Raw genomic sequence first — 128,492 nt, 5'->3', positions numbered from 1 at the left:
TTTTCTTTCTTTTTTTAATAATAATCTAGTGATTCTTAGGTGGAACCTCAAATTTCATATGAGAAGGTTATAACCTCCTATCCTCGTAGGATTTATTCTCTCCTTTGCCATATTCTTTTGAAGTCACTTTTTCATAAAGCTTCAAGACATAAATGCTTGAATTTACTAATGAGAATAAATTATACAATTATACTAAAAGCATATATACCTTCCTATTACGTTTTCTATATTCGATTCGTGTTCCCTTTGATACTCATTTTCCTTTGTATAATTCATGTTGATAATATGTGGTATATATACAACAAATAATATATACATTCGTTTTCTATTTGCCATCTTGATATGTTATTCTAAACTTGCCTTTGTTATCTTGATATGTTATTCTAAATTTGGCTTTGTTTGTTTAATGTTTGCGAATCCCCATCCGAAACTATCTTTTGGCGACCCTTTGCCTAACCTTGTTTTGACCTTTGAGAGGGAGAGGGAGTGTGTGTGTGTGAGAGAGAGTCTTCTTTTTTTTCTTCTTAGAAATAAGATTTGTGAAAGTTTAGAGAAAAAGAGTCTTTTTTTTTTTTTTTCCCTTAGAAATAAAAGTTTTGAAAGTTTAGGCTGATAACCCTTTATGTATGGGGAAGTTTTTATAGGAATTTATATGTGTCACCCTCTCCCAACCACCCGATCTAAATAGATGGTTGAGATGACCTCAATCACAATTCATGCCTACCTCCTACTATATTTTTAATTTTTTCTATAATTATATTGGCATCAAATTTGGGGTGTCCAATTCTCTCATATGCGCACACATACCAAAAATATTTTAAAAAATATATTTTCAAAAAATAAATAATAAATATACTGCTAAAAGTTGGTCATTTTATTTCATGAAAATGTTTTTTAAATAATTTTTAGGGCGCCCTATTGAGATGATCACACGTACCAAATTTCATATTCATCTAATTTGTAAAATAATTAAAATAAAATACCCAGAGCCATCAGATCTTGATCAATTGGTCAAGGCTCTCTTGTGACAGTATGGATGAATGTATCCAAGCCATTCATTCAGATTCAAGGCGGGAAGAGAGTGGCATATATAAATTCCAAATTTTTCTTTATGTATTTTCATTTTGTATGAGGTCACAATCACCTTGCTGGTGGTCAGAACTGAAATCACGTGTTACCATAGTTCCCATTTGATGGCCACGTGTAGTTATAAGCTTTTTATGCCAAAAATAATTGGTGTTATTTTATACAATTCTAAAAAAGTTTCATATTTTCATTGTTTTAGAGAATAAGACTATGTATAAGAGTGTTGTATTTTGAAAAATAGGAGTACAAAAAATAAAATCAAAATATGAATTTAGATTATTTTTCTATTTATAAGATGATGTCAAAAATTGAGGTAGTTTTGAATGGGAATGTTTGGAAATAAAAGCTGACACACACATGTCCTTTAATTGTTAAGGCCTTAGATACTCTTTTTAATTAACTATTAATGCAATTAGGGTGTGGCTTATTTAGAGGCTAAGGCGCACATTCAAATAGTGTCAAGAAATTGGTTTCAATATTGGAAATCTTTGTGATAGCCTTCAAATATATTTTCATTTTTACTTATAAAATATAAACCTGCAAACATAGTATAGATCGAATAGATCTATGAAAACTTAAAAATCTTGAAAATTGACCGTCCAAAAATACGCTATAAGATGTACTATTTCTAAAACTTGAAATCTATTTTTTTCTCATGTCCATGCATCTTGATGTCGAGATGATCAATTTGAAGATATTTGGGCACCAAAACAACCTCTTTTAATGAAACTTTTAAGGTGGGCTCTAATTTGATTGTTTAGAACCTCGGCTCTATACTAACTTTTTATATACAATTATCCTATAATGGATTGCGCTTCATAACTAAATTTGGTAAAAATTTGATGAAGTTAGTTGAATATGGGCCGCATTGTGCTGAATTTAGTGTATTTCATGAAAAATTTGGTTGCTAGAAGTGCACTGGGTTTCTATATTATGAAATCATTTGTGTTTTCTACATTACCTAAAACTCTACTATATGTAACAATATCGAATCGAATGTGAACTACAAATATATTAGGGATTGTCTAAAAAGAGACCATCAATATTTTGTATATGGGATCACAATCATTTTTTTCCTTTAAATTTCAAAATGGGTGGTTGTAAGAGTGGCATTTAATAGACAAAAAGGTCCAAAAAAGATATTTTTTTCCAAACTATTCAATTTGACATCTAATGAATAAGACTGATTGTAACCTCTATATACAAAAAAGTATATCACTTATCAGAATTTTGACTTGTTCTCCTGACTAAGAGTGACAATAGGCAAGGCAAAAGTTATGATAGGGCTGACCCTACCCAAAGGGTCACTGCTCAAGCTTAGCCCACTACTAGGTGGCCTAGTCCTATCAATAGGTTTGGACCGCGGCAGGCAAGTATATATTGTCTTGTTTTTTACATTCACAAAAAGACTATTGAAAAAAAAAAAGACTATGGGGATAATTCAGGTCATGACGACATTGTGTATTCCAGGGCCCGGGCCCTTGAGCAAAATTTAGTGGCTTAGGCCTAGGCTATTCTAGGATGGGCCTAGCCGACTGGGCCGCTTGACTCATTTCTACCCTTGCTCCTGAGCTCTCTCTTTCTCTCCAGTTTTTTTAGGGAAATATTGATTGTTTTTTGTCAAACTAGAATTTTGATTAACTGAGGTGAATATGGGCTGGATGATGCCCATCTCAATACATTTCACTGGAATTCCAGCCCTGTTTTCAGTCAAAATCTAAGATATGGTTCAAAGCATCTAGCTGAAATTAAGAAAATAAAGTCATTTGTTACTTTAATTTAGAATAATTCTCCTCTCTCTTTCTCTGTAGCCGATTCGGGATCCATCATCGTCAAGAGATAAAAGATGTATAGGTCTAGTAATGAGCCGGTTGGTCCAGCCTGGTGCAGCAAGCTCGGCCATAGTGAATGATTTAAACCTAGTGGTTTAAAACCTAGAGATTAACTTAGATTGGGTTCAGTGAGTGGGTTATCCGGGTCCATGACTCTTGGAATCACCCAAATTTTAGTTTTTCTGTTTGATTATTATTGTTATTATTTATTTTACATTTGTTAATTCACTTGATCTGCTAATACAACTGGTGGCCATTTCAACTTACAATGGAAGTTTTTTAACATTACTTAAACTGATACGTTTTTTCACAAGCCTTGCAATCATCCACACCTTAACTATGGCGTTGAAAAAGAAATAGGAATCATCATCATCATAGCTTTTTTCCAATTATTTGCGGCCTAAAAGAAATATACATATAAAAAAATATAATAAAGTAAAATATCAGTAATTGCTAATGAAATTCTTTTTCTTTACCTCTAGTTGAAAGCTTGAAGCCCTTAGTCAAATAAAAACCTAACAATAGATCTTCACTAATTCACCCTTCTTTATAGATTTATTGGTGCTTTTGGTAAGTTTCCCTCACTTTAATAAATGATACAATTTGTGGGAATTACTCACCTTATGTCGAATAGATTATGGATGAAATCAACTCTGGATATTTGTTTGCCTCACGCAGACGGCAGACCCAACCCAACCCACCTGATCTATTTTATATAATATGATGTTGAATTTGTATTTTTATTTTGCTTCGACACAGACCCAACCCAACCCACCTGATCAAGTCCGGGTAAATTTGAATTGGGTCTACGTCAATATGATTTGGACCCGACACAGGTTCGGGCTAGGTCCGGATATCACCTGGACCCTAACCCAACTCAACCCACTATAGTGCTATTTATTGCAAATAATCAATTCGATGACGTTTTGACCAGTTTCACCACAGGTGGTAATCGGCACCTGTGGACCTGAGATACGACGGGTAGACCCAACCCTGGTATGACCCAACACATCAATTTTGGGTTCAATAGCCTGGACTTGATTCGGGTCTAGGTAGCCCGTCTCTTTGTTTTTTGAGTTAAATATAAATCTTTTTTTTCTAAATGTAAAAAGAAAAAATATCTCCATAAACCCCATTTTCAACTTTCACTTCTTTTTAAACCCAAAATTTCAACTTTATCTATTTTTATTCCAACTTTTAACCTAAACAAATTAAAAAACCCGAAATTTCAACTTTATCTATTTTTATTCTAACTTTTAACCCAAACAAATTAAAAAAGACATCTTTTTTTAACTCTCTCCTCACCTATTTCTCTCTCTAAACTGTTCTTCCTCTCTCTTTCTGCAACCCATTTCTTTCCAGCTTAACAATGGTGGAAGCCTGGAGATTGTAGAGAAAATGGGCCACCTCGTGCCGTCAAGCTTCATGATGGAGCTCTACTTCATCGTCGCCATCTTATACGCCATTGCAGTACTAGAGACATACATGGCTTCACCTTCTTCTAGTTCATCTAAATACGCTATGCAACTCCTCTCCTTCAAAGGTATGGTTCCCTAGGAGACCGTTGATTTGTTGATCTGCAACTCCTCTCCTTCAAAGCCTAATGAAACATCCATGAAAGCTTCTCCATTGATACCTAAAAACTTAGTTTCAGGGTCTGGGAAAGATTCATATTGTAGTGTTTCTGGAAAAGGTGCACCAATAGAACATGGAAAGCTGCCTCTTTCTAAACTCGTCTCAAGGGATTTGTCAAGTAAAGGTGTCAACACCAAGGGTTCAATCTTGGTATCTGGTCATGGAGATTGAGCGTCTGCTACCCCAAGATTGAAATCTTCCCCATTGAGAGCTAAAGACTTAGTTTCAGGGTTGGACGGAGTTTTGGATGGTAGTAGTTTCAGCATTGCCATCTGGTAATGGGGATCAAGAGTTCATCACCCCAAGATCAAAGATCTCGATCACTGCTTCCTCTATCTCGATTACTGCTTCTTCTATGTTCATGCACAATGTCTTGTGGGTGATAACGTCATCGACCAAGACCTTGGTGGTATCCGCAATTTTTTTCGATTGCCCAAATTTAGAGTTCCTTGACCTTTCAGGGAACAACTTTTCAGGTGAGCTCTCTGCTTTAGGTTCCCTAACTCTAAATAGTTGGGGGAGATAGAGAGAGAGAGGGGTTTGGGAGGTTGATCAGGGGAGAGAGAAAGGGAATCATGTCAAGAGAGATAGGGGTTTATCAAAACAATGTCTTTTTAAATTTGTTTGGATTAATAAAATTAGTAAATAATGAATAAAATATGTTTAAGGTAGGAGATATAATAGAGTGGATTTCTATGTAGTAAGATAAGTTTTACAACCTTAGGTCAATGGAGAAATGAATGTTGAAAATGGGGTTTACGAAGATATTTTCCCATATAAAGATTAATTTTCAGCCAAGTTCAAGTTAGGTCTAGGTCCTTATGATCAATCTTGGTTTGGTTCCAGATACCATAGGATACTTCCAGGTCCGGGTCCGGGTCTGGCCGAGAGAGAGACAGCTCTTTGTTCATTCGAAAAAGACAGAGCACTTTGCTGCCTTATAGATAATAGAAACAAAATTCTCTCTAAATTTTATTCAATAGAGAGAGTGTATCGCAATAGGTGGCTTGGCTTGAAGTCAGTGAAATTAAATCAAAGCATATGGGTGATGTATTAAATTGTTCATCTATGAATTGGAAGTGTTTGGAAACCACACACTTTTCTAACCCAAAAGGCTTTGTTAAAGCTTATGGGGAAATTCGGCAAGGGGATCCCCTTTCCCCTTTTCTATTTACTATTATGGGAGAGATATTCAGTATAATGCTTACTTTAGTTGTACAATTAGGGATATTGAAGGGTTTCAAGTCAAATCTGATTGGATAATGGTATCACACCTGCAATATGTAGATGATACATTAATTTTATGTGGTGCAAATGAAATGAAAATACAAAATTTTAAGAGACTTTTTCGAGTTTTCGACGTTGTTACTGGACGAAAAGTGAATTTACAAAAAACACAGTTAATGGGAGTAGCTTGTGGTGAAGGAAAGGTACAGGAATATGCTGAAAAAATGAACTGAGGTACTGACTGTTTTCCTTTGAAATATATTGGTTTGCCTCTTTTTGATAATACTAGATTCATAGCATTGTGGTATCCTTCGATTCAACGTATGGAATACAAATTGGACTTATGGAAATTCAAATTATTATCTTCGAGGGGTCGAATAACATTAATTAAAGTTGTGTTATCAAATCTACCCATTTATTATATGTCATTGTTTAAGATGTTGAGTAAGATTGCAATAAGATTGGAGGATATTATGAGAAAGTTTCTATATGGGGGAAATGAGGAGAAGAATAAATATAATTTGGTGAAATGGACAAAAGTGTGTACTCCAATTTGTTGGGGGGGGGGGGGGGGGGGGGGGGGGGGAGGGGAGTCTGAAAATCATAAACACATGAACAGTGTTACTAAACAAATGGTGGTGGAGATGTGCAAATAAAAAAAATCAGTTATGGAGTAGAATCGTAGGGGAAAAATATGGTGAAGATAAGGACCTTGAGTTTGTCTTTTATAGAATTGATAGAAAAAAATCGTGTGGTGGCCGCTGGATTTCTATCCATAAACAAAGACCGATGGGGTGTCTCTAGAATGATATGATGTACAATCTCAATGTGAAAACGAGAGAGAGATTTGTTAAGAATGTTAGGATATAGGTTTATGGGAATGCCCGAGGTTTGGATGGGTTAAACTAAAATTTGATGGGTGTTCATTGGGAAACCCCAGTCAAGCGGGTGTGGGAGGTATTATTAGAGAATAGGATGGTAAAGTTCTACTGAAGTATCATCGACCAGCAGGGACAGTGACTGAACTTCGAGCTATGCTTTAAGGGATCAAGTTGGTGAAGAAATTTCGAAAAGCTGTGGAAATAGAAGGGGACTCTATAAATATAGTCAAGTGGATAAAGAAAGAAGCTGCTTATCCTTGGAGATTTCGTAGTTTAACCAGCCAAGTGAGTGACTGTTGCAAGGATATAGAGTATGTTATTAGACATATTTAGAGAGAAAGTAATATAGAGGCTGATGGTCTTTCAAAACAGGTGCTCTTGATAGTAGTTTAATTGTAGAAAGATTTGATAGTACTTAATTTTGTTGTTTTTACTTGAAGCTGTTTGTTTTCTGTTGTGACTCTGGTAATGTTTATGTTGTAAACTCGGTTTTTGATGAATAAATAAAGTGTGATTGTTTCTCAAAAAAGAAATCTATGGATCGGGAGTAAAATTCATATGCATGTATGCGTGTTTTGTGTGTCGAATGTAGAGGTGGCAATCGGGTCAGGTCGGCCTGCCAACATTGTGGGTCGACTCAAATCGAGAACGGGTCTGGGTGTTGGACCCATTGAGTAGGGTCTAGTCCAAGTCCGACTGGACCCTATCGAGTCCGGGTTGGATCTGGCTAGACCCAACCTAATATAAAACATATAAATATATACAACATATTGTTTATGAATTGGAAGAGTAAAATTCATATGCATGTGTGTGTGTTTGTGTGTCGAATGTAGGGGTGGCAATCGGGTCGGGTCGACCTGACTCAAATTTGGAATGGGTCTAGGTGTTGGACCCATTGGGTCGGGTTTGATCCAGGTCTGACTGAACTCTATCGAATCCGAGTTGGGTCTGGCTGGACCCAACCCAGTATAAAAAAGATATAAATATATATAATATATAAAGTAACTTTTTAAATTTCTAGACTCCGACCTGACTCGTTGCCACCCCAAGTCGAATGAGTTTTGGCACATGTATGGCAAGTGCGTTTTACTACCAAAATCTATCTTTGGAGCTGAAATTTCACAAGAAGATAATCTCGGATAAAAATGAAATTTAAACATTTAAATAAAATGTTCTAAAATGATTGGTCCAAAAACAACCCTTAATGGTGATCGAGATTAGTTAAATATTAGATTAAAAATCCATCTCTAATATGGATTTTCTAAGGCGAGGACGCTTCAATAGTCTAGCCGCATAAAACCTCAAGCCTCTAATTTTCCTCAAAACATCTTAAAATATATCATTTTGTTTGTTCTCTTTCTAGCCTTTTGATCTTTGCTCAAAAGTCGATTTGTATAATAAATCAAATACAATTGCCAAAGTAGATCTATTTAAATCTATTTAACAATCTATTGGACATGGTTCCTATGAGTCCATGTAGAAATGAGTCCCCTCTTAAAAAAGTAGTTTTGAGATGGATTTTTGGACTTAATTTTGAAAGACATGTAATCTCTAATATAGAAAACATGAATATGATTAAATATATAAAAATTGAAAACTATAAATAATAATTCTATTAATAAAACATTTGGACCGTTAATTTCAATTGTTTTTTAGATGGACCACCTATTTGCATCCATCTTTAAGATAAATGATTTATAATTTAGGACCACATATTGTAGAAATGCAGTCTAGCTCGTATGAAACAATTTTCCAATCTATTTGACCTGCAATGTGATTTCTAGGCACTTTTTGTGGCGCGTTTGAAATCTTGAAGATTCGATTTTGAAAAACGCTTATTTTAGCATAAATACGGTAGTATTCACTTTTCAACATTAAAAATAAAGTCGATAGATGTTTTGATATCTATTTTTTTTTGCGTAACATTTCCCTGTTATTAATCAAGGAAGTGCCATTGTGTCAGGAAGACATCATTTCTAAAACCACATCTTTCAAAATTCAACCATGCCATTACAATTCGTCTTCCTTTGTCCTTTTTTTTTTTTTTTTTTCATTACAGCCATTTGTCCTTTTTTGTTTTTTCTCTTGACCGCCATTTCTTCAAATTTACTCCAAACGCTTTTCAACTATGTACATGTACATTTAACCTGTAGGTCTCTATCCTCATGTTGTTCAATTTCATAGCTACCAACACTTTTCATACCAAATGTAGCATACTCATTATTTACTTATTGACAAATAAATAGATGGGGTATGCTAATTTCTTTATATATGTTACTGCATATTTATTAATTGAAAGCAGCAATTTTTAAGGTGGCAGTATCAATACAATAAGTTGTTAACGTAGCGGGTTTACTTTTTGTCATAGAGTCGCGGCCTTATGCTAACTCAATATTTTCTTTTCAAAAGAAAATGATCCAAATACTTGTAAGAGATGAGCTAAAAGGGGCTGTCACTTGGTTTGATGGTAAAAGGCTCGGTAGCGAGCTAAAAGGGGTTGTCACTTGATATGATGGTAAAAGGCTCGGGTAGCTAGCAAGTACATGGGTTCGAGTTTTGGGAGCTGCCACTTTATGCATAAAAAATCAAAGGTTATATGACCATTTCCATCTCTTCTCGCTCGAGATCCTACGTAGATCAGTATAGAGTTATGACCCTTTATCAAGACCTGTAAGAGATGAACTATTTGATATTCCACTAATAGCTTTTAATCTAATTTCAAAATACTCATAACATTGGAATTGCTGAAAATGGGCCTAATGTTGACGATTCATCCCTCAGGATTATTTTGGTAAATTTCATTTTTAATACAATTCATTTGCGAAGGGCAATTACGAAATTTCGTCACAATAACTCTCAACAAATAATACAAGGACTAAGATGCCATTTTTGACAATTATCGCGTTTAGATCGGTCATTTTTGGTCTCCTTTTCAGCCCTAGATCGAACGGCTCACATCAACCCATGCCAAATCTCGACCCCAAATAGAAAACCCCTTTTTCTTCAACACAAAACCCTAATTTTCAGAAGTAGCGGGACCCCGGCTTCTTCCAAAACCGTTGCTTGCAAGAGCAAGCGAAACCCTAGTTTTCGAAGATCTAGTTCTCTGCAACTTCTCCTTTTCGTGACATCAAAGCTCCAATCATGGTGAGTTCTGTTTCTAACCCTAGAGCACATACAAGAAGAGATCTAATGGGATTCGAGGAAAGAAAAATGTTGAGAAAATGGTTAACAAAAGAGAGAGATATTCAATAAAAGAGAGAGATATTCCACTGACAAGCTCATCTGACATAAAGAACTAGACATATGCAGAGTCACAGTTATTTATGTTTGAAAACTTTTATTTTCTGTTTTACTTTTTAGTTCCCTTCAGATATTTTCCCCTCCATTCGTTTTAAGAATGGGAATGTGCTGATTTCTGGTTATATCGTATGTTTTCCTTGCATTTTATCTGTTTTTCTGAATGGTTTTTCTAGTGGATTTATCTATCATTTTCTTCCTATTTCTTCATAAATTTTTCCTACTATCTGTCTACTCTAGGATTGGCAGTGTATTGAATAATGGATCTGTTGCTAATTTTCAATGCAATTTGTTTGAGTTTATTACCTCCTATTTTTTTTACTGGACTGTCACTTATCATTTATGTTTGTCAGTGTAGAACTTTTATATTGGAGCATTAACCTATCTACTTGTGTTCTAAGTTATATGTTGTATGATCAGAGCTATAGTTCTCCATGGTGTATTTCCTTTCACCATTTTATCGAACTCATCCCCCTTATTGTTTTGTTTTTTGACCTCTTTTATATCTAAAAGCCTTTCAAGCGATACGTGGAAATTGGGAGAGTTGCTCTTGTGAATTATGGAAAGGATTATGGAATGCTTGTTGTGATTGTGGATGTTATCGACCAGAATCGGGTACGCATTTCCTCAATAGTATTTTTTATAGAAAATATTGCTTAATTAGTTTAATTTATTTTGATTTACTTGTTGTATGAAGCTCCTTGCAACCTCATTATCTGCTATTTAGTCCTTTATTTTTATTATATTTTGTTTCTCTGTTACTTGTCTAATTGGTGCGACGTTTGTGTTAAAAGAAGCTTGTTGATTGTGATATAGTTAACAATATATCTTTTCTGTCATGATTAAAAAATATATATATTTGTTCTCTCGGACTAAAATTTATGTACCTGTTTAACTACACGTGATATTGAATATGGTTTTTTTTGTGTCAGAATTGGGTTGTCTATATGGATTGTTGAATATCTCGATTCTAATGATACTTCTTTCATCAACCTTGAATCTGTCTGCTGGTCACTATATATTGGTTGGGCTTATTGGTAATTTTTAAGGCTTTAGAGTACTAGTACAATTATAGTTTGTTTGGCAGCATTTTAAGTTTCAATCGATGGGTTTATAGTTGCTTTGGTGATCAGTACATAAAGGGGTCCTTGCTGAGCTTTGAAGAATAACCACCTCACATATGAATCATCGAAATGTGTTAGAAATATCTTTTCTCATTTTGATAAATCATGTGAGCTTTTAAGAAATAATTTCTGTCATTTCCTCTAAAGGGCGTAGGTGGTAGAACATGTAATCTTCTCTTCATATAATGCACAGCACCACCCCCCAGCCTGGCGGTTGGCTGCTTGTATCTCTTTTTGCATTGATTTTTCCTATAATTATTATGTACTATACTCCATCTATTCTTTATATTTTTGTGTTGCAAAAGAACCGTAAATAATTTCTTCTCATGCAGAACTTATAGCCTTTTTCACTTTTTTTCCTCGTATGAATCAAAGTTTGCTATGATATCAGGATTTAAAGCTCCTTTAGTAGTTGAGATTATGAATAGAGATTCTTATTCTATAATATTCACTTCTCCGCTTGGACCTTGGTCCTTGTGGTCATGAATTGGATGATTATTCATAGATTTGGAAAATCATTTATATTCATAAAAAAAAAATTGTACATTGTTTAGTTGGTTCATAACCTTAGGTTGCTGTGCATGTGGCTTGCATTGTCAGTTGATTGATTTGAGCCTGTTTGCGTCAAGGCAATGACTACATGCTTATTGTGTTTATGTAGTTATGTGCAACGTTCCGTCTATTGTGAAGTTGGGCCTAAATTTAATTTGTTTGATGATCTTGTAACTGCAGTTTGTGTACTTTCCTTGTCTAAGTGGATACTTTTAGTTTTTTGTATTTCTTTTGCTATTCGTTTCAATGATATTCCTAACAAGATATTGCATCTTTTAGCTTTCGTTTTTTTAATCAATGTATGCACCAAAGAATTCATGTATTATTGCATATTTTTACATTTCATTTTGTGATGCTTCTATGAAACAGCTCTGCTTCCTAAATAAGATGTTTGTTATTTGTTTTGTAAGAAACTTGTGAGCTTCTTGGCCAAATGAGCATAATTTCAATTTATCTTGTGCACGACAAGACTTTTGTAAGTGTTGCTTCTTGAGTTTTGTGGATTCGGCCTTGCTATTGATGGGGCTTATCTGTGGTGAGAAGCATAGATTAAGTAGAATGCCAGTATTAAACAACATGATGTTTTGTTCTTGCATCCTGTTACCTGTCTCCTGGCAAATTCTCTTTATTCTATGATATATTATAAAAAAATTAAACTATTTCTATGATATTACTTCTTGACCTTTTATTGTTGGAAATAGCCCAATTTGGATTGTTTTTCAGGGTAACTGGTCGGTCTGACTAAATATCAGAAACCGGCCGGTCCCTTGTTCCATGTAATTTTTTGCTTTTTTAGTTTTTTATTTTTAAAGTTTTTATTTTATTAGAGAACCCACATTTTTCATGTAAATTTTTATTTGAATGAGAACTTCTTATTTTTTTCAATTTTTATTATTTACCAGAGGCCTCTTATTTACATGTAGATGACCCCACATCCATTGTGAAATGGACAAACATGCCTCCCTCCCATGTTTTATAGTTCATTGATACCCAGCTTATCTCCAACCTCCCCTATGTGGAATAAATCTTTTAAAGTTTAGAACTTAAAACTTTTGTGGGCTATGAGCATATACGACACCTAAAATCTCTCTCTCTCTCTCTCTCTCTCTCCCCCCCCCTCCCCATTAAAAAAATTAAAAAAAAATTTTGTTGGCCCCATTTAAAATGACAAAAACAACATACTACAAATAAAGGTATCTCGTTTCTCTCTCTTTACCCTTCTTTCTCTCTCTTGTATGAGAGTTAAGTGTTTTTAAGAGACGGCATGGTCAGGTAAGACAGATTCAAGAGCGAGAGATGGTTTAGTGTAAGAGAGGGATCACAATATGCGTACATGATGTTTAGACTTTAGAGAGAGAATCTATACTCGGAATTTGGTATCTGTACGCACAAAATTTTGTTTAATGCGAGGCTGAGTGTCTCTGTGAATTCACAGGTATGGGGAGATCACTTAGATAGAGCATTTGGGTATGTGAGGAAGAGTGTGTGAATCTGTGCCTAGTTAATGCCTTGCCATGTTAGGACTTGTATTTTGTAGGTTTTATTATGCAAGTATTTGAATTCAGTATAATCCTCTTTTACTTGTATCTGTCTTGTTCCCTCTTTGTATCTAAATACCTATCTATGCAAGTGTTTCCTTTAAATGTTAAAATCTACTTCACTGTTTAGTTGTAATCTTTTTGTTTTTAGTTACTGTAATCGTGCCTTATGAAAGTAGGGAGACCTTATCTTTAGATATGTAGTAGGATTGGGTAGAGAGATTTTAAGTTAGGGTGTGTGCTCATAACTCATGCAGCTTTAAGTTTTTTAAAAAGTTTATCTTCCATTAGGGAGTTTGGAGAAAAGTTAGGCTCCAATGAACTATTAATTACCACATTGGGGAAGGCATATATGTACTCCATTCTAACTAGTTGGTGTGGCCTATCCACATGGAAATGTGGGGCGTGTTGCAAAAACAAAAGTTACATGGGAAATGTGGGGTCACTACCAAATAAAAAATTACGTGGATCCTAGGAAACGGCTGGTTCCTAAAGTGGTTCCCTTGAAAACTGAAATGGATCGGGCGATTTTGATCTAGATCGGCATTTTTTAAATGTTGTACTGTACAGTGGAATTCTTGCCCGGCTCATTCTTTAGGGAGCTTCAATTGATTGCAGACCAGCCTTCTACTCTTCTAGCCATTTTTCCTTGGTATCTGCTTTTCTTCTTAGTTCTGTCAACAGGTTAAATATTCCACTTTTTCGTTGTTTGTTTTGGCTTATCCTTCTCATGCGATGATTGTATGGTTTTAGATTTGTTTATTGTGACTTCTCGTGTCCTCTCCCTCTCTCTCTCTCCCTGTGTTATCTATACCATCTCATGGATGTTTTCTTTGTCGTGCAGGCTTTGGTTGATGCTCCCAAAATGATTCGGACACAAATGAACTTCAAGCGGCTTTCACTGACCGATATTAAGATTGATATTCCTAGGGTGCCGAAAAAGAAGTCTCTGATTGCAGCAATTGAAGCAGCTGGTTAGTGCACCAATGGTTTTATTAATGGATTTTTTTTCTCAGCTCTGCATTGGATTTTTTGAAATATGACAAGAGTAATACATATTAATAACAGATGTGTACAAGAAGTGGGAGAACAGCTCATGGGGAAGGAAGCTGATTGTGCAGAAACAGAGAGCATCCCTCACTGATTTCGACAGGTTCAAGGTCATGCTGGCGAGAATCAAGGTTTGTATCAGTGAACACCGATAATCTTATTATATTTTGTTTAATGGTCTACTGAATCAAGACCCCTTGCAATCTCTCTACCTTTAATTTCGATACAGTGAATGAGCAAGGTCCTTATCAGAAAATAATGGTGGTTTTAAATTTCATTTAATGCTTCAATGAATTTAGACCTCTCTCTCTCTCTCCCCCCTGGATTTAATTTAGTTATTGTTGTTATCGTCATATTATTAAAGCTGTGGGTTTACATGCTTTGTGTGCAGAGAGCTGGCTTGATAAGGCAAGAGCTAAGTAAATTGAAGAAGCAAAGCGCCAGCTAAGTGCTTGAGGGAAAATTTTGTTTGCTGCATTTCTATTATTTTCTGGTGATTTTCAATGTTTTGTAGAACCTTTCAAGCGAGTATTGTGGATCTCTCTTTCCTGGACCTCTGGTTCGTTTATGGAAGTTATTTTTTTTATGGAACTTGACTAAGAGCCTCAATGGTTGTGGCCTTATTTTATTTGGAAAAGCTTTGCAGTTTTTTCCGTTTCATTGTGAGTAGATTTTTTATGGAAAAGTATACAAACAGAGGGCATTTACTTTTAATACAAAGAGATGACAATCATTTTTGTCCATTAGATTTCAAATCGGGTGGTTGTGAATGTATTGATTAGACTCTGTTCAAAAAAAACTTTTTCGGACTTTGTGACATACAGATCAGCCATCCAATTTGACATGTAATACCTAGTAGCAATTGTGAATTTGGAAAAAATGATCTATTGTCTCGTAGCATATAATACCTATTTTTATTTACCCAAAAAAAGAGAGTTGGCAGTTTGTTGCTCACTAAAATTTTTCCTTGGTATTATTGTTCGGTGCATATGAAAAACCTAACCTATTTTCAATGAATTATGACATTGACCTATTATCTATAAACTGAGACGAATCTATTTTCAATGAAGATACGAGAAACTCTAAAACTCATAGCACTTGTGCATCATGAAATGATTGAATCTCTCTCTTACACAGATCTAGAAGGTTTTTGACGCAATATTAATCCTCTTAAAAACTGCGTTGCATTGATCGACAGGTTAAACGTTAGTTTATTACCGTTTAAAATATATTGGACCGGTGGCTTCGGCTGGTCAACGATACGCGGTTATTGGATTTTTCTTGTGGTTATGCTTTGATGGTGCAATATATATATTTAATATTTATGCAAATGGATGGAGATCCCATTCTTTATTCGGCTCAATCTTTAAGTAAAAGATTGGGCTGAATTTAGTTGCTGTTGGGGGACGGACATGATATCATATGCGTTATTATGAGAATAATGTCCTCACTCTAATAATCTGAAATTAGCATGATAATCAATGGCTTCCCAATAAAATTTTGCTAATTAAGCTTAATAATAGTTATGGATTTGGATTGCCAACTTGTCTGAAAAAATGGATTTGTCAATATGGTGTGATTTATGATTTGATAGCTACTTGAGAATTGCATGGAATTTTTTTTATCAGGTTAAAAGCCAAAATATTTTAGACTCCACTGCGAGTATATACTGTCTAATTACTACCTGGGGTAGAATCCAATCTTGGATTAACTTTAGGACCTCAAATTTGGGAGATGTCACTTCTTCAGGTCATAGACAATTTTAATAAAACATACTTGTTGCACTCCTTATGCTATTGAAAAAAATAATGTCTCAAGGTTGAATACAGATCATGTGATTTGTAGAAGGTGAGATTTAAGTGTTAGAAGATGCAAAATTTAAATTTTTTCTTTTGCGAATAAGTCTAATGATTCGTAGATGATTAGAAAAATTTTTAGTTGAACAAATACTCTCAAATAGGGCAAAAAGACCTACACGGGCGTGAGTTAAAGAGCAGTTTCTTTTTTAATTATTAACTTATTCATAGTTTAGTACATTTAAATATTGACTAATTACTAATATTTTGCTCTAAAAAGAGCTCACTCGATATATGAAGTTAGAAGAAATTTATGTTGTTTTGAAAATACTTCTATTATAAAACCTACAAAATGTAGTCCTACCATGACAAGTCATTAACTTGGGTCTCCCTCTTCTAGAATCACTTGATATTGTTATTGTTGTTATTATTATTATTATTGTTATTATTATTATTTTTAGTTATTCACTGATTAGTCGATCCAAGTCATCGACCTAGCCGACTCAAATCGGTGTAGTGGGTGGGTAATCCATAACCGCTTATAAAACACATGGATTTTGGATCCTAATCATTGCAGGTAATCACGAATCTGAAAAGAAAGAATTTTAAAGGGTGGCCTATTTTTTCAGCCGCATATTTTAATTTTTCGAAGATCATTTTTTTAAACTCCAAGACCCATGACAGGGGCATAATGCATGAGTTTACCTCCTCAGCAAATAAAGTTTCCAAGTCTGGAAAACATAATTTCCAACTTTCGGGTCCTAAACTTTTCAGGTGAAGAAGAAAATTTGTAGGTCGTATGGTCTAAACCACCAATCCAAAATAATTAAATTTTGAAAAGTAGTCTATTATCTTTTATTTTTTGAACCAATATTTTTAATTTTTCAAAGATCAATAGATGCATTTTTTGAAACTCAAATCCTGTGAAACCCAAGGCTGAAGCTTGAGTTTGCCCACTTAAACAAGTAAATTTTATAAAGGGAAAAAAACATACTCCCCTTCCTGTAATTATAGTCCCCAATAATGTATGCAAAACCCATAAACATCGTCTAATTAAGAGAAAATAACATTTAACCCTTTTTTTCTTTTTTTTTTATCACCACCATCATCCAAACCCTTAAAAAACTACTACTCTATTCTCATCACCTGGGACCCCTTCCACCCTCTCTCTCACACACCCAAGACCTGGGACCCCTTCCACCCTCTCTCTCACACACCCAAGACCTGGGACCCCTTCCACCCTCTCTCTCTCACACCCAAAATAAAACTCACAAGTAGCTTAAAGGTAACATGCCAAATTTTATTCGAATGATGTTATCATTAGAAAATAAAATAAATATCGTAATATGGTCAATGAAAAAGGTCAAGAGAGGTTAAAAGATCATTTTCTTTTAAATTGGAGGGATCCATAGGTTTCTTATGAACCAGAGCACTTATTTTAGAATACAATTATAGAGAGGAGGATATGCATCTTTCGCCCTTTCTCTAATCCTAAACGAGTCTAATCCCCATTGCAACTACAATTTTAAGTTTCAAAGACTCCCATTACTAAGAAGGGAAGCATGCCTTATTTCACCTGACAATATTCCCTCCATATCAAGGGAAATTGCCCCCATCATGAATCAGAAATATATGCAATGTCGCATAATAATCACATACATGGGCCATGATAATTCAAGCCTTTCTCTTCTCTCTCTCTTAAAAACCTAATCTCTCTCTCACCTCAGACATGAATTTTCCATGATCAACTGCAGTTAACCGCAATGGATAGATATAGTGTTGTTCTCTCAAAAACCCAAACTCTCTTTCACCTCGGACATGAATTTTCCCTGACCAAATGCAGTCAACCGCAATGGATGGATGCAAACTTCTCAAACCTATGGTGTTGTATAATATCTTGCCACAAGTCCAGCCATTTCTGCATGAACAGTTGAACCAGGGCAGGTTTTTCGGCATAGATTTTGAACCACTGTGAGTACATATTGTCTTCCTTCAGTGGACTTCCAAAGGGATTGAAGGATTTGTGGTGGGAAAACAGTTGCGGGACGAGCCCACCATTGGCACTGATTCACGACCATACCATTAAGACTGTAACATAAACATAAGTATTAGCTTTGTCAATACTAGCAAAATTAAAAGAGAAAACTACACTTGGAGAACCATAAACATGAAGTCATTTGTAGAAGGGGATATGATGAGGATGATCTTTTGTAACCAATATTGAAATGCATTTGGTTTTGAAAAGTTCATGAATTTTTTCAGATGATTACATCTTTTGAGAAGCCAATTGTGCAAAGATGCAAGTTATATTTCCAGAAATAATCCCAAAGGTCTTGTACGTGTCTAGTAGCTGCAAGTTGGTGGCTGGCAAAAAAATAACGATCACGGCCTTCTTTCCCCACTGTTTAGAGAGAGAGGATTTTGATTACTCCAGAAGGAATTGTTTCTAATACTCAAGAAGGCATTAAAAGTTTGAGGAAACCATCTGCTTCCCAACCTGGTGGCATTGTGATAAAAAACCTAAAACAAGAACATAGGGACTTACCCAAAAAAAAATAACATACATAGGGAAAGGATATAATACACATCCCCCGTGTCATGTGTCCAGTCCACATAACAGTTCATCCCCACCATCCATCTTGAGCAAAGATGGTGGATGCTCCGCATATACAATTGGACAGAAAATAAACTCTTAAGGAACCATTAAGAAAAATAACTGCAAGAGACAAATAGATATTCTTACTGGTTAAGAATTTGCAACATGTTTCCAAGCTCAGACAACATGAAGTGCACATCCACTGTATCTCCATCCCTGCTCACCACTCTATTGACTGCTCCATAAGTCTCACAGGTACTCAAAATCTTTATTTGCTTTGTTTCTCGACCGATATTTGAAATTCTCACAACTGAAGTTCTTGGGGCATCAATCCTGAGGATCTGTATCTGCTTTCCAGACAGAGATATTGTAGAAGCGGCGAGAGCTTTCTCTTTGGCATCTTCTGTCTGCAAAAGAGTGAGGACTAGAATTAATTACACAAGATATTGTGTGAGGAATACAATAAATTATGCTCACAACTCTGAAAAAGAAAAGTGTTTCACATATCTCTAAATAAATCCATTCTTTAACGGAATTATTAGCCAGGCCAAATGGGGCCTCTGAGAGTTGAGAGTTGAGAGAGAGAGAGAGAGAGAAAAGCCAGGCCAAATGGGGCCTGTGAGAGAGAGAGAGAGAGAGAGAGAGAGAGAGAGAAGCCAGGCCAAATGGGGCCTGTGAGAGAGAGAGAGAGAGAGAGAGAGAGAGAGAGGGGGAGGAGATTTTTCTATGTATAATAAAAGCAAGATTCCCACAAATTACTAAAAAATAATAATCTAAAAGCTAGCTTCTCTTTCAAGCATATCAAACCCCAGCAATAGTCTTTACTAAAAGAAAGTACAAAAGTTGTTTGTTTGAACATGTAAGCAAAACATTTGCAAAACAAAACCTTTATTTAGTTTTTGATTTAAAAAACAGAAAAGTTGTAATCAAAGTTGTCAAAAAAGGATAAAGTTCTCACCTCAAATTCAATATAACCAATAGATAAAGATGAACCCATAATGAATCTGGATATGGATCCAAAGTTGGAGAGAGAGAAACTGAGCTGGTGAGACCCGATACCGACAGGCAAACCTCGGACCATAATGGTCCGGACTGGATTTTCCAACAATGGCAATGGTGCATCAGGATCTCCAATCAAATTAGAAATAGAAACCATGTTCGTTATTTTTAGCAAAGGCGAATCTGCCTCGACAACCACATCAGCACCATTGATAACTAGATTGCTTTTCTCTAGAGCTCTTTGCAGCCCTTCTCCTCTCTGTCATAAAAATGATAGAATGAGAACGTTGGAATGTATATATACAAGAAAAATCAAACAAGAATCAACAGGACCACACAAAGATTGGTTAACTAAAAAGATTAACTAGATTCCCGTTACCTGTCAGTTAAAAAGCAAAATAAATTGAAGCCCATCAGATCTTCAAAAGTAAAAAAGAAAGAAAAACTCACAGGAATCTTTTTTTTCTTTTCTCTTTTTATTGGTAAAGAAAGTACAAATCACAAACACTCGAGATTTTCCAGATACCCATCAGTTAGAAGTCAAATATCAGTTGAACCAGCCAATTCCTTAAAACATGGAAATAGTTGTGCATTCCACATTTAACTAGAATAAAAGTCAGATGTTTTGCATGTACATTGATGGTCTTCCTCCATATAGCTCCTATCATTGTGTATTTATTATTCCAAAAATCAGAGAGAGAATTCTACCTGGAATGAGACATAAGCATTGTTGAACCTAGCAGTAGCTTTCAATGATGGAATGATGCAGATCTCTTCAATTTCTCCACAACCACCAAATGCTTTCCGAATATCAACATCCGTGGCTGACTTTGGCAAGAACTTCACAAATAGAGTGTTTTGACCTATTGGCCTTTTGGAGAAAGAAGGAAAACTTCTTTTGCTTGGTAGGGGAACAAAGGGGTCAGGTTCTCCATATTCTGAAGCTGCAACCTCAGAATCACTTAAATCCTCATCAGAATCAAATTTTTCGAATGGAACCTTCAATGGTCCATCATCTTTCATATCATCCTTAACAAAACTAATAAGTCCTTGGGATGAAGGCTTCTCTGGTCTTTTATCTGGCTGGAGTTGTTTGGCACCATTATTAATGCCTGAGTCACGAATCTTCTGTTGCTCCTTGATCACATCAAAAAGCCTAAGTCCATCAATCATAGACTGCTTTATTGGTTTTCCAAATTTTGGCCCTGGCTTGACTTGTTTAGAATTATTATGGCCATTATTGTTCAGATCTTTAGCCAATTCCTTGATCCGATCAAGCATAATCCAGATCCTATCACTGGAACCAGAAGCATTCCCCCTGATCCTACCACTGGAACTAGAAGCATTCCCCCTGCTTGTGCTTAGATTTTCAGTTATATCCTCATCAGAAATACCAGGAGAGGATTCCTCTGATAGGACTATTTCGCTCTTCTCATTTTCTAAGCAAATTTTCTTGGCTGGTTCATTAGAAAGAACATCATGGGGAATTTCAGGAACTTCAGCAGCTTCCTCAGCAATAGGTATTGGCTCACCGTCTGAAATATAGGGAGAGGATACAATTGATGGAAGAGGAACCTCAAGTCTCGTCTTCTCTCTCACTAAGCCGGGAGGGGATACAATTGATGGAAGAGGAACCTCAAGTCTCATCTTCTCTCTAACTACGCCGTGTGTTCTGGGTCCACAAGAAAGATTTCCATTTGGAGAGAGAGGTGTATCATGAGTGAGATCTTCATTCGAAGAAAGACTTTCATTTGGAGTGTTAGCAGCTTCAGTAGCTTGTTGGGCTTCAGGTACTAGCTCACTAGATTTTGAATCATTTGAATTAGCATTTGTTTCTGAACATCTAGATATAGTGGTCTTTGCTTGACTAGTTCCTCCATCAATTTCAGTAGCTTGTTGGGCTTCAGGAACTAGCTCACTAGATTTTGAATCATTTGAATTAGCATTTGTTTCTGAACATCTAGATATAGTGATCTTTGCTTGACCAGTTCCTCCATCAACCTCTGCACTTGCGGTGGTTTTGTGATTCTCGAAATGGCTCACCAAATTTTCCTTGAGGTCCGAAAGTATGTTTTTCAAAATATACCATGACCCACCAACTTCCTGGTGAACTAATGTTGCTTTAGGGAATGTTCCAGGGTTCAGCATCATATATCTGGGGGAGAAGTAAATAAAAACAGAGAAGCACGATTAGCTAAAGAGTAAGAAGTGGATTTATGTGCTAAGAATAGTTCTGTTGTAATTTCTTTGATAACTAATAAGAAGGAACTTCATTGAAGCTGTCCAAAACCATTTACAAGATGAAATTAAACAAACTGTTGAACAACAAAAGAATGCAATCCAGAGGTCAAATGCGCACCAATGGACATAATATATATGAACTAGAAATTCATGGGTTGTGTTAAACTTTATTAAATATGGAATTGAGAGAAACACATTTAACTTTTCTTGTCCAAAATGTCGTGGCAGTTCTGCATATGCTGAGGTTAAAAATTAAAAGGGTTTGTAATTGTACACTACCAGAATCCCTTGAGGTCATGATCATCCAATGCATGATAGCTGGTGAGGATGTTTCATACTTAGTGTATCACTACCTTCACATATTAGCATTTCCTTGTTTATGGGCGTCCTTGTTTATGGGTGAGCTATATAAGTGGTCAGTCAAATTGTGTTTTTTAATACTGTTAACCGTTGTATTTAAAAAAGGAATAGAGTACAAAGATCCAGAGAGGGAACCCACATACCGGGCCTCTCGGCAAAAAATAAGCTAACCTTAGTAAGCCTATACAAAAAACGAGAAGGCCTTATAACATTGCCCATTACAGAGATGTACAAAAAAGAAATAAGAGAAACATCCGTTTAGAGTAAGAGTCCTGATGGGGAGGACCACAAAAAGCACAGACATACAAAAAGATAAGGCCGTGGTCAAAAAGCATGGGTCCCGAGTTCTACTATGGATCCACGGCCTGTGCGAGAGCTCCATCCTTAGCCATCTGATCCGCTAGGCCGTTTGATTCCCTCCATGAGATGGCTGTATCCCTGCACAAGTGTGAAATCTCATCGTAAATAGATGCAAGATACCAAAGCGATATGGCATGGCTGGCTGGCCAGGTAATAATATTCCGAGCATCTCCTTCCACTAAAATAGGTTGGCCCCACCCGGGGTCAAGCATTTTGAGGCCTGTGAGAAGCGCCAAGGACTCGGCTAGCCAGGAATCAGCGTGATCAATGTGTTTGGAGAATGAGGCCAGGATGTTTCCATGGTGGTCTCTGAAGACCCCTCCAATACCTGCCGGTCCTGAGTTCCCAAGGGAGCACCCATCGAAGTTGAACTTAATAAGGCCAGCCGATGGAGAAGCCTAGCAGCCCGACGAGGTTGGAAGAGGAGGACTTGTTCCCAACTTAGTTGGAATGATGAGGTTAAATGCCTTTGAAGGCCTTGTGATTAGAGGCCCAAAAGATAACCAAGGTCTTGATCTTGTGAAAAAGGGCTGGGACTTCGCTCCTAACTACTCGAAAAATGCTTGAGTTCATTTCCGTCCAAATAACCCAAATCGTGGCTGCTATGGAGCCTGCCTGCCTTGGGCCAAGGAGGGTCCTCCGTGAGTTTGAAGAGGGCTGGGGCTGGCGTTACCCAGGACACTCCGGAGAGTTGAAGGTGACTGCTCCACAAATTAAGTGTTGTATTACAATGGATGAAGAGGTGAGGGTTGTTCTCTTGAAATTGTGTTTTGTAAAACCTTTTTAAGAAATTGGACTCCAATTGCATAAAACCATAGACACCCAAAACTCACCATCAAATTCAGGACATATTGATATAAATTTATGGGTATGAGTATCAGGTACTCATGAGCAGCCTGTTTTGTTTACATCTACTCGCTTTGTGCAAGACCAGGCTTTCCGAAACACTACAAAGAAGATGAAAATTGAAGCAAAAGTACAGAAATAGACATAACTCGATGCTATCTGCATAAATGTTACAAAAAGGGAATATCTAACCCAACGTGCATTGCATATGCCACATGTATATGTTTCAAGAAGGGACTGTGCTTTTGCTGCACTTTTTTTTTCTCCTCTTTTATGCCTCAAAAAGGAGTTAGGCTCTGGGCTTTCTCGGTTGAAATGCAATATTGGTGAGAAATCACAGGGAAAGCAACAAGCAATGTCCATGATTTCTTTAGGGGCTGGACTGTGTAGTTCACACCACTGGCAGTCTGGCAGCTAAACTTGAAGTGTGGGGTGTTTTGTTTGCCCAACTTGACTTATTTGAGGTAGCTTCGGTTGGGATATGGATATCTTGGGTTCATATTGATATACATCATTATGGATGTATATGTATATACCTCGTTAGGTATCTAAAAGATATAGACCAAGTTACTTGGTCATCAAGTAATCATACCATATGTATCTCATGTAATTGTGTGATTGTTCTCTATATATAGAAGTACTTATTGATGTAACCATTCATCCAAAATAATGAAGATATAATCACTTGGGCTTTGAATCCGTGGACGTAAGGCGTCGGCCTGAACCACATAAATGTTGTGTTCTCTCTTCTTCTCTCTCCATTCTATGCTCCCACGTATTTTAACATGGTATCAGAGCAATAGACTCCTCGGCTCAGATCTGTGATCGCCGAACTCAGACATCAACTCCTCGGCTCAGATTTGAGCTCGTCGACCTTAGACTCCTCAGCTCAAATCTGAGCTCGCCAACCTCAGATCCGAGGTCGGGAAATTTCAGTACCCTCTGGCTAGCTCTACTGTTGGCTCAGATTCATGCCCATCGTATTTTCTCTCTCGCCGCAACCTCTTTGCCCTAGCCACTTACTGTATATTTTCCAGCCATTTTTTACCCTCCTTGACATCACCTACCTCTCTCTATAACTGTTTCCAAACAAGCACCGTCTTTTCTATTTTCTCTCACGTCCATCTCTTTCTCACACAACCTTTCTCTTTCCCATCTTCTCTCTCCTCGCGAACCCGTATTTTTTACCAGAGAACACAGGCATATCAGCTGCATCGTCTTTATCCTCTTTTGCAGGCTTTTCTTGGTCTAATTCAGTTGATGAAGAATATGGGTCATGCTCAAGAAAAGAGAGTAAATTGTATCTCTTGTACTCATCAAAGCTATTCACAATAGAGCCGTAACTGTGGGCATCCGCTCGCCTCGCCTCCTCCAAAACTCTGTGAAACCCAGCAGCCATCAACTTTGAATTCCCCTTCCTAAACTAGGGCAGCCCCCGGCTTCCACCACCATGTACCCGCTTGTCCTGCACCAGTGCGTTGTGCGCAACGCAAAGTCCTTTCTTCCCCCTCGCAAATCTGTCGCATCCCCCTTGTTGCTCTTGGGGCCTACATCCGCCGTCCAATCGCGCACGAAGAAGGCCCAGTCCAAATCGAACCGTTTGATCACCCCGAAGACAAACCCTTCCAAGAGATGAAGAGAGGATAAAATCTAAAGAGAGAGAGCCTCCGTGGTTTCAAATAAATCCCTGCTTTTCATCTGGTGGTCCATAGGGACCACATCAAAACACTTCTTTTATGCCTGGTCTTGAGAAACAAATATCTTTCTAATGGTGATCAAAGAGAGCTTCGTGCATATACCTGGGCTTGAGAAATATACGTGCATATCCATTATTATATGGTTCTGATGGTGATCAAAGAGCATAGCTCCGTGGCATTGTTATTATATCTTCTTTTTACGAGCAAGGGACTATCTCGTCGACAAAGACAACGCCTAAGAAGTTGGGACTTATAGGCTCCGATGGTCAAAAGTATACCTATCTTCTACGGGCCCAAGAAGACCTCCGCCTTGATGCAAGAATTATGCAGTTATTGTAAGCTATTAATGGGTTTTTGTCATCTGACAGTGTTATTATGTGCACGGGTTTGGTGCCAAAGTCTCTTCATTTTGGGGTTGTTAAAAATAAAATAAAATAAAAAAGGTGGTATTTCTTTTAAGATGTGAATGTTGAACTTCCTCAGCTCAATTTCATTGGCATTTTTTTTTATATGATTGTACTCAAAAGAAAAAACATAGTTCCGTCTCTAGAAGAGGAGATGAAGATGATCAAATTTCTCGATCCTGGTTGATGATTAAGAGTTCTATCTACAAATGAAGATGATCGAATTTCTTGATCCTGGTTGATGATCAAATTTTCCGCTACTTGATCCCGTTTGATGATGGAGTTTTCCGTTGCTCCATTCTGTGTGATGATCGTCGAATTTTTTGGTCCTCGATCCCGGATGTTCTCAAGAAAAGAGAAAGAAATATCATTTTCTTTTAGAGAGAGAAAGCCTTTAGAAATAAAAGAAGCCTCTGAAGAGAGAAGATCTTCAGAGAAGAAAGTAGAGAGCCCAAGAAAGGTTGTTTCTTGGAAGACTATGGTAATCTGTGAAATTTATCATGGATTTGATCACTACTCATTTTTTTTGGCAACTTAGTATTGTTCAAACTCCAGCTGCTTTGTGTCAAAGCATCTTAAGTTTGAGGGGAAGTGTTGGGATATGGATATCTTGGGTTCATATTGATATGCATCATTATGGATGTATATGTATATACCTCGTTAGGTATCTAGAAGATAGAGACCAAGTTACTTGGTCATCAAGTTATCATACCATATTTATCTCATGTAATTGTGTGATTGTCCTCTATATATAGAGGTACTTATTGATGTAACATTCATCCAAAATAATGAAGATGTAGCCAGTTGGGCTTTGGATCCGTGGACGTGAGGCTTCGGCCTAACCCACGTAAATGATGTGTTCTCTCTTCTTCTCTCTCCATTCTATGCTCCCACGAATTCTAACAACTTCATGCCAAATTTTCTTCATCAGATGATGGGGAATTGAGTTGGGTCTCTCATGACAAGAATCCTTAGCAAAAAAACTCTCAAATAGTGAAGTTTCCAATTGATCGAGCTTGGTTGCCCATTGTGCAGCAGACCCACTTTGACCCTTGATTTGATCTTCAATTCGCTTCCTGATCTTGGAATGACTCATCCCAATGTTTATGTGTTTGAAGAGCCATGCAAGAGGATCACTCTCACCAAATTTCAGCTCAGAACTCTCGAAGATTAAGGCGAAAATAAGCACTGGAGGTCTAGTGCTCCTCGGCCCTGCTGTAGATAGCCAGTCTGCTAAATAATCGATGGTCTGGGTGGTGAACTTTGGCTCTTTTAAAATTGGGTCAAATGGTGTCCAAATGACCTGAATTGGAAGGGAAGATTGAAATCCTCTAGATTAAATACCCACCAAGTTTCATCTTGGTCGGATGAGCTCCCTTCATGGTGACCCAATCAACAGGCCCTTCAAACCAGTAGCATTCTGGCATTTTGCGAAGGAATATACCGCCGGAATATCAAAACTTCATCATTTTGAGATTTTTAAGTTTTGTTTTTTTGTCTGAGGAAGTTAACCTTTGTATTATGTAGAGGGAGGGGTTCTTTGATGAGATATTTCAGATCTCCAATAGTCCATCCTATAAAAGCAAGTATACTGCTCAGTTGTCCAAATTTGCTGAAAATTGGCAACAAGGCTTTCCCCAGCCTGCTTTGAAGATCACCTAAGTTCCATTCCATTTGGGGACGATTTGATATGGTTTTGGATAGATTGGCGGTCTGGCTAACATAGCATCTGAGCCATCTGACTGTCCATATGTTCAGCCTTCCTAGTTGAGCCTGGCCCTATGCGGTATGTAGGCTGTGGAAAAGCTGAGGTTTTCACCCCTAGAACTTTATGCCATGTTAGATATGTTCTCGTGTCTGTCGATTTCCAAGGCTTCGTGCCAGGTTTGGTATGATGTATCTCTAGCCTTTTGTTTTGATGCCATGTTAAGTTGTGTTTGATTTTCATGTCAGCAAACTAAACTAAACAATAAGTTGGGAATATTGAGTTCTAAAAGGACTATTGACATGGTAATGGGTCGCTATCCAAGCATTATTGCAGAATTTATGTGAATAGGATTATTTTAGCTTGATATACTCATGGAAAGAAATAAGGTGGACTTGGGTTCTAAATTTAGGACAGGCTTAAATATCATAATATGCAAATTTGCATGACTAGTGAAAGAGGAAAGTAAGGATTTGAACTCTAAAGCCTGTGATGTTTTCATGTCAAGTGCATTAATTTAGCACTTACTGGTGTTTTTGAGGCTCCATTCCATAAAGGCCGTTGTGAGGTGCCCATGTTCCCCAAGAGTTGCAGCATTTGGGTCACTATAGATGCTGGATAAACTTTTAATCTGGATTAGGATTTTTCCTTTTTTGAGCAGTTGACTTTCACAAATGTGAAGAAGTATATACTTATTTGCTACGTACACAGTGTAGAGAGAGAGAGAGAGTAGAAAAATGATCAAACAAGTGAAAGATAGTCCGACAAGAACAGATGGATACCTTACTGGCATCCGCAACATGATGTCCACATTCCTTAAATATGATTTTCTCAGAGCTTATCTAATGCCATTCAAAAGAATATCCTTCACTATCAAATGAACCTAAGAATGAGTACATTTTTTTTTATATAATATAATGAACAAATGACTACATAGATATTGAGATTGGTCACAAGGGATTCACCTCCGCTAGGGTGTCCCACTCACTTGTAGGCCTGTTCTCACCTTCACTACGGTGTCCCACTCACTTGTAGGCCTGTTCTCACCTTCACTACGGTGTCCCACTCACTTGTAGGCCTGTTCCGACCAAATCTACTCTATCTCTAATCAAAATCCTCACCCCAGAAGAGTTAAGATTAGCACAAGAACTTCGATAAAGATTAATTTGAACTAAGGTTTGTGGGTCTACCAATAAACCAGTAGAATAAAGCTAGAAGAGAATTGCATACTTTTTCATTTTTGTTCTCCACATGTGAACCTAGTCTACAGCTTTGCGCTAAGGAATTCCACCTACACAAATGACTAGGCAAAAATATTTTACATAAACTGTTCAGTTTGATATTGAAGAAACACCACAAATCTTTATTCTTTTCTCTTTCAAAGTGCCCTAGAAGATCACCAAAGGACATAATGTCTATTGAGTTTAACCCGCCAAGTGAAAAGGGATAGATTCCCAGAATCACAAATCAGGAATTGGTTACACTACATGGGCCACAGATCCTGAATGCTCGCATTATAGCTAATCAATGTGAAGATTCTATGAAGAATTTTATATCATTGAGACTTCATCCATATGGTACGAGCATCTTTCTTGGTTTACTTTATGGGTTCTCTAAGCTAAAATCAAACAATTTTATCTTACCATGGTCATCGATGGCTTTCAAAATGGAAGAACCAAGTTAAGTGTGCATAACTGTCTGAGGACCCTTCATCTTTGAGGGCAGCATAGCACAAAAGAGTATTCCAGATTCTGCATTCTATAGTGAAGGACTTCATTAAGCATATTAGGTTGGTAGAATTTTGCAGTTTCTCAGAGCAAAAGACTTGGAAAGGATAAGCATTGGATCTTCGACAGAATCACTAGCAGCCTCTGATTGTGAAAGGTGATCCCTACGGGGCTTGTGGCAAAATTCTGATAATGACATTTTCGAGGAGATTGAAGATTTACAACATTTCTTCCTAATATGTTTAGGAATTGTAATGGATAAACCAATAAGATTGTTGTTGCCTTTGAGTATCGACGGACTTTGAGGCCATGAAAAACAAGTTAATACACAGGGAACATAACAATCATAGGAATGGATACTACACCCTGTTACCGACAAACCTGATCTCATGACCTCATTCCTGACAAAGCTGTCAGAATTAGTGCTACCAGTAGTTCCTTTCAGAGATCTTGTTTGAGATAACTCCTCCAATACATCCCAATACAGATCGGTACTCAGCAGCAGGAGAGAAAATATTTTATTGGTATGTAGTGGAACAGATTTTTGGGAAGAGACAAAAATTCAGGTTGAGCTTGCAGGTTAATTTATTTTTAAGGTGGACAGGGAGTGACACATTGCTCGCAACTTCCTTTTTTATGTCTCTTGTTTTAAAGTACAAATTTCTTACTACTTTGATGGGCATCAACTAGCATAAAATACATTGTATTTGTTAAGGAGGCTAGTCTCTTGTAATTTACACAATCAAAATGCCCTCTTCTTGGTCATCAAGACTAAATAACTTACTCTTTATTCATTCAATTCTTCTTGGATATTTCAGGGATAAAAAAGACATCATATATCTAAGAAAACACATTCAAACTTCAGAGTGCAACCTTTACTCAGCTGAGGTACTCCGACCCCGCAGGGTGCCATGCAGGGTTCGAGTAACAAACCTTGGGAACCAAGTTTCAATGGTTCCTGAGGTTTCTTTGCTATTTTCTAAGCTGAGTCCAACTCAGACCCTGCTGTATTTGACCGTCTGACTTAGACCTAGGCCCTGCCCAGTCCAAGTTACACTCGAACACATCAAGAGTAACAAAGAAGAACATTGAAGGTACATTAATTGAGTTCAAGCTAATGGGGTTATTCATATAATGGCTGAGAACAAGTGCCTACTCAACATTCAGCCATTTCTTAGATCTTGACCATAATAAAAGAAGGAAAAAGTTTACATAAGGTGCCAACTTTATACTGTACAGGTAAGGTGCACCTAAAAAACCAACTAGAGAAGGTCTTTCTTATGCTGGAAAATCCTCAAATTGATCATCTCGACCTTGCGATGCATAGACATAAAAAAAGGAGATTTCTAGTCCTAAAAATAGTTCATCTGCTAACACATTATCTAGACCGTCCATTTTCAAGATTTTCAACTATTTATAGATCTGCTTGATCGTCACCATTTTTGAAACTTTAAATTTCATAATTGGGGACAACAATAGATTTTCATATCATTACAAGGCTTTGCAGTAACAAAACTGCATTTTCAACAAAGTTTTGAGGTGCACCTTACTTCAATCGTATAAGGTCGATACCTGATACAAACCTCACCCATACAAGAAATAGAGGAGATCCAATTTCTTAAACAGCGCAAGTAACTCATCAAAGGCATGCAAGAAGCTATAAATGTAATCCTATACAAACCATAGTTCCAGAAGGAATTCATAAGAGCAAACTGCAAAATCCAATCTCAAAAAACTCAAAAAAAGTAATAAAAATCAGTTTCTTCTCTCAAGCAACCTGATACTCAATATCATCTTTCCCAAAGATGTAAAGTTAACAATAAAAAGAAAAATATCATCGCATTGAGACAGTGATGTTCAGTTTTTCCATTGATTCCATCTATAGTTTTACACAAAAGCATTGAAAGTAGAAATAGAAGGGAAAAACTAATAGAAAACAAAAAATTGAATGAAAAATTAAAGACCCCAAATATGATTCAAGCTAAATCCATGGAATTTATGGATTTAGAGCGTTACTTCTTTACAAATGTTTTTATAGCTAGGGTTCTCTGCTCCTTTGCTTCTTCAGTCTTTTTTGTTTGCCTCTTTTTACCAGTTGTTGTTGCAGTACAAAGCCAGCAATTAGGCGTCGCAGTTCCTGCAATACTCTCCATTCTTAATCCGAAATGCTTCATAGAGTAAAAGCACAAAAAATATAAACATGGAAGAAACAAGAGAAATGTGAAAATGATGGCATGGGTAGACAGAGAGAGGAATAAACAGTTCCTTTAAAGGGTTTAGAGAATTCAATCATCGTTTAGAGAGAGAGAGAGAGGTGCTATTCATGGGGCCCTGAGAGTTAATCCAGAGAGAGAAAGATGGGTTTTGAGAGTTGACCTTTATTCTGAAAGTGGAGTCTAGAGGCTGCTATAGATGTACGAGAGAGCGCCATTCTTTCTCTGTGTCCGAGCTTCTCTCTCTCCTCGTTTATCGGGAAACAAAATACAGTGAAGATCAAGAGATATGAGAGGGAAAACAAATTAAATAGGAGTGGCCGCTCACGCGCCAAAGTGAAAATAAAAGCTTTCTCGCGGGTTTGGGTCCAAACCAGACCCGAATACTATTCAGGTCCGGATATGGGTCCAGTTGGACCAACCTGTACTCAATAAATTATTGGAGATAAAAGACTTCTAAGTCCTGTTCATTTTGATGTATTAAATATAATATACAATAAGAACTGATAGTCATATGTAGTTATTAAGCGACAAATCAGATGATTTGAAACCCAGATGATTTGTGACCTTGTTGCCAATGATATGGATATATGAGGGTAAAAAAAAAAAGCTTATCATAAGGGTGGCAATAGACATGACCAGACTTGGGGCCCAATGGGATAGACCCGATATCCGACGGGTACGTGTATGGGTCCAACTTTTGTACTCGACGAGTTTGGTCTGGGTTCAAAACTTGGACCTAAATACTATTCGGATTTGAGTCTAGGTCGAGCGGGACCCAACAAGTACCCAACCCATTGCCACCCCTAGTTTAAATATAAAACTATTGTTCAAAAGCTTGGAATGGGGGATGAATCGATGGGGTGATAGTTCGATCCGGATCGCTTAATACCCTAAAAATCCAATGAAAAAAATATCTCATGCAGTTGGGAATATTTTCATGCCCATTGATCTCAATACATCCACACCAATTGATAAATTATTGATGTAAAAATATTCTCACAGTTAACCACATACAAGAATTTTTTTCACGTGAAAAAATATTTTCACGCGAACCAAATGTAATCAACCCAACCAATGCGTTACACCGAAACACCCAATTCTCATTTAACCAAACTAGATGCTCAGTAAAACGGATCCTCAAAATGATAAGCTATTTTCTTAAAACCAAAAAAAAAAGTATTAAAATTGTTAAATCATACAAAAATGTGGTCCAATTAACCAAGTTTCAGCCAAGTGGTTACCTTAATCTTTAATAAGATTATTTCAATCAAGTGCATGCTTGCATGTGGGCATCCTTCTCGTGGGAGAGAGGGGGCAGATTTCAAGTTTAAAAAATCTTGGGTATAATCCACTTCCAAATTTAAGTATAAGAAATCTCAGGGATTCAAGTAAAAATTTAAGGGTTAGAGGAGAAGGATGCTCATCATCTAAGCCTGATCCAAGCCACTAACTCTGACTGTCGAGCCTAAGGGTCCATCTCTTACCAAGCAAATAGTTCTTTCTTCTTTCTCATAAAATATTATTTGTTTATCTGTGAAAATCTTTCATCCCAAGCTTTTTGATTCTGCGATCTACCTTATAAGCTTTCTTGCTTTTACATGAATCCCAAAACTACACAGTTGATGATGTGTGGGAAAGCGGCCTGAAATGGTTTATGTCCTGTACATTTTAATGCGACCTGCCCATACTCGTTTCATAGCCATGAAATAAAGAAAATGTGTAACTAATGATTTTAAGGGTTGGAAATTCTAGATAAAATGACATCAAGCCTTTACAAATGTATTTTGTTCAATGCAATAAAAATAAAATAAAATCTAATAATGGGATTATGTTCGATGTATCTTTTTAAAAGATGTAGGTTACAAACTATGTCAATTGTAGAATTGTCAACAAGCCATGTTTGGGATGGGCCAGTCCTGGCCCGAGCCCATCCCAAAATAGGGTAGTTTGGCTTGGGTCCGAAGTGTTCTGATTCTATCCTAACATTGGACTGGCCTGGATTCATGATAACAAGGCTTGAACCCTGCCTTGACTAAAAAAAGCAAGCCACGCCAAGCCGGATGCATGCTAGCTCGGGTATGGCCCAAAAACATTTTGGGCCTACTAGGTCCAGCCCAACCCAGGCTCACGAGCATCAACATGTGGCATGAACCTGGCCTGGCCCAAAATCCAGCAGGCCAACCAGGGCCAGTTTAACAAGCCTACTCAATTGGGTGCAAGGAAGTGAGGAACAGGCTAGCGCCTAGGATTTTGTTAATGATGCAAAGATTCACATGGTGGGTTTAGAACAATGGCTTCATTTTGGTGTTTGGAAAAACTGCCGATTCGGATGGGAAATCGCTTATCCAAATTGTTTACAGTTAGTGGATGATCTGATCCCGTTGTAACTTCTTCGATTCGACAAAACTGTTTTTTTACTATTTTTCCCAATTTTTCACTGCTTGAGCTGATCCAAATTGGTGCGATCCAGGACCCAGCCAATTCCACAATCCGGATTCTAAAACGCTAAGTTGTTACTAAAGAAACCACAATCTTAGTGCATTGTACCTACCATTTGAATGGTAAGATTTCAGACAATCCTAGAGAGAGAGAGAGAGAGAGAGAGAGATTTCTGCATTTTTCACCAAAGCTCAAAGATATATATACTGCTCCTACTAGAGCATATTATTTGCTCCCTTAGGAGTATCTTTTGGACTCCAAATTTTGGGGATGCAAATTTTGATCCTAGGGACTAACCTCAAAAAGAAAAATTCAAATGTCACACTCTATGTGCTTGTAATAAACACCATACCAAAATTGAACAAAGGCAATTTAATCTTTGGAGAGCATGATGTAAGTGTTGAAAAACTCCATATTCATTTTTCCTCTTTAGGAAACAATCTAGTGATTCTTGGGATGATCGCAAAATTTCATATGAAAACAATCTTACCGAGTAGCTTTTTTGCCCAAGGGTAACTCCAAGGTTTTTTAACAAAGGGATTGGCGACTCGAATTAGTTACACCCATATCCATGTCGAATCGAAGAATCGGCAGATCGGATCGGAGAATAGACGAAATTGACAATTTTTGCCTCAATTTTTTTTTTAAAAAATCACTATAAATTTCTAAAAATAATGTTCTTTTAGTTTCTAAAAGAATTTAGGAGTGATACATTATGTACTTTAATTACTTTGTAAAACTAGGTCAATACTGAGACATTGTTTTCCTTTTTGGGTGTCTATATTATAATTAATCACAACATAATATATAATATTACATCAATATAATTTAAAAATAATAGAAAACACTTTCATATTATAAGAATAAAAAAATAATTTCTCAGGTAAAATGAAATTAGTATCACATCAAAGTAACAAAAATTTATTAGTTCACTTACTATTCCTAAATTATTACAACCTAACTAACATTAATATTATATACTAAAATTGAAATTGTTGGTTTACATTTTATAATTATTTTACTATACAAATAATAACAAATCCAAAATATCTTATAATATCATCTAATTTAAAATATATTACTGACAACTGTAAGAAAAATAATACATTAAATAATTTATAATGTAAATACATTAAATAATTTATAATGTAAATAAATTAATAAATAAAATACAAGATTTGGTTATCAATGTAGAAATTATTAGAATACGTATCAAATTTCGAAATCACAATTTAATTTTTCAAAAATCTAATTTTTTAGATTTCTAGAATAAATTTTAGTGGAAAAGATTGTTAATAGAGAGAGAAAAATTTTTCATGGCCTCATTATATGAACCATATCTTTAAATTAATATTTCTAAATTTATGTTAAAAGCCACTATGAATATTTCTAAGTTTATGTTAAAGGCCACCATGTTATTAAATATATATATATAATTCAACCATTTATTTATAAATAAACAAAATCTAACAATAGACATTAATATAAGAGAGAGAGAAAGATAACATGCCCCAGCCTCGAGTGGTCGAATGATATTGTGGACGGTGAATGGGACGAAATGTCCCACATCGTTAAAATAAAATAAGTTCAACTTAGTCTCCTCAGTAGGAGGAGGAATTTTGCTCATTATTGAGCAGTGCACGTAGCGCTAGGTGCCATGTAATAAAAAGTACTTGTGCACGAATGCCTTAATAATGTTCAAAGAAAATTACAAAAATACCAAAAAGTTACAAAAATACGCTCCTTACCGACCGATTTACTATGCGGACAAGGGGCAATCCCATTTTATTGTTAGGATTCGAAACTGTCCAGCCAATACTCGATCCAGATCGGATCACCAATTTTTTGAACACGTTTTTTGGGGCACTAATTTTCCTTGACACTTAAATGGAATGAAGTTTGTTCTAGTTTTCCTTCATAATGAGACACTTCAATGGAATGAAGTTTGTTCTGAACCCATGGTTACCAGTCTAAATTGTATGTTGCCTTTTTCAATTTTATGAAACACTAATTTCAATATATGATGTGGGACTTCAATGGAATGCAATTTGTTATGAAACTATGGTAACTTACAGTCTGTGTACAAGAAAACACGGCAAGCCATACCCCTTAGTTTTGAACAATAACATTAGCACGCCATACCCCTTGGTTTTGAATAATAACCTCAAACTAGTTCTTGAGTGGATGGAACAAGTGTGAAATTGTGCCATTGAGCATAATTTGTTATACAAAATAGAAAGTTATACTCTGTGACATCCTTATGAGTCTTTCAATGTCTCATCTCCTGAAAAATTTGGACAAGAGATAGACTACAAAGAAACATAGGAGTGCAAATAGAACAACATGGACAACATGGTTTGAACCCTGCTGGATAATACTCTTGTTCAATCTTCTCATGTTGTTCTTTAGGCCCGCTTGAGCTTTCATCAATGTCGTTTGCTATTTAAGAAAATCACAGCAGAAGAGAAAATAAATGTCACTTTTCTGCAGCATAAGCAGGAATGATCATATCAATGAAATATGCATAGACAAACATCTAATAAGATAAGTCGATAAATATCACATTTTATTTGGGAGCCATGCCTGAATAACTACCATCTCCAAATTGTTCAAGCAAAAAGATGGAAGTCCTCTCCTTCATCAGTTGAAAAGTTAACCCTTTGAAAGGTGAAAGAAAATATCGTAGACTGAAACTCTCCACCTTTGAGATGTAACACAAGTTTCATAATATGGTTGGGAAAAGTATGTTCCCATTTTTACAGCCAACAGATCAATTGGCCACCTTGGTTGCTCCCACACAGTTCAATCTCATGTAAGAAGCAATGGAAATGGAAATAAATTTGATCGCACTCCTAATCCAGGCTGTACAGCCTAGGCCGTCAAAAGATCAAGGGCTAGTGAAGGATGTAAGCTGCACGTAGTTGCATGATTTGGCTGAGGAAAAAGGTTTGGTATGATTCCCTCAATTCATTAATGAGGTCATTGGCAAGTTTTCAAGAACCAAGAATATGGACATTACAATCCATGTTGCTTAAAGACAAACAGCATAACCATTATTAACCTCTAAACCACCCAACTTAGAGTATTGCAACTGAGCCTTAAGTAATAGCTATTAAGTATACTACTTTGAAAAACTGAGTAGCAAAGCAACACCTCCAAAAATATTTCTTAGATAAACTCAATGGAGCGGCTCACTGCCATTGAGACAACTCGTTTTACTTGATAAGGCAGCAGATCTGGCCACGTTCAACCGGAACTAAGACCCCAGACAGTATTTTCGAATATTGAAAACAAAGAAAAAGGCCCCAGTTGCGATTCTACCGAACATCTAGTTCATCAGGTTCAGATTGAACCTAACTATACCAATGCTATTTTAAGGAATATGCCCCTAGGCAGGCGCATTTTCCGTTTTTACCATCCATCTTTTTGGTTAAAAATGCTTCTCCCTCTAATTTCTAAAAATGAAAGAACACCTCTAAACCAGAGGGCCAGGGAGTAAAACTTGATTAGCACTTCCTGTTTCTCAAACAAATCCCGATATTGCAGACTCCACTTAATTCATGAAAAAAAAAACCAATCTAGCAGACTCCATTCTTGTTGTAATGCATTATATTGCACCTAGGCGATGGTTTACTCATGTGTCAATGAAATTTGGGTAGAGGCGCACCATCTCTCGTGTAAATACTGCAAGTAAACTAAGAATGGAACACAACAAGTCCAAGAATTATGTGGCAGACATAATTATTTAAGGCATATGGCTGCTTCCATCATCTTGGTAGTGCGAATCTGGTTTCTTGGACTACCATGTCCAAGATTCTTTATAGAATTTGATCTGGCATAAGCGACATTGTTGCTTGGGACATCCTACTCTTGATCGTCTTTGGTACATACCTGCTTTTGACATACTTCTTTTTTTTTATTGATTTGCTTCTGGCATACTTAGCTATGTTGTTTGTTTGGTCGACTCTCTTCATCATAACTCTTACAGAGGATAAATATCAAAAATTCAACCCTCTAGAATTCATTTCAAATTTCAACGATGAGGCTTCAAATTAAGCTCAGCTGACTCCATGAGTCTCTTTTCTCGAGGTACATTCATGTTCAATATAACATGTTGCCCATAGTTGTTGTTGCAAGCAGAAAAGATCCCTAAGATTTTAAGGTTACATTTTTCCTCAGCCCCTAAGATTTTAAGGTTACAATTTTCCTCAGCCTGCCAAGCACACCCCTTTGCAAGAGCTGAACTTAATGTGGATAACAGTAGCGGCCAGTTATGGTTCACTTTTCCTATTGGCATCAGCAGACATGGATCCTAATTTCATTTAGAACACCAGCCACCTTACCTAAAAGCCAGTCAGAATGGACAAAAACATGGTACTTGAGGGAAACTTTCCAAAGCCGGCCCTTGAAAGACCTCCAACAATCTAGAAGGTGCATCTAAAAGGCACCATCGAATATTTAGTAATGTAAATAATACGCTTTAGGAGGATTTCTACACATTCAATAGCAATCTGCCAACAGAATCTCCTAAACTTAAAACAAAAGTCCCATATGATGCAGGTACAAGAAACCATGAAAGCACATTCAGTACAGATGTTTCATGCAGCATGAACAAGAAAATGACATGCCCATTTCACAAAATTATAACAACGAAAACTGTAAAAGTGCAAAACCTGAAATATAGTATTTATTTTTCATTGGACTATAATATTGCATTTGGGAGCTTGATCATACATTTCCCAAGCTAAATTTGACGTTTTTGTCAAGCTTCATTCTTTGCCGGATGGAAAACCAAGTCTATGGAGAAAGCAGTATAGAATAGCATTTAAAATTTAGAATTAATGGGCCAACTCTTTTTATTTTTCTTGATAAAATTGCTGGTATATTTAATTTGAAATAAATACAAACTTATAATCACAAAACCAGTCTAAGGCATTAGACACTATAGAATAGCACCAAAAATTTAGAATTGATGGGCCAATTTTTTTATTTTTCTTGATAAACTTGCAATTTAACAATAAATACAAATTTCCTTTATAGTCACAAGTTCAAGCTTGTTTTAACTAAGGAACACTTTTTTTTTTTCTAATATGAAATATCTGAGTACCTTAAAGAAAATATTTGACAATTAGCGCATGGGTTCTCTCAAGTTTTCACCTTTAATCTTATAGTCCATCAAAACAAATACCTTCAAACCTTATGTGTCTTTAAATGTTCTGTCATGTCAATTAGCAATCCTTTGAAAACTATACTAGATTATTAAGCCAGAGTTAAGGGATGGACACGTGTCACAAAAATAAAAAGGGCCCTAATCTATAGAGATTGTAGGACACATTCCTAACTTCAGGGTAAGAGAGATGGAATAGGCACTTATTTTAGGATAACTAAATTTGAGAGAGAAAGAGAGAGAGAAGTACACATTTTTAGCATGAGAGAGAGTAGGGTAACATTTCTTAAGTTGGGAGAGAGATGTGATTGATTTTTAGCAGGATAGAGAGTAGGATAATGTTTCCTTAATTATTGATATGGAGAAGAAATTTAAGACAGGTTTCCCATTTTAGGGGAAGAAGAGTGAGGTCATATGAGAGAGGGGGAGAGAGGGGAGAGAGAAAAATATGTGAGAGATGAAATGATTTTCTAAAAATTTCTCTCTAGATAGGCATATAGAGACGTCTTTGCACAAATACGATATAGAGTGGCTAATTAAAAAATCTCTTCTTTTTCACATATATGATATAGAGTTGTTTCTTAAAAAATCTCTCTAGGCAACGTCTTTTTTTTTGAGAGGTATGGGGTATGGTATAGAGAGAAATACGAGAGAGAGATGGTGAAATGGTGAAAGAAATAAAAGATTTAAGAAAGATAAATTCGTGAGATATACAGGGGAGAAAAAGTAGGAAAGTAAATGACAAAGACATGACATAGAAGATATTTTAGAAGAGAAAAAGTACGAAAGTAAATGAGAAAGAGAGATGACAAAGAAAGGATACGTGAGAGAGAGGGGAAGAGAGAAAATTACGTGAAAGAGAGAATAGTTTACTAAAGACGCCTTTCGAAAAGGTAAACACATTTTGAGAGAGTAAAAAAAAGACTATTCCTACCGATAATGTAGCGCAAGTTCCTTAAGACAGAAAGAAAGGGCAAGAAACAAAGGCCTTAGGCCTTTATAAGCAAGGTTTAGAGTCACACACGATTTTCAGACGTGATTTTTCATATTATGAAAACTCATTTTCAGGTGGTGAAGATATACTTGAAGCCTTAAGGTGGTGAAGATATATGTGAAACCTGAAGGAGAGGAAAGTTGAGTTGAAAAGGTTGGAATATTTGCTCTATGTATATGGGCAAGAACATTAGAGAGGTACTTATCAAAAAAAACAGAATATTAAAAGTTAAAATTAACTCTCTTCCAATTGGCTAATTTGAAAGGAAAAATATTACAATTAAGTCTCAAGTTCAAATGGATCTTGAACTCTACAGTTTTTTTTAGGATGATATTGAACTCTAAAGTTTGAAAATTGAAGTTGAAATCGTATTTGGAATAAAATACTTATACAGGGGGCATATTCACATTCAAAGCATGCGTCCTAATCACACATAAATAAAGTATATAACAAAAAAGGCATCTTCTACGAAATAAAATGCCAAATGCATGTTATTATTTAATACTTATTCAAAAAATACGAATTTTATGACTATACTTTTAAAAACTCATTTTTTTAAAAACTACAGGCGATATTAAATATAATTATGCATTAAAATTTACAATTAAAAATAAAAAGAACTAATAAACCAATTTAAATCTTGAATTCTTTAAAACTATAGGTGATATTAAATATAATTATATATTAAAATTTACAATTAAAAATAAAAAGAACTAATAAACCAATTTAACCTGAGAATGTTTTTAGTAGGTATATCATATTAGTAAAACAACAGCAAAGTAATTATGATTTTTTTCATGAATATCATAATTATATGTTTTTAACTATAAATATTCAAATATTTATTTATTTTTATTACAATTTCATTAATATTAATGTTTTAATTCATGTATTATGAAAATTAAATTTCAAGTGGTGAAGTGAAGATATTTAAGAAAGCTGAAGTCGAGGAAAGTTGAAAAGGTTAACCGTTAAAAAAAAAAAAAAATTGGATTTAACTTATAAGGGAAAGAATATTATAGGAGATATCAGTTTTATATAGGTAAAGTTTTTTGGATAAGTATTATAAGCTAAATTCAAGTATACTTACCATTAATCTCCTCCAATGTTCCATCTGAATCCTTTAACTCTCTTCCAATCTTCTAATTTGAAAGGGAAAATATTACAATTAACTCTCATCCAAGTTACCTTGAAGTCTACAATTTTTTCTTTTGAGGATAATCTTGAACTCTAAAGTTTCATTGAAGTTAAAAGAGTATTTGGAATAAAGCATGGGGCATCTATGAAGGCCTATTCACATTAAAAGCATGGGGCCTAATCCCGCATAAATAAAATATGTAATAGAAATGACATCTTCTACAAAATAAAATGTCAAATGCATGTTCTTTTTTAATACTTATTTCAAAATTTACAAATTTTATGACCATATTTTAAAAAACTCAAATTTTTTAAAACTACAGGTGATATTAAATATAGTTATATATTAAAATATACAATTAAAAAATAATTAATAAACCAATTTAACCTGAGGATGTCTTTAGTAGTTATAACATATTCCTAATAAAGTAATAACAAAGTAAATATGATTTCTTCATGAATATTATAATTATATGTTTCTAATTATAAATATTCCACTATGTATTTATTTTTATTACAATTTGATTAATAATTCATGCAGTAATTCATGTACTATGACAATAATAAGTATAGTTTTATTAATTATAATTATGAAAATTATATAGAATTATTAAAATTAGAATTAAATATTTTTAATATTTTCAAATAAAAAAATAAAATTATATACATCTATTATAATTAATTTAAAATTAACATAACAATTTAAATTATTATTGTTAACTGCTTTTATAGTAATATTAGAATCAACATTAATAATGTGACCATAATATTATAATGAATAATAAAAAGATTACGTAATTATAATTAGAATCATAGATAAATATTATGAATAAGTTTTACATGTAATACACTTTCCCATAGGAAAATCATATAAGTATTTAGGTGATAGCTTAACGCATATCAATATACTATTCCATCGCATATTTACGAAATTATTTACATGAATGCTTAAAACATATCTACATACTCTTGATTACATATTTCTGTAATTATTTATGTGATCGCTTATTTCATTTCTACGTGCAACGCACGTGATCCCACTAGTTTATAGAAAGTGAAACCAGTTGAAAGCCCAAAACTAGCCTCAACATTACCCTAGCTGAGAGCCAATATGCTCTCTTTTCCATTTGATGGTTAGCAAAGCCCCTAAATTCTCTATTCAAATAAAGTTACAACTCCACTTCATAAAGTTCTTTCTAATAAGAAACAGACAATGATAATGTAGTGACCTCTTGGCAGGATTAAAATATAATGAAACGTCTTGGCAGGATTAACATATAATGAAATACCTCTTAGCATACTGCAACCAGAAGAAAATAAGGAAATGACAGACCTGTCTCCATATAATGCAATTAAGTTATAAATATGAGACAAATATGTGGAGGAATAACTTTACCAATTGGCTTATGAAATCATTCTGAAACTTTGCCTCCGTCTCTATTTCTTGAGCTACCTGCAAAATTTGAACAAAAAGGAGGAACAACATTAAAAGAAAAAGAAAACAGAAATTAAAAAAGGAAGAGAGATACCAAAAATAATGACTATTCCTAACACTGTGACTGACAATAAGAACATCTGGTGCTCAAAGAGCAGGAGCAAAACACAATCCAGAAAACAAAAGGGAATGATGCAACAACATAAGTCATACGACCAACAGTTTTAAGAGTTTGGCTACTGAAGAAAGCATCCTAATGTACACAAATCAACTAAAGCCCATCCCTCGAGAGTGTGCCAACACAAGAATGGAGTGAACAAATGTTTCAATAAGCAAACATAAAGAGTATAGGCTTTCATACCATAACTCTGCCGTGGCCGGTCCCAAGCCGGTCATGCCGGTTCCAAGTCCGGGTAAAGGAGGAGGGTTGTGTTAGGTAAGGCAGCCAACGTAAAACTTTGTCAAAACTTGTCATAAATCCTAAATCTATGAGCAGAACGGCAGAATAGGATTCATGTAGCTGACATAGTTGAGAAAATGCTTAAATGATGAAGATGATGGTAGGATTTCATGCCATAACTACTCCCAAGTAAGTACTTCTGGAACGCACTAATTTGAACTCTAGCATTTGCTTAACTGATCCCTGGTACAGCATCGTTTATGGTAAAATTTTGCACATCAAATGAAGAAGAAAAAACATATAATAGTTTATTAATGGAAACTATTAGATGCTAATAACATACCTATTGATGAGAATAATAAGCATCAAATGATAAGATTTTACCTTTTTTTAACACACCTTTCTCTTCCTGTACATATAATTCAATGAACGCCCCACAGTGCTCTTGTTGTAGCAACTTCTCCATTTCATGGTTTCCAATCAGAAATGTCTCCAGCTGACCTCCCTTTTAAGACAGAACTTTTCCCACCTATTTCAAACTTCATTGTTAACTTGATGAAGTTGCAAGTTATGTCATCCAAGGTTTCTAATCATTGGACATCAAGCCCCACATCAAATCCAACCAATGAAAAAAAATCGACAGTCTCAAAGCGATATCCTTGAATGATAATGGGTACCTTCGAGCAACAACTGGTGCTAAATAGGCACTCTCTATCTACAATCATTACCCAAAAAATCTCATCTTCAATCACCTTACATCCAATTCGCTTTGCAAGATCCAGATGCATAACATTGTGTTTACTACCTAAATTGTTCAAGATGGTGACTTATTGTTGTTTAACATATCCACTGACCCACATTGTCTCAAGTGGAGCCACCCCAATCGTGGAACAAAATCTCCAGAGTGTAATTTTACTGCTCCACATCATCATCTTTCGTTTCCTCCTAGGACCAATCCCCTTCCATCAACAATAGTTGATGTTGTTTACACTTGTAGGCCTGGCTTAAAAAAATTTCATCGCAACGAAAACACAAGCCTTTTTCTTGTCTTGCACTCATCTTTGCTGGGGTAGTCGCTCTATAGGGGGATTACTTAGTTTCAATCCAGAATTGGCATTGGAGGATATAAGCTTGCTATTGGTACCCTTGATATGTCATCTATGAATTGCTAGTTCTTCTTCTTGGAGACGTGCAACCCCTATAGCTATGACATCATAGTGGGTCTGAACATTTGTAATCCAAGTGCATCTCTTCCTTCAACCCACTAATAAACATGCTACAAGCATTGATTCTGTCCCCCCTTCAAATCGATTTCCTATGCATTCAAACTGTACTTGATACTCCTACAGAGGAAATCTGCTGCAATTTCATCAATGCACCATTGAAATCCTCATAGGCTCTGGCTTCGTTTTCTAAGTGAAAAGATGCCAAAGGAACCTTCTATAGTTTTAGTGTTTGCAGAAACCAGAAAACTACTACGCACAATAGTGAATCAAGGGAAATCTAATCGCAATAATCGAGTCTAGAACCCACCATTGGCCTCCCCTCATCAGGTGTGATAACCTTTGTTCGTGCCCAATTGGCAAAAAGATGTTTCAGATGACACTCTCATTCTTTTGGTCATAACTTGATCTATTTTGAGGGCAATGGCAGTGAGCATCTTGCATGCGTTGACCATCTCTGACTTTAGCTTCTTCAACTGAACTTCCATCTTTTTCGCCTCATGAGAACTTGTAGACCCAATGACCATCAACAAAGAAGTGATCTCTCTACCACAGAACCAAGGTATGGCTCTGACACTCTCTCCCACAGAACCAAGGTATGGCTCTGATACCAGGTGATAAGATCAAATCAAGAGTGAAAGAGAAATTGAACTCCAAATGTGCAAAGAAAACAACAGCCCACTTCTGGTGGGCAGTCCTCTTGTATGTTTTCACACCTAGAATTTTCTTCTCTAACCTAGTCTTCCTCCCCAAAGCATGTTTCTATTCTCCCAACTACAGTTCAAATTTGAAATTTAAATTCCTAAAAGCTACCAAATTACTAGCCCAAATTTGAAATTCAAATCGATGCTTATTTGGCATCCTAATATCAACATAAGTTCGTTGACAGCAGAAGAGTAACTTTTTTCTTCATAAATAAAGGACCCTTGAAGCCCCACAATCACATGTTTGAAAAGCGAGAAACCAGAAAAACAGAAATTTGGAACAGATCAAACTTATAGCACAGTGCCAACAGCAATGATCTTACACAAGCAGACACAATAACCAATTGCTTAATAATCCCCAAAATGAATGAAAATCAGAGATTATAAAATTATGAAAAAATAATAACATCCAATAACAAATATTTAGGTCTTTAGCATCCTCAATTATGCAAAACCACTTCAGAAAATTCTTTTTTTTTTCTTAAATGGATGAAACCATTTCATGATTTATTTATTTTTTTCTTTTCTTTTGATGAACAAAACCCATTTGAGAATTCTCCTAAATTATCTTAAAAAATGTTTGGGAAACAGGGAACTCACACTTTTTAATTGAATGATCTTCCTGTGCAAGCCAGTTATCTCTTCATCTAAATCTGCATGCAAAGGATCGATCCTCAATTGAATCTCTTCTTGTGAAGAAGAACCCACTCTTGTCGAGGCCCCTTCTCTGCATCAAGCCATTCACCTCCAAATAAAGCATCAAAAAAGCAAAAACAAAACTAAAGTTGACGTTTGAAGAAGAGGATACCCTATATCTACCAAGTAAAAGTGAGAATTTACCTTGATCTGATGGCTCCACCGCCAGAGAAACCACGACGTTGTGGGATATCCATGGAGCCTAAGAAAGAAGAGGAAACCCTAAACCTAGGCAAAGGAAACCTCAAACATTTAAATTATAAGCCATAAAAGCGCAGTGAAAGCTAAAAAAAGAACGAGAAGCTTCTCCCTTTCGTGGATCGAGCGCCTGCGCAAGGGTTTCTTTCGTTTCTACAAATATAAAATTTGCCGCGTATTCCAAAAGGAACATCACCACGAAGTGGAGAAATTTATCTACATAATTCATAATTGTATTAGTCAATTATCCAAGGGTGTGGTTTGTATAAAGTAGCAATATTTTTTTAAGTCTTGAAACCTCTTTTTTTCAATTATCTAAGGGTGTGGTTTGTATAAGGTAGCAATATCTAAAGACGGTATAGATAATGTGTTTTAGGATGTATTATTTTAAGACTTTAAACCTCTTTTTTTTTCTCTGTATATATACATCTCGATGTCAATATGATCAATTCGACATTTTTCATCATCAAAACATCTTTTTCAAAATATTTTAGAGGTGCATCTTAATTCTACATTTTAAGGTGTCAACCTTATACAAACTTTTTCTATTATTTAGTGTTTATCATTTTTCAAGTAATCCAACTTATAATCACATGTTTTTTTAAGGGTTTTGAAAGGGAAAATTTTAATAAAAATAAAAAGTTAAATACTTAATGAAAATAAAATTTCGTGTCTATGGTTTTGTGGGTATCCAATTTCTTAAAAAGCTTTTACAAAACGCGATTTCATTGACCACTTATATAGCTCACCCATAAACAAGGAAATGCTAATTTGTGCATGTAGTGATACACTAAGCACGGAACATCCTCTCTGTCTATCATGCATAAGATGGTCATGACCTCAAGGGATTCTGGTAGTGTACAAACCCTTTCAATTTTTAACATTAGCATATGCAGATATTACCATCAAATACAAGTGCAGCCTTTCGAGATAATTGAGTAATTGGAGATGACGCAGTTACATGATTGTATGATGCATCGTCTAAAGTTTTGCTAAACAACTTTTCAATATTCCATTGCATCGATAAATCCATGAGAACAGTAGCGATGACACATACACAAAACTAATGACTCTTTTTTGCAAAAGCCATGCATCATCAATATAATGGGCAATGAAACATAGATAGCCTTGGTTACTACATGAGGACTATATGTATGTGGTGAGGCTAATGTGATTAGGGATTTTCTCTAAAACCTCATGCAATTTTTTTTTTTCCTTTTTGTATATTTCCAAGATGCCAGATATTGCGATTAACCATCTTAAATATTGGTTGTAAATGTCATACAATGTGTTCTACAATTGAAAAGGGATATCCATGTAAGAGAGTCATTTTTGTTAGATCACTTCTACTTCACTCTTAAACAAATTTATAATTTGTCAAACCCCCTCTACCTTTTTTAAAAGAAGCTACTAACATTTGTTGACCTGCACCTAGGCACACTCTCTTAGGACATTTTTTTTTATGTTTTATTTCAGATGGCTAGTCCCATGTTTACTAGCCCCAACTAGCTACTTACGACAATGTTTACAAGCTGCTTTGCAATACCATTTGCATCCGAGGAAGTTGTTTTCCGTTTAGCGTCAAAGGTACTATGGGGTGACAATGGCATCTATATTGTTTCAATATCTTGATTTTCTCCTTCAACCGACATGATTTACTAAAAAGAATAATAGCAAATTGTTAAAAAAACAGGCGAATTACTATAGTGCCTGACCTATGTCCAAAAAAAAAAAACCCACCATAGTTCAAAATGCACATTTGTAATAGAAAATCATGATCCAATTAAGAACACAACGATTTCAAAAAAGAATATAGCACAGCACTAGTATCAAAATAATCCCCTTTCAAGATCTAAATATCAAAATAGATCTAGCCCTTAAAAAATTGGACTGCCACTATTCAATATTAAGGTATTAATCTTTTTCAATGGAGTTTATATGAGAAATTACTTTTATTGAGATTAATATATAGCTGGAGATCACATCTCCAGAATTTGAGATCCAAACAATATCCCTGACATATGTTTGCCCAAGGAGTAATGGATAAGAAAAATGGTTTCACAAGGGCTAGACTGGACCAGACCAAAGAGAGAGAAGAGAGGAGTTTAGAGAGGACAATATAGGTAATTATAAAAAATCAAAATACTTAAACTTATCTAAAATTGAAGGAAAAAGTTTATATACACTCGAGGCTCGAAACAATCAAATCAAAGCTTATCTCAAAAATTTCCAGGTTATTTTGATGCTTAAATACCCTCAAATTGATAATCACGACATCAAGATGCATGAAAATGGGGAAAAAAAATAGATTTCAAGTTTTGAAAATAGTGTATTTTGTAACGTATTTTTGGATCGTCAATTTCAAGATTTTAAAGTTTCCATAGATATGTTGATCTACATTATTTTTTAAGCTTTAAACTTTGTAACTACATATTATAATATATTTTAAGGCTATCACAAATATTTATAGTATGGAAACCACATTGTTCAACATTACTTGAAGGTAGCCTCTAATTTGATTTTTTAGCCTAGGCTCTATACAAACGGTAGCCAAACTTAAATCTAAAAATTAGTGAATAAATGGCAGTTGCAGTTGGCATACATATGCATTTGTAGCTGCAGAGGTAAGGTGCTCCTTCAAATTTTATCATGGTATATAATTTTGAAGTAAAATGTTATGAAGATTATTTTAAATTTAATTTTTTTATTTAATTATAAAAATTTAAATTTAAAAATAATTAAAATCTAAGTAGATCTATAAACGTACGAAAATATTAAAAATAAACAATATAAAAAATATGTTGTAAAATGCACTATTATTTATATTGCCATGGTCAAATGTCGAGATAATCGATCATATGGATTTTCAACCTAAAAAAATTCGTTTCCCGGTGAATTTTGTAGGTGCATCCGTACTGTTACACTATAAGGTTGCATCCTTATCCAGAGATAGAAAGAGAGGAGGCTAGAGAGAGAGAATCGGAGAGAGGGGAGTTTGGAGAGAGAATCTTATAGCAAAGAGGAGCTTAGATCGAGAGAGACTTTTAGCGGTGCGCTTTGTGGAGATTGTACGGGTGACGCTGTAGCAGGAGCTTCGTCTAGCTTGTGGTAAAGGTGCGGAGACTCGTGCCCTAAATTCCTACAATCATCTTGCAACTCTAGTTTTCACAATCGTCTTGAAATTTTTAGTTGTAGGGCTTGGATAACTTATTGGAAGAAGTAGATGCCGATGATATTTGTTTTTTTTAGAGTAAGTGATTTTGGTTGATGCTTCTTGCTGTATATGCTTTTGTTGGAAATCTCTTTCTGTCATGAACCTGTTTTTCCAATGTTTGCTACTGGAAATTGTTAATCTATAAGGAACCCGGAAACCTGTTTGGATTGGCTTTTTAATGGCCTTGGCATGAGATATTTAGAGGATATCAGTGACCTGTAAGGATATGTGGAGAAAATCAGTGACCTGTATAGAGTCTAAAAGCTGTATCAGATTGGGGTTCTGATGACTTTGGCTTAAGAGATTTGGAGGACATCAATGACCTGTAACAAATCCTAAAAACTGTTTGGAATGAGGTTTTAATGGCTTTGGCTTGAGAGATTACAGGAAATCATTGGCCTGTGACAAAGGATGAATACATTGTCAATGGTGATTTACAAGTACCTATTTGTTTTTTTGTTTTTTTTTTCCTTTTTTGAAGGATTCTTTGGGTTTCTGCTCTTAGTTTTTCCCATGAGCAAACTAGCTTTTGTAGTCTCGAATTTCAAAGGCAATATGTTTCATGGTATGTGCATTAAGTTAACACATTGTCACAGGTTGTGCTTCTATCAAGTGGAAAGTAATATACTTACATATGCATACATTGAGCTTATAACATGCATCAAACATACAGCAATCATATATTGACCACTTCTACATACAGTTTAAGATAATTAATATGCAGTTTTATACGCATTACAATTATTATATAAATGTATTTCTATATTTAACAATGTATTCTGAGGTTTCTATTCCTATAGATTGGAAACTAACTTTTGCCAAAATTTCTTGTTATTGTATTGATTTGCCTTATAAGCAGAAACAACTTGTAACCTTCTATCCTTATGCAACTTCTGCAGATATTTCAAAAATGTCTTGGTGTACAATTGAGTCTGATCCAGGTCAGTTTGAATGATAGTGAAACATTGTGGTTTATTTTATTTACGGGAACCTTCTTTTCATTTGTTTTTATTATAAAAACCAGGATGAGTTGCATGTTGACTATGTCTTTCTTCTGTAATTAAAAATTAACTCAGGCATTCATTGAAGTTCATTGACCTTAAGTTGCTGTTATTGATGTTTGATGCACATGGAACAATTTATTGTTTTACATGTTTTTGTCGTAGTGGTAACTATGCTAGAAATTTTGTGATTTTGATTTTGAGGCCTTCTTCAAAATGGACCAGGCTCATGTATTGATCTGTGTTGGTAACCACCAAGATAGAATATTTTATCATTTGTTTGTTTTGTTTTTGGTTACATATGCTTTTACATTTCTTGTCTTTGTTGGCATACGTTTTATGGCTAGATGTTTGTGTTTCTATTGCATGGAAATCAAAACCCGAGCTTTTGAGAAGCAACAAGCCATTTCGAAGCGTTTCCTTGCTCTCTACACGTGCTCTTTTTTTCTTTCTCGGATTTAACTTTTAAATTATTCTCTACTATGCTTCTATTTGGTGGGGTTATCACTTGGGGTTGTCACTTGGATGTCAACTGGTAGAGCAGTTTTAGTGTTGATAATTGTTGGTTTGGGGTGTAACCTCCCTCTTTCTTAATTTTTACCTTATCCTTGGCTTTGGCAAAATTTATTGCTTGTGGCTTTCTATATCCTGATGTTGATATGAGCTTTCTAGGCCTGGTTTAATATGTTGCTACTTGGGGTAGACAAAAATTTGTGGGCATCATAGATGAGGATCACTAGTTTACATGTGTGAGCTATATTTTAAGAAAATATTAGACCAATGGATTAGGCTTGCAATTTGACATGGTCCCAGTGTTCCAAAAAACGCTTGGGCGGCACCTAGGCGGCTAGGGGGTCTAGGCCGCCCAATGCCTAGGCGGCCGCCTAGAACCTTGGCAGCCTAGGTTCAAAAGGGGGAAAATGGTGTCCAGTAACCTTGTTTTGCGTACATATTTTGTACAGAATATGCATATTCATGCATTTTTTATAATCCCAAAAAAAAAAACCAAAAATACCCCACCCGATGGGTATTTTTTCACCTAGTCGGGTGCAATTCCCAAGACGCCCGCTCAGCTACGCTAGGCGCCCACTTAGGCAGGGTACTAGGCCGGCGTCTAGGGTCCCTAGGCAGGCACCCAGGGACAACCCGCCTAGTTGGTTCGCCCAGGCATGGGCGGTGCGCCAGGCCCCCCATCCCGCCTAGGCGTTGGGTGGACCGCTTTTTGAATCAATGCATGGTCCCTAGCTGAGTTGGCCTTGTTTGACTTGGTCGACTCTCATCTCAACTATTATTTTAGTTGGGGAGTGTATGAAACAATCTGTTGCGCCATTTGGGCATTATGCATCAACTAATAGTATTACTTCCATAGGAATATGCACATGTCAAAGGAAGAGGTTGAAAAATGGTTAGCTAATTCAGATGCGGAAAGCACTTTTTTTGGCAGGGTTTTATGGTGTGGCTTTACTTTTTATCATAAAAGCTAGGTGTTATAAAACCTTTTTCCTTTTCTTTTGTCAAACTCCTTAAACTATCGCCTTTTTTTTGTTTGGAAAGTGGGAAATAAATCTCATAGCAGAAGATAGCGAACCGAGGTAATCGGAACCTTTCATATAACAATTTAGAAGATAGAGAGATAGAGCACCTATCTTAGCAAAGAAAAGTTAGGCAACCTTGAAGATCAGCAAAATTCTTCATGTCTCTCTAATCTGCATTAGAGTGATATTGTTATCTTAATAATAAAAAGTAGTACTCAGTTTTACTCACATAATTTATGACAAAGGTTCAAAAAGGCGGATGCGGCAGCCTAGGCAGCCAGGGGTCTGGGCCGCCTAGGGGGACAGGGGTTTGGGCCGCTTAGGCACCAAGGCGGCCGCCTAGATACCCGGGCAGCCCTAAGGGAAGGGGGTTGGTTAGGGGCCATATGTTGTTTGTATGTGTGTGTTTTATGAATGTGTGTGTATGTGTTTAGTGTATGTATGTGCATGCACACGTATATGTATGCATGAGGTCTCGCATGAAATTCTTAAAGATCATCCTCTTTTTTTTTTCTTTTGGATTTATATTTGTGAGAGAGAGGTCTTGAACACTTGGAGGATATGTTGAGAGATCGAGAGATCGAGAGAGAGAGAGAGAGAGAGAGAGAGAGAGAGAGAGAGAGAGAGAGAGAGAGAGAGAGACCTCGCATCAAACACTTGGAGGTTATTTTCTTCTTTTTTCTTCTTCTTACATGTAAAGAGGGAGCATATGGGTCCATGTGTATCTTCATGTGTGCGTGTGAGAGAGAGAGACTGCACATCGAATACTAGAGTCCATCTTCTTCTTTTTCTTTTCATATGTCGGGAGAGCACATGGACCGAGAGAGAGATAGAGAGAGAGAGAGAAGGGCAATACCATGCTTTATTTTTTGTTTTGGTGGATTTGAATTTTTTTAAGGGATGGCACTAGGTGGGCCTAAGCACCTGCCTTGAGGCCCCCTAGGCGCCTGTCCAGACCCCACTGCCTAGGCATAGCCTAGGCAGTTTGTCGGCTAGGTGGCCAAATTATTGTTCACTGTTTATGACAAGTACAAGTTTTGCTAAGGAAAACAAATTGTGGACATGAGAATTTCATCAGTTAATTTAGAACTATTCCTTCTCTGAAGCGTAAATTGGTGTGTCCCTTATGCATTTCTTGGTGCTTTTCATTTGAAACTTTAGATGCCATTTTTAGTTCCAAAGCTACTCTTAGATGTTATTTAGGACTTCAACTATTTACATATGGCATCACTATGTTGCTTAGGATGTAATCACAAATGTACAAACCAGTGTTTTAAAAAACGGCGAGTCGAACCGGTCTCGCCCGGTTCGACTCAGGAACCGGCACAGCTCGTGTCGGTTCCATCACAAAATCGGGAACCGCCTTGTTCTAGAGTAGAACCGTCGGTTCCAATCAGGTTCTATCCGGTTCACACACGTAATGCATGACACGCACGTGCGAGCGTGCCCCACGCACACTCACACGTGCACACGTGTGTCCGAGCGCACGTGCGAGCATGCCCCACACGTGCACACGTGTGCGAGAGCACGTGCGAGTATGCCCCACGCACACTCACACGTGCACACGTGTGTCCGAGCGCACGTGCGAGCATGCCCCACGCACACTCACGCGTGCACACGTGTGTCCGAGCGCACATGCGAGCGTGCCCCATGCACACTCACGCGTGCACACGTGTATACAAGCGCACGTGTGAGGTTGTCCCAATATTTTTGCACACATATTATAGTTCATATTACATAGGTATTTATATACCAAAGTTGAATACCCATCTTTTGATGTGGGATAATTTTCAAACATCATTAAATGAAAACGAAATGTAAATATAGCCTATTAATCAGCAATTTATAATCACATGTAGTTAGATGGCTTGGTGGTTATGACTTTTGTTTTTTTACTTGATGTCCCAAGGTCGAATCCCCTTGAGCATGTGTTGCATTTTTGTTGTGTATATAGTGGTTGGTATAAATATAAATATTTTTGTAAATAATATAAAAGGCATAAAAAAATGAAAAATAAAAAAATTAATTTTTTATATAACAGTTAATTTTTGTTGTATATAGTGGTATAATTAATTTTGTAAATAATATGAAAGGTATAAAAAAAATAACAGTAAAAATTTTATTCTATTTGAAATCTCCATCTTTCTACTAACAATCTCTTTTACTAAATTTATTATAGAAACCTAAAAAAATAAATATTTGAAAAATTGAAGTGTTATTTTCAAAATTTGTACGCATTTTATTAATTTTTACATTGATAACCAAATCTTTTATTTTATTTATGAATTTTTACATTATAAATCATGTAATGTACTATTTTTCTTACAGTTGTCAATAATACATTTTAAATTAGATAATATTATAAAATATTTTTAATTTGTTATTATTTGTCTAATAGAATAATTATAAAATGTCAACGAATAATTATAATTTCAGTATATAATATTATCATTAGTGAGGTTGTAATAATTTTGGATTATAGTTAGTTAGGTTGTAATAGTTTGGGTTTTTTTAGCGGATTAGGGTTTTTCGCCAAAACGAGATTTTAATGGCCATTTTTTCATTGATTAGTCTACTCTTTATAATAGTCCATATATAATTATATATTTTATCCATGATAATTTTATGATTTTTCTTTTATGTGATGCAAATTTAATGGTTAAAATAAGTTTATATTGGAAAAGAGCATCTCAATATTCACAAATTGATAAAAAAAATGAAAGTTAATAATGTAGTACCCTCATTTTTTATGGGATTCCTAAAAAACAACATTTATAATGAATTTTAATAATTTTTTTGGATTTTTTTGAAGCTTTAATCCGACTGATTCAGTCGATTCCCGATTCGGATCGTCGATTCGCCGATCCGGATCGGTTTTTGAGGTGCCTTATCTGGGTCACCGATTTGCTTTTTAATTATACCACTGTATACAACAAAAATTAACTGTTATATAAAAAATTAATTTTTTTATTTTTCATTTTTTATGCCTTTTATATTATTTACAAAAATATTTATATTTATACCAACCACTATATACACAACAAAAATATTTATATTTATACCAACCACTATATACACAACAAAAATGCAACACATGCCCAAGGGGATTCGACCTTGGGACATCAAGTAAAAAAACGAAAGTCATAACCACCAAGCCAATCTAACTACATGTGATTATAAATTGTTGATTAATAGACTATATTTACATTTCGTTTTCATTTAATGATGTTTGGGAATTATCCGACATCGAAAGATGGGTATTCAACTTTGGTATATAAATACCTATGTAATATGAACTATAATATGTGTGCAAAAATATTAGGACAACCTCACACGTGCGCTTGGATACATGTGTGCACGCTTGAGTGTGCGTGGGGCACGCTCGCACGTGCGCTTGGACACACGTGTGCATGTGTGAGTGTGAGTGGGGGCATGCTCGCACGTGCGCTTAGACACACGTGTGCACGTGTGAGTGTGAGTGGGGCAGGCTCTCACGTGTGCTCAGACACACGTGTGCGCGTGTGCGTGGGGCACGCTCGCACATGCGTGTCATGCATTACGTGTGTGAATCGGCGGTTCTACTCTAGAATCGGGCGGTTCCCGGTTTTGTGCTGAAACCGGCACGGGCTGTGCCGGTTCCCGAGTCAAACTGGGCGAGTCCGGTTCGACTTGCCGTTTTTTAAAACACTGGTACAAACAAATACTTTCTTGTTCTTCATCTCTTTTATGTGCTTGCAGTGGTTATTTGGGCATATATTGCAGATTCAATATGGTCTAATACTCATCTGAGAAATGTTTTCTCATTTCTGCAGTGGTGATTAGTATATATTGATGGGACTTGCTACTTTGGAAACTTTATGATGTCGTTGCCTGTAGTTTTTTGTGTGTTGGTTCTAATAATATCTTTGCTTGCATTTGTAGGTGTTTTTACTGAACTAATTCAGCAAATGCAAGTAAAAGGGTTGCAGGTAAATTCACTGAAACTTGGTTAACCACTATAGAGATCATATGTTACTCTGTCTAGGGGTTCATTTCTTATAATGCATGCATCGTCGTTCCTATAGCACGCACACACATGAGGTGTCGGCTGTAAAGGAGACCAGAATTAACTAGGTTTGTGCAATACCACTAAAAGGAATGATGTAGAGTCACTAGGGCTAGGCTCCTACACGAGTGCAATGTTCAAAAAGGCGTAGGCGCCCGCCTAGGCGTTTTGGGGCCTGGCCGCCTAGATGGGTAGGGACTATTAATTAAGATAAAAGTTATAATATAATTATTATTTGTTAATTAATATCTATAATATTTGGTTTTCGATAACAAATATTCACAAAATATCAACTTCATCCAAAGTTTATGACTATTCACAAAATATAAATCCAAATCGGTAAATGTGCCTTCTACCAATATGTAAAAATATAAAAAAAGAAAAAAAAACTAATAGAATATCAAAACATCAGACATTGTATTCATAAATGAATTCAATATAGGACAAATTTAATCGTCCAAACGAGATAATAATCAATTAATCACAAAAAAATCAATCTTTCAACTACAAACATGTAAATATATCATAAAAAGAAAAAAAAAAAAGTTAAAAAAAATAAAAATCAAATGATTCAAAACATAGTACGTTGTAGCAAAAAAACTCAAAACCCTTATTCAAATATCATAATGGCATAATGCTCTAAAAATATCAAAATAAAAATATTGTCGGCCCAAACCTCGCCTATTCGGTTGCCGAAAGTCGTCACAATTGACCACTAGAACCTCTGAAAACTACAACGAAGTATTGCCTTTGATTTCGGAAGAAATTGAAAAAATCGAAAATTTATCGATCTTTCGTTAAAATCACAAAATGGAGGTTTTTGGGGCATTTTTCTCCCTCTAGATGGCACGGATTTGGTTTTGGGGGTTTAGAATGTCCCCCAAAACCCTTTCCCCCTCCCCACCACCCCTCCACCTTTAGGGGGGTGGGAAATTACTCTTTTGACCGTAGTCGAGGTTATTTTTCCACCCTCGGCAACTTGTGTCGAGGCGGCGCCTACGCGGCCGCCTAGATGCAAGCCGCCTAGGCGTTTTAGGGGACTGGTTGCCTAGGCGGCTGGGCGGCCGAATTTTCAAACACTGCATGAGTGTAACATGATTGGAGGGCTTACAAAGAAGGGGTTGGGTTGCGAATTCTGGGTTTTATGGACACTAAGGTTTGGGTTTTGGTTTGATTGGGGTCTAAGGTTTGACTGTAATGAAAGTTGCTGTTCTGGCCTTGAATGCATGAGAGGATGATTTGAAGTTCATGACAGTCAGGAAGGAGTTAGGTTAGGGAAAAATGGTTTGGGGAACATTTAGAAATTGCATTTAAAGTTTTTAATGGAGGTCAATATTAATGGAAATCTGCAGGTGCAGCAAGGGTGATGATGGCTGGGTTTGAAGGGAACAAAGTGAATTGATGCCGAATTGGGCTTTGATGGCTTAAGGATATGTATTATGGATTTGGAAAGGAGGTGGCTATGTTATTAGGGCGTGGGAAAGATTAATTTGATGTCATAGAAACAGGGTGATGGATTTGGTGGGAACATTTAGGAATCGAATTAAAGGTTTTAATGAAGGTCAATATTCCTGGAAATCTGCAGGTGCAGCAATGTTGATGGCTGGGTTTGAAGGGAACGATTTGAGATCGAGGCCAAATTGGGCTTTGAGGGCTTAAGGATATGTTTATGGATTTCAAAAGGGGGTTGCTATGTTATTAGGGCGTGGGAAGTTGATAGTGTAGAAATAGGCAATGGATTTGGTGGAGAAAAGTGCTTGAAAAATCAACTTGGTCAAGGAACTCAATTGCTGGCTGGATTGAGTTACTTGAGCGAGACTGAGCTGACTTGCCTGAGTTGGCGCAGAGTTCAAAGATGGTCTGAAAAAAACAAAGAAAATAGGGAAAAGGCCTGATAAATAAGAAAAAAAAAAAAAGGAAAAAAAATGAACAAAGAAAAAAATAAAATAAAAGATGTCTTTCAAAATCGCAACCCTGCCTTAACTTTTTAATCCTTTTGAAATTAGTAATTTCAAATTTCTTGTCAGTTCACTCTTCTAAAAAAAAAAAAAAAAAAATTCGTGTCAATGACCTTATAAAATTAAGTTTAGTATTTTTCCTTTCGAAACTTTAACCTTTTTTCAGTTGCCATCAATGAATCCTATTGCTAAGGCTTCATTGGCTGGTGTTGATTCAATGATCGCCTGACTATTCCTTATCCCATCGCAATCTACCTTGGAATATTGGACTGCCGCTCTGAAAAATCTAGATCTAGAATCCCTATGATGGGGAGAGATTTGATACAAGCTTTGTTCATCAATTTCGGGTTTTGAATAGAGGTGAAGTTTTGACCAACAAAAAGGGATCCATTTCTTTTAAGTTTTTCACGAAAAGCATGCAGAACTAACATTCCAATTTTTTTCAACAAATATGATGTGCTTTTTCTGAGACAAGCTAATGCCATGTTTTGATCTGGCTACTTCAATTTCTAGAAGATACCGTAGCTGACACAAATCCTTTTGAACATATTATTTTAGATCTCTTTTGAAATGATGATTCCTTCTTGATCATTGCTTGTAATGACAATATCATGAACATAAACAACTAAGACAATTATCTTGGAGTCCCCTTTCCTCTTTCCAAATAGACACCTAATGCTCAGCATAGCTGCGTTGACATCCATATGCCACAACAATTTCACTAAATTTCTCAAACCATGCACGTGGGAACTACTTCAGACCGTAATGACTTTCTTCCTTTGGCATACCTTGTCTGACTCCCCTTGAGCAACAAACCTCGATGGTTGATCTATATACAATTTTTGTAATTATCATGGAGGAAGGCATTCTTGTCATCAAGCTACTACGGTGGTCAGCCCTTGTTTGTTGTTGTACATGTAAGCTTAGAGCAAAACTTTCAAAGTAATCAATGCCATTAGTTTGGGTGTATCCTTGGCAACCATTCTGGCTTTTAATCTCTCAACAGTGCCATCAGGCTGATATTATATTGCATAAACCCACTGACAGGTAATAGTCCTTTTTCCAGCTAGCAACTAAGTGAGCTGCCATGTATCGTTCAAGTTGAGTGCATCCATTTCCTTTTCCATTGCTTTCCTTCACCCAGTATGGAAAAATGCTTCCTAATAAGACTTAGGGATTGAAATGTTCGTTATTTTGTTGAGTCCCTTAAATTTGGGACCTCAATGAAATTTGCTAACAAGGTTTAGGAAGACGAAAGGTTTGGGATCTGGAGGTACAAGAGAACTCACTTTTTTTGAAGTATTACATGCCCCCGACTCTGCAAAAATCTGTGATGCAATCGGTTCGGGCTGGTACACCCCTAGGATACTACCAGATCAATTTTACTGTTTTTTATTCTTTGAGTTGCATGCTCAAGTGACTCACCTAAAACCACCTACAATGAAAACTGATGTCTTCCAATCAGTACCAATGAACATCGATTGGAAACCATAATTCGATATAACAACAAATATCTCTCTCACTTAGCGCAGCTTAAGAAACAAATACTGCTTCGAATTGGTAATAATGTCAAAGACTTTGATTGGGTATGAAACACATGAATATGTGGACTTGTATCTATCATTAGATGATGCAAGAAAAGATCCAGAAAAAATTAGGAATAGGTTTACTTGTATCGTTCAATAGATAATACAATAAAAGATCCTTAAAAGTTCCTGCACAAAACAAAGTTACAAGAAAGTACCTTGTTAATTCCTTCCAAAGTCGTCATGTACTAGATGACCTCGTCATCATTACAAATCCAGAGAGTAGGTAAGAAGAGGATCATCATGCATGAAATGGGCATGAATGCATTTTGGTGTGAGGAGTGAGAAGCCATATGATTTTCCAAGAAGAAAAAACTTAGAGAGAAACCTAAAGGAGCATTTAAATGGATAAATGATGATGGTATGCATCATCATGACAAGATTAGAAAGAAAAAGAGGACTCATATTAAATGTGATATGAAGCTTACACATCCTATGCTATGTGTCAAGGCATTATAAAACATAACAGAAAGACCCCAATCACCATGAAGGTAAAGTGGAGAAAATATTAAAACAAAAGGTAAGCCTTAAGGTGGACTAGGGGTGTACACTATATCAGTAGACTAGCAGAAATTTAAAAAAACAGAGTTGCGTTGAAACATTGACAGATAAAACTAACATGAAATGATAACATAGCTAATGCAAAACTTTGATAGGATGGAGACAAATTTGTAAAGGAAACAAAATGAACAATGAAGGAATGTTGAGTACAGACCTTATACCTCAGGAATGGCAATAGATTATTGCTAGAAACAATGTGAGGCGAACCAAGAAGTGATCTGTTGGCGAAGATAATTTTTGAGTGGCTGCTTGAGTCGGTGGAGGGTGTCCATCCTCACTTTCCTTCTCGTGTTAATATTTATGGGCTGCTTCTGAGGTCATCATGATGTGTAGAATAATACGTTCAAGCAGGGCCAGGTAGGTGAGGTGAAGATGAAGTAATAATAGGAATAGGAACATGAACTATAGAAGATGAGGGCTTTGAGACTTCTTCCAGAGCATCTATAAAAGAAATTTGGACAATGCAAACACAACCAAAGACCCGAGGAATAACAAACAATGGAGTATCATAAAAATAGTACGAGGTGAGCAAGGCATCTTCCCAATAAACTTTAGTTAAGTAACATGAGGTCAGCAAGGCATCTTCCTAATAAACTATTGGAACATGCATATTAATTAAAAGGGCGCAGGTTACTTCAAGTAAATGCTGATTGTTCCTTTTAGTAACCCCATTCTAACAAGGAATATATGCACAAGAAGTTTGATGTAAAATTTCATTTTGAGCAAAATAATTTAAAATTCTCTGGAAAGATATTAGTAGAGCATTATTACATGTAAAACACGAACATTCCTATTGAATTGAGTTTGGATCTCTTTGTAAAACATTTTAAAAATGGAGAATATCTTAGATCTCTCTTTTATTAAATATGACCATGTCGTTCGTGAATAATCATCTGTGGAAGTTACAAAATATCTATGATCAGACAAACTTCGTAGTCTAATGGGATGACATATATTGGAATGAACAATTATAAACAGAATACGTCGCCATTTATTAATTCTAGGACGAAATGACATCGTATGACACTTGCGTAATTGACAAGCCTCACACTCAAAGTAGACACAAACTCTAAAGAAGGGGCTAACAACTTCAAGTTATTGAGAGGAGGATGGCGTAAAGGGGCTAACAACTTCAAGTTATTGAGAGGAGGATGGTCTAGCTGACAATGCCATAAGAAGGGAGAAGCAGAAGAGTGAAGAGCAGCACCAATCATGCTATGATCCAAATAGTATAGCCACCTGATTCATACCTGCCACCAATCGTCCTCTGTCCTTAGACCCTGAAAGACACAAGATGCATAAAAAAGTTACTTGGCAGTGGGGAGATTTGGTTGATTTACTCGTACAATAAATTGGAATGAAAGTTTGGAGCATATAGCACATAGGACACAGAAAAGGAAGAAGTAGGCATAGTTGAACCTTGTTTGGATGCACTAGATAACGATTCACTAGCCAAAATAACAGAGAAATCATGAAATACATTTATCTAGAAATACCAAAACAGTGGACTCACCAATCATGTCGTTGTCAGCTCGAGTTAATTACCCACGGAGTAGGTTTTTGAGATGCAAAAAGCACAGAGGTAACCGAGTTAGCAAGGGTGGCAATGGAAGTGGAGATGCAAAAATGGGCCGCTGTACTTGTTTAACAATTTTTGTATATTCTTTTCTTGAAAGTACAACATAGTCTCCAACAAAATTTACCTGTTATTGATGATCACTGGATTTATTTAGATAAGCATCATCACTCTCTTATTTGTAACTAACCTGATTTGCCCAAGCAGGTTTTCCAACCTTATCTCAACACTTATCAACCATATAATTTGTACACCCATAATGCGTATGCTTTCAGGTTGAACGACCCCTGCCTCCATTACCTCTACCATTGCCTCTTCCTGAGTCATGACCACGTTCCCAACCTCTGCCTTTATCACTTCTTCCCACAAATGTATTAAGTGCTAATCCATCATTGACAATTGTGTTTGAAGAAGGCTTAGGAGTGGCAGATACATTGATACATTGAATGCATGCATAGACGGTATTGAGGGACAATAGCTCACTGCCTACCAAAATCTGTCCCCTAACAGAATGGTACTCGGGATCATAGTTATTGGGAGCGCCCATGTAGGGGTCCGATTTTGCCCCGTAATCTTGATCGTGCGCTCCAAGTGACTGGATCTCTATTCCAAACGCTTCCTTGTGTATTTGGATCTCATACCTGGAGTTATGGGAACTCGATTCCTATTATTTGGGAACGAGTTCCCTAGCAAGTGGGATCCAGATCCGCATGCCCAAGATCATAGCTCCAATCTCATTCGGAACCACGATTCTATCATACTAGGTTTCGAGTATCCTATACAATGGAGCGAGCGACACCTACAAAGTTTATTTTATTCATGCCTCAAATCATCCAGCAATTGCTATACGGTTCCCAAAATTTTAGCCTAAAACAATCAACCTAGTGTGGTGTTTTGCACCTTTTGCTAGTAATGCACAATATGCTCATGCATGAGCACAATGCACGTGGTCAATCGTCGATTACGAACTTAGTCGAAATGGGAAATTTAGCCCATCCTTGAGTGTCAATAGTATAGACTTGAGATGGGTAAATCTTGCCCAGGAGTGCCAGTTTGAAGAAGGATATTATATAAGTGGTGCACTGTCTACCACAATAATGTTGTTTATTGAATTTGGTGTGAAATCATGCTCCAATGCATCACAATAAGGTTTTCATTGAATTTGGTATGAAATCATGCTCCAATGACATCAAAAATTCAATGGCAATCTCAATGCCATGAATTTTGACTACATTGATACCTTGGAACCGTGGATTTGGAACCGTGGATTTGGAACCGTGGATTTGGAAAGAGTTAAACATGCTATCTAATATAACTCGCTCCCAATTTACAATATACAGAATTAGTGAACTACGGAAACCCCGATCCTAGGAACAACACAACGTAATCCTAACTCTACAAACCTTGATCCTAGGAACGACACAACGCGTTCCCTTTTGGTAGGGATCTCGTTCCCGTCCAGACAACAATGCGCTCCCTAGAAGTCATGGAACTTGGTCCCATGCCCAGACCATGTATGGAGCTCGCTCAGCCACCTAAGAAACTTTGAGCTAGACTCGCTCCGCACTCCTGTTCTCGTTCTCGATATCTATGCTCGGGATTAAGACTCAATTAAAATTTGGCAACTCTGAATTCTTCATGTTGCTTCCTCTGTAATTCAATTTAGATTTAGCTCTTCCTACATACCTTTAAGGTTATAATATCCACTCACACTCTTACTATCTTATTGCAATTGAAACATTTTTCAAAGAATTCATGTACCCAAGAGATATTCTTATTTAATCAATGTTTCTTTCGAAGTGTCCCAAATTTCATGTCTTTTTTGTTGTACAAAATTGAGGGGTGTATTTGGAAGTTAAATGTTAAACAGATGAAGGGCCAGGATGTAATTGTGGTAAGGGTTTCTGAAGGAGAAAATTAGGTTTTTGGGTTTTTTCTTCAATAAATATATAAATTTTGCATAAGAAAAATAGAGAGAAGAATTTGTTTTAAGACGTGTAAAAAGATATTTTTGGGGTTGTAGACATGCATCTTAGAAATTCTGGCTAAGGCTTCTGGGAATCCTATTAGCTAGAATTTCTAGGGGTGGGTGTCTACAATTGCCCCTCTTTGCCATTTCACCTAGGACAGCGGGTGAATGGCAAAGTAGTCACCGGAGACATGATGGAAATAAGTGGGGTCATTCTTTTGAATAGTACCCTTTGGGAAGGGGGTACACTGATGGATATTTCTGATCTATAAGATATTGAACTGGCACTACGTTATCTTTGAGGGTGTGATATTGAGAGGTCTTGACAATTGGGATCCGAAGTGACAGTTAGCAGAAACTGTGCTATCTTTGAGCTGGTGACTTCTTATTGAGGTCACCCCATTGTAACCTGGGACGCTAGTGTAGTCATCTTTGGCTTTAGACATTTACTATTGTGCATAGTTTTCAATGGAATGGGATTTGAAATTTGAAGAAGAAAGGATTGATGGTGAATTTCTGGCTAATTGAATTTCTTTTCACCTTTTGATTCTAAATTCTAAATTCTAAAGAACCACTGGTTCAGGCTAAGGTTTTTGGGAACCTATGGGTTGTTCTTCCTAAAACTATGTCTATCTAAGGATTTCAACCTATTCTTCAAGACTTTCAGAGAAGGTGAAACACAGAAACATCATGTACGGGCTTGTCCAACTCCTTCATTTTAGAAAATATTTTTAGCAATTTTGTAAATAGATAGCATTTTTTGAAAACAATACCAAGTGCCTGGACATATGATTTTAGGGAAGAAATTAATATTTTTTAAAAAAATCACAGACACAAAGGCGAAAGTTTTTGAAAAGAGAGAATTTTCTTTTTGTTTTTTTTTTTATTTTTGAAAAGAGAGAATTTCGAAAACAGGTTGGTAAGTAATCTGGGTTCATGCCAGCATGGAGTTTTTTTTCGAATATGAGCTTGCCTAGCCTTTGCTTGGGACCTTTACGACGAGGGATCTTCAAGTACTCCCTCATCTTCCAATCTTAGCTCTTGTGTCACAACTCAAGGGAGAGTTTTCTAAAGTTTTTGAGCAAGCAAATGTTTTGGATAATATGGGATATTGCCCCTGAGTGCTTAGAATCTCCTTGGACTTTCAATTTCGTTCATCAAACACTACTCATTTGAAGTTCAAATAGTTGAGAGCCCTCAAGTTTACCAGGACTAATGCTTTCAAATTTCTTTCGCTTTTTGACACCATTTTGACTTCTCTTCAGAAGTTGAGAAGAATTTCTAGGGATATTGGGGAAGAGACAAAAAGAGAGATTTTTATTTTTATCGTCCTCAGGGTCCCTTTCAGGTGTTCATCCCGGTGGCCTTTTTTCCAACGCTCCGGGTTCCTTTTAGATTTTCTACTCGTGGAACTTTTTTTTTTTTTGTTAAACTTTTGAAGAGGACAAAGGAGGAGAAGAGTCTAGTCATTGGTGTTTTTTCCTTGTTGCGGCACTTCACCCAAAAAGCAAATATGAACTCGATCATCCTTCCCCCTCCAGTTGGCATGGAGATTCCAATCTTGGTTATATTTAGATTTTCCTTGCCCCTGGTTGATATCCCACACTTTCTTGACAAAGGTTGCTGAATTCCTGTTGAATCTTTCTTCCTTGAATTGCTTCACTTGGTCCTTGATCTTCAGACTCGGAGTTACTCTCCGCTTCCTAGTCCTTCAATCTCCTATTGGGTTGGCTGAGTTCATTTCTTCTTTCTTTCTTTTTTTTATTTTTTTTCATATTTTTTTTCTTATGACTCCTTAGGTCGTTAAGGTCACGGAGTTGGGTGCTTAAGCAGAGCGTGGATGCCCCACTACGCTTATTTAAGAGGGAGGAGGAAATGATCACCCTATCGCTTATTGGTAATTTTTTTCATTTGCAACTTCATGTTGGCCTTGTAGATCTAAATAGGATCAAATTTTAGGGTGGACTCACTTGCAGACCTAGAGAAGGGGTATATTCTTTCATCATTTTATTTTTATTATTATTTTTCTGGTTTGTTTATTTTCTTTCTACTTGCATCTACATCAACTATGGATTTGGCATGGACTATGGATTTTCTAAGGGATATTTGTGATGAAGCTTTAGAGTTTTACGTGATTATGATTTGAGTTCAGGTACGGTTAAAATATAATTTATGTCCAAGATGTAACATTATTTGTTACTCTCTTTTACTTAGTAATGAATGTGGTGAAACTTCCTAGTGTGGACCTACCCTAAGAAGCTGGTTTGTGGTTTAAGCGTTTCTATGTAAAGTATGTTTCAGGAAAATGGCTCGATACCTTCCTCCTTGAAGAGATCTTCGCTACAGTTTGTTTTGTGCATGTTATCAATATCAGATTCTTAATTGGATCTTCAAATTGTTGACTTGTTTTGGAGAATAAATCTTTTGCACTGGAAACATAGTATCAATTTGCTGGTTAACCTTTTGTTTTGCGCCCATTTCAATTTCTGAGTTGCCCTGTAGCAAGAAGACCAGCAAAAACTTTAGTGTAAAACATCATATGGAGTACTTTGTTTAGACCTTCAAATGGTTGGGGTGGTTCTTCTTCTTCTAAAGGGATTGATGGTTGTGGGGGTTCAATTCTCAAGTTCAATTGAGAATGCTCAGTTGAAACTTCATCTGGATCTCACATCAGGTCCTTGTTGTGACGTCAACTCATTATAGATTCCAAGTGGTTTTGTGATACCTGTACTCCTGGACATTTCCATCTTAGAGAGGAGTTCTGAGGTAGGAATGTCCAAGAGTGAAGTGATAAGTCCACAAGCCATGGTTTGAATGTCCAATGACGTTCATTGCATCAATATAGATTCATAATGGTGTACAACATTATTTGGTATGGAACCAAACTTAATAGAAGTTAGAAGGTTAGCTGGAAAGCGATCCGATTTTGTGGTGTGAGAGGATTAGTCCTAATGGAGATGGCATCCTCTGGGACAGATAATTATTGAAAAAATCATAGTTGTTGGAGGCAGAAGTGGGTTCGATAGCGAGATCAGTTTAGGGAACTCGGAACTGCCATAGGGTAGAAGTTCTCTGGGGTTAGGATCAATGTCCATAAATTCAACCAGTTAAGGAACTAAATCCTAGGATACTTGGGAGTGTGGTCCCATTTCACTGGGATTGAGGTTTTGGCTTGGAGGGATCTAAGTTCCTCTGTACATGAAACAAAATTAATTAGTAGTATATGATAAAATTACGATCAATGACTACTCGATCCATTATCACACACCTTAGTTTATTACCAATGCCATAATTATAGAACTCCAATTTAATAGAATACAATTTAACAATATATTATAAATTGGCTTACTATGATATTAAACTATAGTTTTTTAATACTCTAATTCTAGTATATCACAATGTGAGATGCACTACAATTTAACATATACTAAAGAAATAAATATATAAGACTCTACTACCAAGGAGAGGAGCAGTAGTTCAATCAAAAGTATAGGTCCTCTCCTTGGAGGGATCCAATGAGTATGTAGACCGAGATCCCATTTTATAGAGAGTGAGATCCCTATTTCTCCAAACCGAGTTCCCTCTAAGATCCCTTATGGAAACCGCGAAAGTATAGGTCCTCTCCTTGGAGGGATCCAATGAGTATGTAGACCGAGATCCGATTTTATAGAGAGTGAGATCCCTATTTCTCCAAACCGAGTTCCCTCTAAGATCCCTTATGGAAACCGCGGGAACGAGTTCCTGAGGTGGGACCGTGACCTTACCCCCAGGTTCCCTTACTTATGAAAAAAATTGTTGGTTATTTGACTATAGTTCTGAGAATGCCTGCATCCTCATGGAAACTTTTATGGTTTGAGTCTAGGTTCCTAAAGCCTCAAACATAACCGGAGGTTTTCAATTCTCTGGGACAATTCAAGGATTCAAAAACCAGACCGCCCGATGCCTAGGCAGCCCAAGACGGGCAGGATGTACCTGGGTGGGCGCCCAGGGCTGTGGGCCCTTTTCCGTTTTTTTAAGTTGCCCAAAAGGGTGAAGGGGTTCATTTTGACCCGAAGATAGTATAAAAATGTTATAGGGGATAGTTTTAACCCCCAAAAGTTATTTAAAAAAAAAAAAAAAAAACCCTCAATCTCTTTGCTATACTTTTTTTTGAGAATCGGAAGTATTTTTTTTGGATTGAAAAAGTTTCCTAAACTGTTTTTCTCATTTAAATTATTTTTGTATGATTTGAATTTTGAAATTTTGAACAAGTTTATTCTCAACATGTGATATGTCATATGTTTGTATATAAAAACGTATGTTACAATATTTTTAAATGCAATACATACAACATAGACACAAATATATGCATATATGCGCGTTTGGACAACAAATATATGTATATATTTTAAAAATTTCTACTACAGGCCGCGCGACCCGCATGGTCGTTAGGCGCCAGGCCAGCCGCCTAGCGTTTTTTGAAACCTTGCTGGGATATTTAATTGAATTTGGTGCATGTAATTCTAATGCATTGAAAGGTGTGTTTGGACAGTTACATGAAAGTTTGGGATGTTTGGATCTGGTCTTGAAAGTTTATTTTTCTTTTCTCTCAGACTTCTATGTTTTTGGCTAGGTAACTTTTTACCATTTGACATATTTTTGATCAGGAATTTTAAACACATTATTACTTTAAAGGTCTTCTACTAATCCTGCATCTGATGTGTGCTACTTGCTACTCAACAGGTTGAAGAGCTTTACTCCTTAGATCTGGATTCCCTCAACAGTCTTAGGTACACCTATATCTTGAACAGACTTTACATCAATTTACTACTTCCCCATCCTTTTGGCAATTGAAACTCTTTGATGTATGATATTGGTAGTGACAATACAGGCCTGTGTATGGTCTGATATTCCTTTTCAAATGGAGGCCAGGAGATAAAGATGAACGACTTGTAATTAAAGATCACAGCCCAAATTTATTTTTTGCCAGTCAGGTAAATTGGTCTTGTGCCTTTGAGCATAACAAGAGAGCATGTAATTACCTGCATAGATCATACAGGCGGCCCAGATGGCAACAATACCTGGGCTCACCTTTTTCTCCCTAAAATGACTGTTTTAACTCTGATCTGGTATTCAAGAGATAGCAGAAAATAAGGGAGAAAAGGTAAACTGGAGGTAAATTATATTTAAAAGGGTTTTTTGGTCCTTGTACTTCCATATTTCGAGTTTGCATACTACCCACATGATTATGCAGGATTTTTAGGTACTGATCTCTATATTTTCCCATTATGATCTCACTTTCATGGTCTAATTTGCCGATAATTTTTACAGGTAATCAACAATGCTTGTGCAACCCAGGCAATTCTCTCTATCTTACTGAACTGCCCAGAAATTGACATTGGTCCTGAGCTCTCGATGTTAAAGGAATTTACGAAGAATTTCCCGCCTGAGCTAAAAGGACTGGCCATTAACAATAGTGAAGCAATTCGCACTGCTCACAACAGTTTTGCTCGGCCTGAGCCCTTTGTGGCCGATGACCAAAGACCTGCTGAAAAAGATGACGATGTGTACCATTTCATAAGCTATCTGCCTGTTGATGGGGTTCTTTATGAACTCGATGGATTAAAAGAAGGCCCCATTAGCCTTGGAAAGTGCCCTGGAGGAAGAGATGGTTTGGAGTGGCTTCAAATGGTTCAACCAGTGATTCAAGAACGCATAGAGAAGTATTCAAAAAATGAGATTAGGTTTAACCTTATGGCTATCATAAAGAATAGGAAAGAGATTTACACAGTCGAAGTTAAAGAGCTCCAAAAGAGGAGAGAGTGTATCACTCAGCAGCTTGCAGCTGCTCAAGCGGAGAGATCGGGGGGGAGAATAGATTCGAGTACCCAAAGTAGTGTGATTGACGGGCTAAAGAAATCACTTGCAGATGTGACCTTGGGTATCGAGAATGTGACTGAGAAGATATTGATGGAGGAGGAGAAGTTCAAGAAGTGGAAGACTGAAAACATAAGGAGGAAGCATAATTACATTCCCTTCCTGTTCAATTTCTTGAAGATATTGGCCGAGAAGAAGCAGTTAAAGCCTCTTATTGAGAAGGCAAGGCAGAAAACCAGCACAAGATGAGAGGTAAGTCTCTCTAGTTCTTATGATAAAGCTTTAAAGGTATGGAGGTTCTAGTTGGGTGTAGTTTAGGGGGATTTCTTTTGGATACCCTAGCGCCTGAACTTTCTGATGTGAGAGTATGCGTGACAAGGGCTGCTGATAGAGATTGCTCAGGGGCGCGAAAGAGGAACATTGGTGTAATGCAATTGAGGATTTGGTTTTGCTGCCCCATCTCTGTGGTAAAGGCTTGTTAGAACCCTTAATTCCCATGTTTAAGTCGGTACTTTGTGTATACTTTCAAGGTTGGGCCCATATTGTGTTTTACTTTCACCTCCTATTTCTGCTCATACTTTTCTTGACGTTGCATCTCTGGAATCCTTTCTTCATGAACCCATGTTTGGTTTGCATGAAATTTTTTTTGTGATAATATATGTGATTAGGTATGGGATTTTTCTACACCAATTGGTCAATGGCAGGAAAGTGTATCATAAAAATAGACCAATTGGTATGAAAGAATTTCCATGTCTAATTACATCAGGGAGTTCTTTCATATGAAAATATTTTCAGGAAAAAAAATTTCTTTATAAAATTTGATTGGAATCAACATGCCCTTATGTGGCAGGGAGTATTGAATGTGATGGCTTCATATACGATATGTATTTGGATGTTGATCTGCACTGTCCATCTACGTTGATGACTGTATTTAGGCAACTCAATGTTAACTTACAACTGTTCACCGCTGTTTATCGTTCATTTGGAGATGGAGATCAGCGTCCAATTGCATCTTGTGAAACATGGGGGTATGAAAATTTAAAGAAAATATGTCAGAAAGAGCAAACAAGCGACGGTAAGACAAGTTTATGGATGTGTAGGAGAGCTATAAAAAAATACGGTAGAGTGCTAAAAAAAAGAAAAACCTTAAAAGTCTAGTCACGCTTCCATGATTTCAAATTTGAAGAGCAACTAAGTAGTGTCTTAGGAAAATTGCAGATATCTCTCAAAAATAGACTTTTTAGACAACCTCCCTCTAACCAAACTAAAAAGCGTTCTACCGATAGAGAATGAATCCGAATCATGAAATGAGCTTCCATTTCAAATCCCCTATTGTATATAGGATAAGTATGGGTACAAAGACAAATGGGTACAGGTACAAAAATTGGATAATTATCTCTTTTTTTTATTTTATTTGTTGGGTAAGGTAAGTAAAAAGGAAAAGATTCGAAGTTTTGTTTTTTTTTTTTTTTTCGTTTGACCTATGACAAGAAAAACTTGGGAATTTTAGATTTTACAACTTTTACCTAAAAACTAAGTTTTATAGCAAATACCATCTCAAATAAAAAAGTATTAAAATTTGGAACAAAAATACCCTTTAGTCAAAAAGTGACATTTCTCAACGTGATTTGCTTACGGTCTGGCACGTCTATGTTTCGGTCCGGCAGTTGTGGCTTGATCTGTCTTAATGCGGTCCGGCACTTTCCGTACTCGATCCGGCACTTTGGCTTATATTTCTTTTGCGGTCCGGCAATCTAGTGATAGGCTTCACTAGGTGAAGAGCAGTTTGACAAGCAGTTCCCTTGGTCCGGCATTATTATAAAGGGAATTTTTTTTAAAATTTTTTTGACTTTTTGCTTTGGAGGAGGGAAAGTTTGGTTGGGAGAGATTGTCTAGAAAATTTACTTTTGAGAGATATTTGCAATTTTCCCTAGTATCATTGTATGCATTTTCTAAAATTATTCCAAATCAAAAGGTGACATAATTCAGTTGTGAAAGAGGATTTTTAAGATAAAATTTCTAAAAAAAAAAAGAAGGAAAAATTGGTCGTAGAGGGATCGATGACCCAAAGTTCTCTCTCTCCATCCGGGTGATCTGTTTGGGTGTGTTTCGCACCACAAAAACTCGTATGGAAAACTCCATACAACTTCCGAATAGGCATAGCCTAGGTTTGGATGTGCATTACCTATAGAAATTAGTTCTCAAAGCTGAGTATTGCCCATGATAATTAAAAAAGGATTGAACTTGTGGTAGAATGAATGGAAGGATGACAAAACATGAACCTTACAAACTTATGTAACAATTGGATGATGGAAGAAGCCCATCGTCCAATTACCATATGCTAGTGCTAAAAAGAAAATCAGATGCCAAAGGAAGCACTCAAAAGCCTTGCCTAGAGGAGTATAAAACTCTCTAGAGTATGATCAGGGCCAAAATAGCCAATAAAATCATCGCTATGCAGTTTGGATATTAATAGAAGAGACTGGTACTACTACGATATTATGGAGTAGTGATTCTTTGATTCATTCATCGATCTAACCACGTGTTGATACTGGACACACATTCGAATCTTTTATAAACATGTACGACACTCTCACTTATTAGCATGTCCCTTTTTTGGACGCATTCTACATTTGCAATTTCTTGTTTTTTTGTTTTTTCAATGATTAAGATTTTATTGTAGATTTTAGAATATAAATTAGTTTAAAACAAAAATAAAAATATTTTTACTTCTTTAACCAGGGTTTATGAATGGGGAAAGCTTTCTATGTTCCCCCTACAACATAGAAATTCTATCCTCTCCTTACCGTCAAGCTGTCCATTTTTCATTAAGAGAGCCACTCATTGTTTGATATTAGATTCGAGGTCTTAAAAGTATTTTTTTTTTAGTTTTTTTAATGCAATTTTTTTGAATATGAAATTTGGTATGTGCCATCTTCTCATTGGGGCGCACCTATAAAAAATATTAACAATAATTTTTCGATAAAAAATAATGACCAAAATACCCCTTGAAACTTTCAGGGGTATTTTGGTTATTTTATTTTATCCAAAATATTTTTTTTATATATATTTTTCGTTAGTGTGAGTTTAATAGAAGAATAGATGTCCAAAATTTGTTGTCAAAATAGATTATAGAAAAAAATTAAAAATAAAATAATATAAAGACATGACATTGTGATTGGGGCAATCTTAATCCTCTATTAAAAAATGGATGGTTGGATAAAGGGAGGATAGAACTTCTACGTTATAGGAGGAACATAGAAAGCTTTTCCTAACAAATGTCACTATTCCTATAAACTTATCAAAAATTCATATCGAGAAAATCCACCCTGGCATGTCCTTGACAAGTGAGTAGCTGTATGGTTCTCCCGAATGAGCATAGTGTACATGCCCTCATTGAAAACTCGGGCCCACTCATATATTCTCACACATATTCTCACACAGGGGCACTATTGAAAATAGAAAAAATTTCGTATAGAACTTTAATTCTTCGTATTATTTCATGGTAGACCCTCATTCTGTTTTTTTTTTTAAGTGACATAAGAAAACCTCTAAAAATTTCACCATATCCTATCATCTCTTATCTTTCTCTTTTATTGACTTTTGATCATAAAAATTAGTTTTAATAAATATTTTTTGTTATTTCAATCTAAAAACTTTTTTAATTAATAAAAAGAAAAAAAGAATGGTTAAACTTGTTTTTGGGATGAAATAATATAAAAATATTTATTAAGACTAATTTTGTTCGTCAAAAGTCAATAAAAAAGAAGTATAAGAGATAAAAAAGGTACGGTAAAATCTTTAAAAATTTCCTTACAACGGTTAAAAGAAAAAGGGAGGATAGTCTATCATGAAATAACATGAAAAATTAAAATTCTATACGAAATTTTTCCTTGAAAATATAACGTATATTCGTACAGTTGGATGAGGAAAACATCGAGGTTCTAGATATTCAAAATTCAACGTTTCCCAAAAAAGGTAAAGAAAAAATAGGTGATCCCGAAGATCTTTTCACACAGTTGGCGCGGTGGCGGCAGTCCTCTGTGTCTTAGTACCAAATTTGAATAGTACTTCTCTTTCTCTCTCTCTCTCTCTCTCTCTCTCTCTAATTTGGCTGCAGCGTCCACGAAGCTTTCACAACCCAAGACATATTTGTCTTGCTCCTTGAATGCTTCTTCTCCCTCCCCACTCACATTTCTCTTGCTCTCTCTCTCTAACTAAAGTTGCTGGCCCCTCTCTTTATCAAACACAGGATCTGGCTGTCGGCCTCTTACAAAACAGGAACATTTGTTGTGTGACTACCAAATGGAGTTACTGCAATAAATTCAGAATTCAGTTTGATAAATAATCTAAGAGAATTTTGGGAGTTTTCAGGCTTTGGATTTGTAGAGAGTGGAGTCCTGTTAAATCAGGAAACCCACTTTGTTTTTTCTGGTCCTAAGTTGTAGTGAGAAGCAGGAATTGTGCGGTTATGGGTGGGAGCTTGAGAAAACCATGAAACCCCACTTTTCTCTGGTTTTGCGCTGAACCCACATAAGGGAATTCAGAATTGGGAGTTCTTTGTGGAAAAAAATTGGAGTTTCTGTAAACCCAAAAACTCTCATTCTTTACTCTGTTTTGCCTTTTGGCATATCAAGATTCAGCGAGCGAAACAGGAGGAGAGAGAAATTCCAGTGATTTTGTTTGGTGCATTTCAATGGATAATACTGATATTTACAGAATAGGGAGCTTAAGGAGAAATGGCTCCTCAATTTGAAGGAACACAGAAGACGAGTTGTTCTCGAGGTCTTCTCAGGTAGAAGATGATGAAGAGGCGTTACGATGGGCCGCACTCGAAAAATTGCCAACTTATGATAGGATTCGGAAAGGGATTCTCAGTACCGCGGGAGGTGAGGGAAGAGAAGTGGAAATCCATAGCCTTGGGTTTCAAGAAAAGAAGGAATTGATAGATAGGTTGGTTAGAGTTGTAGACGAGGACAATGAGCAGTTTCTTATAAAGCTCAAGAACCGCATACATCAGTAAGACCTCCTACCCTCTCTCCCTCTCTCTCTCTCTCTCTCTCTCTCTCTCAAATCTTCAACTTTGAGAGGAAACATTAATTGGGTTTTGCTTTTCTCTTCCTATTTCTGGTCAAAAGTGAGTTTTTCCTGGGAATTGCAGAGTGGGGATTGATGTTCCAACAATTGAAGTTCAGTTTGAGCATTTGAATGTTGATGCTGAAGTTTTTGTGGGTGAAAGAGGTCTTCCTACAGTTCTCAATTTTAGTCTGAACATGATTGCGGTAAAGCATTTGAGATGACTAAACCCCAGTATTTCTTGGTGAGAATATTAATTTAGGTTGAATACTGCTGATCATTGCACCCTGTTTTTGCATGCAGGGATTTCTGAACCGGTTACGCATTCTTCCAAATAAAAAGAAGCCCTTATCTATACTCGACAATGTCAGTGGTATAATCAAACCTGGGAGGTAATAAGATGGCCTGAAAGTCTCTCTCTGTTCATTTGAAAATATGAACCATTTGTTTTTGTTCTCTCTCTCTCTCTCACACACAATCTCTCTTCTCTTTTCAATTGCAGCATGAATCCTCTCTCTCTCTCTCTCTCTCTCTATCTATATATATATATATATATATATATATATATATATATATATATATATATATATATATATATATATATATATATATTTATTTATTTATCTGTCTTTCTATGAATCACTTGTTTGTATTTCATACTTGCAGGATGACGCTACGTTTAGGCCCTCAGAGCTCAGGGAAGACAACTCTATTGTTAGCTTTGGCAGGGAAACTTGAGTCAAACCTTAAGGTGCATTAACAAATAACAGTGAAATGATAATTTGGTTTATTTTTTATAATGAACGACAATTTTTATGAATTATAAACAAATTTCAGGTCTCAGGTAGGATCACTTATAATGGTCATCAGATGAATGAGTTTGTTCCTCAAAGAACAGCAGCTTATATCAGCCAACATGATCTCCATATAGGGGAGATGACAGTGAGACTTTCTCTGCAAGATGCCAGGGTGTTGGGGCCTGTTATGGTGAGTAGATGCTAAATTGGGTTCGAAGTGATTAGAGATTTGATGGTTGTTGTAATGAAGAGAAACAATGATGAAAATTTGAGAGAGGTTTGGCTAAATTATGTTTATTTTACAATGTTGCAGACATGTAACTGAGCTGTCCAGAAGAGAGAAGGATGCAAACATAAAACCAGATCCTGATATCGATATCTTCATGAAGGTAAATGGATAGGGAAACCCCCCTTAATTTTTAATATTTGGCTCTTCTTTCTATTTTTATTTGTCTTATTTTTTAGGTTTGCGGATGGCGAAAGTTTTTGGAATTCTAAAGACAAACTTGGATTACTTTTACGATGAACAAAGTGGACAGGATAACTAAAACCTTCTCTCTGTCTCTCTTACAAACACGCAGATACATCATGTACTCAACCCATACCAGTTCCGATCTAACCAGGTGGTTAGCGGTTAGATCGAGTGATTTTACGAACAATGATTTCACTCAAGTGCATGCTTGCATGTAGGCATCCATGTTGTAGTTGAGAGGGGGGAGAACATGGTTTTGTTTTGAGAAATTATAGAATGAAAAATGAGATCATTTATCTTTGGTACAAAATGGTCATACTCATCTTGGCCATTGGATGTGAAATTGAGTGATTGCAATTATTCCATTGACCAAGCTCAAATTTCAATTTTTTTTTTTTCAAACTTTATGACACATCAAAGCTATTAAATTTCACGTTGGATGATTGTAAGTGATTGTGACCACCTTATATTAAAGGTAAATGATATACAATCCTTTAATCTTTTGACATTTTATGGTATAATTTTTAACGATTTAGCTTCAAAGAAAATGTACATTTGCTCCCTTAGGCCAAATGCTTGATATTTCATCTTTTTAGAATCCACTTTAGAATCACTAGATAGATATATTTTTTTTAGGGAAAAGTATATAATGAGATTATTTTTTGGTATAACGTGGTCACAATTAATCTTGACAGTTGAGTACGAAATTAGAGGGCCGCATTTATACCATTTACCAAGCTCAAACTTCAAAAGAAATTTTCTCGATCTTTATAACACACTTAAGCCATCAGATTTCACATCAGATAGTTGTAAGTAATTATGCCCTACGTGTCGCAAAGGTATATGATCTCATTGTATACAATCCCAAAAAAAAAAAAAAAGCTCCATAACATCCAAATGACAGTAACAAATTGGATGGTCAATATGTAATTGTAGGAAATGTTTGTTCTCAAGTACTTCATCCTGAATGAGAATCCTAAAACTGCTCTAGAGTTCTACTTGAGGAAGCAAAAATTGTTTCTCCTAAAATTTCCATTTTAAAAAAGACAAAAGGCAAAGGAAACAACATCCATTTTAAATAATAAATTACAACCATCTATGACAATGCCTTGTTCTTGCATGTATAATTTACTTTTCCTTTCTCAAAAGGTTGAGGCAAATAATTCACAAGTAATTATATCATTCATGGCTGCATTTGTACCAGAACCCAATACAGGAATGAGGTTTAAGAATTTCATATCACCAACAACATTCCCACTTTGACAATTCTTCGCAAATTCTTCAAAAGCCTCGGTGAAAACTTTTCTCAGTGTATCCAACACCAGACCAAGCTTCATTTTGAAGTAGATCCTTAAATTCTGAAACAGAGGCAAGGAAAGTGAGGATACGATCCAATCAAAAAGAATATGAGGTTGTGTGTGTGCGTGTGTGTGAGAGAGAGAGAGAGAGAGAGAGAGAAGAGTCTGTGTGGTACTCCTGTAACAAGTCCATAACTCGTACTTACCCAAAAAAGAGTCGATGACTTGTGGCGGTTGAAAAGAACTTGGAACTTTCCCTCAAAGAGGCAGATTACAAAAAACTATTTCAATTTGAACTAGTAAATGAATGATATTGAGGAGCGAGAAACTAACCAAAACATCTTCCCATGAGAACCCATTTTTGAGAAGGCTTTTATTCAATATATGTACACAAAAGCGTGATATAAATCTCAAGTTTTCTTCATTTTCAAAACAGGAGTCATTTTCGTGAGCAGTTCCTTGACATATCTTGGCTGCAGATTCCGCATCAACCGAAACCACAGTCGCACACATTTTGTCATGAATAAAGTAACTATTATAGCAAGAGGTAGGCCAATTCAAATTCTCAAAGCCCCAACAATTTGAAACTTCGATGGCTGATTGAACATGACTTTCAATTCGAGAGATTGTCTCTCTTTCCTCAGGAACATGAAGCATTGGCTTCACCTCCACAAGTGCCCTGACATAGAGAAATTAACTGGCATTATTCTCTCATTCTCTCGCTTGATACACATTATTTGCTTAATTCTCTCTCTCTCTCTCTCTCTCTCATGCGCACATGATATAATGGAAAGTTTCTCAATTTGAATTCAACCTAGAAACTATGTTAAGATGGGGCATTTCAATCATTTTCAAGAAAGAAATGCTGGCAGTGAACACTACTAAGACCACAAAGAGGCTAACAAAATCGATATAACAGTTGCACCAAAATTTTTTGGAGTGCTTTGCTTTTGTAATATGTCCTATCTAAAGAACAAAAAAATTATTAATTTTTGGAGAGTTTTTCCTTTTCCCTTACCCTTTTGGCAGATTGGGTGCAAGAATGTAAAGCATAATAGGGTCACAAACTCCATATCTTCCTCCATTTTGCAATTCAAGATCCAATCTTTTCTTCATAAAAAGTTCCAACTTATCCTGAAGATCAATTCTCTCAAGGGCCGTGATAGAGGCTGAACAATAAATAACTAAAAGGATAGTAGAGGAAGGCAGAGAACAGTTAAAGCTATTGGCCACTGCTTCACAGTTTTTTAGAGCTTGTTCAAGCTCAATAAGGGGGCCCCCAGAAACAAGCATCATTGTAGGAGGATCAAGCCCCAGCTGCCCAGCCATATGAAGCACTTCCTTGTGCAAAGTAGCCTGTAAAAGAACCACATTTCATCAGCTATTATAGTGTAGAAGAGGTTGATTTGAAAGATTGATTCATAAAAAATTAATTAATAAACAATAAAGCTTAGCTCACTTTTGAGCATTTATTGATGTAGATTATTAAGGGGAGACTGACACTAGGAAAGAAAGCACTTACATATGGGTTTGTAGGGTAGACCTGTAAATGGTTAACTTTGTTTATCCTACTTGACCTTTTTAGGCACTTTTTTCATATCATTTAAGTGTAATATTTTTCACTAAGAGAAATATTGTGCATTTTTTACACCCATGTATTTGAGAAGGATACAAGAAAAACTGTTGGCAAAGGACAAAGGCATGTGTCAGTTCTTGGCAAAATTTAACTGTGGACCTGTGGATAATTCTGATGTGCATTATGCATGTGAATCATCCCTGCCAATAATAGACAAGTTCCCTTGTCATGTATCCATAGTTTCCATTTCATCCCCATTAAGATAACTGAAAATAGGATGACCTTTTCATTTGATTAGAGCAAACAAAAAAACTGACATCACCTACAATGAACAAAAAATGTTTTGAACAAAGGATTTTAAGGACATTAGTATCAAAAAATGTCAATTAAGATAAACAGGTTTACAATATGCAGGCTCTTGTAACAAATCCGTATATATGCCCTTGGTTAACAAACACATGTTTGCATACTTGCATGTATGTTTATATGCACGTATGAATATATGGCCTCCTTTACCTGGCTATATGGTCCAATGCAACTAGGTGCCCAGCATGAAATACTTTGAACGTGCAGTACTTTTTTGGTCTGATCCTTTGTGCCCAAAACTTCAACATATGCATTGCCCAATTTGGCTTGACGCATAGGCAATTCTATAGTACTACGAGAAGGGACGCCCAAGTGACATTTATCTTCCGTTATAAAAGTAACATATGTGTCATTTGCCAAAGCAAATTCATTCATGTTAGCTAGGTATAGATGTATATATAGAACATTAACCCAACTAAGATCATCTCCGCTCAGTTGAGATTCAATTTTCTTCAAAATTGCAGCTAGATCCCTTTGCAGACCTGTCAAACGAATTAAAAATACCAATAATGCAATTTCAGATAAAACAAGGGCCTTTAAACTTTGAAGTTCGTTAATGGAAATAACAAGGACCACTTAAATATGAACTTTAAAGAGGAACACTTTGATCTTTATACCTCTATGAGGTATAAAGATCAAAAGAATTAATTGGCCTGCATGACATACCAAACACTCAAGGAACATAACCCAAATGACTATGCTGCCATCATGGAGATGTAAACAAGGCAATTGAATATAAAATCATGGAACGAGACAAATGACTAAACGTCCTTTAAATAGACAGTTATTTTGATAAATTAAAAATATCAGATATAATAGAGACAAGTTTAACTCAAACACATAACTAGCAAGAAAATTTACCTCTTGAATTACTAGAAGAATCTTGGACCCAGCAACCTATAACAAATGAATCTCCTTTTCTTCTTGAAATGAGCACAGTCCCATCCATATCGCCTTCTGAATCAGAACCAAAATCCACAAACTGGGGCTTGATAACATGTTCATTTTTCATATGATCTCCTTGGACTTCATAAATGCAGGACCTTTTGCCGTTATCACTGACCATGGTAGATTCATTCTTGGGTTCCAAATGAAAGGCTGAAGGGTGAAGAACCCCTACAGGTGCAATGCAATCAGATGAGTGCAGTACAATTTGAAACTCATCGAGCACAATCCTTGAATCCTGGGAAATTGGCGTGTTAGAGGCATAATATGAAACAAATGAAACTACTAAGGATGTCTTGAATTTGGTGATATGCACAGGGAGGATCCCAACATAGGCAAACAATTGTTATTATTGTACATGTGCGGAAGACAGTGTAATTGATCTACAACCTCCAAGATATGTAATGACAATAAAATCACACAATGTTTTCTATTTCATGATGAAAAAGAAATATGGACACAAAACATGAAGTAAAGATCAAGAAGATTAAGACGATGTTGATGATACAATAACTACTTTTTTGCAAAACCAAACCAACTATGGGCTACTTTGCTTCACTTAATTTTGGGTGTAGTAAAGCACAGACTTTATCTAGTTTATCCACTTCTAATAGTTTAGATGCACTTCCAGATGGCCAACTACTATCATGCATCTGCTCCAGCCAATCCATATCAAGCAATGGTAAAGAAATTATATTTTGTTGCACTTTAGAAAGTCATGGTGTTCTTATTTTATTTTACCGTTGAGAAGCAGACTGCTGCATCTAGTTGCTTCGCGATGAAGCAGAACAACAGAGACATAAACAGTGGGGGTAGAAGAGCAAGAAAACAAAACACCAAACTGGTGGGGGTCTAGTCCAATAAAAAGGTCCCTCCTAATATTTCCAGCATGAACTAGTGAATCACTATGTCGTGGCCATTCATGGCACATTCTGTAAATTGACTGGTTTCTCTCGACAAAGATCACGAAATTTTTTATATGTTCGAGAGCGCGCGATCTCCTCGAGCCCAACAAATGGCATTCAGGGAATCACCTTCAACTATGAGGGGCCCTTGAATGCCCAAGAAGATATGGAACACTGTGAGCATGGCCAAAGCTTCTGCTCTATTGGTATATCAAATCCCCACTGGCCAGTATAGGCAATTTGAGTTATTCAAATATGATCTTTAATGACACCCCAACACCTGAGGCCCAGAGTTAACAAGAGACCTCCCATCAATAACGTCAAGTCAAGGCGCCACCCACAAAGCATTAATGGACAAGTCTGGCACTTGACTATTTGTTTCTTGTCACCTCCGACCTTGCCCATTGTATTAGTTATGAAACCTCTCGTCAATATATTTCCTCCTTAGGGACAACATCATACATACCATTACAATTATAATGCTAGAAAAAGGATCTGAGTTGCTTTTAAACACCCACATGGCGTGGTCAGGGGGCCACAATGGCACAACTACCATTGTGCCCCATTACCCCATCCCAATTCTTACCTTTGTTATTGCTGGATACAGGACAGGCTTGCAGCATATACCTTCTTTTTTTATGTATGGTACAAAGCACCCTTGTTCAAAAGAAAGTCAATATTATTGGGATTTCAAATATTTACATACATCATTTCAGGTTCTTCTTTGAGAGAGAGGAGGGACAAGAGAGAGGGAAAGTTGGAGGGCTGGGGGAGAGATGACAAACGGCATCAGAGAGAGAGCGAGAGAGAGAGAGAGAGAGAGAGAGAGAGAGTCCTTAATACATATAACATATGAAACATAGGGAACTTACTGTAAATAGAGGGCAATCAAGGGTTAGTGTTTCATATTCTCCACCCTCTCCACATACATTTATTCCATATAACCTGCAAAACTAATTAGGTCATAAATTCTTAAATAAACAGCTGTTGCCAAAAGGCGACTACAAACTCCAATTGGTAGAATAATTTAACATTCTAAATATTCAGAGAGCTTGAAGTACAGACACTGCATAAGCTTAGGCCGGTCTCACATACTCCTTCAAATGAACCAGATAGCTCTGCAACACTGAAAGCTCTTTGCCTAAATGTTTTGCAGGATTTAAACCCATCGCTGCAACCTAAAATAGAAATAACAAATCAGGATTTTTTTTTTTAATAGTTAAATTAGAATCTTAAATTTCTCTTCCTAAACAAATCAAACAAGAAAAACAATAAGTTTCTATAGGCAGTCAGGATCAGTTTAAAAATATTTATGCATTATACATACCATTGTTAAATCAGTGAAGCAGTCTTGCCTCGATTCATTAAAATATCTTGGTCGAGTGTCATATACATTTGTTGACAAACATGGATTAAGCAATAATATATATATATATATATATATATATATATATATATATATATATATATAGGAAGAGACTACAAAACGTCTATGGGCGAAAATGAACAGTATTTTCGCCCATAGGCTCAGCGCCATCCAATTTTTTCAGACAACGTAGATTAAAGACCGTCACGGACATAGCACATCCGCGGCGGTCCGTCACGGATATAGCACGTCCGTGACGGGATTTTTTTCACGCAAAATTGACCCAAAAAATATACGGGGACCGCCACAGCTCCCGTAGATCAGTAGCGGTTTTTAGGCACATAGCATGTCCGTGACGGGGGCGAAACACTATAGCAATTCGTCTATAGGCATTTTTAAGAAGTTTCCATATATATATATATATATGGGAGAGTCTGAGATCAGCATGTGTCCGTGACGAGGGCGAAACACTATAGCAATTCACCTATAGGCGTTTTTAAGACCTTTTTCATATATATATATATATATATATATATATGGGAGAGTCTGAGGTCAGCATGCTAACTGACAGCTACAGTACATGGCCCAATGGCCAGATTGAATATGGGCTGATCTAATGGTCACATTTATATTTCATATTTGAATTTGAATTTTTGTTTTACATATCTAATTCACGTGAAATTTTGAGCGTCTACTCTTGAAAATTAGGCGAACATAATAAAAATATTAAAAAATTAATTACAAGAATATATTGACCAAAATATCCCTGAAAGTTACCCCTGAAATTTTAAATGAGCGGCTGAACAGTACCAAGTTAAACTAGGCGCAATTTTAACTTGATGTAAATAAAAAGAGCATAATTTCACAAAATTGACAAGGTAAAACCCAGATTCATAAACCAAATATATAGAAAAGCGATGCCAATACGTAGTCATCCTAAGGAAGTTTTACCTTTATGACAATAGCCACAATTCCCCTTGTAATCTATAAAGAAGCAGCACAAAAAGAAAGTCACCGTTTGTGATCAATAAATAACCATCGATAAAAGTCAATATTTCAAAGAATAAATACGTCAAAGAAATATTAGTCACCATCCGGAATGACAACTAGATAATTACCATTTCTTGAAGAAGCAAAGTTTGATCTTGTTTCCATAAATACGCTAGAGAAACTAGCCCTAACCTTGAACATATGCTCTCCACTCGCAGCCTTTGATAATCAGAAGCGATTGCTCCGGAAGATACTGCCGTAATGGAGGGAATCTGGCGTTTTACTTCCGTCAACAAAATGAACATGTCTTCAACTTCATCACCTGGAGTCATCATGTATCTAAGATGTTTGTGCCTAGAAAAGAGTGAAGCTAGAAGTAAGCAACTGTGAAGAAATGAAAACGAGATCTAAAACTAAACTTTGCACACAAACTTTCTTAAAACTGTTTCACACCCATGAACCCCAAGTGCATAGAAAACTATATGTTTTCGCATATAAAAAGTACTCCTTCATACTCGAGGATAAGAAATCACACACACCATGGAAATTGAGCAATTCATCTGAATAACAAGAGGGAACCAGAAATGGAACTACTTAAAACTGTAGCACCAAAAATATAAGAATTTGAGCAAGTATGCCATGCAAAAATGGTATGCATTGTTTGTAATAAAACAACGCTATGTAATTCACTTCTGAAAGTATGCATTGGAAATTGAATTGAAGCCCACAAGTTTCCAGAGCCCCATAGGATGTAGGATCCCATATAAAGCTCTCCCACTCTTATAAGTTGCATTCAGTTTCACAGCCGCAACAAAAGGAGCTCTCAATCGGTTATTCAGCTAAAATCCAAAAAGGGGTCCACCAAGCATGCAGATTGAGAACAATGGTAGTGAACCAGTGGTAAGGCTGGAAATTTAATTTTCACAGCCCAAAGAAAAAGCCAAAATGAATCCAATCAAAATCAGTATTTTCGTCAGTTTCTCAAAGACTTAAAACATGAGATGGAATTAAGGCATGATAAGACTTAAACATGACAACAAATTCAACAAAATCCTCAACTACAGAAAAATCATACAGCCCTTTACTCAATGGACATCTACAATAATATCTAGCAAGATGAGCAACAGCCAGGGGAAAAAAAAAGAGTAAATTGCGGAAGACGATTTCTGATGACTTTTTTTATAAATTCTCTACTGTAATTATTTATTGAAAGGAATGATTGAGCAAGATAACTTACCTCATGGACCCTCGTATCCGCCTTCTGAATAAGGGAACACCCATGCATTCTGAATAACTGACCACAATTTGGTGTCCTACCTAAGAAACAAATGTAATAGTAATAATCATAAATCATGAATGGTCCACCATCTTTTCAATCTCTAAAATGCCAAGGATCAAACCCATATTGTTATATCATTTTTAACACAATTTTACACAGTAGTAAAGAAGAGGAAAAGAGAAGTTTACAATGAAAAAGTAAATTCTGAACTCAGTGCATTAACAAATAACGAAAAGGCAAGTTGTGAACTGTAATATAGTATGCTATTACTGAGGAATATGAAACACAAATCAACTTTCAAAAATTAATTCATAAACACCTGAAGGCATGCATGGCCAAACAGTATTAGTTGGTTCATTTTATCATAGAGATAAAAATTCAAATTACACAAATTCCAACTACTCTAAACCATTCACCCTCAGTTCTATCGTTATACTTTTACCCCGACACATATACGGAAATTATTCTCTCTTTTTTTCTTGATACAGTGACAATATATACCTCCAATTTTCAACATAAAAGTGAATAGTAAAGAAATTATTCTATTAACTATAGAAGAAAAATGGAAATAGCCAAGACTCAAAATAGAGTTTAAAGAGGAGGAGGAACTTACAGTTTGATACATGTAGCTGTCTAGTTCATCAATGGAGTCATCAAGTGGCATTAAATTTGCCAATGCAACAATCTAAACCCTCACAAAGAAAAAGAAAAAAAAGAAGAAAACAGTAAGTGAAAAATAACCAGACCCAAATCACCAATATCCATCAGAAGAAAAAGGAAACCATATAATATCATGAAGCTGAATATATAAACAAGTATACTAAAAAAGATGAATTTTTTCACGAGAAAAAGAAACTTGGTGGTGATGAAATGAAAGAGAGGAATCGAACCTGATGACCATAATCAATGCATCTTAGCATGGCATAGCAGCTGTCTTTACCCCCACTCACTAAGGCCACAACCTTCATACCTGCTCTAACTGGTTTTTTCCCACTGTTGCTTTTCCTTTTTCTTCTTTCAGAGCACAGGATTTCCGATCACTTCTTCAGCCTCTCTCTCTCTCTAGAATTTCTAATCGGTTTCCTCTCTCTAGAATTCCTAATCGGTTTCCTCTCTCTCTCTTCAGCCTCCTTCTCAATCTAGAATTTCTTCCTCTCTCTCTCTCTCTCTTCAGCCTCTTTCTCTATCTAGAATGTCTTCCGCGCGGTCTCTTTATACGGTGTAAGCTGGGAATGGAACGTAAGGACCTAATGAAGAAGAGAATTACGGAGCAGTACTCCCGCGGGAGCACATTGTATACTACCACGGGCAAAAGAGATCACCAATAACGACCTCATAACTTCTGGGGAGAATACCATTAAAGGAGTCCAACGCCTTCGAATATTATTAATATGCTCAAATTATTTGAAGGTATATATTTTTTTTTCATGTCACTTAGATTTTTTTTTTGTTTTAAATATTCAAATCTACCTTATCTAGTGTTTAACCCCAAAGAGCTCTCACTCAAATGATAAAAATATCCCCAATTGTTTTATATTTATATATATATATATATATATATATATATATATATATATATATATATATATATATATATATATATATATATATATATATTTTAAAGGACTTGAGATGAATTTTAAGACTTAATTTTTAAAAACATGTAATCTCTAACTTGGAGATCATGAATATAAATAAATAAATAAATTTTAAAAACTATAAATAATAATTCTAGTAAGAAAATATTTGGACAGTTAGTTTCATTGTCTTTAGATAGAACACCTACTTGCATCTTTCATTAAGATGAATGCTTTGCACTTTCTGAACCGCATATGTAGAAATAAGATGAATGCTTTGCACTTTCTGAACCGCATATGTAGAAATGTAGTCCAACTTGCATGAAACAATTTTTCTTTTTTGAATGTTAATTGTAATTCAATTGAGAAAACGAGAAATTTCATTGAAAGTAATAGAGAATTTTAAATTCCCTAATGGAGACAGTTTCTATACGGGTTTGGCAATAAATATATTTTTAAAATATAATTGATTTTTATATTTAGAGAATATATAATCTTTAACATGGAGATCATGAATATAAAAAATATAAAAAAAAATTACAAACTAAAAATAATAATTATATTAATAAAATATTTAAACCGTTAGTTACAATTTTTTTTAGATGACTAGTTATTTGCATCCTTCTTTCAATTAGATGCTTTATACCTCTGGACGGCATATTATAGAAATGTGGTCTAGCCTACATGAAACAATCTTCCATGCCTCATGTATCACTCTCTTATTTCTCCCCTCTAATATCTCTCAAAATTATCGGAAAGACTTTTTATGAGGGAAAATATCATTCATAACACGAAACGTTTGTAATATCATTGAGGTTATTGATAAAGGATTTCAATAAACCTACAAACCGTCGATGACTTAAAAAAGGTAAAAATATTAAAATAAGAACACAATTCTTATGAGTTCATGTAGATTTGAGTCCCGACATAAAAATTTATTCTTGAGATGGATTTTTGGAGCTAAATTTTAAGGGACATATAACCTCTAACATAGATAGCATGAATATGAATAAATAAATAAATTTTAAATTATACATTTTAATTTTATAAAAAAAATATTTAAACAGTTAGTTTCAACTATTTTTAGATGGACCCCACCCATTTGCATCCACATTTAAAATTATGGCCTTAGGGGATGCAAATCTAGAAGTATGTCCCCCCACGCATGGAACAATTTTCCTTGTAATAAAAACCAAAAGATCGGCCTAAGCGTAAAAGTAAAAATAAAAATAAAATACATAATTTCTCCAAATAATTTCCCTTTCTTAAAACCAATTTACGATCAAAATGAAACTACTTTTGCATCTTGAAAATGTGGAACTAAAAATGTCTTCAACTCGACTACCTAAATTGAAAACCCACTACATTTGCATCTTGAATTGAAAATGTGAAATTAAAAATATTTTTAACTCAACTACCTAAATTGAAGACCTAAAAATATTTTTAAGGGAAAATATCTTTGTACCATCTATTTTTGGCATAAAATCTCTATCTTTTTAATTGAAAAACACTTATTCTCAACTCTACCAATTCAATCGAACTCGGGGCTGCAACCATGGCGGCCCTCGCATCATTCCGAGCTCTAATGTTGCCCACCTTTCCCTCACCCTTTCCTCCACCTTCCTCTACTCGGCGGCCACTGCCATGGTGTGTGTGATGAGCAAGATCTAGCCCTCTCACTTAGCAGAGGAGCAGAGGAAAGCCGCGCCTCCACTCGCATATCCAATCCACATTGGGACTTCACTCATCTCTCCGCCCAGAGCTTTCTCAATTTCTGGATGATGCCATGGCTCAAGTGTTGGCCATCAATAAAGCCTACCCCTTGTCCTTGCTCCCTGGCATGCTCGAAAAGTTCCCCTATGAAATGAAGCCCACAATGTGGTGGCCCAAGAGAGCTGCTGCTACTCCTTCCAAGACTGAGGAGGAGACGACTGATAATGGGTGGAGCACTGAGATGGCAGAGGTGGCAGGTGTGGTACGGGAGAGGGACACGGCGGAGTACATGAGGCTCAGCAAGCTGGTTTTGAACTGCAATATGGCCGTGGCTGGGCCCATCCTGATGGCCACTGCAACGGTGGGATCGGCACTTGGGGGCTCAACAACAGTGGGTGGCATCGTGGTTGGTGCCTTGGCATGTGTTGTCAACAGCTTTAGCCATGGTGGGCAGGTCTGGATGGTGTTCGACATGTTCAGGAACAACTCTGGCTTCTACCAATTGCTCGACAAATCATTGTCGTCTTCCCTAGACAAGCCTCTGGCTCAGAGAGAACACGTAGAGTTGGTGGAGACGAGACTCGCCCTTAAGTTGGGTAGGAGCATCTCATCACTGCGCCTCCTCCCCCTCCTCAAAGAGACCTCCTCTGCACATGTTCTTGACAAATTCTCTAATAACCCGTTTGATGATGATGCTCACTTCAAAGGTTGTGGATCTTCATCCTCTAATTCTAAGACTTCTTCTCTCTCCAGAAACTCTTTCAGTGATGGACAAGAAGACCATGAAACCATTCCATGCCCAAAAACTCAAACAATAGAACCCCAACGTCTAATGAGAGTTCTTACAGAATTAGGGGTGGGAAATTTGTTTTTTGTGTGAAGGATAAGCCTTATCAGTTGAAAAATCAGCCATGAAAACCGTGAAAAAATTGAAAGAGAGTAGTCTTTTACAAGAATTGAAAGAGAGTAGTCGTTTACCAGCTCAACAAATTTAAAGATAGGATAAGAGAGGTGAGAGTCAGACGAGAGATACAGAGTTTTGAGAGAGATAGAGAATCATTTTACAAAATGTTTAGGTCAATAATGTATGGTTAAAGGAGACAGAGAGAGAATCATTTTACAAAATGTTTAGGTCAATAATGTATGGTTAAAAGGGTCCAGGGGTTAGAAAAATAAGAGATAGAGAGTCATTTTACAAAATATTTAGGTCAAAATGTATGATTAAAGGGGTCTAGGAGGTAGGAAAATAAAAAAGACAGAGACTTTATGCCCTTGGGTTTCTTGATAAATAGAAGCCAAAAATAAAAAATATGGAGATATTTTCGTTTTTTTTAACTTAAATTAAAGACCTAAAAGATTTGGAAGATTTGATTTTGGCATTGTTAGGAGTTTAAAAAGACCTAAAAGATTTGATTTTGGCATTGGTATTTTTAACTCAAACTACCTAAATTGAAGAACTAAAATATTTGGAAGATTTGATTTTAGAATTGTTGGGGGTTTAGGAAGACCTTAAAGATTTGATTTTGGCATTGGTAGGGGACGCGCGAACGCGTGCCCCCTACCACAAATTATGACGTGCATTCTCCCACTTGGGCAGATGCTAAGGAGACCCACCCTCCAAGTGCAATGAGGGGAGCCACCATAGGCCACCCGTTCAGGTAAGCATGTTTTTTCTCTCTACGTACCCTTCATTTTATATCAAACTTCTTCACATTATCTCCTCTATCTTTGGATTTGGGATTAAATATTCCCAGCTTACGAAGCAACCATTTCCTCCCTCTCTCTCTCTCTAAATATTCCCAGCTTACAAAGCAACCATTTCCTCCCTCTCTCCTTCTCGTGCACAAATCTATCAATAAATTCATTTCTCTCAAGAATAATATTCCCCCTTTGCACTCTCTTTCCTGCCTCCCTTTTTTCCCTTTCTCTCCCTTCCTTTAACCGAAACTACACCTCTCTTTTACCCATACCAAAACTCTCGTAAAACCAATAAAAGTATAAATTCGGATTTTTAAAATCCAAAACTTATTAAATTTGGGTTTTTGAAAAACCGAAATTTTTGAAAAACCAAAAATTTTAAATATTTCGGGTTTCAAAAAACTGAAATTGTACATTTTTGGTTTTTTTTTTTTTAAAAAAAATGTTATAGAGATTAAAAAACAGATATAATTATAATAATGAAAAACTATAAAGTTTTTTCATAATAATAGTGAATATAATGGATACATACATGATTTTCCCATAAAAATATTATGTGATTATAGGATCATGGCAACACTATGCTCACAACTCAGGGATCAGCTCCGTATAATCAATTTGACAGTGATGAGTAGAGTGTGTATATGCAACTAAATTGGCGTGCATTTGGTTGATCACACCGATACTCAAAAAGTCTGGGACCTTAACCACCATCCAATAATATTCACAGGTTTTAAATTAGAGAAAAAATTAGAGTAATGATCCTATGAGACCCTCCCACACCCATATGTGTAGGACCCAAATAGTCATTAATAAATTTGACACAGATTTCTAAAAAAATGTGGGACTTAACTTTTCTAGAGATATGTATCAAATTTAATGATGATCTTTTGGGGTCCTACACACATGGGTGTAGAAGAGTTTCTAAAAAAAATATTGGTTTAATTATTTTATTGTTCAAATTACAATAGTTTAAGAAATATTTGATATTAGGGAAATTATCACAACTATATCTTAATTTTTGTCTATTTGGAAAAAAAACATTCAACTTTCATAAACCTTGCCCACACTCTTTTTCTTCAATTTACTCATTTTTTTTAATTTTGGGTTTTTTGTACCAAAATAATCTTCACGGTAAAAACTAACTCATGTTATATGGAATTTTAAGTACTGTAAAAACTAATCCATACCCTTCTCTCTTTCGGTTTCATTCATTTTATGTTTATCTCTTCTTTCTCTCTCTCTAATTCTTTTTTATCTATTATTTCTCTCTCCAAGGAGATTTGCTTAATAACCTGTACGCACCTTACCCTCCTCTATAAGAACTCCTTTCAACCGCATCCCCTATAAAAATTAGACGGATCAGATTTGTATCGCGTTGAAATCACGTTTGTTGAGTTGATGAAGTCTGTAGAGAGAGAAAGAAGTGATAAAAAAAATTAGAGAGAGAAAAAAGAGATAAATATTAAAATTGAAATCACGTTTGTTGAGTTGATGAAGTAGTAGAGAAAGAAAAAGAGATAGAGAGAGAAAGAAGTGATAAAAAATTAGAGAGAAAAAGAAGAAATAAACATAAAAAAATTAGAGAGATGAAAGAAATAAATATAAAGAGAAAAGAGTTTAGGGCATTTCAAGTGCTGTATAACACATGTTAGTTTTTACGGTACTTAAAGTACCATAATTGTACTTAATGATAAATACGATGAAGGTTATTTTGGTAAAATAAACCTCCAAACTTGAAGCAAATAGGTGTGAGCGAGATTTATTTAAGTTGAGGTTTTTTTTCTAAATAGATGAAAATTAAAGTATATTTGTGATAATTTCTTTTGATATTATAATAGATTTAAGTGATGTGCTATTTTTAATTATTTATTATTCTAAGAAACATACGTAACTTTTTCTAACACGTGTAACTCTCATTTAAAGAAGGGTGCAGTTTGCATCCGTAGGTATAGAGGTAAGGTGCACCTTCAAATTTTATCATGGTATATAATTTTGATGTAAAATGTTTTTAAGATTACTTTACAATTTATTTTACAATTTATTTTATATCTAATTATAAAATTTAAATGTAGAAAATGGTTAAAATCAAGTAGATCTATAAACATATGAAAATCTTGAAAATGGATGGTGTAGATAATATGTTGTAAAATGTATTATTTTTTAGACTTAAAATCTTTTTATCTTTCATAATCATATATCTCGATGTCGAGATGATCAATCAAAGGGTTTTTCAACATTAAAACTACCTTTTCCGATGGATTTTTGAGGGGCATCCGTAGTTCTACTTTATAAGGTAGCATCCTTATATAAACTTTTTCCTTTAAAGAACCACTATAAGTTTTTTTTGCTGGGAAATTTATTAAAACGTACTTATTTTGTCAATTATTTAAGGTTTTATTCATTTTCAACTAATTTAACTCATAATCATGTGTAACTTGATGAGCTTTTTACAATTAAATCAAATTTGCTGATAAAATGCAGAATAATTCATATCTTAGCTGCATTTTAATAAATTTCCCTTGATTGAATCACCTAAAGGTTGAAATAAATCATAAAGTAATATTTGAACTATCTATCAATTGATGTAAACCTCAAAATCGTCGATCCTTAAAGGGTGTGGTTTGTGTAAGGCCGAGGCCCTAAACAATCAAAGTAAGACGCAACTTCATATAATGTCAAAAGGTGTTGTTTCAATACTGAAAATTTTGTGATGCTCTGAAAATTTATTTTCATCTCTAAGTATAAAATTCAAATTTTGAAAGACAGTGTAGATCAAGTAGCTCTATAAATACTTGAAAATTCTAAAAATTGACTGTCCAAAAATATAAGATGCACCATTTCCAAGTCTTGAAATCTCCATTTTTTCTTATGTTCATTCATCTTGAAGTTGAGATGATCAACTTGAAATCTCCATTTTTTCTTATGTTCATTCATCTTGAAGTTGAGATGATCCAAATTTGAGGATTTTGTGCACCCCATTGATCATAAAGTATATAGCGTTGTTTGATGTCAATTACGAACCACTTAAGCCCAAACCCAACTCATGATGCTTTTCAATTGCCTTATTTTCTTCGTTATTTTTCATGAATGAATTCTAAAAGCTAACACTAGCTTAAAAAGGGAAAAAAAACAAACATCTCCTCTTCGAACCACTTAAGCCCAAACCCAATTCATGAAGCTTTTCAATTGCCTTATTTTCTTCATTATTCCATGAAGGAATTCTAAAAGCTAACACTAGCTTAAAAAGGGCAAAAAAACAAAAACATCTTCTCTTTGATAGTCGTTAGAAGATGATTTTTCCAATTGAATCTCGACCTCAATATGTATGGATACAAAAGAGAGATTTTCTTCTTTTTTTTTTTTCAAATCCTAACAATAGTGCGTCTTGTAGTAGTTATCTTGACTGTTTATGTTCAAAATTTTCAAGTGTTTATAGATCTAATTTATTTATTTTTTTAACATTGTGGATACGATTGATTCACATCACATTTAGAAATTTAAATTTCATAATTAAAGTTGACATAGATTTTTAAGTAATCGAAAGATTTTTGACACCAAAGCGACATCTTCCATTAAAATTAAAGATGTGCCTTACTTACACGGCATCTTCCATTAAAATTTAAAGATGTGCCTTACTTATACAACTCAATATGGACACCTTATACAAACCTCACCATTAAATGTTTAGTTCGCATCTAGGCACCGAAACCTTCCATGCTCCATTATGAAAATGTGAGAAAAATAACCAAACTTTTGCACTTCGAAAAAAAAAAACCGTTTGCATTGAATTTGGCTAAAAAGGGCATTATGGTAATTCTCATTATTTTATTTGGGTTAACAGCATTTTGAAATTTTGAGCAAAGCAAGGATAATCGTTGAAAATTTGAAATCCTCACCCGGATTCTGGGTAAATTCAAAGTGTGCTCATTTATGGAGTATCCTGAGCTCATGAAACCCTAATTTTTCAGTTGTTAATAAAATTCTATCTTTACTTTCCAAAGTGAAGATCTAACTACTCCATCTGCTTCCTCAAGTGCAGATATAGGTTCCCATGCACTTTAGCAGCCATGCTTGAACGATCGATGCTCAAAATCAAGGTATTCATCACAGTAGTCTCTCTCTCTGCATGCACTATAGGAGCCACCATGATTGAACAATGGATACTCAAAATAATCTCTCTCTGGATGATTGAACAATGGATACTCATAATAATCTCTCTTGATGATTGAACAATGGATACTCAAAATAATCACTCTCTCTCTTGATGATTGAACAATGGATACTCAAAATAATCACTCTCTCTCTTGATGATTGAACAATGGATACTAAAAATAATCACTCTCTCTCTCTTGATGATTAAACAATGGATACTCAAAAGTAAGGTACTCATCACAATAATCTCTCTCTCACACACACAACAATGGATAAGGTACTTATCTCAATAATCTCTCTCACAACAATGGATACTCAAAAGTAAGGCACTTATCTCAATAATCTCTCTCTCTCCACGCACTATACCGGCCATGAATGAAAATGGACACCCAAAATCAAGACTCTCTCTCTCCTCTGTTGATCTATTGAGGGGCTGTTTTCTATTTTCAAAATGAAGACATGGGTCATAGGAATTATCCTCTGTTGATCTATTGAGGGGCTGTTTTCTATTTTCAAAAATGAAGATATGGGTCATAGGAATTACAGATTATTGAAAGTGGATTCTTTCCAGGAAAGAAGTATATAAATTCTGTATGCAATTGATCTAGATAAAGACACTGACGCTTCAAAAACAACCACCAACCTGTATTTTGATATTCTTCTTCACTTATGGATGCCCTCATGAGAGCATGCATCCACACCTTAGACATGCATATCATGCATGCACATGCACATACACATGGAATATGTAGGGGAAAAGTATACCATGGTCCAATGTACTCTGAAAAGCTCATTGCTCACTGGGGTTTGTCACCGTGAAATGGATGGTGATTGAGAGATCGTGGGATCCTTCGACAACATGTATTGTCCAGGTGACTCCCACTCTTTCTCCATCATCATGGTCCATCGTTTCATCAAATGGCGATGCTTTTACACTGTTCACTTGGCAATAGCCCACCATCCCATATGCATGTTGTGGACATATGTGTACATCTAGATGTATATGAAAAACTAGATGCATGAATACAACTTGATGCATACAGTACTACATTTGTGTCATTGGTCACCTGAAATGATGAAGTGGATCTTGCACATGGAAGTATGTGATCATGACATCCGAATCTAAGTAGCTACCATGCACAAAAGGATTTAGTGCTGTGTTTAAAAATCTGGACTCTGGCTCCAACTTGCCAGGACCCGACCCAAGTCTCCCTGATCGGACTTGGGTGAGTCCAACTCGGCACATTTTTTTCATAGGAAGATTTTAAAAATAATGAAAAGACATGATACTCAGGTTTTTTCAGCTTGGAATCACCTGGCCCTGTTCAGGACCTACTTTGGCAAGTCCCGAGTCATCCCGACAATTTTTAAAACACTGACTCAGTCGACAAACACATGCATGTACTCGATTTCTATATGTATATAGCATGAACATACATATGCATATTTATTTGGGGAGGGTCACTAGTAGGATTCACACTTTGGGGTGTTCAGTGTTGCACTGCAATTGTTACCATGGTAAATGTGGGTATGCATATGTGTATGTACATATTGTATGCTTTATGTTTGTGTGTGCATGCATGTATGCAGAGCAGTAATGTCATCATTGGATCATATATATATTGTATGCTTCCATATATGTATGTTTGTGTGTGCATGCATGTATGCAGAGCAGTAATGTCATCATTGGATCATGTAGGAGGCTATACAGAATGCATGGCCATGCTCAAGAAGCAGAGACCAAAAGAGAATAATGGGATGCATGTGCATCACGCACGGACAACACAGGGCGCAGGCCTCGACACAAAAAGATGTGCAAGAGGACTCTGTCACAGTGCGATTCGAGCGTATCAAAGATTCGGAGATACGGTTTTTTGGAGTGTTTGATGGGCGTCAAGGATGCGAAGTACAGGAGTTCTTGGTTTCACACCTGTTCAATAACATTGTGAATGAGGTAAAGCATAAAAGAAGCTTTTCATTGAAGGCTTAGCAACAAGGATTTCCTTTTCTCTAGCATGAGAGAGAGAGAGAGAAAGCTCTGATTTCCATGAGGAAAGTAGTAAGATTCTGCAGAAGTTATTTAGATATAATAATAATTAGATATAACAATAATCACCTCCTACTTAACATTGATTTCCAAGGGATGGCCATTTCCTCCAAAAGCTATTTTTTCTCTCTTTTGAGATATCATGACATGCTAGGGTAAAGGGTTTAGGGTTATGACGACAGTTTTCATCATTTTGTTAAAAACATGCTGAAGGGCAATTTGCGAACAAGGACATTTTGGTAAGTTACCAAACTTTATTAAAATTTTAGGTCACATTGATCACTTAGATTTTTTATTTATTTATTTTAAATGCCAAAATCAATTTTGAACTTGATTTTACTGATTTTGGCAGCCTGAATTTTGGACAAGAATAAAGGAGGCAGTGCAGAATGCCTTTGTTTCAACTGACAAAGAGATACTATCTAACACAAGGGATCATGGTAGAGGAGGCTCAGCAGCCGTTACTGCACTAGTGATCAACAATGAAAAAATGGTCGTGGCAAATGTCGGAGATTCTAGGGCTGTCTTATGCAAGAACTCGAAGGCAATTCAACTTTCAACCGATCACAAGCCAATCAAAGCGCGACAGTCAATAGAGAAAAGAGGTGGGTCTGTAACAATTGATGAAGGTATTGGGTTGTACATCCAAACAGACGCCTATGCATGCATTCATGCATGCCATTATATACTTCCGCATGTGTATATGTATGTATGTGTATGCCTCCATGTATGTTAAACATGCATTCATGTACATTGAAGCATTCAAATTCCATTTGTACATTCGAACTTCATGATACCCATAGCTATTAGATCCTACCATCTTGGGCTGCTGATTCGCAAACCTCACTGTTTTCCCATGCATAGATGTAATATGTATCTACACATTATGCATGTTTATACATATCTATTTAATAATACTATGTATCTACATACATATCTATGGATCCTGGATACGTATCAACTTGTGCAAATACATTAGCTTGAGCTATTAAAGTTTTTGTTAATTTGCTGCTCCAAATGTTATAATGTGTTTTTGCTGAAATCCCAATTAGGTGGAAGGGGACATGTTGATGGAGAGCTGGACATTGCACGAGCATTCGGTTTTTTGCACATCAAGCCTCACATGACCTCGGATCCCCATGTTGAGGTCATAAAGATTGATGCAGAAACAGAGTTCCTCATCCTTGCGACCAACGGAATATGGCAGGTAATTCATATTCATAAGAATGCATCTTCATCGTTGTCGTCATCATGACCAGGTTTTCCTATGGCCATGGCATGCCATATGCACATCTTGATAAAAAAATCATGCTTTTAAGTTTTAACCATCATCTTAGAATCATCATCATCATATTTACAAAGATCATCATTAGGCTCTCCAAGAAACTATGTCCTGTTAATGCATAAATGTATCTTTGCATTTCACATGGGCACACACCAGATTTACCAAGAAACACATTCTTTCTTCTCATAAAACTAAAATAATATAACATCATCACCACCAATATCATCACAGCCACCAGCATCATAAATTGAACCAATAATTAAGTAAATGTTGTTTAACAGTTGAAAGCAATACTTTATCAGGTAATGAACAATCAAGAGGCAGTCAACCTAATTGGGCACATCAAGGATCCCCAAGAAGCAGCTGAGTGCCTTGCCAAAGAGGCAGAAATGAGGATGAGTAAAGACGATATCTCATGCATCATCGTACGCTTTGGCTGACACCATTGGAACCAAAAGCGCCATCCACCAATACACCAGAATAATTCATGTCCACTAAATATGAGTAGAGTGAATATCTTTACTTGATCAAAACCACCATGAATGATTTTTGGAGAGCTCCTCATCTTATATGAGTTATTCCTGTTTGTTTTGTATGGAAATGCATGTACTTATGATTGACAGTGACTACATCCATAAAGGAGCAGCTGGTTTTTAGTTGTGTTCGATGTTTGTTACCTGTTGATAGTATGTTTATACAGGCCAGAAAAACTACTTGATAGTGTCTTATGCAAGCCAGAAAACTGTTCATTCAGAAAGGAATCGACAATATAATTCTTCTTAAATACCAAAAATGGAATCAAATTTCATCATAAGTAACAGACTCCAACCATGTCGCCCCTGAGGGCAAATCTGGCCTTAAGGCCTTAACATCAAGTATTCACAAATGATAGACATGGGAAGAATGCCATACAGCAGTGGAGTATGAATATGATACAACATGGAGGTGTCCACCTTTTGCTCCTGAGAACATATATTAATCTGGTTATAGTTTATCTCCACCGTCTATCCTAGGGAATGGATAGTTGATGTCCCCTTGATGTACCATATCACATATACCACTACTGTATGATATCATCATCATCATCATCATAGCCTTTTCCCAATTAATTGAAGTCAGCTACACGAATCCTAGTCCTCCATTCTGCTCTATTAAAGACCATACCCTCAGTGAGGGCATAAGTCTCCATATCTTTTCGAATTACTTCCAACCACTATTGTATGATATAATTTCTCTAAAAGGAATACACATCAAATTCCAAAAATAATCCCAATCAATCATACTCTTCTAGTGCTTAAGAATGAAGACTGGATTTTTCTGATGAATCAACATTTACGATCTCTAGGATAACATGGCCAATATTGCAGTTGCAATGTTAGGAATATGTAGTGGGTCATTTTCATAGAAGGCGACAAGTAGTACTTTAATGCCACTTGGTAAAATAAGAACAACTTCTTTATAGCTTCTAAGCAATGTAGTGCTCACGAGTGTTCTGACACACTGAAAACTATATTGTTTAGAGGCTATAAAGAAAAAGAAAAAAAAAAAAGCGTAGTTTTCACAAAGGTAATCCGAAAAGGAAAAAGTAAGACCTCTGAAAAGAGGAAGAGAAGAGGGTAAAAGACAGAAGAAAATCATTTCGTATTACAGGGCATGTAGCAAACCACTCCAACAATTTCCAGATTTTCTTGTACAAAACAGGAGAAGAACAGGAACACAAACATGCTCTGACCTGGATGTTTTCGTCATCATCTTTTCTTCTCACTCCCCTTGCTCCGGAAGGGTAAAAGCAAAGAGAAGGGACGTGAAGCTGTCACAAAAGAATTAAGCATTTTAATGTAACTGAAGCATCTATACAATGTAAACACGCCTCAGAGTGTCATGAGAGGCCTAATTTTCTCACCTTTCTGTGGAGTACCTCCAGTGGAGCTATCATCCTGAGTGATAAGATTCCTGAGAGAAGGCACTGAAATGCAAAAGCCAAAACAAAAGAAAAAAACAATAAGCTAGCAAATAATCACATAAGTGGGTATTATTTTTTATTTTTTACAGGTAGGGGATAATAAAATAACATGTTTGGGGCCTGCATTCTCATGAATAAGATTTCAGGTACATTCGTGACGGGTGGTTTAGGCAAAAGTTAGCATCATGTTCATAAAGCTTAATTCAAGGAAGCTCTTACTTCAAGTGCACAAGAACTTGCACAAACGTGAAATGAAAAGGTTTTTATGATGCTGAGGATTTAAATTCCATTATTTACTTCGAGCCTTTTCCCAATTATTTGGGGTCAGCTACAAAAATCCTTGCCTGCCATTCTGAGTCAAGGACCAATTCATTTTTGGGATTAGGCTTTGTGAATCTAGGCTTTAAAGTTTGATCTTATGTAAGGTTAGGTATAAAAATCCAAGAATTTTACTGCTTATGAATTGAGCTCTCAGCACTTGGGGAAATAACGAGGTAAAACTATAGGTCCAGAAATAAATCAAAATTCAGATCCTAGAGTTCACAGTTTTGAGAAAAGTTATTTATTATAAAAGTCAAAGATTGAAAGGGTTGCTATCTTCTATTTTTGGGTAAGTAATAACTCTATTTACAAGGGGTTACCATCAAAGAAAAATAAATAAATAAAGAAAAATTGCAAAGGGACCTTCTGTTGTAGAAGTATGTCCTGCAGCCTGGTCATAAAGTGATGGGCCCTCTGATCTCAACTGATATGAATCTGTGCTACTCTCACTTGCTGCTGAGCTATGGTTCTTTCTTCCAAACTTCAAAAGCCTTCTAAACCCCTTGGAAGGCTCTTTGCCTGAAGGCTTCTCCATGGATTCAGTAGTATGCTCCAACCCACCAGTAGAATCAACAACATGGGCCTTCATAATCTCCAAAGGAGTTGACTCCATTTCAGAAGCAAGCGGTAGGGCTTTACCATATTCTAGGTTACTGGTGCGTGGGTCTTCCAAGGAAGAATTGCGAGCATAAGGAGCTTGATATGGGTTCTCATTTGAACTGATGTTTTGAAAATTTGAGGTCACAGAATCCATATTTGCCTGAGCACCACAAATTGCGGAATCGATGAGAGTTACTCATTCACTTTTTCAAGCAAATGCAGAGTCTTTGGAGACTTCTCACTAATATACCCTGTTTCAATTTTATTAATTAACTTACCTCGTTTGAATTAGGCTGCTCGACTTGCTTCTCTTCCACTTGAAGAAAATCTCTGACAATAGGTGAAGGTGGTTCACAGATCGCAGCATATACTGAAACTGCTCCAGGCATCTCTCTCGCGTCTTCACCATTTGCTTCAGTTCTGAGGTCACTGACCTCTGAGATCCCACCAATAGGAACTACTACCTTGTCATGCTCAGAACTTACCACACTCTTTTCAATAATGGGATTGGCATCTCCATTGCTAGAATTTATGATTTTCTCAGAACCCTTCTTGGTCTTGATAGTATCAGCAGTAACAGACAATTGGTTCCCTTTCCCCCTTTGAGTACTTTCTTTAGTCACTGACCTTTTTGGGGTCACATCTGAAGAGGCTTTTGTTCTGATCCTCAGGTGAGTTGGGTCTGCCAGAGCTTCAGACTTGGGCCTGGTAAGAGCTGAAGGAACAGACTGCTTCTTTATCTCAGGTCCACTGGTTGGTTTTGGCTTTGGCTTTGGCTTTGAATCATATTTTACTGATTTAATCAAAGGCCCATTCCGGTCACTGTAGATTTGATGGTCTGAAAGCCTTCTGTTTCGAGTAGAGGTTGCTTTAGCTTCACTTGCAGAGGATCTATCATCCTTTTTGAGCTCGGATAGTGATGAAAATGATCTACTCAAACCATTTCCAGCCACACGAGCACCATTCAATTTGTTTGAGAACTTGTTCTTTGAAGAATCAGCAGATGTGGAAGAGACAGTTCCCACAACTGGCTTTTGCAGAATTGAGCCAGGTGAAGATGACCCAGTTTCTGAATCATGGAATTTTGATCCTCTCAATGAGCTTGGGGAGAGCTTAGATGGTGGGGAGAGTTTAGCTGGCAGCCGAGTTCTCGTTTTCTGGGGGAGTGAAGGATGTGGTACAGGGCTTAGGCTGCATCTAGCTGCAATTCTCGTTTGACGCTCCCTCTTGCGAGCTTCTAGATGTTTTAACTGTTCCTCTTCCTACAAGTGGATAAGCACAATAATCAGGACATCTAAACAAAAGGTTGGTCGGCTAAACTGAGCTACAGAGTGGGTCATATGACCACAAGACGTATTGTAAATTCCAAAGGACAAACTTAAAGCCAGATGAGTAATATGAAATGAAACCAAACAAAAATATAAATAACTGTAGATAAAAGAGGGGGGAACTCCTATAATCTTTTCTATTAACTCTCTCAAATTTTAAAGTCAACTTGGTATAAAGCAACTGTTTGCAATGAAATCTGAACCGCCATTTCTTCTTGAAAGGTTAAACTAATCCACAATTAAAGCAACACGCTAACAACTACAAAGCCTAAAAATCATTCTTGAAAGCAAGGCAATTCTAGACAGTTTTCCCAAGTTTATAGCTAACAAGTCCATTTGAAGACATTGCTTGCGTTCCGGATATTTTCATAAGTACGCTTTGAGCCTTTGACAATACAGGAACTTAATAAGCTTAGCCAACAATGCTACAATCCAAGCCTAAGCTCTACTACCCTGCCCATGCTGATGGTTACACAAATGCAGCTAGCAGATAAATAATCAACTGTCAAAGGAATGAACAAAGAGAAGAAAACTTCACCTTCTCCTTCTTCATCTTCTGAAGATCAGCTTTTAGAGAGCGCATCTTATCAGCACGAGCTTGTGCTTCAGCTAAAGGGCTCAACTTTGATGGTTTCCCCTTCCTCATTATAGCATCCATCTTTCTTTTCTCCAAAGAGTCATGCATAGTTCTTGACTTCTTATCCTTTTCTGACTTCTTCATCCCCTTTTTATCAGTCTCACCTTTTCCATTTTCTTTACTTGACATATCACCTTCAGCATTGACTGACATATTTGCTTGCACCTGCATTTCGTAGTCCACTGTGGGATCCCAGCCATGAGACACACTCTCCATTCCACGCTCCGGCATCATGCTAATATCATCTGGTTCATAGGTGACTTGATTCCTCACAGGATCTTCTGTTTTCTTAGGCAATGGAAGCTCAGAATCCATGTTGATGGGAGTACGATTATCGGTGTCTACCAGATCATGCGAGCTAGATTTGTAAGAAACAATGAATAAATCATCTGTAGAATTATTTACTGAATTCCTATCTGCTAAAGCAGAATACCCTAATTCATTTCCAGCAACTGGATCAGCCATATAACCGGTAAGGCCCGACCGGTTTGGTTGCCCATACATCATGGAATCATCGATACTAGCCCTTCTATTTCTACCTTCTGTACCCACCATATCACCAATTTGAATATCACTATAGCTGTCTCTACTGTTGCTAGAAACAAACCTTCGAGCTATTGCAAGATCACCTTCTGATGCATTCTGCTTATAAATTCGTGTCATGTTGCCATTAATAGTATCGAATTCACCCATCCTCTGCTCTGATAAACCACCTGCACTTCGTTCTGGTAGAAGGGTTATGTCTTCCCTGACTGAGTTATGTCGTCTCTTTGTATTGACCGCCTTTTCAGAGGAGAAATGGCCTTTGCTATTTGCATCATCTCTATCATCCCGCAATAAACAGTTTTGAAATGCTTGCCAGTTTCCATTATCCATGACCATAGCATCAAGGGCTCCACCTTTCTCATACGAATTGAAATTATCTTTAGAATCATACTGGCCTAAACTATTTTTTGAAGACCCTGCCTTATGTGCCCTTTTCTCATGGTTCAGTTGTGATTCTTCAACTTCTTGTTGCAGTTCTTCCTCGTCAACCTCTGAACCTGATTCAGACCCACTGTTATCATCTCCCTTGGAAGCAATATAATTGATGTTTCGGATAACCACCATGCGTGATCGTGATTTACCCATGCGACCACGTCGTTTGTTTGACTGCCTAGACGAGCCTTCTCTCTCTACCTCAAGTTGCATATTTTGATCATGTGATGTTGTATTCGAAGCACCTTCCCATGTCTCAGGCACAAGGTTTCCTTCTTTTCCACTCATTGGTTGCCTTTTAAAATCCATCCTCGAAGCCATGTTGAACCTGGGATCCTCCATTGGAGGATATGGTGGTTGAAAATAAGCACCAGCCCCTGGATAACCCTGGTAGTAGGGCATGCCTTGCATGGGATAAGCTGGAAAGACAGGTGCACCTTGTGGAGCATGAAGAGGCCACGCATGCACCATGGGCTGAGGGTATTGGCCCTGATAATATTCAGGTGGGACAACCGGTGGCACCTGGGATTCCATGGAGGACCTTTTATCTGGGCACAAGGAATTCATTACTGATTCAAACATCAATTGTTTAGGACAATAACGATTCGATGAGCAAATCATGAGAGTAACAAAGCTTCACTTCTAGAATATATAAGGTTCCAAAAGCAAGACAGAACCACCATCAACTTTTCAAGACAATCAAACTTTCCAAAATCAAGAAAAATTTCAAGATGTATCAGGAAACCTTCAATAATTGGAAATATTACGAGAGATATTCTACAGTTGCAGCATTTACCTCTACTAGGATCTGAGGCTCCAGTATCTGAACCAGCTTCAATGTTTGTTTTCCCATGGCTCCTTTCACCTATATCCCCATGAAAGTCAGACCATGACTCCCGGAATTCCTTGAGCTTAGAGGTTTCACTTGATAGCATAAAGCCCGAACCATTCATAGAAGAGAATTCAGATCGACTAGACATTTCTTCCGCTGCTTCAAATTCCATCCCTTCAAGCCATTGGCTGGTTTCATGCTTTACTTTCCATAATTCCATAAATCTTATGCATGCCTCCCTATTGCATCAGAAACAAGGTGAAACATGGGGAAACCAAATTATCAGCACAACAAGCTTCCCAAAAGCATGAGTTGCACAAGAACTTAATATTTGAGTAAGTCATTGTTGAGTGATAACATAAAGAAATTTTACCAACTATTCATTTCCGTAGCAATGTAACTTACTTCAAACGTGAAGCCCCGAAGCACTCAGCAAAAGATATCAAATGTACCAAATGGTCCATGTCAAAACCTGCAGCTACAGCACGAGCAAATGCCATTCCTTGTTCTTTCTGCAACATGGTTCTGCGTGTCTCCAGTACTCTTAAAAGCTGAACTCTGTAAAATGAGTTTATGTTAAAACAACTGTAATGTATCACACTTATTACAAACTCAAAGTTATGCATCTCCAATTATATACGGCCTCAGAGAGCATACTTTGAATTCTCCTCTTGTGTGGTGGAACCATTCGATTCTGCTGATTGGGCCCCAGGCTGCTACACACAGAACAAGAATTATATATATTTCTTTGATTGGTTAGCAACAAAACTACTTTAAGAGTTTGAACATGTAAAGCACAAATGTCGTTGCAATACCTTATATAAAACAATCGCCTTCTCAGCATCTGAATCCATGATAGATCTGCCACCTGCGCAACATTTAGTAGTGCAAAAAGACTTCTCATTCATCTAATGATCATTCATCTTTAAACTTTTGACGATATGATAACCTAAATATTTGATAAAAAGTTAAAGAAGGTCAACCCTAGCAATGGACCTATACATGGTGGTGGCAACAGACGGACAGAAATGAAGAAGACATAGTTTTAGTTTAGTGGCCTGCCAAAAGAAAACTCGAGAAGTCCTCAGGTAAACCTTCAAAATTTATTCCCCCCGAAAAGAAAAAAAAAAAAAATAATAATAATAATAATGTTTAGAAATTTTTAAATCCAAATCAAAGTCCACAGTAGTTCAGAACTGATATTTATAATCCAATGTTTAGCCCTTTTTTTTTTTCTCTTTTGGGTAAAGACTCGTTCCCTTTTGAAGGATAAGAAAAGGCTCTCATTATTTTATCAGGTAACTTTTATTGCTGAATGAACAACTAACATAAGTACTTCACTGCCAGGGAAATATTACAATTATGTGCTCCAACACACTTAATCTGACTTTTTGAGTTTTCTGCACTGGAACAATAGTAGATTTGGTTCTTTCAGCTATCCAAATGGGTGGTTTAGTTACATACAAAGATAAAGAAAGTATCTTGATGTTGATGTCTGGCAAAGGAGACTCCAATACGCACGTTAGAACTATTTCCATATTTGAAAAAAAAAGAAAACAATATTCTTGGTTCTGGAAGAGCCTCATGTATGAGAGGAAACAGATTTCTCACTAATCCAATCATTAAAGGAAAGAAAACAACTAACTGATATCAAGGTCTTATAGATGCAGCGCATATCAACGTACCATCATTGCTTTCTGTGGATTTTGTTGCATGATCTTCTACCTGATGCATGGAACAAAAATAAGAAAGACGATTTGAATGTGCCAAACATGATATAAGACCAAATCAGAGCAAGTCTAAACAATCAGAAAATAAAGTGAAAAATAATAAAGTAAGACATACAGTGCTAAATCCTATGTTCTCATTGCCCTGAATGGCAATTGCCTCCTCGATCTGCGTGATCTCAGACTCTATGGTATTAACGCGTTCGAGAACCTCAGGAGTGCTCACAAACCGCACAAACCTACAAGAAAGATCAAAAGCACGTAATCATAGAATCAAATTTACATGGCAGCTTCACCTAATCCTAGTTTCTGTCAGTCTATTTGCAGGGTTTAAACTGATATGAAGCGGAATAATACCCAAATAAAATGATAAAATAGTGTTTTGATGAGAATATTTAGAGTGTCTGGCAAAAACATACTTCAGGATAAGGGTAAAGCTCTTATTGTGAGAATGAAAATATTTTTCTCTTTTTTTATACATAAATTTATTGATGAAGAAAGAAGACAAATAAAAATAATTATATAGCTGAATAACAGACCATGTACCAACAGACTGCATTATAGGTACAAACCTCTCCACTGTGCCCTTTGTAAACCATGCTACACCTTGATTGTTTCCAGGACCTGGTTCAAGCTGGATTGAGTAACCTCCCTTTGCAATCTGATGTTGGGCAGTCCTCATGTGGGTAAGGAAAGGGTCCAATAATCCAGAAACAATCTTCTCAGATGTCCCATTTGCAAAGATAACCAGGTCACACCTAGAATTTTCCAATTTATCACTTATGTCAAAGAAAAATCAAAAGAAAAGCGGATAAATAAACTCATCTGAAACTTGAAAACTGGTTTTAATACATTTTTATGGTTTTTTTCCATTACTTAATTCCAAATCTAGAGTTTAAATATTATATTTTGATTAAAAAATAACTTTCTATTATTTGATTACATGTGATTCATTTTTACATCCTCAAATGTCCATGCATATGTGAAGTCAAGAGTAAGCTTGGGATTTCCTATGACAAAACATATAAGACTATTGGAATGAGCTCAAGGCTAGGTGGTCAAGCTGGCAGGGAGCCAGAATGTGTCGTCTTGAGTTCCATTCCTACAGCGGGTAGGAGACCTCTTCCCCCCTGAACTCCCCAAAAAATAATAATAATAATAATATTAATAATATATATATATATAGGTGGACCAGCACCGGGTTACGGCCCATTTATATATATATATATATATATATATATATATATATATATATATATATATATGGGAAAAGTTTATATAAGGTTGCAACCTTAAAATGTAGAATCACAGATGCACCTCAAAAATCTACTGGAAATGTTGTTTTAATGTTGAAAAAACACTCTAATCGATCATCTAGACATCGATATGTATGAACAAGAAAAAACAAGTTTTTGAGTCCCAGAAATAGTGCATCTAGCAACACATTATCTAGACCGTCCATTTTCAAGATTTTCATATATTTATAGATCTACTTAATTTTAACTATTTTTGGAATTTAAAATTTTCTAATTAGGTATGAAAATAGATATAATACTAACAATTTTTTACAACAAAATTACATGCATGATAAAATTTTAAGGTGCGCCTTAATTGGATTGTTTAAGGTTGCAACCTTATAGAAACCACACCCTATAGGGTGTGGTTTGTATAGAGCCTAGGCTCTAAACAATCAAATTAGAGCCTACCTTCAAATAGTGCCGAGAAATGTGGTTTCAATATTGGAAATCTTTTTGATAGCCTTAAAATAAATTTCATCTTTATTTACAAAATTTAAAATTTCAAAAATAGTGTAGATTGAGAGATCTATGAAAACTTCAAAATCTTGAAAGTTGACGGTCCAAAAGTGCATTACAAAATACACTATTTCCAAAAGTTGAAATCCATTTTTTTCCCATGTCCATGCATCTTGATGTGGAGATGATGAATTTAAGGATATTTGGGCATCAAAATAATATCTTCTAGTGAAATTTTTGAGGTAGGCTCAAGTTTGATTGTTTTCAACCTTAGCTCTAAATAAACTTTTTCCATATATATATATGTCAGCCCACGAGCTGATAGCTACAGTGTCAACCAATGCCCTATAATGAATCTGGGCCGATCTGATGGTCACGACCTCATTTTGTGTTTCAATTTTCATTTTTTATCTATAAATCCAAATCACTTGAAATTTGGAGCATCTATTCTTAAAAAATAGAAGAATCTAATAAAAATATAAAAAAAATAATTCGCAAAATATAAATTGATCAAAATAGCCCCAAAATATTTTGGGGGTATTTTGGTCAATTTATATGTTGCGAATTATTTTTTTATATTTTTATTAGGTGCGCCTTGATGAGAAGAATGAACGCCTAAAATTTCAAATGATTTGGATTTGTAGAAAAAAAATGAAAATTCAAATACGAAATGAGATTGTAACCGTCAGATCAACCTAGATTGAATCTGGGCCATTGGCTGACACTATAGCAATCAGCCCGCGGGCTGACAGAATCCACTCCCATAAATATATATATATATATATATACACGCAGTTGCGTACATAGTCATATGTTTCATTAGATCAAGTATTTGGTTTTCTGACATTCCATCAATATTCCAATTTACAATGGATCTCCCTGAGTAAGATACCGAGCTGGTAATCAAATCTTCTTCAAACTAGAGATCTACAGGAGTAGGCCTAGGATAATACATGATAGCAACCACCAGCACCAGCAAGGGAAAGGACAAATGGAAGTAGTCCCTGTATCAAGTAGAGCCCTAATAGCCTCACGTTGAGAAGCTTGGATACTAAGTGGTAATATTTCTGTCCCCGAGCCCCATAATCGGAACCAATTTGTAAACCAATTTGGGAATTCTCCCACTATTGGTATCTTTATTCGTATGAACCAATTATGGGAGTTATTATTATTTTGAAAGGCAAATACTTTATGCCAGGCTTTAATATATTCAAAGTACTGAAAATATTTATTAGTAAATCCTTCTGATTGCATTTTTCTTGGTTTTGAAGGTTCCATTCCCCAGTCCTTATATGAAAGTATTCTTCGTATCTGAAATTTAGAGTAGACTATCATATTTGTATTCTTTTATAGAAGTGGATCAATGTAATTGATCCTGTTTCCAGGAGAATAGCTTCATAATATTCTCTGGTCTTATCCCCATCGTTTGGATGTATATGGTTATTCATATAAATATTTGCTATTTCATATGGATCATTATCTCTATGGATATTTTCTATTACCATAATTGGTATAGAAGAGGTTTCCAGGAACCTACTTTTTTCTTCTATTGATGTTATTGGTACTGGTTCAGGCTAGAATGTTATTTCTTGCGCTTGTTTTTTAATTATTTGATTGGGTGTTATTGGTGAGGTTGAGGCTATTAGAGCTCTACTTGGTACAGGGACTACTTCCATTTTTCCTTTTCCCTTGCTGGAGCTGGTGTTTGCTATCATCTAAATATTTTGTTCAATAATAATACAGCAGATGGTAGCAAGATGATTATAAATTCTATTTCATCATCTTAATTGCCAGGACTATCTTCTGAGTTGGAGGCCAACTCTAGAATTTGTACCCTATTTTTTAATTTTATTAGTTCATCTTTAACTTCATTGATCTCTTGTCTTAATTCAGAGACCGTAGGTGCCTTATGATTATTATTATTTTTGTCTTCAACTGTCTTAAGAATTTTTGCAAAACTATTAACAAAAATATGTAAGTGCTTAAAATGTTGTTCAATGCTTTCAGAGAATATTAAAACATCATCAATATAAATAATCATAAATTTTGTATAAGGGTTGAAAATATCAGTCATAATGTTTTGGAATTCTGAAGGAGCATTTTTAAGACCAAAAGGCATTACGTTCCATTCATATTGCCCAAAAGGGACTTTAAAGGCAGTCTTATATTTTATATCTAGGATTAGATTTTTTTCTTTAGTAAGGGTATTGCAGAAACAATTAGTATCAATATTATCATGCTCTGAGTCTGAGCTACTGAAAATCAGATCTTCGTTTTCTATTTCTCCCATCAGCATTTCTAGTTCAGAACTAGAAGAACTATCAGAAGACATTTATCCTTCTCAGCAATTTGGATCTGCCAATATCCAGATTTTAAATCAAATTTAGAAAAAATACAGGCATTTATCAGTCTATGTAGCAGATCTTTTTTATTATGGGTTAGGATATATATATATATATATATATGTGTGTGTGTGTGTGTGTGTGTGTAAAGTCGTTCATGAGTCAATGGGTGCAAGAGCCCGCTGACTCAACAACGTCCGTCTTGTAAAAACCTCACAAGGATTATACAATGTAGAAATATTTTTCAAAAAAATCATATCGATTTTTTTTTTCATGTTCATCTTAACCTAGATCATGAATCCCTAAAATTTTAGATTAAAAATCCATTTTTAAGATGGTTTAATGGGCGTCCCGCATATGTACAGAGTATGAGTCGACTGACACACACACACACACACACACACACACATATATATATATATATGGATATATGGAAAAGGCTGGGATTAGCCCACTAGTTCAAATGAACATATGAGCCCAATGGCCCAGATTGAATTTGGGCCGATCTGACAGTCATGGATGTCCGGCGGTGTTTGAATTTTATTTATTTTTTTACGAATCCAAATCACTTGAACTTTGAGTCGTGTGTTTATCAAAAATAGGTGAATCTTCGAAAAATATCAAAAAAATATTTTACATGAAATAAATTGACCAAAATACCCCCAAAAATTATCACGAATAATTTTTTTTATATTTTTATTAGGTATGCCTTGAAAAGAATAACACACACCTAAAATTTCAAGTGATTTAAATAACATTCAAGAACTACCGGACATCCGTGACCGTCAGATCGGCCCAAATTCAATCTGGGCTGTTGGGCTCATATGTTCATATGAGCTAGTGGGCTAATCCCAGCTTTTTCCTATATATATATATATATATATATGGAAATAGATTATGTCAACCCACAAGCTAACAACTACAGTATTAACCAACGGCTTAGATTGAATCTAGGCCCGATCTAATGGTCACGACCTCATTTCGTATTTGAATTTTCATTTCTTTTCTAAAAATCCAAATCACTTGAAATTTTGACCTCAAATACGAAATGAGGTCGTGACCATCCGATTAGCCTAGATTCAATCTGGTTTGTTGGCTAACACTATAGTTGTTAGCCCGTGGGCTCACAGAATCCATTTATATATATATATATATATATATATATATATATATATATATATATATATATATATATATATATATATATATATATATATGAAAAATGATGGCGTAGACCCACTACCCTACAGCTATATATGAGCCCAATGGCCCAGATTCAATCTAGGACGATCCAATGGTCACGACCCTATTTCGTATTTGAATTTTATTTTATTTTCTAGAAATCCAAATTACTTGAAATTTTGGTTGTGTGTTCTTCAAAAATACGAGAATCTAATAAAAATAGCAAAACAATAATTTGCAATAAATAAATTGACCAAAATACCAGGAAAATTTGTAGGGGTAATTTGGCCAATTTATTTATTGCGGATTATTATTTTAATATTTTTATTAAGGGTGCCTTGATGAGAATAATAGACGCATAAAATTTCATGTGATTTGGATTTGTAGAAAAAAATTAAAATTCAAATACGAATTGAGGTTGTGACCGTCAGATCGTCCCAGATTGAATCTGGGCCGTTGGGCTCATATGTAGCTATGAGCTAGTGAGCCTATGCCAGCTTTTTCTTATATATATATAAATATATATAAACCTTTCCTAGCACAGAAAAATTAATAATAATATTATAGCCTCTCACAAGCAGAATGCTTTGTATTGGGCTACTGTCCTCTGTTTTCTTCCTGATATATAATGTCCTAAAAATATGTTGGAGAAAAGATAAATGCCATTCAGTGAAAGGTCCCTTCTTCCATCTTTTTACATAAAACAAATCTTCACTGAATTTCAAAAGTTTGGCTCGGCTCACATATATATTGAACAAAAAACCAAGAATTTAGACCATAAACTTATCAACAAGATGTATACCGATTACCAGAAAAGCAATAGTGTTGATCTGGTATAATCTATGAAATAAAATGAAAAAACCCAATACTTACAGTAGACGAAAGGTTTAAAATATATCAAAAGAACATATTAGCCAAACTCTTAAGAATGTACCAATAGGAACTGAATTAACATCAAGCTAACATAGATTAGCCAATAAGCCACCTCCCATTGCTGTTCAATTATAAGTAAACATCCTTTTGTAAAATTTGTCATAAACCTGATTAGACTAAACAAGTGTGTAGAGTTACAACCACAAAAAATACAACACATTTATGAAAAACATACATGCAATTCACTTATATAACTATGGATATTTAAGCAAAATGCAAGTTATTCACCAAGAGGGGAAGCAAACACTATAATGATATCAGCCCAAATGTCCCAAACTTATTGGACACAAAAATTCCACAGAGTGTGAAAATGCACGAAAAAAAGAAATACAACTAAATGCAATGCAACAGTAAATATCCATGGAAAAATATGATTGCTAAACACAAATGCAACAACAAGATGTCCGTAATAAAAGAAGATTAAAAATAAATAAAATAAATAAGATCAAATCATAGAAAAATTAGAACACAGAATACATCAAGCCAAAAATAGGAAGATCCTCCAAACAAAGCCCAAAAGGCAAAAAAAACTACACATCAAAGTGCTCAGAACAAGAGTTTTATTCTAAGAAACAGAAATACCATAACAAATACCCTAACTTCAGACCAAATTACTCCATCCCGGATTAGTCAGTCAAACCATAGCCTCAATTCTGACACAAAAAAGATGCCGGAGCTATAACTATAATTCGATATTTCAAAGAATAGAGCAGATCAAATTCTTTCATAAAATGTTAGTTTCACATTCTAACCCCCTATAGATTGTATACAGCGACATAAGATCAAAATTAAACACTTCCAGATAAACCCTCTACAACACTACTATACCAGGGATACCTATAAATTCAATACAACTTTGCTCAGTTTAAAGCATTTCTCAACATAAAAACCAACAACATAAGAAAGAAACCAGAAAGAGACACCTGATTGCAAAAAATACAGAATAACAAAAATTTGCAGAAAACAATGAACAATGAAGAAAAAAATACCTGGTGCGAGTTGGTGTAAGCTGGAAAACAGCTGAATCAAGCTTAGTTTCTGCCTTCATCTTTGAGCGTCTATGCAATTACAGTAAAAAACACAAATAAGCAAAAGATCGCTCAGTTACAGTGATCCAAATGATTCAGTATCCCAATAAACGCAAGGTTCCATATCAAAAAACTACAGAGGATGCTGATGTTCAGAGAGAAATTTCAGTTTTAGAAGGTCTCGTCCCTCCCAAGATGGAAGCTTTCACAACCAACATTTCATGGAAGACGCAGCTTCTCTCACCAAAGAGTTTCAGTTTCAAAAGACCTTCAAAAACTGAGCCAGTGAAAGAACTCGGAACTAGAAGGAGAATCCATGGCGACTGAAGCTTTTACAGGGCCGTTTCAGTCACATGAGTAGAGGTTGAATGGAAATGAAGCCCCTGGAATAACCATTAACAGAGAGGAAGCTTCTGAGAGGAAGATCTATGTTGGCTGATGGAGTATTGCAGAAGAGTTGCAGTTGCAGAGAAGCTATGGAAGGTGCTTTAATGGCGGAAAATAGAGGGGATTGTTCCCTTAGAGAGAGATAAAGCGGAGGTATTTTAGAGAGAGATACCAGTGACCTTTAAGACTAATAGTTTTATAGGATGAGGTTTCTATAAGACCTAGGCTTTATGAAAACAAAATAAACCCTCATCTTAAATTCTCGTCCGAAAATACTTTGGAGAAATGTGGTTTTAAAATCAATTTTTAATACTAAAAATGAAAATCGAAACTTAAAAAATGGCACAGATTTGATGGATATATGACCATTTATTTTTAGAGCGAAATAGAGTGAAATAGAAGATCTAGATAATTTGTTACCATAACACTATTTTTAAAACTTTAAAGTTTTTTTTTTTTTTACAACCATAATATTCAAGCCAAAAATTGATGTAAAGGCTTTCTAATATTTGAATTATAATTTTCGATGAGGTATGAAGTGAGGCTTTACTTGTTTTAATAAATAAACAATCTTATCAAACTATTTTTTTATATCATTTAATTGAATTTTTTTGTAAAATGAATGAAAAATAAAAAAACAAAAAAATAAAAAATTATTATAAATAAAGTGAGAAATATATTATACTAATAGATTGCAAAAATAAGGGTAATTTAAAAAGAGTTGATGCAAAATTGTCCTTTAAAATTTTAAGTAAATAATACTCTATAAAAAAATGGCGCTCAATTCATTATGAGAAAATGACAATAAAATATCTTCGATGACAAGGTAATTCAACCACCACATCTCTCTCTGGTTTTGGGAGAATTAAGAAATTTTTTTTTTTTTTTAAGTCTCTCTTTGTATATGTCTATATATTCTATATATTTATTTAGTGTTAAAACTTTTTTAGTGCAAAAAAAAAAAGTCTTCTCTCCCTATCTCCAATCACTTATTGTCTCGCATATTTTTGCTTCTCTATAACTCTCCTTCATATTTGTGCCAAATTAATATTTAAGCGAGGTTATTGCAAGACAACTGGTTTGTCTTCCATCGTTAAAGCAATTTTTCAACTAACTAGGGTCGGATACACAAATTATAGTTCAATACAAATCCTAAGAGCCATACTTTTAGTGAAACCATAAATCCTCAACTAATTAAGGTCTTGAGGAGGGCTATATTTTTAGTGAGATCATAACTCCCCAACTAATTAGGGTCTTGAGGGCCATATATTTAGTGAGAACATAAATCCCCAACTAATTAGGGTCTTGAGGGCCATACTTTTAGGGCCTGTTTGGGTCCATGGATTTCAAGACATGGATGCCTGATCTTTTGGATTTTGCCAAAATCCACATTTTAGATTGCTTAATGATTAGGATACTTAAAATCAGGAAAATGAAAATCATGAAAATAAGACCTACTTTTCCATGATTTCATTTCCACACCAAAACCCTTTTTTTAGCATTTTCAAGGCCCATGGATTTCACTCGTTGGTTCCCTTAACCCCAAACATGGGGAGCATTTGGTAGGTATGAAAATGTGTAAGAGAGAGTACCTAAATTTTTTAAAAAGAAAAATTATCTCAAAATTTTTAGAGAGAGAAACTATCACAAATTTCAACTTTTAGAGAGAGAAAGTATGTTAAAAATTTAGAGAGAACTATCTCAAATTTTAACTTTTAGAGAGAGAAAGTATGTTGAAATTTTAGAAAGAGAAAATATGTTATAATTTAAAAAGAAAAAGTATCAATTTTGTTAGAGAGATTAACTATCTCAAAATTTTAGAGAGATAAACTATCTCAAAATTTAACTTTTAGATAGAGAAAATAAGATAAAATTTTAGAGAGCAAAAGTACCAATTTTTTTTAGAGATACAAACTATCTCAAAATTTTAGAGAGAGAAACTATCTAAAAATTTTAGAGAGATAAACTATCTCAAATTTTAAATTTTAAATATAAACTATCATATTTTAAAGAGTACATGCAGATTTTTAGAGAGATAAATTTTCTTAATTTTTTAGAGAGATAAACTATTTCAAAACTTTTAGAGAGAGAAACAATCTCATAATTTAATTTTTAAAGAGATAGTATATCAAATCTTAAGTTTTAGAGGGAGAAAGTATTATTAAAATTGTAGAGAGAGAAAGTATTATTAAATTTTTAAAGATAAATCATTATAAATTCTAGAAAGAGAAATTGCCAAAAACAATTAGAGAGGGAAATATCTTGTTTTTTAGAGAGAGAAACTATTTCAAATTTTGAGTTTTAGAGAAACAATCTCGAATTTAGAATTTTAGAGCAAGAAAATATATTAAAATTTTAAAAATAAAAATTATATCAATTTTTAAAGCGATAAACTACCTAAAAAATTTTAGAGATAGAAACTATCTCAAAAATTTTGGTTTCTATCTCTAAATTTTTGGAGAAAGAAGCTATCGCAAAATTTATGTTTTAGAGAGATAAAGTATATTGCAATTTTGGAGAGAAAATATATCAAAATATATGAAATTTTTAGAGCGAGAAACTATCTCAACAAATTTTAGAGATAAACTATCAACAAATTTTAGAGATAAACTATCTCAAAATTTAAGTTTAGAGAGAGAAAATATCTAGAATTTAAAACTTTAAAGAGAGAAAGTATATCAAATTTTAGAGAGACACAATATCAAATTTTAAAGAGAAACTATTTCAAAATTTTAGAGAGAGAAATTATCTCAAATTTCCAATAGATACACTATCTAAATTTTTGAATTTTAGAGAGAGAGTATATAAATTTTTTTAGAGAGATAAATTGTATCAAGTTTTGTTACCAAACAATGGACATGGAAGTGATTGCAAGGAATCCATAAATTTTATACAGTTTATCCAAATAAGAGATTTGATAAATCCATGATAAAAATCCCTGATATTGAAAATTCATAGATTTTCTTGAATTTCAAATATCTAATATTCCTAATTTCCTTGTATCCAAACAGGCCTTTAGTGAAAACATAAATCCCCATATCTTTTCTAACTACTTCTACTAATTTTATTATCTTTCTATCTCTCCATCTCATTTCTTCAATTTAATCTCTTTCACCCTATTTCTCCCCACCATATTCCTTAAATCAACCCTCTCGCCCCTACGATATTCCCCAAATCCCTCTCTCTACCTAGATATTTGCCTATTGTATTCCCCAAATCTCTCTTTCTACATAGATATTCTAGCAAACTTGCTTCATATCTCAATATTCTCAAAACCCCCTCTCTATGCCAAATTCTCTCTCTCCAATTGATATTTTAGCAATTTTGCTCCATAGCTCAATATTCTCAAAGCTCCCTCTCTCTCTCTCTTTTTTTTTATTTTTTTAGAAAAAATTAAAAAAAACTCCCAAGAGCAACTTACCCCAACCAAACTTTTTTTCCCACTTTTTACCCCAAAATATATTTTTCTAAAAAATACCCTCTTAGTAAAACAAGGTACATTTTTTTTGATGAAAATACGTTTTTGGGTACATTAAAATTTTATTTTTGGCCGAACATTCACGTGGCTTCCGCACAGTACCAAAAGTCAATCGCGGGACTACCATGCACTAATCAGCAGACCCCATTAAACTAAAAAAAGTGTCGGACCACCTTCATTATCTGCCATACCGCATATAGATCCATTGGACCGCATATATAGATCTGCCAAACCAGATATATAAAAGTGCCAAACTGCCATATGGATATGTCGAACCGCATGTTTGTTAAGGAACAGAAGTGTTGAACCGCGATAGGGATTTGGCATACCATATTTTGTCAAGGAAAATTAGCATACCACAATGTACATTTGTCAGACCGCATGTTTATACATAAAGAATAGTGTCGGACTGCCGTGTATATCTATCGAGCCGCACCTTGTCTAGAGGAGAGAGAGGCGTAAGTAAAAATCAAGGAAGGGTGGTTTAGTCTTTCTTTTATTATTTTTTTGGTTGGAGGTTATTTGCTAAAAAAGTATATTTTGGGGGATAAAAAGTATGAAAAAAAGTTTGGTTGGAGATAAGTTGCATACGAAGTCTATTCTTCAGAGTTATTTAATTTTTCTTTTTTTATTTTTGGACCAGGTTTCTACGCAGCCAAGCCCAAGCCTGTATATGTAGAAATACGGGGCTTTTAATAAATCTATTTTTGAGATAGATTTTAAGATTTAATTTTTTAGGACATGTCTCAATGAATATGAAAAAACAAATAAATTTAAAAAACTAAAAATAATAATTCAAATAAGGAAACATTTAGACCGCTAGTTTTCATTGTTTTTAGATGGAACACCTACTTGCATCCATCGTTAAGATGGATGCTTTACACGTTATGGACCGCATATGTAGAAATGCGGTCCAGCCCGCATGAAACAATTTTCCTGTTTTTAGTAGACTTCTCCCTCTCTTAATTTGAATATTTCCGTAGCTTCAAGATCTCGAGGGTGCATCTAACACCTAGAACAAATATATCTAACAAGAAAATAGACGCTTCATAACTTCGCAGAGAACATACTTTGAGCAAAGTGCAATGTCGTTTTCCTCATGATTTTTCAACCGTCTTATTATTACACAATTGTTTATTTGGCTTTGCCTCTGGATTTGGTGTGGGAACCGTTGATCTTCGACGCCTTGGATTGGGAATGGACGGTCTAAATTCACCTGACGTGACAGCCCACCTACTATTGGTAGCAACGGTCAAAAAATAATGTGTGAACAACAATATTTTAAGACTTCCAAAAGACCAAAAAAAAAAAAAACAATAAAGGCTTTCATAATTACGTTTGAACTTTAACTTAAAGTACCTTTAGACTTTCTTCATTAAGTTAAATCATAATTAGGTTTGAACTTAAAATTAAAATACCTTTAGACTTTTTTCATTAAGTTAATTTTTAAAATTAAGGAAAAGTTTATCTTATATTTCAATGTTGTACTGTTAAAGAAAGGTTCACCTCAAATATCTTTTAGAAAAGAGTGTCCCGATTTCGGAGAACTTTTCATTAGATCATCTGGACCTCAAGATGTGTGGATATGAATAGTTCATATTGTGACGAGTCATCCAAACTATCCATTTTCAAGATTCCCAAGTGTTTATAAATATGCTTGATTCGTAAAAAATTTTAAATTTAAAATTTTATTACAACATATTAAAATAGATTTTCAAACCATTATAAGATTTTCAACTACAAAACTATGTCCCTAAACAAATTTATGAAGTGCGCCTTACTATTGAGAACTCTCTCTCTACTACTAGAGAGAAAGTTATCAATGATGGCCTGAAAATATATATTTATTTCTAAATATAAAATTTGAAGCTTAAAATATGGTACATATAGGCCAAGATATGCATACACTTAAAAATGAATAGTCTAGATTAAATATGTGACAATATATATTATTTTTATAGCTTGAAATCTATATTTTTACTCTTTTTTATTTTTTTAAATTCATACCTGATCAATTTGAGGATTTCATAGCACTGAAACGGCCTTTTCAAGAAAAAATTGAACCACAGCTTCCAGCACCCTACATAAGAGAGATATTATTAGGTTCTAATTCTCTACTGTTCCTCTCTTACACTCTCTCCCATTACAATTAGATCATAACTAAATATAATTATAATTAGTCTAATCCCATGAAGAGATGAACTTTAGGAAAAGACTCATAATAGGATCTAATATATAATAATGACCAGGGGTTCAACATTAGGGGGACAAATAAAAAGATAATCACCATGTGTCCCATGTTTGTCCATAAATTATAAGTTAAAAATAGGCACCATTCAAATCATTTATAATCAAATTATTGTGTAAAAATATAATAACTGCACAATAAATATAATAATCAAACTATTCACTTATTTCCAATCTAAATTCTAAGGGATAAAGTCCATAGGTCATCAATAAAAAAAAGGAAAAAATAAATCCAAAGGTCATGGCGAAATCTATGTGGAGTAGTTCCACCTGCTGTGATAAGCACAATTTTTTGTATAAATAATATTTAATTAGTCATGAAAATGTAGAGAATGAGTGCAATGAATTTAATTAAGCAGTTTTGAAGGAACCTTCACTTCATCTTAACCGTAGGATGACAACGTTGGACGGTTTGGGACATGTCATGGTTCATGCAGTCTTCTGTGCGCTCACATGATATTGCCAGTTAACTTTTTCATCTATTTTAATACAAAGAATATGGTTTTTCTTTCTATTATAAATTATACAATGAGATTCAAGAAGGGCATTATCACCCTTGGCCATTGGATGTGGAATCGGGTGGCAAAAATAGTCTCATTGACCAGGCTCAAACTTTGAAGACATTTTTATTGAACTTTATGACATATACAAAACTATTATTTATTTGCTTTGATAGTATTTTTATTATTTTTTTAATATAATTGGACCATTTTTTACATTTACTAATGTATTTACTTAAGGCCTCAAGCCGGATTTTCTAGCATTCAAAATTTATAAGGGGTGTGGTTTGCAAGGCTGAAGCCGTAAACAATAACAGTAAGGCACACCTTTAAAAGGTGTAAAAAATTGTTGTTTCAATATTGAAAATCTCTGTGATGACCCGAAAATTTATTTTCATCTCTAATTATAGTATTTAAAGCTTAAAAAACAGTGTCAATCGAGCTGATCTAAAAATACTTGAAAATCTTGAAAATTAACAATAAAAAAAATGTGTTACAAGATGTACTATTTTCAATACTTAAAATACATTTTTTCTCATGTCCATACGTCTTGAGATCGAGATGATTGATTTGATGATTTTTTAGCATCGGAACGACATCTTCTAGTGAATTTATGACGTATGCCTTAGTTTGATTGTTTAAGGCCTCATCCTTGTATAAATTGTTCCTTTTATAACATATATTTTTTTATATTCAAAATAAAGCTTCACAATTATACATATTTTATATTTTTTAAAATTTTAGAAATATGCTCGATCACTTTGCTCCGATTCTCTAGAAGAGTTGAAGCGCTTCCCTTTATTAACCAAAATGAAGAGGCCTCCTCAATAAATATCATGACATTGGATCCAACGGTTGATATTTATAAATTTGGATAACAAGTTGAACACAAAATCCTAACCAGTGTTTCAAAACCCCGATCGGTGTAATAGGTAGTTCACCCCACATATTTGTGACAAATCAATGTATCTCAGATCGGTCTGAATCGGCGATTCATAAAATATGAATAAATAAGTAAATTAAGTTAAAATTAAAAAGGAGTTTATGAGGTGAGGATTATGTGAACGTAATAAAACATTACATAAGCATAAAAAAGCAAAAAATATAAACAAAGAGGAGGTGGTTTAGGGGAGGAACCAAATTAGAACCTATACTACCGTGAAACGGATTCGGTCTCAACCGATTTTGTATCCAGATCAGCAAACTGGATAGGGAATCGACAGGTCAAAACTCTGGTATTAAGTATTAACCATGCATTCACATGGACCCAAATTATAGACATCCATGTCTGAAATTTGAAGGTTTTTAAATTAGTAGGGACCTCAAAAGAACAACATCAATTATGCTGATTGAAAATAAATTGGTTCCTCATGATAATTTAATAAGGGAATAATTGAGAACATGCAAGTTAATAGTAATTGATTAAATAATAATTCTTTTTCAAAAAGCAGAGAAAATGGGAGGTCAAAATGGTGGTTGGGGGTCATGTTGCTTTGAATAAGGCAATACTGAGTGCACGTCTCCATTGTTATAATCATTCTAAATGGACGGTCAAGGTTGCATCTGATAAATCAAAATGGATGGACCAGATTGAATCATGTGAAATGGAAGAGAAGGAATGAATCTTCCCTGCCCTTTTGATGGCCACATTGGTGGGAGGGAGGTTGCGTGTTTAGTGGCATTTGCCAGTGTTTTGTCACCACCAACACCACTTTGCCCCACTTTTCAAAAAATCGAAAACATTACATGGACTAAACAAGTCCTAAGTGCTAAAAAAAACTTCTAAAAAATACATAAAATAAAATAAATCATGATTAAACAAAGCACATCCAAATAAAATTTGAAAATAAGTGAGAACAATGAATTCAGTTGAAAATAAGTGAAAATAATAAATTTTAAAAATAGTGTAGTTTTCATAAGGTTGCAAACAATCCAATTAAAACGTAACTTCAAATTTGATCATACCATATAATTTTGATGTAAAATATTATTAGGATTATCTCAAAACTATTTTCATATTTAATTATAAAATTTTAAACTCCAAAAATAGTTAAAATCAAGTAGATCTATAAACATATTAAAATTTTAAAAATTAATGGTTTAGATAATGTGTTGTAAGGCCCACCATTTATGAGACTCAAAATCATCTTTTATTTCATAATCATACATCTCGATGTCAAGATTATCAGTTAGAGGGCTTTTCAACATTAAAATAATATTTTTCGATGGATTTTGAGGTGCATCCATAGTTCTACATTTTAAGGTTGCAACCTTATATAGATTTTTTCTTTTTAAAAAATCAATCTCTGTCGAGAGATATTTTAAAATTTTTCAAAAAAGATGAAAAAATGTAAAAATAAGTATTCATAGCCAAAATCATAAAAACATTAAAACGCATTACAAACAAATCCCTTATTGTTTTGGAATCACCAAAACCAGCTAAAACCAAAAACAACGAGCGATCAAATCGCGTGGTTCCGAGTTGAACCGACCAATATTGCGAACATTAACCCCATCTCTCTCTCTCTTCAGTTTTCTCTCCCGTGATGCTCTATCTCCTAGGTAGGTAGAGCATTTCAATCTCTCTCACTCATTATCTCTATCTTGTTTGCTCTTTTGGGTCTCTCTTTCTCCTACCCCCTCTTGTTTGATCTTGTGGGTGGGTAGATCTCTCTCTTGTTTTACTTTATAATGGATAGATCGATCTTTCATTTATCTTTTTCTCATTTGTTTGTTCTTTTGGGTCGTAGATCCTTTCTTCCCATGCACGTTTGGTATTTGTTGTTGTAATGTCGAGTGACAGTCATTATCCATGCCTCTCACCTCACACTGAATGCGTTTTTCTTTCTAGTCAAATCTAAATCCTTAACACATAATTAATACAAATTTAGTAATTCAAACATCATTATCATTGTCATGTGAGCTTTATCTAGGGTCAACTAATTCAATCACCATTACCATTTGTCTTGTGAGCCTTATCTCAAATATCTTGGGTCAACTGCATGTTGGGTTGGCCACTGGGTGGTATGGCCTTCACTTCGCCCATTCCAGCCCTAGAATAAATAAATAAATAATCAATATTTTTTTTAAAAAAAATGAGAAGGCCGAGTTAAATCAAAGTAGCCCCTGGCCAAGTCCTCGGGCCACATTTTGTGGTCCATGCCTTAATTTTTTAGAACAAGGCTATGCCACCTAGCCTATTTACCACCCCTAACTGCATAAATCTTGTTCCACCGTTCTAGTCATTTTTCGCATAAATATTTTTTAATATTTGATCATGTGAGCACTTGTTAGATACATGCATATCCCAAATTTTGCTTCAAAATTATTTGTAGAATACTAATAAAAAAACATTATGAGCCGTCTAATCAGATCTGACGGTTAAGTGCTAGCTTGTGACATATATATAGAGCCCAGTAATCAAATTCGAACCCACCTTCAAATAGTATCGAGCAATGTGGTTTCCGTACTCGAAATTTTTGTGATAGCCTTAAAATATATTTTCATATTTAATTATAAAATTTAAAGCTTAAAAAATAGTGTAGATCAAACAGATCCATAAAAACTTGAAAATCTTGAAAACTGTCCGTCAAAAAATGCGTTACAATATACACTATTTTCAAAATTTAAAATCCATTTTTTTCACATGTCCATGCATCCTAATGTGGAGATGATCCATATGAAGATATTTGTGCATCAAAACAACCTCTTAAGATATTTGAGGTAGGCTCTAATTTGATTTGATTGTTTAGAGCCTGGGCGCTCTCTCTCTCTCTATATATATATATATATATGTATGGGTGGGGTCACCTAGAAAGCCCTCCCATTTATACCTAGCACCAAGAGACAATTGTAGAGAAGCTATAGAAACTCTTGACTTCAAATGATTTTGTACCAAAGGCAGAGACAATGGAGAGAGAGAGAAGCTTTAAACTGACAAATTTTGAAGAGAGAAAGAGAGAGGAGAGATGGTTTTTGTACAAGTTACCAATTTTGAAGAGAGAGATTGTTTTTGCACCAGTGACAAATTTTGAACAGAAAGTCTCATATAAGCTAGGAGTCAAACAAGAGTGTATTCTTCCCATTGTAATTTTCCCTTGTGAAGAATCTAAACCATCTCACTTCAAACTTTATTTCCTTTCCATTTACAAGAACTCACAGAGAGAGATCTTACTTTAAACATTCCATCTTTCTACATCATATAGAGAGATAAAGGTTCTTAATCCAAATTTAAAGAGAGAGATCTCACTTTATAGTTTATACATTCCTTCTTTCTACATCATATAGAGAGATATAGGCTCTCAATCCAAATTTTATACATTTTTTTTGTCTTTTTGGAGAGAGAAAAAGTTTTATACCTTTCTCTCTCTCAAACTTCAAGTCCCCTGCTCTTCATGGACAACTGAGAATCAAAGCTCTTGCTCAATAGCCTCTTTGTATGTGGAAAGTTGTTCATATCAGGGTCACCACCCTTCTTACAATCACCAGAAAGCAGAGCATTGGAATCCTCTTCATCATTCTGACAAAATGGGTGTTCTTTCTCTAAACTTCTCTCTACTTCATGGCCACCACCTTTGATTTTTCTATCAAATTCTAACAGAATGGGTTTCTCTCTCCTCTCCATTTCTTCAGGCAAAGTATCAAGGTCTCCTTCTTTTGCAGGGGCCTTGTTCTTGTTGTTACTGTAAGAGGAGCAGCTGCTTGGATAGTAGCCAAAAGAAGAGGATCTCAGTGTGGTTTTTGCAGGAGGTGTAGACTGAGAGGACGACGATGATCTCGAATTGAAGCTCCCGAAGCCCTGGATTTCTCTCGACAGCTTGTGAGCATTTATGCGAGCCTCTGTGAGGAATTCGTTGTCATCGAGAAGCTTCTGAATGCTCTCCGATTTCTTTCGCATGTTCCGTCCCCAATCCAAGCTGCAAAGCATTTGCAGAGAGAGAGAGAGAGAGTATAAATTCACTTAAAATGACACAGGGAGTTCTTGTTTATTTTGTTTGTTTACCCTCTCTCGTCTACGTATTGAAAATTTGCTAATTCTTCAATGACATGTTTATCTCTTTCAAAGTCTTCAGCGAAGCTGTCTGGGCCATGAGTAAGAAGGTATTCCAGCAACACAAGAGATTTGTAAGATTGTCTCCAATTTTTCTTGTCAATTGTGTAAAACCTGAGAAGAGAGAGAGAGATGAGCAATTCAACTAAGAATATTAAAATGAAACTAGAAAATACCTCCTGTCAATAGGATTCTCAATTCTCCAATATCCATTGTGGATACTAGCATAAATAGAGAGAGGGAGAGTTGATCAAGAATCTTGAAATGAAGCTACTAAATACCTCCTCTAAATAATATTCATACTTCGCCATATATATATATATATTCATAATATTGAGCGATTCACCTAAGGATCCCAAATTTTTACTTAACATATAAAATGCTCCATTTATATGCAGAAAATAGAAGGACGGTCAACTAGCATTTTTTTATTTTTTCTAAAATTACCCCTCGGTCCGATGATGTGCACCAAACTTTAAGGACAATGCCCAGGAGGACCAAGGTTCAAATCCTTGGACTCCCTCATTCCTGAGGAAAAATATCGATCCGAGGTCGTCATCCTTGGACCACACTTTAATTTTTTTTTTTTTTGAGAAAATAAGCGGTCCAAAGATAGAAACCTCTTACCACTCTTTGGATTGAGCCCAACTCAGATCCAAGGTGGTCTGAGGTCTCTATCCTTCGACTGTTCTTTATTTATTATTGAGATAAATAGCGGTCTAAGGTCCCCATTGGTCCAAAAATTCTAGCCTTGGACTGCTTGGGCATGGCCCTTAAAGCTTGGGGCGCTTCACTACTAACAAAAAAAACTAAAAAAAAAATAAAAAAAATCAATATGTGGATTCCATATAAAGCGAACATTTTGAATTTAAGTAAAGTTTTTGGATGATAAATCACCTTAATAGACATTCAGAGAGAGAAAGAGGGTTTGATCAAGATTACTTAAATAAAACTAGAAAATACCTCTTATGAATAATATTTAAAATAATGATCATATGAGACCCTCTCACATCTATGTGTTTAGGACTTCAAAAGATTATCATTAAATTTGACAAGGATCTTTAAAAAAGTCAAATCTTATACCCATATCATAATTTTCTTAAAGATCTGTACCAAATTTAATACTGATCATATGGGATTTCATACACATGGGTGTGGGACGGTCTCACACGATCATTACTCTAATATTTACAGTTCTCCGATACCCATTGTAGATATTGAGAGAGAGAGAGAACCTCCTATGAAGAATATCACTAATTCTCCAATATTCATCAACTTCAAAGGCAGCCTGAGATATGATCCTCATGGTCCTAGCATCAGGCCCCCATGGATCCCCATTTGTTGCTTCCTCAGTTAACCTTCAAATTAAATAAAAAATTAAATATATAAATAAACAGCCACACAAATAAATAAATAACCCCCCAAACTAACCCAGGGAATACATACTAACATGATTGTTTATTAAATAAAACTAATCCCAAAAAAAAATTTACTTTTTTATATCACCCATAACTGAAAATTCTAAAAACAAATAATACAATCTTGAGTGAAAAATAAAATAAATTCAAAAAGGTACTTACAGTTCAGCATGAGTCACATCTGTGAGAACCAGCCTTGCAGACTTAAGCTTCTCTTTGAGAAAGAATGATGCTTGCTTCTTAACCTCACTCAAAAACATGTTATTTATGTATAATAATCAAACACAAAAAATCTAATTTATTTGAGAAATTGGTATCCAACCAAAACAGCCCAAAAACTTCAATCTTTTTTGGGTTTTAAATAATTTTAAAATCAAAATTATTCAATAATTAACCCTAAACTTTATTATTTTCCTCCTAATTTTATTGATACTTGCTCAGTACTTGAAAAGAATAAGAATTTCATTTTCCTTCAATGCTTATATTCATTTCTCTTTGTTCAAAAACTAAAATCTACACCCGTGTGAGAAAATAAAGTCTTTAATATTGACAGCCTTGAAACCCTTAAATTCTCTCTGAAAAATCAAAACTTTCTTAAAAGAATGACCTAATTAAATTGTAAAAACACTCTTTCTCTCCATAATTAATTGAATAAAGAAATAAAATTTATCTCTAAAACCAATGGAACTTTGCATCTGAAGCACTTGATTCTAAGAGAATAATGAATTAAGAACCTAAAACTCTAATTTTATTTGAAAATGATCAAAACCCAAATCAGAAAAACTCTGTTTTGCTTTTTCTTTTGTTTGCTAACAACAAAAATCCTTTAGATAATAAAATTAAAAGGGAAAAATTGAAGAACAAAAAAAACACAGATATCTATGGAGGACCAAATTCAATGAGGAAATGAACCTGTTCGACCCAACAAAAAAACTCCGATTTCAGGGACCATCTAACCTCCAAATAGGGAGAAAACCCCTAATGTCATCCACACAAAACTATTCGTTTTCTATCTATAGAAAAGGCACACTTTTAGAAAAGAAGATAGTGTCAAAGGAATTATGGGATTTTGACCCAGAAAACCTGCAAAAATTCTCTCTGATCCTTTTATGTGTTAGTGGACATGTCTGCACAAGTGGGTTTTTTTTTTTTTTTTGGTCAAAACCCTAATTTTGGGAAAAGAAAAACCCGAATTTCTCTTTCTTTAAAGGCGATATGCAAGGGAGTTACAGTGAAACAGTCAAATCATAATTTAATCACATTCGTTCTAATGACTTTAATTTGTCAACAGTTTTGTTTTTGCATCTTAATTGCATGGTCGAAAAGGGCCAAACTACGATTATTTTTCCACCTTTTTTTTTTTTTTTTTAAATATTCACCTTGTTAACAGTTGCCTACATATTTAATTTAGGTATTTACGTGATCGAGAATTAAGTCCGGATCTTGATCTCTTGGATACATAGGAATGCTAGGGAGTTGGCTAACAATAATATCACAAATGAATATTAGATGCTTGCGTTAAGCCACGGTAAGACGTAAAATTATTGTTAGCGTGTAGACCCCTCTCGAAATTTTGGCTAAGTGAACTCATAAAAACATCAATTTTGAACCCAAATAACACAAAAACCCTATTAGAGGATAACCAATCTAGACTCAATATAATTCCTCTAAACTGCCCAAAACTATCTTAACTTGAAGTAGACAGATCTTTTCAACCATTAAAGAATCATTTGAATTGGACCTACATATAAAAAGATCTAACAAATAATAATTTAGTCTTTGTGAGACCCAAGTGTCAAGCTGCGAGCCGGTATGTGACCAGCTCCACAGGCCTAGGCGCAGCCTGATGATGCAGTAAAGGTATTTTATGATGTAGTAAATATGTTTTTTTTAGTTAGATAAGGCAAAAACTTCAAGATAAATCCAAAACTTTTCAAAAAAATAAAGAAAAATTTGAATCCTATAAATATCCCATCTATAACCAAAAAAAGGACCGAGAGATGAAAGAGACGAAAAAATCCCTTAGAAATTTTTGAAATTCGAAAAATAGCCCAAAAATACCTAAAAATAGAAATAACCCTTAGAAAATTCCTAAAAAGTTAGGAAAAATCGCCCCCCCCCCCCCCCCCCCCCCGCCCCCAAAAAAAAAAAATCACAGAAAATACTAAATTCATATTCAACCTTTGGAGATCTCGAAATTCTACTCCAATCTCAAGAAAAGCTTAGGTCGACCCTAACAAAAATTCCATTTTTTTTTTCTTGCCTAAAGAACACTAGATCTAGATCAAAGAACTTTAGATCTATCAATTCCAGCAATCAAAAGCATCGAAAAAATGAGATGGTTTTGTAAATCAGAAGAGCGGCCTGATCCAAGCTTCAAACTCTTAGTTTCAAATCCTTACAGGTAAGTATATATTTCTTTGTTTAAAAGTTTGTTTTTCTTCATTTAATTCTATATTTTTATTTTATTTTTTCTGAAAGTTAAATTTATAAGTATTTTTTTAGATCAAAATACGGATTTGGAGTTAACGCTGCCAGTAGACTAAAAAAAAGACCGAATTTGGAGCTAGCGCCACCACTTTCCTCTACCCTTTTAAAGTAACATATTTAAATGAATCCCTAACTTTCAGATCCAAAAAATCTTTTCAAGCATATTTTTACCCATGAGAATAAATGAACAATTTGCTCCTGTGGGAGCATAATATATGTGCCTCTACCCCAGGGGTAAATCTACAGTATATACTCTCATGAGAGCATAGTACACGCGCTGTGTCTTATATATGGCGGTGCCAGACAAAAGGTTTTCCCTAAAGTGAACGGGACCGTAAAATGGTTTTCCTTTAAGTAAAAGCGGCTGCATCATGGATCAAAGTACTAAGACCTATACTAAAATGAGAAGGGTGCGGTCTATGTAGAGCCAAGGCTTTAAACAATCAAAATAAAGCGGACCTTCAAATAATGTCGAGAAATGTGGTTTCAATACTAAAAATATTTGTTATAGTCTTAAAATATATTTTCACCTTTAATTATAAAATTTAAAGCTTCAAAGATCTATGAGAACCTGAAAATCTTGAAAATTGATTGTTTAAAAATGCGTTACAAGATGAACTATTTCCAAAACTTGAAATCTATCTTTTTTCTCATGTCCATGCATCTTGATGTCGAGATTATCAACTTGAGGATATTTGAGCATCAAAACAACCTCTTCTAATGAAATATTTGGAGCTCTAATTTGATTGTTCAGAGCCTACTCTATATAAAAAAATTTCTAATGGGAAAAGAAAAAGTTTAAGAAAAACGTATAAACTAAGGAGTGACAATTTTATGGAAATATTTGGTGCAAGTATATAGGTCCGGTATTTAGAACATCAGACTG

At 35.5% G+C, this 128,492-nt stretch overlaps 9 protein-coding genes, 1 non-coding gene and 1 pseudogene across 41 annotated transcripts; 5 read left to right on the top strand and 6 right to left on the bottom strand.

Moving 5' to 3' along the window:
* The first annotated feature begins 9,679 nt into the window (after positions 1-9,679).
* LOC18447179 (large ribosomal subunit protein eL14y) lies at positions 9,680-14,883 on the top strand. The gene is made up of 5 exons (XM_006857280.4): positions 9,680-9,808; positions 10,475-10,576; positions 14,020-14,149; positions 14,244-14,356; positions 14,617-14,883. The coding sequence occupies exons 1-5, from the start codon at positions 9,806-9,808 to the stop codon at positions 14,671-14,673; spliced, it is 405 nt and encodes a 134-aa protein (XP_006857342.1). The 5' UTR covers positions 9,680-9,805; the 3' UTR covers positions 14,674-14,883.
* Positions 12,119-12,259, top strand: LOC148781186 (small nucleolar RNA snoR137). Its single transcript, XR_016060065.1, has one exon. It is a non-coding gene; the product is annotated as a small nucleolar RNA snoR137 (small nucleolar RNA).
* A 2,683-nt stretch (positions 14,884-17,566) lies between the features above and the next one.
* On the bottom strand, positions 17,567-31,592 carry LOC18447178 (RNA-binding (RRM/RBD/RNP motifs) family protein). The gene is made up of 6 exons (XM_011629818.3): positions 31,333-31,592; positions 30,973-31,093; positions 20,325-21,771; positions 19,576-19,875; positions 18,765-19,024; positions 17,567-18,109 (listed from the first exon to the last, which is right to left on the bottom strand). The coding sequence occupies exons 1-6, from the start codon at positions 31,385-31,387 to the stop codon at positions 17,899-17,901; spliced, it is 2,394 nt and encodes a 797-aa protein (XP_011628120.3). The 5' UTR covers positions 31,388-31,592; the 3' UTR covers positions 17,567-17,898.
* Positions 31,593-35,739: 4,147 nt separating this feature from the next.
* LOC18447177 (bet1-like protein At4g14600) lies at positions 35,740-45,734 on the bottom strand. The gene is made up of 4 exons (XM_011629817.3): positions 45,512-45,734; positions 45,272-45,398; positions 42,306-42,362; positions 35,740-36,050 (listed from the first exon to the last, which is right to left on the bottom strand). Exons 1-4 carry the CDS (start codon positions 45,562-45,564, stop codon positions 35,889-35,891), a joined length of 399 nt encoding a protein of 132 aa, XP_011628119.1. The 5' UTR covers positions 45,565-45,734; the 3' UTR covers positions 35,740-35,888.
* Positions 45,735-48,523: 2,789 nt separating this feature from the next.
* On the top strand, positions 48,524-69,429 carry LOC18447176 (ubiquitin carboxyl-terminal hydrolase 2). 13 transcript variants are annotated; one of them, XM_088872316.1, is made up of 7 exons: positions 48,524-48,679; positions 49,679-49,720; positions 55,237-55,283; positions 64,810-64,907; positions 67,733-67,779; positions 67,881-67,983; positions 68,321-69,429. In XM_088872316.1, the coding sequence occupies exon 7, from the start codon at positions 68,405-68,407 to the stop codon at positions 69,113-69,115; it is 711 nt and encodes a 236-aa protein (XP_088728442.1). In that variant the 5' UTR covers positions 48,524-48,679; positions 49,679-49,720; positions 55,237-55,283; positions 64,810-64,907; positions 67,733-67,779; positions 67,881-67,983; positions 68,321-68,404; the 3' UTR covers positions 69,116-69,429. The 13 variants fall into 13 exon arrangements, with proteins under 13 accessions (XP_088728442.1, XP_088728445.1, XP_088728443.1 ...); XM_088872319.1 differs by having other exon boundaries at positions 67,881-68,164; XM_088872317.1 differs by having other exon boundaries at positions 67,870-67,983.
* A 3,453-nt stretch (positions 69,430-72,882) lies between these two features.
* LOC110008394 (pleiotropic drug resistance protein 1) lies at positions 72,883-75,717 on the top strand. 4 transcript variants are annotated; one of them, XR_016059483.1, is made up of 7 exons: positions 72,885-73,885; positions 74,028-74,148; positions 74,246-74,334; positions 74,609-74,693; positions 74,780-74,929; positions 75,053-75,128; positions 75,321-75,660. XR_016059483.1 is itself a non-coding variant. In XM_088872313.1 (6 exons), the coding sequence occupies exons 2-6, from the start codon at positions 74,140-74,142 to the stop codon at positions 75,062-75,064; spliced, it is 345 nt and encodes a 114-aa protein (XP_088728439.1). In that variant the 5' UTR covers positions 72,883-73,885; positions 74,028-74,139; the 3' UTR covers positions 75,065-75,717. The 4 variants fall into 4 exon arrangements, 2 of the variants coding, with proteins under 2 accessions (XP_088728439.1, XP_088728440.1); XR_016059482.1 differs by having other exon boundaries at positions 75,205-75,660; XM_088872313.1 differs by having other exon boundaries at positions 72,883-73,885; positions 75,053-75,717.
* A 546-nt stretch (positions 75,718-76,263) lies between these two features.
* On the bottom strand, positions 76,264-85,407 carry LOC18447174 (endoribonuclease). Of its 16 annotated transcripts, none has more exons than XR_002283242.2 (12): positions 84,827-85,407; positions 84,550-84,621; positions 83,895-83,974; positions 82,786-83,011; positions 82,619-82,651; positions 81,397-81,479; positions 81,174-81,246; positions 79,313-79,634; positions 78,602-78,933; positions 77,528-77,865; positions 76,716-77,188; positions 76,264-76,569 (listed from the first exon to the last, which is right to left on the bottom strand). XR_002283242.2 is itself a non-coding variant. In XM_006857275.4 (12 exons), exons 1-12 carry the CDS (start codon positions 84,902-84,904, stop codon positions 76,354-76,356), a joined length of 2,199 nt encoding a protein of 732 aa, XP_006857337.1. In that variant the 5' UTR covers positions 84,905-85,407; the 3' UTR covers positions 76,264-76,353. The 16 variants fall into 16 exon arrangements, 8 of the variants coding, with proteins under 8 accessions (XP_006857337.1, XP_088728432.1, XP_088728436.1 ...); XR_016059475.1 differs by having other exon boundaries at positions 82,850-83,011; positions 84,827-85,164; XR_016059478.1 differs by having other exon boundaries at positions 79,313-79,567; positions 82,850-83,011; positions 84,827-85,164.
* A 3,351-nt stretch (positions 85,408-88,758) lies between these two features.
* LOC148781185 (U1 spliceosomal RNA) lies at positions 88,759-88,892 on the bottom strand (annotated as a pseudogene).
* Positions 88,893-92,885: 3,993 nt separating this feature from the next.
* On the top strand, positions 92,886-97,072 carry LOC18447172 (putative protein phosphatase 2C 39). Its single transcript, XM_020675363.2, has 5 exons — positions 92,886-93,024; positions 94,779-95,033; positions 95,479-95,731; positions 96,179-96,333; positions 96,714-97,072. The coding sequence occupies exons 1-5, from the start codon at positions 92,995-92,997 to the stop codon at positions 96,849-96,851; spliced, it is 831 nt and encodes a 276-aa protein (XP_020531022.1). The 5' UTR covers positions 92,886-92,994; the 3' UTR covers positions 96,852-97,072.
* A 958-nt stretch (positions 97,073-98,030) lies between these two features.
* Positions 98,031-112,636, bottom strand: LOC18447171 (COP1-interacting protein-like protein). 2 transcript variants are annotated; one of them, XM_006857272.4, is made up of 13 exons: positions 111,998-112,636; positions 105,370-105,555; positions 104,916-105,036; positions 104,756-104,795; positions 103,886-103,938; positions 103,728-103,783; positions 103,476-103,628; positions 103,035-103,309; positions 101,162-102,786; positions 99,574-100,557; positions 99,059-99,455; positions 98,315-98,377; positions 98,031-98,221 (listed from the first exon to the last, which is right to left on the bottom strand). In XM_006857272.4, exons 1-13 carry the CDS (start codon positions 112,054-112,056, stop codon positions 98,160-98,162), a joined length of 4,074 nt encoding a protein of 1,357 aa, XP_006857334.1. In that variant the 5' UTR covers positions 112,057-112,636; the 3' UTR covers positions 98,031-98,159. The 2 variants fall into 2 exon arrangements, with proteins under 2 accessions (XP_006857334.1, XP_020531021.1); XM_020675362.2 differs by having other exon boundaries at positions 103,728-103,786; positions 111,998-112,629.
* A 10,112-nt stretch (positions 112,637-122,748) lies between these two features.
* Positions 122,749-126,192, bottom strand: LOC18447170 (ENTH domain-containing protein C794.11c). The gene is made up of 4 exons (XM_006857271.4): positions 125,279-126,192; positions 124,934-125,056; positions 123,651-123,812; positions 122,749-123,564 (listed from the first exon to the last, which is right to left on the bottom strand). Exons 1-4 carry the CDS (start codon positions 125,374-125,376, stop codon positions 123,018-123,020), a joined length of 930 nt encoding a protein of 309 aa, XP_006857333.2. The 5' UTR covers positions 125,377-126,192; the 3' UTR covers positions 122,749-123,017.
* Between the last annotated feature and the right edge of the window lie 2,300 nt (positions 126,193-128,492).

This window comes from Amborella trichopoda, chromosome 7 (assembly GCF_054954075.1).
Source record: "Amborella trichopoda isolate Santa Cruz 75 chromosome 7, AtrichopodaSantaCruz75HAP2 v2.0, whole genome shotgun sequence".
Lineage (NCBI taxonomy): Eukaryota > Viridiplantae > Streptophyta > Magnoliopsida > Amborellales > Amborellaceae > Amborella > Amborella trichopoda.
Note: the sequence above shows the minus strand (reverse complement) of the source record. Positions and strands in the feature narration are given on the sequence as shown.

What these genes read in the sequence shown, in the direction of transcription:
- LOC18447179 (XM_006857280.4), top strand. An exon ending in ATGTTATCGACCAGAATCGG is followed by an intron (nt 10,577 to 14,019) that starts GTACGCATTTCC and finishes TTTGTCGTGCAG; the next exon opens with GCTTTGGTTGATGCTCCCAA. An exon ending in TCATGCTGGCGAGAATCAAG is followed by an intron (nt 14,357 to 14,616) that starts GTTTGTATCAGT and finishes CTTTGTGTGCAG; the next exon opens with AGAGCTGGCTTGATAAGGCA.
- LOC18447178 (XM_011629818.3), bottom strand. Translation starts at nt 31,387, where the DNA reads ATGGCGCTCTCTCGTACATCTATAGCAGCCTCTAGACTCCACTTTCAG. An exon ending in ATGCTTATGTCTCATTCCAG is followed by an intron (nt 19,876 to 20,324) that starts GTAGAATTCTCT and finishes TTTTTATGACAG; the next exon opens with AGAGGAGAAGGGCTGCAAAG. An exon ending in ATGTTGCAAATTCTTAACCA is followed by an intron (nt 18,110 to 18,764) that starts GTAAGAATATCT and finishes TTTATGTTACAG; the next exon opens with TCTTAATGGTATGGTCGTGA.
- LOC18447177 (XM_011629817.3), bottom strand. Translation starts at nt 45,564, where the DNA reads ATGGATATCCCACAACGTCGTGGTTTCTCTGGCGGTGGAGCCATCAGA. An exon ending in GGTGGAGCCATCAGATCAAG is followed by an intron (nt 45,399 to 45,511) that starts GTAAATTCTCAC and finishes GGCTTGATGCAG; the next exon opens with AGAAGGGGCCTCGACAAGAG. An exon ending in AGATCATTCAATTAAAAAGT is followed by an intron (nt 42,363 to 45,271) that starts GTGAGTTCCCTG and finishes CAAATTTTGCAG; the next exon opens with GTAGCTCAAGAAATAGAGAC.
- LOC18447176 (XM_011629815.3), top strand. Translation starts at nt 49,690, where the DNA reads ATGTCTTGGTGTACAATTGAGTCTGATCCAG. An exon ending in TGCAAGTAAAAGGGTTGCAG is followed by an intron (nt 55,284 to 67,732) that starts GTAAATTCACTG and finishes GCTACTCAACAG; the next exon opens with GTTGAAGAGCTTTACTCCTT. An exon ending in GATTCCCTCAACAGTCTTAG is followed by an intron (nt 67,780 to 67,880) that starts GTACACCTATAT and finishes GTGACAATACAG; the next exon opens with GCCTGTGTATGGTCTGATAT.
- LOC110008394 (XM_088872313.1), top strand. An exon ending in GGTATAATCAAACCTGGGAG is followed by an intron (nt 74,335 to 74,608) that starts GTAATAAGATGG and finishes TCATACTTGCAG; the next exon opens with GATGACGCTACGTTTAGGCC. An exon ending in AACTTGAGTCAAACCTTAAG is followed by an intron (nt 74,694 to 74,779) that starts GTGCATTAACAA and finishes AACAAATTTCAG; the next exon opens with GTCTCAGGTAGGATCACTTA.
- LOC18447174 (XM_006857275.4), bottom strand. Translation starts at nt 84,904, where the DNA reads ATGAAGGTTGTGGCCTTAGTGAGTGGGGGTAAAGACAGCTGCTATGCC. An exon ending in TTGATTGCCCTCTATTTACA is followed by an intron (nt 79,635 to 81,173) that starts GTAAGTTCCCTA and finishes CCAATTTCCCAG; the next exon opens with GATTCAAGGATTGTGCTCGA. An exon ending in TCTCATGGGAAGATGTTTTG is followed by an intron (nt 76,570 to 76,842) that starts GTTAGTTTCTCG and finishes CCTCTGTTTCAG; the next exon opens with AATTTAAGGATCTACTTCAA.
- LOC18447172 (XM_020675363.2), top strand. Translation starts at nt 92,995, where the DNA reads ATGCTTGAACGATCGATGCTCAAAATCAAG. An exon ending in GATCGATGCTCAAAATCAAG is followed by an intron (nt 93,025 to 94,778) that starts GTATTCATCACA and finishes TGGATCATGTAG; the next exon opens with GAGGCTATACAGAATGCATG. An exon ending in ACAGTCAATAGAGAAAAGAG is followed by an intron (nt 95,732 to 96,178) that starts GTGGGTCTGTAA and finishes AATCCCAATTAG; the next exon opens with GTGGAAGGGGACATGTTGAT.
- LOC18447171 (XM_020675362.2), bottom strand. Translation starts at nt 112,056, where the DNA reads ATGAAGGCAGAAACTAAGCTTGATTCAGCTGTTTTCCAGCTTACACCA. An exon ending in AGAACATAGGATTTAGCACT is followed by an intron (nt 104,796 to 104,915) that starts GTATGTCTTACT and finishes TCCATGCATCAG; the next exon opens with GTAGAAGATCATGCAACAAA. An exon ending in ACACAAGAGGAGAATTCAAA is followed by an intron (nt 103,629 to 103,727) that starts GTATGCTCTCTG and finishes CTCATTTTACAG; the next exon opens with AGTTCAGCTTTTAAGAGTAC.
- LOC18447170 (XM_006857271.4), bottom strand. Translation starts at nt 125,376, where the DNA reads ATGTTTTTGAGTGAGGTTAAGAAGCAAGCATCATTCTTTCTCAAAGAG. An exon ending in GATGTGACTCATGCTGAACT is followed by an intron (nt 125,057 to 125,278) that starts GTAAGTACCTTT and finishes TTTAATTTGAAG; the next exon opens with GTTAACTGAGGAAGCAACAA. An exon ending in CAATACGTAGACGAGAGAGG is followed by an intron (nt 123,565 to 123,650) that starts GTAAACAAACAA and finishes AATGCTTTGCAG; the next exon opens with CTTGGATTGGGGACGGAACA.